The sequence below is a fragment of the Pseudomyrmex gracilis genome, unplaced genomic scaffold, assembly GCF_002006095.1.
Source record: "Pseudomyrmex gracilis isolate BER0280 unplaced genomic scaffold, ASM200609v1 scaffold_38, whole genome shotgun sequence".
NCBI classification, from domain to species: Eukaryota; Metazoa; Arthropoda; class Insecta; order Hymenoptera; family Formicidae; genus Pseudomyrmex; species Pseudomyrmex gracilis.
The window spans coordinates 129,510-232,836 of NW_018020622.1; the positions used below are offsets into that span (position 1 = coordinate 129,510).

General features: G+C 36.0%; 11 protein-coding genes across 17 annotated transcripts; 8 read left to right on the forward strand and 3 right to left on the reverse strand.

Moving 5' to 3' along the window:
• Nucleotides 1-7,854: 7,854 nt before the first annotated feature.
• Nucleotides 7,855-19,908, forward strand: LOC109852850 (venom allergen 5-like). 2 transcript variants are annotated; one of them, XR_002250040.1, is made up of 8 exons: nucleotides 7,855-8,268; nucleotides 14,296-14,417; nucleotides 14,874-14,955; nucleotides 16,101-16,261; nucleotides 17,074-17,174; nucleotides 18,142-18,236; nucleotides 18,755-19,161; nucleotides 19,261-19,908. XR_002250040.1 is itself a non-coding variant. In XM_020424394.1 (7 exons), the coding sequence occupies exons 1-7, from the start codon at nucleotides 8,160-8,162 to the stop codon at nucleotides 18,799-18,801; spliced, it is 717 nt and encodes a 238-aa protein (XP_020279983.1). In that variant the 5' UTR covers nucleotides 7,855-8,159; the 3' UTR covers nucleotides 18,802-19,908. The 2 variants fall into 2 exon arrangements, 1 of the variants encoding a protein (XP_020279983.1); XM_020424394.1 differs by having other exon boundaries at nucleotides 18,755-19,908.
• Nucleotides 19,909-21,433: 1,525 nt separating this feature from the next.
• Nucleotides 21,434-23,963, forward strand: LOC109852856 (venom allergen 3-like). Its single transcript, XM_020424401.1, has 5 exons — nucleotides 21,434-21,446; nucleotides 21,746-21,882; nucleotides 22,218-22,305; nucleotides 22,907-23,073; nucleotides 23,318-23,963. The coding sequence occupies exons 1-5, from the start codon at nucleotides 21,434-21,436 to the stop codon at nucleotides 23,417-23,419; spliced, it is 507 nt and encodes a 168-aa protein (XP_020279990.1). The 3' UTR covers nucleotides 23,420-23,963.
• A 3,931-nt stretch (nucleotides 23,964-27,894) lies between these two features.
• On the reverse strand, nucleotides 27,895-43,667 carry LOC109852845 (calcium-binding mitochondrial carrier protein Aralar1). Of its 6 annotated transcripts, none has more exons than XM_020424386.1 (18): nucleotides 42,787-42,869; nucleotides 34,918-34,974; nucleotides 34,605-34,747; nucleotides 34,410-34,525; nucleotides 34,148-34,287; nucleotides 33,838-33,984; nucleotides 33,607-33,748; nucleotides 33,370-33,463; nucleotides 32,960-32,992; nucleotides 32,498-32,588; nucleotides 32,311-32,386; nucleotides 32,109-32,227; nucleotides 31,863-32,033; nucleotides 31,595-31,735; nucleotides 31,293-31,487; nucleotides 31,108-31,210; nucleotides 29,821-29,911; nucleotides 27,895-29,655 (listed from the first exon to the last, which is right to left on the reverse strand). In XM_020424386.1, the coding sequence occupies exons 1-18, from the start codon at nucleotides 42,826-42,828 to the stop codon at nucleotides 29,484-29,486; spliced, it is 2,073 nt and encodes a 690-aa protein (XP_020279975.1). In that variant the 5' UTR covers nucleotides 42,829-42,869; the 3' UTR covers nucleotides 27,895-29,483. The 6 variants fall into 6 exon arrangements, with proteins under 6 accessions (XP_020279975.1, XP_020279969.1, XP_020279973.1 ...); XM_020424380.1 differs by lacking the exons at nucleotides 32,960-32,992; nucleotides 42,787-42,869 and adding exons at nucleotides 37,882-38,002; nucleotides 38,779-39,718; XM_020424384.1 differs by lacking the exons at nucleotides 32,960-32,992; nucleotides 42,787-42,869 and adding an exon at nucleotides 43,581-43,667.
• Nucleotides 43,668-43,979: 312 nt separating this feature from the next.
• LOC109852870 (WD repeat-containing protein 43) lies at nucleotides 43,980-47,356 on the forward strand. Its single transcript, XM_020424425.1, has 6 exons — nucleotides 43,980-44,243; nucleotides 44,628-45,125; nucleotides 45,233-45,686; nucleotides 45,783-46,086; nucleotides 46,208-46,452; nucleotides 46,533-47,356. The coding sequence occupies exons 1-6, from the start codon at nucleotides 44,046-44,048 to the stop codon at nucleotides 46,706-46,708; spliced, it is 1,875 nt and encodes a 624-aa protein (XP_020280014.1). The 5' UTR covers nucleotides 43,980-44,045; the 3' UTR covers nucleotides 46,709-47,356.
• A 2,027-nt stretch (nucleotides 47,357-49,383) lies between these two features.
• On the forward strand, nucleotides 49,384-52,212 carry LOC109852865 (hexamerin-like). Its single transcript, XM_020424421.1, has 6 exons — nucleotides 49,384-49,683; nucleotides 49,878-50,208; nucleotides 50,298-50,725; nucleotides 50,808-51,127; nucleotides 51,208-51,566; nucleotides 51,682-52,212. The coding sequence occupies exons 1-6, from the start codon at nucleotides 49,465-49,467 to the stop codon at nucleotides 52,086-52,088; spliced, it is 2,064 nt and encodes a 687-aa protein (XP_020280010.1). The 5' UTR covers nucleotides 49,384-49,464; the 3' UTR covers nucleotides 52,089-52,212.
• A 2,543-nt stretch (nucleotides 52,213-54,755) lies between these two features.
• Nucleotides 54,756-57,967, forward strand: LOC109852864 (larval serum protein 1 beta chain-like). The gene is made up of 6 exons (XM_020424420.1): nucleotides 54,756-55,002; nucleotides 55,259-55,592; nucleotides 55,867-56,303; nucleotides 56,414-56,733; nucleotides 56,826-57,178; nucleotides 57,343-57,967. The coding sequence occupies exons 1-6, from the start codon at nucleotides 54,790-54,792 to the stop codon at nucleotides 57,750-57,752; spliced, it is 2,067 nt and encodes a 688-aa protein (XP_020280009.1). The 5' UTR covers nucleotides 54,756-54,789; the 3' UTR covers nucleotides 57,753-57,967.
• A 2,519-nt stretch (nucleotides 57,968-60,486) lies between these two features.
• LOC109852866 (hexamerin-like) lies at nucleotides 60,487-63,591 on the forward strand. Its single transcript, XM_020424422.1, has 6 exons — nucleotides 60,487-60,764; nucleotides 61,133-61,469; nucleotides 61,650-62,059; nucleotides 62,173-62,492; nucleotides 62,592-62,944; nucleotides 63,063-63,591. Exons 1-6 carry the CDS (start codon nucleotides 60,531-60,533, stop codon nucleotides 63,467-63,469), a joined length of 2,061 nt encoding a protein of 686 aa, XP_020280011.1. The 5' UTR covers nucleotides 60,487-60,530; the 3' UTR covers nucleotides 63,470-63,591.
• Nucleotides 63,592-63,688: 97 nt separating this feature from the next.
• On the forward strand, nucleotides 63,689-68,071 carry LOC109852867. Its single transcript, XM_020424423.1, has 8 exons — nucleotides 63,689-64,096; nucleotides 65,886-66,081; nucleotides 66,200-66,317; nucleotides 66,396-66,506; nucleotides 66,644-66,757; nucleotides 66,847-67,119; nucleotides 67,210-67,504; nucleotides 67,609-68,071. Exons 1-8 carry the CDS (start codon nucleotides 64,076-64,078, stop codon nucleotides 67,714-67,716), a joined length of 1,236 nt encoding a protein of 411 aa, XP_020280012.1. The 5' UTR covers nucleotides 63,689-64,075; the 3' UTR covers nucleotides 67,717-68,071.
• Nucleotides 68,072-68,586: 515 nt separating this feature from the next.
• On the forward strand, nucleotides 68,587-69,920 carry LOC109852851 (mitochondrial import inner membrane translocase subunit Tim17-B-like). Its single transcript, XM_020424395.1, has 2 exons — nucleotides 68,587-68,687; nucleotides 69,153-69,920. The coding sequence occupies exon 2, from the start codon at nucleotides 69,164-69,166 to the stop codon at nucleotides 69,647-69,649; it is 486 nt and encodes a 161-aa protein (XP_020279984.1). The 5' UTR covers nucleotides 68,587-68,687; nucleotides 69,153-69,163; the 3' UTR covers nucleotides 69,650-69,920.
• A 98-nt stretch (nucleotides 69,921-70,018) lies between these two features.
• On the reverse strand, nucleotides 70,019-70,908 carry LOC109852852. Its single transcript, XM_020424396.1, has 2 exons — nucleotides 70,499-70,908; nucleotides 70,019-70,329 (listed from the first exon to the last, which is right to left on the reverse strand). Exons 1-2 carry the CDS (start codon nucleotides 70,619-70,621, stop codon nucleotides 70,093-70,095), a joined length of 360 nt encoding a protein of 119 aa, XP_020279985.1. The 5' UTR covers nucleotides 70,622-70,908; the 3' UTR covers nucleotides 70,019-70,092.
• Nucleotides 70,909-71,472: 564 nt separating this feature from the next.
• Nucleotides 71,473-85,447, reverse strand: LOC109852868 (homeobox protein Hox-B1a-like). Its single transcript, XM_020424424.1, has 2 exons — nucleotides 83,894-85,447; nucleotides 71,473-74,094 (listed from the first exon to the last, which is right to left on the reverse strand). The coding sequence occupies exons 1-2, from the start codon at nucleotides 84,837-84,839 to the stop codon at nucleotides 73,613-73,615; spliced, it is 1,428 nt and encodes a 475-aa protein (XP_020280013.1). The 5' UTR covers nucleotides 84,840-85,447; the 3' UTR covers nucleotides 71,473-73,612.
• Between the last annotated feature and the right edge of the window lie 17,880 nt (nucleotides 85,448-103,327).

The window sequence follows — 103,327 nt, forward strand, 5'->3', positions numbered from 1 at the left end:
TTACAAACTTTCATTTGGCAACAAGAACAAAACGAACCGCGGACATCAGGTAGTAACATAAAGATTTAAAGAGATAAAAGTATAAGATATATGCATATTCTTCTTATGTAAAACGTACATCTCGAGAATACCTTATATGATCGAAATTAAAAAAAAAAAAAAAAAAAAAAAAAAAATATAACTCTGTATCGCTACACATAAAACGTATCGAGAGATTTCTTATTTAAACTTTGGCTTTACCCAAAGATCTAACAGTGTACAACCGCCATCGCGAAGTAGGTCGTTGGTATATCTTAAATTCGGCGGCAAACTTCGAATATCGCTTCATACTGTCGGTAAATTCTTTATTCCGGAGCTGTTTCAGATGTTTTCTCATCACATCCGATTAAACATGAAGATACCAAACGATACATAATCCGGTGTTTTTTTTTCTTGCGTGTGGATTTATGAAGGAGGAAGAAACGGGTCTAATGCCGAAGAAGTAAGTATGAGTAATATTCTCCTATCGATGGCGGTCATTAATCAATAACAGAAGATTTGCATTGGAATGAGGAAGCGTAGAAAAGAAAAGTCGTTTTAATAACGCGCGTATCTCATGTTAATTTTTCAAATTTATGTGCACATTATAGAGAGATCGTCTTCTCAAAGAAGAAATTTACAAATCTTGCGAAGTAGTGCATCTTCTGATAAATTTGAAGAAAACAATATCTCGTGAAACAAAATTAATTAAAATTTTGCAAAGATTTCCGCGCGCGTTCAATTTTATTTTTGACTGAAGAAAAAAATGTATGCACGACGAATGAAAAAAAAGTTAAGTGTCTTACAAATATGTGGTGTGTCATCCTCTTTAACAAGTCTCTGTCTATGCATCAGTCTGAACACAACAATATAGCATCTACCAGGTGTGTCCTTGGACACTTTATCTCAACCAAATTTTCTTTGATAATTTTAATATCGTTTTTTTAAACATATTTAGTGCTCGTTTGTAGCTTAAAATTTGTCGATAGCTCGCGAACGAAATGTGTACGGTGTGCGTCAAGTTCAATTAATTTCCAGAAGTACTCGCAAAGAAGTTGCGAAACAGCTGGGAACACTCTGTACATGTGTATATATATGCTGCATTGAAAGAAACGTGAAATGGTCTTCGGTGCCCGGCTGTCTGCTCCCGCAAATCACACGTTGATTAATTGACTGGACCGGTTCATCAGATAAACGTTGCCCATTTAGACGAAAAACGTGATTCTAGGCGGCCTCCGAAAACGAGACATCACAGAATGAGAGGGACTCTTTTATTTTTACGAGCCTCTCTAAATATGCTAATGCTAAGCAGCTGTAAAACTTGGGAAACGTCTGGCGAAGAGGGAAAAAAATTGTTAGAGGAGAGGCGTTCATTCACCACGGTGTCTCTCGCACCGGGAATAGATAAATGACAGCGCGAGCGGCGAATAACAATTATTCAAATTTAAAGAATTATAAGGAACTGACTATGGCACAACACACGTAGATCTAAAAATTTTATCGACATCTAGACGAAAGCATGAACGCGTTCTACTCTCCGTTTTAATTAACAATTATTGTTTTTTTTTTTAGTACCTCTCTGATCTCTCCGCTGATGAGATGAACATTCAATTCACGATATTACTGTCATCAACCTTGATAATAGAATAAAACGGTAACTATGTACATGCATATGTATATAAAGTTTCTACATCTCTAATTCAATTTAATTTACATGACTAAATATAGCACTTCTTCGGCAGAGATCTTTTCTTCCTTCTTGTTTACAGAATTTTTCTAGTTCTGTAATAAACTGTTTTATTTTTTATACAATTCTATTTTCATAGTTTTTCTTCAATTAATTTGCGAACAATCTATATTTACGATAATATAGAAATACACTGATGATCTCTATGTATTATATAATTTCAAGTTGTTATGGTGAAAAATTACATATTAATATATTCCTTTAATTAACTCAAAGAGATAATTTATTCTTAAGTAGATTCGATTTCTGATAACACATTAACCAGATAATTTGGGAGAATATAGTATTGAAAATAGCAGTATAATAAGTTTACAAAAACATTTTTAATTAGTTACAGATTACTGTGTGTGTGTGTGTGTGTGTCTTCTCCTCATTATATAAATTAACAATGTAATTAGAACTATATGGAATAAAATAACATATTACGAAAACAACCCGCAAAGCAAAACAAATATACGTACTGTTTAATGAATAACTTTAAAAATATCACTCTATCGTTGTTTATTAATCGTAACGTTTTTGTCCCCGTTTCACATTTTATTATTATAACATTTAATTTGATTTTCTAGAAAAAATAGCGCTTCCAATAAGAAACATGTTATTTGATTTAATAATTTGCAACGGATTAAAAAAGAAAGACCTCGAAGAGAATAAAAAGGTAATTTGCTTTCTATTATACGGACGAATTTCTTCTCGTGTGTAAAACGTCAAAAATACATTATCACTGTCATTATCGGACAAAGTAATATTGCGCGACGTACACGACACGCGGTGTTAATTACAAAGTATTTTTGAAACTTCGAAGATAAATGCGCGATTTTCACAATTAATTTGTGAAAAATACACGTAAAAGTACGTTCATATATTTCTGTTATTTATTTGTTTTACTCGTTTGTCACAAAGCAAACAAGACGCACACTTTATTTTGATTACAAATACAGCGTTATAATTATTTATCGTTTCATCCACAATTCAGAAGTTTAATTTGTAAATTAATACCTTTTATGCGTGTATACACATACATGTATACATTTTTTTGCCGCATATGTGTTGTGTTCTTTATCTTCGTCAACTCCTACGTTTATTCAACAATACTAAGAGAGAAGTCGCGAATGATTATATAAGCTCGATAGTTAAAACTATCTCGTGACACTTTTACTTTTTTTTCGTGCTCTTTTATCTGCGTAATCGAGAGCGTGTTCAAGAGCGTCGATCTAATTAATTAAACCGCAAATTAATTACAAGATCGATTATCCGAGTGAAATTTCTGCGTTTCGAGTGCTGCATTTAAAAGGTTTTCGCACTCGCTGCGGTATTGTATGACGCGTTTTTGCGATGCAATCGCGCGAATCACCTTTCGCGCGCGGTAAAAAACAAACGGAAAACAGCGTTAATTTGCAGCGTTTCACGTAGCAGACGATTTGTCGCGATCTGTGTGTGCGTAAAGTCCTATCAGAACCGGTCAAATCACCGCACATCTCTGAGTGCAATATTAATATTTCTTCGATTTCACAACGCGTTTTACCAGTTTCTTCGAAAATTCTCCAAAAAGGAGAGATATGTGGGAATAATATAAAACGACCGGATACGTGAAGATTCTCAGAAATCGCACGTTGTTACAAGGGCTAGTTGTGATTTTCGAAAATCCGGTCGTTATAATTTGCAAACCTGTTCGGACGTCGCAAAAAGAAAGAGAGACTACTAGGAATAAATCTCGCGGAATACATATATGTATACATATACAGATACATATAAACAGTATCAAGAGGCACGGTACTCTCTTAAGTAGAATCAGTGCATTGCACTGAAAATCAGTAAATATTTACCGATTCATAGTTTCACTAGTGCCTCGCACCAAGTTCACACGCAACGAAGTGACGAACTGCGCGAAGCACACTGTGCCTCTTATACGCGAAAATCAGGCATTTCAATGAAGGGGAGATTTTTAATCAGCCATTTTTTAATAACGACTGAACCGATCGACTTCTTTTTACTCTCGTTCGATTCATGTTACAAAACTAAAAAAAAATAAGTATTCTTGCGTTTTTGTTGTTTGTTTCTGATTTTTCGTGATATACAACGATAAAGTTTCGAAGTGAAAAATTTACAATTCAGAAACGTCGTGCGATCACATTGTGTGCCACATGTTCGTATGCCTGTTGCCAGATAGCATACAAATACGAGCGCGTTTTAAGACGAAAAAAAAAGAGACAGAAAGTGTGAGTAAAAGAGAGAAAGAGAGAATCACAAAGCACGGTAGTTGTCGCGTTATTCGCGCCGGCAACACCTCCGATAGTACCGATCGCTGCAACAATGTTCCTTGCGGCGTGGTGATTTCGCCAAATGGTGATTATCAAATGTATCGAAAACACGCGCGAGATATCGACACGCAGATATCAGAATATCGTTTGAACAAAACATTGTTGGTAAACAGAAAGGGAATACGATGAGGGGATTCTTTCTTTGTTATGTGCATCGCAAAAAGAAACGAGATCTAGATCGGAATTAATGAATTGAAGGATGACACTTATATCGAGGAAGAGCTGCCCTCGCAAACGAGACAAATAGTCAATCCTTTCTTGTAACGCGAGAATACTGCGAGTATTCAAATGTATCGAAATAAATTCGAAAACGAATTTATAGACGCGAAAAGCGCAAAATATATCTTTTATCTCTCCTATCCACTTCAGAAGCTGGATAGTAAAATTCATTGGTTCCTGCTATCTGGCGCAAGCGTCCCTGCTTCATTTCTATTCATACCCATTATACGTACACTGCCGCGCGCCATAAATCTCTTCACGAGAAATATGTAAATTTATTTGTCCACAACGTGATATTAAAATTATTACTTCAATATGTTATGAATCCAACGGCGATATTACCACAACACGTAATCCGGACGAATGTGTGCCAGATATTCCCATGCAATAATATCCGCTATACGTGGTCTGGCGTATATACCGTACGGTGAAACGTATTCAACTAGTTAGTAAAACATTTGTGTCATACGGAGACGAGATGCTTCTGCCCTCAAACTGTCATAACCTGATTATGAATGGAGAAGGATCCTACATGCGTTCCTTTTTGCGCGGTAACGTCAACAAAGTAATACTGAAAAGTGCACAATATCAGATGCGCACACGTGTGTGCGCGTTGTATTTTCCTCATTCGTCTTGCAAAAGTTGTTTTTTTTTTTATGTCTCTTTTTATAGCACGATGAGAAGGTAGATTTTTTCGTTATTAATTGTTCAATTTTGTTCTCTGACAATTTCTCTCTGATTTCTCGAGAAATCGCAAGCACCTGTGCGTACTTTAATCCGTGTCTACACTAACTTCTTATCTCAAAGTCAGCTTGCGCATTTATGCATTAGAACTTTGAACTTCCGAAATTAATTTATTAGTGTTAGAGGGATAGAATAGGTAATTTTCATGTATATGCAATGCAAAACAAGCATCCAATATGAATTTTTGAGAATTGAATTTAGTTTGAATTATTATTTATTTTTTACGTGTAATAATTTATAAGTTTGAAAATATATTTCGCGTACTTACATCTAGCACATAACTCATATTGATCAAATATCAAAATTAGTTTGATAATATAAGAGCTTATACATTTGTAAATTTGCTTTTATTAATATTGTCCGCGCAGAAAGAACAATTATTTCTACGCAATTGTTTTTATTAAACTTACAAGTGTACTTAATATCATAAAGCTACACGATCTGAGAGTAAGATGCGTTATTCGCAATTTTATTTTAATTATATATATTTTTGTAATTTCATATATTTTTTTACAATCTAAAAATTGATAACTAGTAAAATGTCAGTCAGTTAAAATTTAAAATTTGTTATGGAGAACGAGAGTGAAAGAAGAAAATTATGAATAAAATGTTGCCCGAACATCTGACGTTAATTATAGACGGATCATTTAAGTCGGAATATTAAATCGTGATCGGCGTCCTGTTTTAAATTCGAAACAAAACGCTAAGTGTAATAAACGCATATATGTTTAATTAGCGAATCGCAGAAAATTGTCGAGCGAAAAAACACTCTTTCAGTCTTCTTTTTTTTTTATTGAAGTTTCGTTCAATTGTTATAACAAATTGTCGATAAAAAGAAAAGTCCACTTTTAAAGGACGAAGAGGTCGAAGAAGTAGATTTTAGCGGCTACTTTGTTCCCAATTTACTTTATCAGATTTACGAAATGTCGGAACGAGGGGCGGAAAACAGAATGAAAGAGTGTACATTTGTAGTAATCAGCGCTGGAGAAATGTCTCGACTTTCCTTGGCCGCGCGGCGCGCAATTAATTCTAATAAACTTGCCGACAAAATGATTCCGGCCCGCATGCCGCGACCCATCGCTCCTGCTAGCGCGATGATTGTCCTTATTACAAAAATAAATTTTTCCTAGCCGCAGTATATACGCGAACGATCTCAGATGTCTCATAAATAATAGTAGTTTTTTTTTTTATCATACGGCTCTTTCTCTTAATTACAAACGCGATTGAATTATTTGCGCAAACTTTATCCTTTATAGACATTTTATTCTCCGTGCCACATGTGGCGAAAATAATATTTATTTTAAGTAACATTGCAATCACTGTTAAACTGGTCTTTTATTATTCAAACTAGGCGTATTATTTTGATCATACGAGCAATATATGTATTTCTATAAGACCTAGAAGAGAGAAATCAAATTCAGACCGCCATTCCGATTTTAACTTGAAATATATAAATAATCGCGCAATTTCTTCTCTCAACAACGCGAGAGCTTGTGACTAGAAATAAAAGTTTTGTGATTTTAATCGTATGTTGTATCACAATGTCCATCGTCACGAGTGAGAGGCGATAATGTGCTTTGTCGAAATGAAATATGTCGTGCATTCATTTTTATGGTGATTATTTTTAAACAAAAATCTTTATGTCTACAGCGACATTTTTCATGAGATTTACACTGAAATTGTAAATTAGACAACGAAGCTAATATCAGCAACATCGGGATATATTTAAATTTTTATATCTCTCTCGTATTGTTGTACAGACGGTGAAAGCTTAGAAGTATAGACATTTTGTTCTCTCTCTATTTTAAGTTGATTATTTCGCGAACAATCGTATTTGCAAAAGCTTGTTTGGGAAATTTATCCGAAGAGAAACATTTTTATTTCGTAATCATATTTCTCATTCGCGGAGCACATTATTGCAGATACTTGTATCCTTCTTTAATTTAAGAACTTGAACGCAAGTCAAGCCAGACGAGCGATAGACACCTACAGGCGAGATTCAAGAGAGAGAGAGAGAGAGAGAGAGAAAGAAATCGCGATTAATTTTTCTGAAACTTTACGGAGAATTTCGCTCTGCCGGCAACGAAGTCGCGAAAAGAGTAAACCTGCGAGGAACAAGTTAAATCAGACGTTCGAAAATCGATATAATCAAAGTTACACATCGGTTCACATTGAGCTTAATTAACGAAAAGTCACTTCGAGACATTTACTTGTGCGAGATTAAGCGTTTAAAAGAATCGATCGGCTCACGGTGTGTTTGTATCAAGTATTTTTTTTTTTTTTTTATAAAAAAAGAAAAGAAATATCAAATTAATGTTGTCTTTTCTCGTAACGTGTTTGCGAAATGGATTTAATAAAAATTTTCGCGAAACTTATTTGGCAATTTTGTGGAAACGAACACGAAAAAGTTGAATGTTATTTCCGTGCAAACATTCTCGTCCGGAATTCGCACTCCGGTCACATAAAGAGCGCAAATTTCTCGCTTCTCAGAAAATCCGAAGAGGACGAGACACCGCCGGCGATATTCGACGCGCTAAAAGCGCTCGCCTTTATGGATGTTAGATTTCGTCCTAACAATCGCAATTATAAAAACAATCTGTCGACGGGCAGTTTTTCGGATCGCTGCTTCATCGACCTTGGATGCGCGTGTGCCAAATCAGATTCATCCGTACGAAGCAGCACTTTCTCCCCACTGCACCGACTGCTTCATTAACAATTACATGGACACCCATGTGGCACAGGTGGCACGCGATATATAAAGTCACGAGGAATCGGCGTGGCCGGCTATTAGTTCGGTTCGTTCCACCGACCGGTTCGCGCAGGCGATTCCGATTCCTCGGTAACGTCGATATCTCCCGGGAGATCGGTCGATTTAATCGGCCGAGTGGTCCAACACGTGCCACGGAGTGAACGACTTCGAATGCCGCTTGCACACCTCACCTGAAAACCCTTTTCCGTTCGCTCGCCGCGCGTTCCGCCTCCCTCGTTGAGATTTAAAGGAGACCAGACCTTGATTGCCGGGGATAGTTCGCGTCCTGACCGAGTTTTCCCCGTTACACCTTCGGACTTTGTGTCACGGAAGCTTTGCGGCACTTCTTGTCTCCGGCACGATGGCGTTCACCGAGAGGAACATTGGCTTCCTTCTAATGACCGTCACGAGTCTGCTTCTCCTGAAGGTGAATCACTGCGAGACATCGTGCTACGGAAAGACTGTACTGAGTAAGTACTGGTAGGACTTTTTCATCTGATTAAGAAGAAAATAGCGACACACCGAGGTGCGACATCGCATCCAAAATATCGACGCGAATCACATAATTTGCGCGAAATTAATTATATTTGTTTTCTTTTCATAGCTTGAAATTAGCCTAACTGTGATTTATTTACAACACGCTCTCTGTTTGCCACACATTGTAACAGGATTCAACACAACGTTCATCAATGACAAATCGGAAAGACAACGACAGCGCTGCATGTTCAGCACAAGGCTCGTCTTTGCGAAACATTTATGTATATAACGTCACAAACGTGATTCGGCGTTGCTTTAATTAATTTTCAAATTTATTCCATTCCGCCCTCGTGAGAAGAAAAAAGCTGGCTAGAGAGATTCCGTATATATTATCTAAAACTGCGAGGGACGCGCGGGGCGGGGAATACCTATTTATCGCGTTCCTTCAGCTGACGTATTTCACGCTCTTCCGAAATAATTCGCGCATTTCGGCTTCGCGATTAAAGCATCGCTTCTCAAAGACTCGGAATAATCCTCTCATCGTTCGGTGCACAGTACACAGACACGCCGGCTCGTCCATCAGCCTCCAGGCAACATTCATCAGATAAGAAACGCGCGGCGGGGTATGAATCGCGCCGTACGAATTAATTCTTCCCGCCGCGTGTGTCGCAACACCAACTTCACATCGCGAGTCTTAAGAAAGATATGGTTCAACGATTTATAATTAATGAGAGACTGAGAAAGGACGACATCAAGAGAGAGAAAGAGAGAAAAAGAAGAAAAAGTAGCCGAAGGTCTGCTGCGCGTGCTTTACGCGACATTTCGTTAACGTTTTACCTTGAATCACGATCATCGACGAGAAAAAAAGAGAGAGAGAAAGAGAGAGAGAGAGACTCCAATATTAAGACACGCAAATATACGCGTCATGTAAGAGAAAAAAAAAATAAATAAACACAAGAGCCATTTCTTCAACGAGAATTTTGCGGCATAAAACTCTTTCGTGGATATGATACGTATATTTACGACGAGATCGGTTTTACGAATTACACAAAGCAATGCATATTAATTAGCGCGAAATGGTACGTGCGCGATTATGTCGCGCGATTTATTTTGTCGCGGCAAGAGAATCGCGTGTAAACTTGAAAACTAATATGTCATTGTAAAAAAAAAAAAAAAAAAAAAAACATTTTTATCGACTTTTGTACAAATTGTACTTTTTTTCTCCGATAAAAAACTCACGCGAGCAAACCGAGCGATGACAGACGGAATTACGGTTTTTTTTTTTTTTTTTTTTCCTAAGCAGATACAAATCAATTCTCGAGCAGTTCATTCGGCACGCCGCGAGAGTGCCTTTCCCACGAAATTTATTTAACTGCCAGAACAGAATGGAATTAGTAACTGTATCGGCCGAATTGCATCGTTACGCGCGAGCACGGCAACCAAGCCCATCTCATTTCCGGCGCAAAAAGAAACTGACGTTTCCAGTCATAGCGTACCGAAGTGCGGATGTCATTCGAGTTTGTTTCGCCTTTTCAATGGATGCCAAACGAGAGCGAACGAATACACGTCGCATCGCCTCGAATGACGATTAATTGGCGCGCACTGACGAGGAAGTTTCGCTGTTCGTTCGTTGTCGCCGATAGTGTCGTATCGTGTTCTTTTAACGATCCGCTCATTATCCAACTGTCACGAACGAGGTCGTAGGCCTCGCGATACACACGTATAAGCAATAAATAACACGACAAATGATTTATTGTTTATTGCTCGAGACAAGATAAAAAAAAAAAAAAAAAACGTGGATATTGTCAACGGAGCGCGCGTGTGTCGTCATTTAATTACGAGAGAAGTTTTATGCGCGTTGAAACAATTTTGTTTTTTTTTTTTTTTTGCACATAAATACAGTTTCTTTCTTTTTGCGTTGTAACCTTTCAACAACTTTCTGATAGTTACCGAGAATTTACATTCGATTTAGCGCGTCTCGCACACCGACTTCATCAATAACGGTGCGAAAAAGAAGCGCGACGTGCGCGCGCCCCCGTGCATTTTAATTGATTTCAAAGCAAAAACGCATCACACAAAGAACACCAACCGGATTCCGAGCACGTAGTCTTTGTCCGGATTATTTTGCTGGGAACAGGGCGGCTCGCGGAAAAGATTCATCTCGCTAAACGTATGTATCACAACGACGAGCGCGCGCGCGGTTCTTTAGCACAAATCGAGTCGATCGAATAAATTTGAATTTTTACACGGACGTGCGTGCGCGGTCATGCGAAACGGTGAAACTACTCCATCCGGTCGAGACAGATATCGATTTTGAGAATAAATTGGCGGACGTCACTCTCTCTCTCTTTCTCTCTCTCTCTCTCTCTTTTCGCGTGTGCTAAAATTATTCGGTTATTCATATTGGGTTGAATCTTGAGCCAGAAATAGAATCCAACGGCCCGCTGCTGTACCGTAAATTCAAGTTTCTCGCCGATCATTATCGAAAGTGCCTCCCGAATACGGGACTTACGCGTTTATACGGGAAAATCCTCATGAGTTAATGACGCAATCCGGCTTGAAAATATTTAACGATCTTATCCGCGCGCGCCCTAGAACGCGGATTCTCAGCTCAGTAATTTGTTAGCGAAAATCGCCCTCTCTCTCTTCGAAACAAAAATAATTTATCGTCCTGTAGAAATTTTTCCAAAATAATAAAGCGCAGTTTATTTATCGAGAAAGCCGAAAGAAAGCGAGATAAAATAAATATGACAACTTAAGATCTTTGCGAGAGATGGAATTTCCATCGTCATATCTCTCGCACGTTTAATCGAATTGCATAAAAGATACAAGTAAGCGCAGAAATTTTCCGCGCGACACCCGCGCGAGAAGAACGAGTTTGCAAAAATTAACTAGCGGTTTAATCGGCGGAATTTTATATATCATCGCCGAGTTCTTTTTTGTTGTGCGAGTGGAGAATTTCTAAAAAAGCTAGCCGAGCGTAATGCACATCTCCGCTTTGATGCGCCGTGGATGCACCAGGTCCGTCGCGCGCGGCAGTCTGAAGCCGCCACGGTAGCGTCCACTTACCTCATTAAGCCGCCTCTCCTCGGACCGAGAAGGACACGAGGAGACCGCATCGGGGGAGAGATCCGAGCGGGATCTCCGTAAGATAGATTGAAAGTACCCGGAGGATGCGGTGACCGTTCACACCGGCGATCCCCCTGTGTGACGGTAGGTAATAATTAACTTGCGCGAGCTTTCGCCGGCTGCGGCTTGCGCTCGTCCGGTCAGCTCGAATTACCGATGCAAAACTTGCGACCTCGCCACCTCGTCTATTTCACAAAGGCTGCGCAATTACTCGCCTTTCTCGTTCTTCTCTCCCTGTGATCAAGCGCACTGCTGCTGCTGCTGCTGCTGCTGCTGCTGACGCCGTTGCCGCCGTCGCCGCCATCGCCGCCGCACGCTCTCGCAGAGGGAAAGTGATTAAAGCCGTAGAGCTGCCGCGGAATAAAATATCCCGGGGATAATCTTTTGCGAAACGGGCCGCGCGATAAATGCTCGCTTAGGCTTTGTGATAATGTGAATAAAAAATAACTCCCGTATCTCCCGACTAAATATATTTCGTAAAGAAGAAACATAAATTTTTTTGATATGATTTGCGCGTTTAATTCCCGAGAGATATATGTAAAAAAAAAAATATATATATATATATTTATCTCGATATTATCAATTGTTCAAAGAATAAAAAGTCAGATAGATTTTTTTTGTCTCAACGTCTCTGTTATCATAAAGAAGTTTATTCTCGTACAGAGAGAAGAAATTTGATTTAATTAATATGTAAATTTCTCAGACACCAAAATTATGTAATTTATACGCAGAGTTCTACTTTACACGAAAGTACCTTTTTTATGCAAATGAAGACACTTCGTGCATGAAAGACAGAAACAAAGAGGGTATATGCAATCTATTTTAATAAACATAAAATATATTATTTAGTTGCATTTTTACACATGAAATATTATGTACACATAAAGGTATCTTTAAAATAACAAACAAATAATAAAATAGTACAACGTGACACAAACAGGTAATTAATTTAATTAAAAACAAAACTTGTTTATTTTCCATTTAAAAATGTTACGTTTGACGTGAAAATGAGAAATAATGCTTTTTACATAAATGTGTATCGTGTCTTCTTATATAGAAAAATCCATTGTACCGCGAAGTGCGCGTTGATCGAGTCGAGTCAAATCGAATCGAATCGGTAAGATCGGAAAGAGTAAGTAATGACAGAAAAGCGATTTTGACAGTTGTATAAATGGAAAAAATTAAAAACTTGACTAAAGTAAAGTAACTTGACAGGAAAGAGTAGAAAAACAACACGTGATTAAAGTAACGTGACTGTAATTTATATTAGATATAACATTAAATAATATATATTATACATATAATTTATTATATATTTATAATATTATACTTTATATTGTATTATATGTATTATATACATACTACAGTAATGTCACTGACCTCGGCCGCGCGNNNTTGGCGGGGTCACTGACCTCGGCCGCGCGGCCTTGGCGGGGCATTGACCTCGGTCGCGCGGCCTTGGTGGGGGGGTCACTGACCTCGGCCGCGCGGCCTTGGCGGGGCATTGACCTCGGCCGCGCGGCCTTGGCGGGGGGGTCACTGACCTCGGCCGCGCGATTGCGGCAAAGTCACTGACTTTGGTTACGTGATTACGGTATATATTTGTATATGTGTGTGTGTATTATATAGATATAGAATATTATATATATTATAGAATAGAATATATATAATATAATATTATATATTATATTTAATATAATAATATATATAATATTATATAGATATAGAATATTATATATAATATATATAATATTCTCTTTTTTACTCTTATCCCTGTTACGTGATTTTAGTCACATGTTGTTTTTCCATTCTCCTCTTTTTCTTTTATTTTTTGAGTTGATTTTCATGCGTTATTTCTGACATCTTTCATATGTACATCATGTGTATTATATTGTTTGTAAGACATATATATTAGCTGTCATTGCGGTGACAAGTTAAGTTCACTTGCACTACACGTTAAAATAAAAGCGTGTGCGTAGCGCGCGTCTGTGTTGTGGTAGTAAAAAAAAAAAAGAATGAAACAAAAAACTTCATAGGATTCATTTAATCACCAGATGTCTCACTTTTCCATCAAACGCAAACTTTGATGAGTATCTCAAAGACGCACATTTTACCTGAGATACTTTTAGACACTTTCGCAGCTTCCACCTAATTATGGATTGTTGGGAATGACTAGTTTGCGCGCCGGCTGGAAACGACATAACAAAGTGAACAAAAGGGGCGCCATCAGTTCCGCTCCAATGAGAAGTTAAACTTACGAAATGGGAGTTCTCGATGCACACCGACTGAAAGACAAAAGAGGAACGTCGCTAAACCAACTTCCGTGGAAAAGTTTTTCGAAAAGCTTTGCAATCTGCAACACAAAGAATAACGCGGAGAGAAAAGAAAAGAGGCGAGAAAGTGAAATCCAATTGGAAAATTGTGCGGGAATATATGTGTATATAAATATACGTGATTATTTTTCCAGTAAAAAAATCGGTAAACAATTTACGAGATGCGTATTTTTCTTTGCGGAAAAAAAATGTTTTGCTATTATACACAACCGGCAAGAAAAATTTGCTGAACTGAATTTTTTGTTTTGTCATTAACGTTTTATTGGCAAAACGAACAATTCAACAGGCTTAGCAGATTTTTCTCGCTGGCTACGCAGCAACTATTCTTCTTGCTATTTGAGCAAACCTCGTTTTTCCGCGTTGTTGCTAAAAAATTAATCTCTGTATCGTTTCCCGCATGCAGTTCTCCTTTTGTCTCTTAGACGGGAGAGTGCTCGTATCTATTATCGCAATATGTATATATTTCTGTAATGATACATGGTGTAGCGACCCCATAGGAGACAAATATATTTGTTCTCGGGAAGCGGCGAAGACTTGAAGGCACGTATCGTTTTACAGGATCAGGCGGTATATCGTGCGAGGAGAAACAGATTATCCTGGACGAACACAATCGATTGAGGCAACTAGTGGCATTGGGACAGATACATGGTCAACCTGGCGCGGCGAATATGATGGAAATGGTGAGCTGACGCGTTTCATCTTGTTTCCTGAGGAGGAGAAAATTGCCACCTCCGAAGTTTTCTCGGCAAATCCAAGTAGTCTCGATGTAGTTGTTTTATACATATATATATATATATATATATATATATACACACACGTGGGAATAAAGCCTTTAGGCAAGATCTTCGCGCGTCGAACTAGCAGGTAATCTCTTTTTATCGCGCGTCGCGCGAACGAATTCGCGTCGCATTTCGCATACGCAGGTATAGCATAATGAGAATTGTTCTTGTTTCGTTGCATATTTATATCCATTTGTTAAAAGAGAACGTTCGCGAAGCGCGATAACTAATTCACACCGGCATGCCGCCCGACAGCTTAGCCAAAGTTAGAGTGGGTTTTACAACTTTGTGATATTTCGCGGATGCATCGCGCCCGTGCGATTAACTCGACGTGTAAGTTACTAATTTCTGTTGCAGATATGGGATGACGAGCTTGCCGCGATAGCCCAACGATGGGCGGATCGTTGCGCCGAGACGCATGACAGTTTAAGAAACGTTCGTAAGTATCGGAAAGTTCGTCGAGAACGCTTTGTTTGTTTAGAAATTTACACAAAAAACTACTGTAACGCACATATACACGTTTTTGTTTTTTTCACGCGTAAGAATAAATAATCATTGTTTATCAACTGCTCGACGCATCGCAAAGAGACAAACCGTTGACAAACTCCTCTTGATTAAATAACGACGTCGTTATTAAAAGATAAAAGTATAAACGACGTGAATTATTCACACGGCGGTGTGACATTTGATAAATGAACGTTCATACACGCTCGTAGTATAATCTTAACAACAACCGAGCGAATTGCAGCGTTTATCATCGCAGGTAGCCATAGTTACAAATCGCGTTACGTTGATTTTATTGAGCATCTCATAACTCACGCGCACTCACGCGCGGCAGTTGCTGCTTGATTGAGCTTTCAAAGCACTCTCCAATCACCCCGATATATCTCTTTTACTCTTTCATTAACGTATTCCGTATAACATTTTTTTTTCGAGAGAGAGAGACAGAGAGAAAGAGAGAGAGAGAGAGAAAGAGAGAGAGAGCGTACGCGCTCCCAGAAAGATAGAATCCATTACCCGGCGTATTTTATATATATTTGATACACGTCAGCGTTTAACTAGAGCTTCTTTCATTTAAAAACGAATCGACGATAGCACGAGAAACACGAAGGATATACTGAAAATGCCATATATCTCGTGCATTTATTAACTGGATAATTGAGCTGTTCAACGGCAATCAATACGTTGAGGCAGACGTAAAACGAAGCTAATGCTCGCGATATGATGTTACGATCGTGTCTTTTCAATAATTCACGCGTTAATTTTGAGACGATGAAAAGAGCTTTTGTGCGAGATAAACTTGAAAGTTTTCTCTTTACGAATTTTTACGCAAAATATTAGAGAGAAATAAAATTGGAAGATAATTTTGGCAAAATCAAATCCGTAGAATTATTTTACATTACTTGCGATTCACAATTGCGATATGTTTTATGTTTGATTTTTTGTTTGTAAGTGTGATGTTTTGATCAGACTTTTCTCAATCGAACGCGTTTAACTTCGAAATCGCAAGTGATTTGACTTTGCTCAACGCAATAATTATCGCGTACCAATCAGAGACAACGAAAGTATGGTATCGATTTGCAGGTAGATTTGCGGTAGGACAAAACATCGCTCGTTCGTGGACGACCAGACCCCCGGGACCTTACGATAGCGAACCGAATTGGAGACGGCAAATTTCTAACTGGTTCAACGAGGTGCAATACTATCATTCCGGTTATAGCAGAGCCACGGGACATTACACACAGGTAAATGTTCGAAAAATTTCACGAAGATATAAATTTGAGCGTGTTCCATTTTCTAAAAAGCGAAAATTTTGAACGTGTGATTTTTTGTTCATAAAAACACGTGACGTGAAAAATTTCGTCGTAGGTCAGTTCGAAAAATATTTCGCAGTTTATAAAACCCGATCGCGCGGTTCCCGAACTTAAACAGTCAATTCTTATTCTATGAACTCGTCGTTATTCTCTATGAATTTTCATGAGATTACCGTCTAAAAAAAAAAAAAAAAAAAAAAAACGGTTTTACGGAACGACAAGGTTGTCGTCCGAAAAAATCTCGTTTTATTAAAAATTCATCATACTATTATACCAAAAAAAAAACACGTGCGCGCTCACACTCTCGCACGTGTACAGAATAGAAAAAAAATAACACAAATCGACCATTGTGTATATTTTTACCTCAAAACTACTATCTTGTTGCACGTTCGCATCCCGCGACATCTTACAATTTCTAGAAAAAAACACATTGCGTTAATTTCAATTGCTCAAAATGTCCCGGCAAATTGAGCGAAATTTGATCTCAAATTAGGTAAAAAAAAAAAAAAAAAAAAAATTGTCAAAATGTGATCTCTTCGAGATGTGAAGATAACGGCTCTTCCTTCACACTTTAACATTTTAGAGATTTTGCGCTCTTGAGAAGATTTTGCGCTCTCGAGGAGACAGGGTATTCAGAGTATTCAAAGAGTATTAATCGGTTCCGCTCGTGAGCTTCTTTCAAGCTTGCGCGCGAGCAATTTGCGGGTCTTTAAGAAGCGGGAAACATTCTGAATTAATTCCAGTTGGTGTGGGGCGACACTTTCCTGCTTGGATGCGGATATTCGTTCTACTACGACCCGGCTCGCGGCTACACCAAGAATTACGTATGCAACTACGGACCGAGGTAAGAATCGAAAAAATACTGCTTTAGATTTTTCTATACACATATATATGTATGTATATTTTTCGTTGCTTCGTTGCAATAGAAGAGTATGGAAATTGCAAGGCAATTGCGCCCAGAAAGGGCGTATTGAGAACCCAAGATTTTTAAACTCGCGAAAACGAAATACTCTTTTCCATGAGATACCCGCAATTTCAAGACAGTTTCCTTTTTAAGATCGCGAATAAAAATGTCCTTGAATCCTTTCTTTTTTTTAGAAAGAATATATAACTCCGTTTTGCATGAATGACTATTGCACGGATTTTCTACATTGAATCGGAAAAAGAGTGCTTCTTTCGTTACAATAAAGAAGAACTTATGAAAAAGAAAATAACGAGAAAACAAGAGATTTTTGCTTACGGAAACTTGCCTAAGTTTCGGCCTTGAGAAGCAACACATATCTGCGATTGCGCAAAACACATCGGGATCTTCTTTACTTCGACTTGATTTTTATTTAACGTGACGTTTGACATAAATGAAAATATTATCGAGTTCGCAAAGTTTGAAATTTATGAACTTTTTAGCGCGTGAATAATTTTATATAAAATTCACATGCTTAATTTTTATATTCGAACCGAGAAATTAATGATATAAGTAAGAGAGTTCTCTCTCATCTGCGCGTCCTTTCAAATATAACCAACCTGTTAATACGTACGGTGGAGATTAACAAGTCAAATTTCACGATCCTTTTTACGCTTCACAGCAGACGGCCTCCCACTTCTTTGCGCTATTGCTAGATTCGACACTTACTTTTGCCAGTAAAGTGTCTCGTTTACGTCCGCTAGCTTATCGCCGCTCAAATTTTAACACTTCGTAATGTCGGCACTGAAAGTCTCTTTCTCAGAAATCGTATAATGAAAAATTCATGTTTTCATATTATGGAAGAATTATATAAAAAAAAAAAAAAAATCGATGTTTTCTCTCATTGCAGCGGAAACATACTCGGTTTTCAACCTTACAAGTCGGGCCAGCCGGCATGCGGCAATTACGGAATGTCCTACAGCAACAGATACTCCGGACTATGTTGTTAGTATCGCAATCAATATTATAATACGTCGTATAATCTCATCTCTCTCGCACATTTACAACTTTTCTCTAAAGATATGAAAAAAAAAAAAAATCTTGATTTCAGCAGTATCATCTTTTTTAATGTTTTTACTTCTTAATTACAGTCTGCACTTTTAAGAGAAAGTAGCGAGATATCTCTCTCTCTGTCTCTCTTCCTCTTTCCTTCTTTCTCTGTGCGTTCCACTCAGATCTTTTTCACTACATAAACGTATATTAAAATGTATGCAATCAAGAAATTTCATTTCACTCGTGCACTTTTACTTAAGTAAGTGTAGTATGTGCCTAGAATTTGATTTTCGAGAAAGAAGCAGAGAGGAGAATGTTGTACGGAAACTCCTCTCTCGTTTGAATAAATTTCTTACTTTGTTTCTCGCACGCGCCTCGCTCTTCCTGGCTCTCTTTCTCCCTCTCTCTTTCTCTCGCACAAAGTGGGATCTCCACGTGTCTGTTTAGTAATGAGTATTACGTGATTACAGCCCACGGCAGTTATTACCATCTGGGAGCCTATTGTATATACGGATAGTACACAAATGGATATTCACGAGAAGAAAGGAACTACGCGAGTCTCAAGATCGCGCCGAACAATCGCAGTTCCCGTCGTCTTATTCTCTTTTCGGATATGTTGTGACAGATGTAATCACTATCATCGCACGCGCTTCTCGCGCTAAAAGGACAATTGCTTGATGCGCAATATATGCGGATATATACGTAGATAGATTGTGTAACCGCTAGTTTTCATTAATTAAGAAACGAGCCAATTCGTTGTGCATAATATCAATTTGTATACATGACGAGATGAGGCGTATTATAATTATTGCCGTGTGTACACACATGTGGGATAACGAAGCGAGATTGATATACAGATGGTATTCGAGGCCGTCAGGTTCGAAATCTAGTAAAGAATTCTTTTTTGTTCTTTATCTGCTGCGCGCTTTATTGTATGTATAGAACTGGAAATCCTTACGCAAAATTTATATTGCAGAAAGAAAACCCTGACGATATAAATGAAACTTGAGACTCGAGAAGAAAACACATTTATTCTTAATAATAAGATGTAGCTCTCCGAAATATTCATCGACTTATAAATGTCTGTTCAATGCAACATCGTGAACAACGATGCCCAGAACCAATCAAAATTATATTGATACACCATATCTACTAAAATCAGAAAAAAAAAAAACAAAACACATAATTGAAATATCACTTTTATCTCAGTAATTTGTAAGTTTAGTAATTTTTTTAAATTTTTCTCTTTCCTTTTGATAATTCTAAATGTTAGAGAAATTACATAACATTGCAATTACGTACTAACTTTAAGAGGCGTGTTAAAATGTTGACATTAGCTGTTTTTTGCAAACACAATTGCTTTTTTTTTTTTTATCAGAAAACTGTCGGTAAAAGATAATTAAGAAGCTATTATGTTTGAAATGAAAATTAAAAAATCCCTCTTACGTAACTTATTCTATATAGTTCAATCTAGTCTATTTATAGTTGATAAAAAAATTAGTGATTAAGTCAATAAGAGGGAATTATCACATAAAATACTCGCTATTGTGCTCGCGTAACCAGAACTTCTAAGTTTAAACTTTTATACTAGTGTGGACACACATTACACTTATATATAAATTACTCGTGAGTTAAGTACTGTTATTTTAATGTTATTAAATAAAAAAAAACAAAACACAAAATTTAGATTCTATTTTCTTACTTTCTCTCTCTTTTCTTAAAATAAATATAATATTACATTGTTTCCCACATTTTAAATTTCGCAAAAACAGAAATAAATTGTTTCAATTAAAATAATTAATTGTCAAATTTTGTTGCAAAACTTCAAATGTTTAAAAGTTTAAAAGTTAAAAAGTTTTATGCTACGTTCACGCTTAATTTTATATGCCGAAGCAAACATCTCTCAATTTGTCACGAACTCGATTGTGGTTTGTCGGCCGAACGTGAAATAATACACTTTGAGATATCATATCGCTCCATTTTCCTCGATGCAAATGCCACTTGTTGATTAACAGCAGCGGCATAATATGTGGCAAAGACTAATTCCATTTCTTCTTCTTTTAAATAATCTGCTCAGTTTACATACAAAACATACGAGGAAACATTCTTCGTGTAGATAAACATTTTGCTTTGCGTTTTGAACCGTGTGATGAAGAAGTTAAAATCAAATTGATATTAACACAATATTCAAATTGATATTAACATAATATTCGCTAATTAGATGTGCGTCAATAAAATGTTGCACAATTTTCAATGCAGCATAAACTGACAAAACCTTAATGATCTCATTTTATTTATCATATTATTACAAGCAGATTCGCTCGCACATGAAAACACCGAAATGTCAAGAGTGAGATCGACTTACAATCGTTAGGGATATTTAATTAACATACAAGTTTTTTTTTCAAAATTGTGCAAACAAGTATACATATGTATCGTAAGATATTAAGTTTGCATGTTTTATTCTTATTACACAGCTCGTTTACGTCAATCAATGTTTTTTTCGTTTTTCAGTATTTTAGCATTTACATTCTATTCTTCAAATTTACATCCTATTCTTCATTTTATGAATACACGACGTGTTCGGAAAATTAATTCGCCAAAAAATATAATCTATCATGATACAATGTGTGTATGGAATATCGTGTATGTCGACGCCATTGCAGATACACCACAAAGGCGAAATGTGACGAAGCATCAATCATAGATGCTCTTAGCTGCGGACGATAAAAACCCAATACAGATTTTGCGCTCGATAAACCGCTCGAAAATCGGTCGTTCGCCGCGCTGATAAAACTTGACACGCTCGAGAGTGTCCTGTAGAAAACGAAATTATGCTTGCAGAATAGCAAAATTGTTTCTGGTGAGATGATGTCTGTGCGAGAAGAGAAGAAAAATGTATACTACTTTTTAACACATCTATATTTTACATATGCGCGTACTTTTGATAGATTGCGCAATTAATTAAAAAAAAAATGATTCTGTCGCATGTTAATGAGTTACGTGACGAAAATCGGTGTACTTCCCATAAAAAATCCCGAATAAGTTTCAAGTGGTTACTCAAGCTGTACAGGTTCTCGTATCTGGTGCATTTTTATTTCGTAGGTTTTGTTATTCTTAAATTACACGCGCAGCCGATATGCAACGAAATGGAAAAATTAAGTAAGTATAACGTACCTTGTATTATTACTTGCATTTACTTTTATAGAAAAACTTAATAACGTTTTCATTTTCTCTCTCTCTCTCTCTCTCTCTTTGTGTGCGGATTATGGTATAAAAAATGCGCAACCTTCGTTGATTATTTTTCGTGTAACAAAATAATAAAAATTGCATAATATATAAAATTATATATAAATGAAAAGCAGATATTAATAAATACATCAAGCAGACAAGTGTGTATTTAATATACGGGCTTGTGTGTTCGCGCGCAATTCTGACATCTTCTAATTATTGTGTTCCAGAAAACGAGGACATTACGTGCGATGTCATACGCGACATCCTCGACACCCACAACAGAATACGTCAGTCTATCGCCGAGGGATCAATTAATGCTCAACCACCTGCCGCCAACATGCGCGAACTGGTACGTCGCGATAAAGTATAATCTTGTTCTGTCCACGTAACTGAACATGATGTCCTCGATGTTTCCTATGCGATAATGCAAGTGAAGATTTTCGTATTTATCAGTGTAATTGATTAAAAAATTAGAAATCCGTTGCAAAATTCTATATTTTCTCGTAATAACAATTTTAAATAGTGTGAGGATATGTAGTTTCTTAAAAAAAAAGATAAATTTAATAAAATGCTGTAAATAGTATCACTTCAATTATTTTAAAAAACGCTACACAGAACCATTAATTAAACTGAAAGTCTATATTTTTGCTAATGTTACATTATTTTAATTATGTAATACGTAAATATACACGCTTTCAGTATTGGGACTCCGAGCTTGCAGCCGGTGCACAGATTTGGGCGAATAAATGCACATTCGCTCACAATCATCCCAAAGAAAGAGAAGTTGGTATGTAAAATACAGAGACCAAAGTGCGTAAAATAATTATTATAACGTGTGAGTTATGATACTCTCTGCTTCGATGTTTGAACGTATAACGCCAGATAACAATTTATTGGTAAAATGTTTGCAAGTAACACATCATAAAGGCAAAAAATGAAATGCAAAATCTTCTATTCTTCTCATAAATCTTCTTCAATTCACAATATTCATTTTGTCGGAAATTTTAAATCTCAAAGATATTATACATCGCGAGTTTGAATCTATATTTTAACGCGCGACTAAATTTTGCTCCGATATTTCCCTTAAGAAAAGATTCGAAATTTTTTAAATTGAATTTTGTGTGAAAATCCTCAATAAAGTTTCGCGAAAGAACTTCATTTTTCATTATTTTATTTTATCTTTTGACAGAAATAAAACAGTTAAACACACACAGATCTATTATTACTTTTTAATCATTAAATAAATGTTTCTATCATATCAATAATTCTTTTATCGTTTTTTATCGATAAAATTGTAATTTTAGTTCAAATGGTTACAAACACACAGTGCACACGTGTGTATGTAATAAAATAAAAATTCTATTTACAAATTTATTTGTCCATGTTAGAGAGATTTGAAGTCGGACAAAATATTGGACTGATAAGGTCGAGAAGAAATAATACCGTAAAATTGGAATTTTCCAAGCATATATACAACTGGTTCGATGAACACAAAGTCTACCAATTCGGTCCTATTGACAATGAAATTATACAGGTGGCTGGCCACTACACACAGGTGAAGTAAAAAGAAAAACAAAGCCGTCTGTTTGTAAAAAAAACCTCCATATACACGTGTATAAAATTACGCAATAAATAATGAAGCGTTGTTTTCAATATCGAAGAAAATGTGTGTTTTTATTAAATACAATATATGTGTTTTCACCATATTAACAAAAATATATTTTTTAAATAAAAGTTATATAGAGTTTTACATATAGATGTATACGTAGTTTGTTTGTATATTGTATTTGATTTCACAGCTTGTTTGGGCAAACACTTATTTAGTTGGGTGCGGATATTCGCAATATAAATCGAATAATACAGTTTTTCAATTCTTCGTCTGTCATTATGGACCCACGTAAGTAGTGAAGAATAACACATAAATATTTCGAAAATTGCACTAAAAAAAATGAAAAAATTAAAAAAGTTGCTATATTATATGCGAAAATTACAATTATGCTTGTTTAATGCAAAGCGGCAACGAAATTGACACATCACCGTACACTGTTGGCAGCCACAGTTGCGATCACCACTTGAAAACCTCAAGCGAATATCCTAATCTTTGCGGTACGGTTATTTATGCAACAAACAACAATTTTTATAAACGTTTTAATCAAGAAAAGTTTACATAAAAAAACTCAATTTACGAAAATCTTAACAAAAGAATTAAGGAGAATAAATATTACTTGTGATTCAACAGGTCTTGAAAATCCACCAGCAAGTTGCCCCGAGAACAATGATAAAATTCATAGCGACGAGAATATAACGTCCATCGGATATAGATTTTTCAGTAATATCCGTGATGACGTGCAACAAGGAAACAAAAACAACAATATTACAAATAACAGGAAGAAGCAACATTCTCTTCATGGAAAATACATACATATTCCTATCAAGAATTTTCTGATGTATAATAAGATTGTAATATTAACTTGATATGTTTTTCTCTCTTATTTTTTTTAAACAACTCATACATATTAAAATAATATGTATTAAACAATTAAATTAATTCCTTTGACAAAAATTCCAAAGCTGAGATAACGTAAATTTATAAAAAAAAACTTATAAACATATATATATATACATAATATGTAAGTGTGAATAAATTATTATTCACTTTTTATACTTGATGTGAAATCAAACATGCGCAATGTCTCTTAAATAATATATATTTATTCTTATTTTAAAATATATGCACAACAGCTTAGATATTATTCACAATTAAGTTTTGATTTGTTTTTACAAGTATGTATATCTTTACAATTCGCAATGTGAGGTAAATCTAAGTTTATCAAAGATTACGACTGTATACCTGCTTAATAAGAATTTAAATTGTTTAAAATTGTTTAACTATATATATATATACGGTTTTTCGATATTCCGTCAAGAATCTGATAATGATCACAGATTTCGTGTAGAAAACGTCGCTTATTTAACTGGACCGGATGAAAGACAAAATGGTTTCACACGTACAATTTAAACGCGCACAATGATTGATCGCAAAACTCTCTCTTTTTCTCTCGTGTCTTATAGAAAACGTTCAAGAGAAACGGTTCCTTCAGAAAATCTAAATAGATAGATTTCTCATTGGGCTATTGTATATCGCCGCATCTTTTATTGCGTGAAAACATTCTTTCATCCATGCCTGTCCGCATTGGCGATGTGTGTAACAATATTGCCAGATCAATATAAATTTTCTGTTAACACTTCAGAAACAATGAAATTAATTTAGACGGCAAAATTGTTTTGTTACGTATAAGAACTTCGTATCCGAAAAACAAGATTTAATTGTGTTGCATTTACTCTGTTGTTTATTTACGAACAAAAGTGAGTTAGAGAACTGATCTGGCAATGCTGAACGACAGCGCTGGCAACGTTTCAACGCACAAAACCGACGATTCGCATCTGCCGACGATTATCGCGGCTACGACGCCGAACATTGGATATGAGAATCGGAAGCGAGCTTAATTTTTATCGTGTATTTTGTCGTAATTATTAATAATAATTAAGTAAAGTTCGTATTATTTCGTAAAATATAGATTTAATTTTTTTCATTTGCTCGTAGCTTTGTGCAATCTGATAGCCATTGTCTGTCTGTTAGGTCTCCTGCTATTAATAATCGTAAGCTCACCAACTTTCAGAAGAACGCAAATTCGATAAAAGCAAACTCAAGCAAATTGTCTTCTATCTCAACTAATTTCTATGATAATAACTCAAATACCAAATATCCCGCTTAACAATCCTTATTCGATCAACAACAACAACAACACTCTCTTGCATATTTACTTTAAACAAGTACAATAAATATATAATGGGGTACAATATATATATATATAATTGCGAATACAGGAAGTGAAAAATTTATCGTATAATTGCAATCGAGAGTTAATTTTCTGCAATAATAATTGGATAATGTTGGCGAGCTGATTTTATATGTACGTTTGACGACTTTAATCTCAGTAGTGATATTAAAAATTGCGATAATGGCATTAATAATACAAAACCAATAAACAAGTAACAACAGCGAGTGCGAGAATAAACCGTGACACGGATATATATCGTGACGTGTACAAAACCCAAGAATTATTTGAGCTGCGAATGCCCACGACGGATTTTAGAACGTATATGTATATATATGTATATAACATTATATCACATATGCAACATATGTACATATATTTAGTCTATAAACAGGATGGTCGGGTTTATATTTCGGCCAGAATGCGAATGTCATCAGCATCATCTATATAAAATCTGAAGACATCGCAAAACTTCGCAATTATAAAGCTATGTAAAATATTATTATACGGCCCACATGTATATGAAGAATCAAAAGTGCTAATATAAATACTGATCGATGCGATAAATTTTCCACACACGGAGGCAAATAAATCTCGACGGACTTGTGTGCGAAGTTATACTCGCGATATATGCGGCGCAATAATAAACAAAGAAGAAAGAATATTCACAGGACGGCAGCGGGAGATTTTTAACTGACTCTGCATACGGGCGTTAAAATCAAACGAAAATATTTATTTGCTTGCTTTTCTATTAGTTACTTCATTTGTCATTCAACGATCATCAATATAGCTATCAAGTAGCTTCTCATTCTGCAATATGCATATATATGTAATTAAATCTACTTATTTACATATTTCAGTTGTTTTTTTTTTGTTTTTAATTTTACAGAATGAAAAGCTATTTGAAAATATAACCTGAACGTGTTTAAAACGGTTTACAAAAGCTGAAACACGAGGGGGTTTTATGTGAAAAAAGAAGTTGTTTCATTCTTTATATAGCAGCCTTTTAAAAATATTGCTCTGATTTAGCACTGAAGTCTGATTATACATTTTGCATTCTCATCCGACTAAATTTATGTCTTGAAAAAATAACAAAGCAACTCGGTTTAGACCATTCGATCTGGAAATATTTAAAATATGTGAAATATATATAGGAAATATATAGATGCGTTGGACATAAACATCCTGGATTATCAATACATTTTTTTTTGTGTGTTTTTTTACGCAATTCCGTAGATTCACTGCTCTTTCTTCTTACTCTGTATTATTTTTATATACATGACCCTGAAAGCTTTTTTCGTTACAAAATTTTAACACGTGATAGGGTGAGAAGATTTATCGACAGTGAGAATATTAAAGTGCGCGTTTTGCTTGATAAGAATTTTTTTGTTCTTCTTATTTGTAAAACAGCAGAGTAACTTGGTCAGCAAGACTTGAAACAAACGTGTTGTCTCGAGTGTGGTAAAACTGTGTAAATCGAAGGATAAGTAATCGATAAAGATCTTACATATCGCCAACACTTAAATCACAAAGAAACTTTGTTATTTAAAACCATAAATAACAAATATACATAGTTTTTCTTTTCTTCGTATCTGGTAGAACGCCAATATACAATCTTTTTTTTTCATTATGCCTGTTCGATTAAAAAACACTAAAGAGAAAGCAACTGGTAAGAAAAGAGTGCATTAATCCATTTGACGTCGATTATTTTCAAAAGACGTTTCATGTATATAACATGTATATATCATCTGTATATACGTATAAACTACCTGTATAATATGTTGTATATAATCATCGGATAATTTATATACAATATATGTTTCAGATAATTGTTTTATACATATGTACTATACACACACATACAGAAATGAAATAAATGGCAGTTGCAATTAAAAGAGAAGACTTTGTTTATAGCTATAATTTTTGTGCAGTTAGTATGTGTGATTTCACGATCATTCGAAATAATTACAATTACTGTGTCGTATGTATAGATACTGTACGACTAGGATTTCAAACTACAAATTGCTAAATTCGTAAAGCGGGCCATTGAAGATGACAAATTGTTTACGAGCGGTATGTCAATTATAATCTGAACTTTTTTACGTGAAAAAGGAAGAATCTCTTTTTTCCAAAAAAAATTTATGCTTCCTACACATGTATATGCAAATGCAAATATTATAAAAAAAAATACCCTAGGTCTCTTGTGTGTGAAGTCATAACTCAACCATTGATCAGTCTATTGATTTCTTTTAAAAAACACATCGAAAAATAAACGAAAAATAACAGGTTAAATATTAATTGCTTTATCTGTTTTATTAATCGTGTTGTGAGTTGAAATTTACATAAGCCTAAAAAATAATTTTGAGTGAGAATTATAGATACATTAAAACAATGTTGATAGATAAAATAAAACTTCTTCTTCTTTTGCAATATTATATATACATATATATAATATATATACATATATATATATAATTGTACCTAGTTAAATAATGCAAAAATAAAAACTGGGTTTAAAAAAATCTTTGTTCAAAAAATGTTACAATTTGCAAACGCTTTACGTAAGAAAAATTTATTCAAGAAACATATTCATCGTTAGTGTAAACAAATGATTGGTTTTGTTGTATTATATATTCCAAATTTGCCTCAAAAATTCTGTGTGCCTTTGCAATTGTGTGTGGTAATATACAACCAGAAATTTATTATATTGAACAAAATTGTATATATTGTCTGTTTTATCGATCAGCAAAATTACTCTTCGGAAAATTAGCGTGAGGTTTGTGTGTACACTATTTTCATAAGTAAGAGAAGATGAATAAAGAGAAATGCACTTATATATGTACAATAATACATTCATATTTTTCGCTATTATCGAAAAGATTTCCCGAAGTTGTGTGCGTTTAAACCCTCCTCTCTATTCATCTGCATATTTGTAAAACTGATGTTCGAATGTCAGTAAGTTCGTTTTAATTCAGATCGTATTGCAGCACAATTATTTCAGTGTTCTTAAATATTAAAAGAATATTGCTTGTATTTCGGTTTATTACATTTAAAAATGCTGAGTTTAATTTATATACTTTTGTGATATGTTCTCTGTTGCAAAACAAATTAATTTTATATCATTCGATAACACAATTAGTAAACCAATAATATTGATTTACTAATATGTAGTTACTTTATTATACAGTACAGTATATAATTTTGGCTTACTTTATTATATATAGTAATTATATTGGTTTACCTTTTAATTTTTAATATTAGTCAACATATTATTAGACTAACATGTAATATAAACAGTATATAAACCGAATTTACTGACTTTCTATTCGCCAGTTATACAAAATACACAGCTAGGCATTTAGACAAACAAATGTAGTTATACAAAGGCCTAACTTGGTATTTTACAGTTTACAGAAATTTATCTGTTACACGTCGGGGCCATCGCGGATTATAACCTTTGCTAGAACACAACACTCTATCGTGTTCGTTGGTATAAATCGTTTGTGATTTAGCGAACACACACACGCGCGCGCGCGCACCCATACACACACTCTCTGTTGGCTATTATGCGCGTATTGACAAAAACGTTTCAAGTTAGTAACAACAAACCGTCGATAAATGTCTCTCTTTCTCGCTTCGTAAAATAATTACGCGCGGAGGGCATCTTTTTAATTTGAATTATATAACATTTATATAGTATCAAAATAAATAGTTTCAACCTTCGGTTCTTTTTTTTTTTTCTTTTTTTTTTTTTGTATCAATTGACTGCATCGACTCAGCTATCACGAACGTTTTTGGGCATTCTCGCAACGACGGATTTTGTACTTCTCTTTCCTCGATTTATGATTTATGATTACACTTTGTAATATCATATGCAGCACGTTGATCGTGCATCAAACGACGATTGTTTCTTTTTACGCGGATCTTATATCTATACAACGGTACCCAACTCGAAATGGCCGAGCCGATTGTTGAAAAGATGGAACGCTTTGCGGACTCACAATTTGTAGTTCGTGAAGCTCACACACACCTTACTCGCTTCACGCGGTCGATTGGGCAACCAGCGACCGTTATATTATGTATGGCAGGGGTTGCTACAAAGCTTGTTTTCTAGCAGGTGCTAATGTTACTTCCCGGTAACAGCCTGGAACCTAGGTAGGCAAAGACCGAACTTTGTTTCTATACCCGTAAAGATGGGTAGAGCTACTTGGTAGCCACCTATGTGATCTGGGTTCGTTGATCGAATTTCATCGGCGACTCCTGTGGTAGGCACCTTCTGCTCCGATCCGCTAGGTCGACTGTAATATATCAAACATGATTGCATTTATAAAAAAAAGTCACAAACTTTTATTTCTTGTAAAAACAGTCTACAAGTTGGTATTACACGACTTTATTATATTAGAATTGTTTGTGAATCGTTTCCTAATCTTTTCAAAATTAATAAAATGTAAAGTTATACTCACGATCCTCCAAAATCAACAACGAATAGCCTTTGCAGCAACTCGTATGTGAAGAGAGTGACACCAAATTGAGGTGATGATCTGAACACTCGTGCTGCAAAAAAACCAGAAGTAACTTGATTTATAAGTATTTAGATTTACATACGCACATATTCCATAGCTTCATGTTTCTTTGTCAAAATAAAGATTTAGGACGTTCCGATGACAAGCATGTCGACATGTGATGGCTGCCTATTTTCTTTTCGAAGATACTAAGACATAACGGACATTTATGAAGTGACTGATGATAGTTAAAGATAGTTATACTGCAAATTATAATCACATGGTTTTAAGACTTGCTCACTTTTTATATTTTACAATGCAATTATTATTTTTTTATTTATTGCGCTGTTAATATTATGAGATATCTGTAAAAAAAAATATTAGCCAACGTTGAGAAAATGCTAGTCAATAAAGAATCCAGAGTCGAAGACTTGACGTGACACGCTATTAAATTGTATATTTAATAGTGCGGAAAGGGGAGAGAGGAAAAAATCATACGATATTATAAAAATAATGTCGTCTCCGTAGTAAGTTCAAACAATATATGCTGTGTAACAATTCACTTTTATTGACCTGCACTTTCGAAGTTACAGCTGGATATTTATGAATGAAAAGATGTGTCGTGAAATACGTTACACATTCCGATCATCATTCCGAAGACAAACAATAAGGATGCTGACTGTAGAAAACGAGAAAACGAGGAACACAGGTTGTAAACCAATAAAGACAGACGAAGAGAACAAGTACTTACTGATAAGTAAATCGCCAAGTCATATTGGGGAGGAAGCAAGGTCGAAAGATGCAGCAGGGCATGTCCCCGCGCATGCAATCGACCAAAGCAGAATATATTATTAAATATATTTTTACAGTTTTACACGCGAGAGAGTAACCATAAGAAAATTTCATTTTATTTCTACTTCTTACAGAAGTAAGTGACTTTACTTCTCATTAAATTAAGAAAAAAAAAACTATTAAGTATCTAACTTTATAAAAATAATTCTATATAACTAGAGCAAGAATTTCTACAACTATTTTTTTTATATAAAAAGAATAACTCTCTTTGTGTAGCTTACTTATTTTTCCCGCGACAGCCATCCTACCGATATATGGAAGTGTGATATCATTATACCGTTTGTAAATTTTGGAAAAAAAAAACTTTGTAGTGTGTCTCGTGCAAAAGTAATAAAAATATTAATTGTTTGAAGAAATTTACTAATTGTGCTAAAAATGCATAGTAAAATGATATACCTGTTGCGCCCTTCCAGAATGCTCTAGGACCTTCTTCTTTGTAAATCTTTTTCGCACAATCCAACAGTCCATTGTATGTAGTCTGGCCTTCTCTAGCTACAACCTGAAAAATTAGAAATTATGGAATTACATAAAAAGAATTATGATTTATTAAACAATATTTCTTTCCAAATAAAAAAACTCACCTGTAATCTCGTTTTTATTACGTCCGCAGGAGTGACCAGCGCTGCTGCGGGTACGCCGGCAATCGCACCGGAAACGAGGAGAGACAACGGTGTATTGTAACCCCCTTCGTCGGCCAATCGAGCCTTTGTATGAGAGTACATAGGAAAGTAGATTGCGCTAAATGGTATGTCTCGCAAAAAACAGGCCCTCGCACCCTATAAAAGAAATTGCAGTTGGCCACGTTTTAGAGTACAAATTCTAAGATAATGATACATATATAAGATGAACGATAAATATCAACGAAATCATCTTCGCTACTCACTTTGTACAACCCAAAAAGACCTAATTCCTTGACTACGGTCCACGCTCTGACTTTTGATCCACCCGCAATCTCGCCGGCCACTTGTAGACGAATTTTAACGATTTCTAAAGGATTCGTGAATATAACTTGTGATCCACCAGCCTGTAAAAGAAATTTCATAAGTTCTGTTGCTGTTTAATCGCAGGAAGTGTGATAGTTTGAAAATAGTTTGAACATGTTTTAAAAAATATATGTATGTACAAAGATGAAGATAAAAAAAAGTACTTACGCAAGCGCCAGATATAATTTCCCCGTACAATGGTATATTTCCATTTTTGTTCATAAATTTGTCCCTGACGAAATCGTTAACTGTAAGTTTAATAGCCTTTTCAGGGGCTACCCCCATTAACTGAGGCATCAAACCTCGATAAAGGCCGAAAATGCCTTCATGCCGTATCACCTGTCAAACACAAAACACCAGCTTCATGATTAACAATGCAGAGAGTGTTACACGGCGAGACTTTTCGATTCCAACCTTCTTGAAGCAATCAAAGCTGTTCTTGTACATCAGTTCGCCTATGAAGGATCCAGTTCTCTGGTTCTGCATTCTGGTCTTGACCAAGTCGATAGGATACACAGCAGTAGCACCAACAGCTAAAATCACATTATTGGAATTTAAAATATAACACAACATTGAAGTATTTTAACGAAGAAAGAAGAAAGTTTCACACACGTACCTCCAGCTATAGAACCAAGCACAAATCGATATCCACTTTCAAGCATTTGCACGATAATACCACGTTCATCTGGACTCTGTAAAGTAACAATACTTACTGAATTAATTATCTAATATTTTTGTAAAGTTTTGTCTTTGAGAATTAACTGACGTCTTGATTTAGAAGATGCTTCCGTTACTACACTTACCGACACTGCTTTAATTTCAGCAACGCGTTTTGTAATCTGTTTGAAATATTGCTCTGGTGTAATAGCCACGAGATCATTGTATATAATTTTTCTGAAATACGAGAAAATGCGAGTTCAATACAAATGTCGAGACAAAAGTATCGCAAAGCATAAACACGTAGAAAAACGGTAAGTTGTTAAAAAAATAAATAAATAATATGGATTGGCGTCGATGGGAATAATTGAAACGATATTAAATAGAGTACTGCCAACATGATCCACATGTGTCCTTAGATCATATCTGTCTAAACGCAGGATAAATTAATCGAATCGTTAGCGTGTGTCCACAGCGTGCAAATATTTACGTATATCATCGTCCTAAGATAGTAATCGAGTAAAGTAGGTAAAAGCAAAAGTGTTATTAAGATACATATATATATGACATTTATATAGCACGTGATAGTCTGTAATACAAAGACGCACCCCAGCGAATCTGCCTCGTCATCTTCCGTAGATCTGATCCACGCAGCGTAAAAACGTAAACAAACGTTTTCATACTTAGAAAGTTAGTTTGCCTCAATATCGTTATCGGAAAATATCGGATAAAATAATATGTAATTTAAGCACTGCAGAGATACAGAAGGCGATTAAAAATGATTCTTAGTAGAACAGTCTCCATCTTCATTGTCAAGAACGACACAACACTTGACATTTGGATGATGACGATGTGCTTTTGCTGGTGCAACGATAGCATTACGTGACCTCTTTTTAAATGTTTGCTGATCAAGACGAGCGTGGAAGTAAGTAATTCTAAGTGCTAAGACGACTTCCACATCATCTCTCCTTGATCAACTAACAAGAAGAACAAATTAGCTTAAATCAGATTTACTTACCCAGTTTGATGAAGTAAGTCACAAAGATGAAATAGAATGTCTACTTCCAACGGGGTTATCTGAGACATCATTTGTGCAGAATAAAGAAATTCCTCTGAAAAAAAAAAAAAAAAAAAAATTATACTTAAATAATAACATCATCTACTGACTTACTGCTGAAGGCTATTCTTCTCGACAGATGTATCGAAGTTTTCATCGTGTCTCTATAATTTGTTTTTATTTAAAATCGATTTATACCTTTGGTTACTTCTTGATATCTATGGCCATTGGTTGCATTTAAGTAGATACGTTTGATCAGTTCCATGTTGTTTAGAAGAGAATTGAACGCCATGAAGTAAGGAAAACTGACTTTTGGCCCACCCTGACCGGCACGAACTGCCTATGTAAATACAACAACATGAAAACAATAAGATATTCAGTTCTTAAGTTGCACAAAAAAAAACCTACTTCTATTCATACAATACTTACAGCAATTAGATTATCTTTCACATCTTTTGTGAGCAAATGACTCTTAATACTGATCATAATGTCTTGAAAATCTAATACCGAAATAAAGCCTGTGCCATCCTTATCGAATTTTTTGAATGCTTCCGTTGCATATTCCTCATGAAAGTCCTACAAATATCAGATAAATGTAATCATTGAATAATAAAAACCGAACCGTATGACGTTTATCACGTGTTTCATAATCGCGTATTTCTTATCACGTCGTGTCTCGCTTCTTTGACAAAAATAACAAGAGCGATCACGAACTTCGCGAGAGAGCAAGAACACTCACATGCAAGAACTGACTGAACTCCGCATAACTAATTAGCCTCTGTTTGTCTTTCCCAAAGTAAAGTTTGATAAAACTACTGTCCATATTAAAAGGCATCCTCTGATGCAGCGCAGTTTTCCGCATCACCTCAACGAACTCGTCTGTTAAATTAATCACAAAATATACACACATATAAATATATATATATATATACAAATGTACAAGGCAATATAAATATTATTCTAAAGACGTTCGACAATATTTCTGGGTGATTGTTTTTTACCAAATGCAACCATTCCATTTCCATTAGTATCAAAGAGCTGAAAAGCTGTTTTGTATAGAGCGTCCGGCACACAGAGAAGACCTTCGAATGCTTGAAATTCGGCAAACGATATGAGTCTAAAAACAAAACAAACCGTCAATCAAGAAACATCTGTGTGCGCTTATTTCTATCTACGCAGAATCACGCGACACTTACCCATCTTTGCTAGTGTCGACGATACCAGCAAGTAGATTAACCGAATCGGGATTGTAATTGGCATCCCTGTACAGGCCAAGGTAACTACGTACGAAGTCGGATGAGGTCATGAACCTCTCGCCATTTTTCTCCTGAGACGCATACTGTAATTTTATGAGAAACAAAATTATGACTCTCTTTTCATCACAATCTTATCTTCAAAGATAATGGGTAATATTCTCACAAAAAAAAAAAAAAAAAAAAAAACGATAATTCAAATTCACTTTATTTAATTTTTTTGTCATTTATTCAGGAGAACAAAAACTTTTCTCACCTGATTGAAAATTTCATGGAGGCGTTCAGTATTTGCACGTTTTAAGTATCCGGAACCCTGAAAAACATAACGCAAAAGATGAACGACACTCGTATACGTTCGCTTTATCACTCGTTTTTATTTACAGTCAATAAATATTAAAAGTTTATTGTGTAGTGAACGACAAACGAGAAGATAGATCAGATTTGTTGTATTGTACAAATGTGATAAACTGAAAGAAATCATCCGGACGATATATCGTTTTACCGTACACATGTTGTGCGGGTACACAAAAGATCCGACTTTTTTTTTTAATTGTCCGTCTTATCTTAATCGCTTTCAAAAGTATGCAACCTTATGTTGTCTCAATACTGATAACGTCTCTATCAAGAGGACTGCTTGGCGTTGAGTGCAATCACACCGGACGCCATTAAAGCATCCGCCTGTAGAAACTGCACGGATGAGAAGATGAATATAGAGATCCTCTCTGTTACAAATGCAATCGAAAAAAGGAGTAAATAAAAAATACGTTAAAAGAAAATTTAGACTAAATGTGTATATTTCGTTGTATAAAAACTATCTTTTTTTCTAGATGTATATATGTAACTTATGTAATTACGTATACGTATACGTAACGTAACTTATATGTGTAACTGTAATTTATGTATTCAACATTTTCTTCAAGTGTGTAACTAACAGATAAGAGGATTGCCGCGACCACTCCTCTCCTCGCGCGCTCACAGCGTGATTACGAGATCGCGATAAGAACAAAAAAAAATAGTTTCAAAAGCGCGAGGAGATTCTTAAAATAAAAAATCTCTCTTTCTAGAGTTCCTCCTAGACTCGTTTATAGCTCGTTGGGCGCTCGTACGCACGTGTCACGTGTCATACTTCCGCAATACTTCTGGCTACTGTGTTATATACTAGTACACAGATACATATATAGATGACATAGCGATTTTTTGGCCGCGCAAAAATCTTCGCTGAAGAATCTGCGATGCAGAAAATACGACTGATGCGGGAGAGTTACGCGAGCAGCATTTGCGCAAGTTCTCTGCGATGCAATGAAAGTGATAACCTGAACACGGAACGCGCAATTGAAGTCGACCGTGTCATTCTCCTATACTCAAGGGTACTCCCACACTTCCACCTTGTTCCCGACTTGTTTCAAAATCAAGGGCGTACGCAACGGTATAATGTGTGCAAATTCGCGAGAAAGCGAGAAGAAACATGATTACGCTTGTTTTCTTTTAATGTAAGAAAATTTCAATGCAAAAAAGGAGGTCAATTAGAACCCTCGTGCAAAACAATTGTAAATATTTACAGAACGTTATAATTGCAGCGATAACGACTGAGATAACGATTGCAAGGATGTGCATGCGGTACTTCGCAATTAACAGCTTCGCAACAACCAAGGTGTCGTTGGAAAAATATTTTAAAACAAAATCCTTTATATATGTTAATGTCTCTGTATCTTATCTCCGAGAAGACTCGAGACTCAAGGAAAACTTGGATGTCCCCTGAATTTGGGATTGTTACACACCAAGCTGCAAACTTTCGGAGTTACGCTTACTATCGTTGATATATTAGTGATGAAAGAAGTGTTTCTACACGGCGCCAAATACACGTACTCTCGACATGATTGCTGAGCTAAGTTAAAGAAATTCCAGTTTCTTCGGTTATCAACGACGGCCAGTCAGTGACGATGACATCGGGAAACGTTACAACACGGTGAAAAAAGTGTTAGCGCGGGCGCGCGCGCGCGCTCACGCATACATACACATATAGACACACACACACACACACACGTACACGCACACAATGCCACGCACAACTTGTCCTCCAGGTGTCTTCTCAACGTAATGGCGTGTGTAAGGCTGCACGTGTGTGTGCTCCGTAAGGGAAATAATAAAACGGATATAAGAAAACCGCGATGGCCCCGAGCGGCGCGATCAAGCACGCGAATGTCACGAGGAGACTGAATGTTAGCCGCTGATACGACAGAGAAGTGTGACGAGTATCTCTATCCCCTCCTTGTGCTTGTTAATTTCGTCTCTTGTTTTGCTCCCACTAGTTCTCTTTCTCTCTGACTGGTTGCTCCTGCTTTCACTGTATTGTTTCTTTTTTTTCTCATCTATATGTTTTCCCTTCTCTTTGTATTACATCACTTACATCTATATGTGTGTCTCATTGAGACACCATCTTAATTTTTGCTGTCAAAAGACTCTGAATGTCAGAATGATTGGAAAATAATTAAAATTTTGCTTGTTATTAAAATAATCTATACATATACATATGTACAATATATATATTGTATATATATATACATGTCGTGTGGAGCAATGCCAAAGTTTTTGTCTGAAATTTTAATTTATTTTGCTTAGTCTCTTGGAGTAACGCGAGTATATTACAGCAATAATTTATCAAGAGAACTGATATTGTACTTATTGAGAGAACATGTATTTGATGTCGTTTTTTGTATCGTTTTGTAAAAAAACGTAATTGTTTAAAAAAAAAAAAAAAGTACGTATGTTACTTGGGAAAGAAAAGCAAACTATACATATATGTATGTGTTCCACTGATTTTTTTTTAATGATTATGTAAGTCAGAAAAAAATACACATTCACAAATGTATAAATAAAACAGAGATTTTACTATTTTTTGGAAAAAATAATAAAAGAAATTAAAATTATATTATTTGGTTAATACTCAAATTAACATTAAAAAAAAAACACTTCTAAGAGCTACTGTTAAAAAAATTAACTTGATTAAGAAAACGCTTCATAACATGTTATTTTTATGCCTTGCATCTCTACTATGTTAATCAAATGAGTATGTTACATATAACACTAATATTTTATCAGAATAACATCTTTTAATAATTTTTACATTAGTTTTATTTCACACGTATGCACACATGTGTTAGCTCTTCAACATTGATTAAAAATCACACAATTACAAGATTTAATAAAACTTTATGCTGACCTCGTCAAGTTCCCCGTTCTTTTTCTTCTTCTTCTGCGCCATTTTTTTTTCTCTTCACATAGATGCAATTAGATCATCGCTTTTCCAAACTCATTTTTCGAGCAACAATACCTATATTTCGCTGTGATAAAAACCCATTTTCACGCTCACGCACACACATACATATATATACATATATACACACATATATACATATATACGTATTTGCACTTGCTCATACGTCACATGATATTACTAACTCAGACATGTAATTTATTAATTGTATGTAGCGTGATTCAAATAACTTGTAAATACCAACAACACATGTAGAGAATACTAGTTTTTTACATACCTGATGATAAATTACGTATTTAAAAAATTGCTATGTAACTTTTAGAGCTCTTTATAAATTTAAAAGAGAAAGTACAACATTCAACTCATTTTTATTAGCAACTGCTTGGTGTTATAACATTATTTGTGATGTTACAAGATGAAAATACAATACTGTACTGAGTAAACGCGCAATGTTCAAAGCAGTCTCGTAGCCAATTAGTCTTCCCCTTTGTCTTGTCAAGTCTGAATAATCACAAATTATCAGTTACAACATTATCAATCACACAGAATCGTCAGATAAAATCTACTGCCGTGCAAGAGTGTTACTCTGTATCGTCGAATTTTCAAGTTAAATACTCGACTTAATGGAATGGAAACTTATTATCGAGAACAATCTACGATATAATTTATAAGCGACGCTTCCTGAAGGTGATAACTGCAAAAAGTCTGATTACGCTCACGTCTTGATACACATCGACATTATACATTTTTAACTCGACTCGATGTTCTTTGCTAGAGCAAAAAACTCGTTACATATATTTTAGTTATATATATCTAATAAAAGTTGAAAATCAAACAACAAACCGAGATTTTTCAACAATATTGCGCGCCAAATTTCCGAATCGTCACGTTCATCCAACTAAATCACTAAAAAGCAGCACCACGCGATACGCAAAAAACAAAAAAAAAAAGCGATTATTCCCAGATCGGTTATCTCGATCACCGTTCGGATCTCAACTGGTGCGTCATTACAAACACGGCTTACTGCGTGGAGCTCGGCGATGCAACTGGTGCAAGTTAGGAACGAAAAGGAGGTGATCTGCGTCACCGTCCACACAGGGTCCCCGACCTGCTTAAACGACCGCAAAACTGTTACAGGAAGACTAGATATAACAAGCCCAGCCGCGGTGTGGTCCACGCGAATCCCACCGCTGGTGACGGACTATAATAGCGGTATGATGTGTTAAGTAATCAATAGACTCTCGCTAATCGAATGGCGCATGTATCGATTTTTCGGCGTGGCGGGATTTATTATTTATTGCGAAGAGTTGCGTTATTGAGAAATATTCAATGAACTGTCCGTAATTTTGCAAATTCGTTATTTCAATCCAAAGATTGTACACACCAAGCGTTTGCAACAAACAAACGTAATGTTGAAGACACAAATGCAATGCCTACGACAAAATCTCGCAATCAAAATTGATTAAAAAAAAAAATTATAAAGAAGTAATTATGTAAAAACCCGAAGTTTAAAAATACTTCTTTTTGAAGCGTAACCCGTCTACTACCTACGCGCGATATTTACATATTTCGATCGTTTATTTATGGAATCGACTGATCCGAATTGCTGGCCTTAGCCCGTTTCGCCTAGCGTACTATTTCCACATCGGCTGAGACGAGAAGAGAAAAAGCGAAATTCTCGCAAGACGATGATGAACGTGACAAATGTTGTAGGCAACGGCCTACATTCAATGCAATAATGTGCATATCGCGCACAAAGTAGACGCGCACGCACTCGATGCACTATAAATATAAATTTTCACTGACCACTTCTCTTCTCAACACGCATATCGTCACACACATGATAACATTGTGCTGTTAATGATATGACGGAAATAAAACTAACGCGAGCAGAGAATATCCGGGATATCAACGAAATGTAAAAAAAAAAAAAAAAAAACATCGTATCTCAAAAATGTCAACCGCATTATAAATAAAATCCCACTGAAAAGGCAACAGTTAAAAACATTCAAGTGACATTGAAGATGACCTCTATGGAGAATCGTTCTTGCCTTACTATGTATATTTGTTTTCTCGTAACGTATCTCTGAACACTTTCTCAACCTCTAAGAAATATTTTAAATATGTTCATGGTGAAAAATGAGGTGGCGCCTTGCACAATATACATATGTGCGATGCACACGTAATTGCTTGTTTTGCAAATACACAATTAGGAAATACACGCATACTTCGCAAAATAATATTTAAAATCTTAATCTCAGTTGAATGAGAACTTTGTTGTTGGCGCGTTTTAATTATTAAGATAAGTTTAGGAATTAATAGACACCGCGAAATTAGAACGTTTCAAATATCGCGAGTATTTCGGAAAGCTTCACGCATACCACGTTCCACTAAAACTTGCAAACCTCGCAAGAAGTTAGTTATGTAATTGTCGCATTAACGTGGCGTAACTTCACAGATTCAGATAATGTTGAAAAAAATCTCGAGATAAGTGTAAGAGTTGTGTCCAACACGTTTATCTTTCTTTTTTAATCGAAACATTTGTTCTCTCCTACATCGATCAATTTTCAAGGAACTCGAAAAGTTTCCGATTTCAGCTTGAATTGGTTCACGTGAGCAAGTGAACTTACACACAAAATATATAAAGAAAATAGTTAATTTTGTCATTGCATAAATCTTGTTCGTCTACTAGCTCATGTCTATACGACTTTCGTAAGCCGCGTGTGATAAGAATTTACTGCTTCTTTTTTACTTTCAAATCCGAGGTCACAACTGATAAGTCTCTGCTGGGGAGGTTATTAATCAGCGTGACGCAAATAACGTGAGGAAATAAGTTCCTTCATTATGAGAATACACGTGAAAATAAATACATCAGACGTGAGAGAGACGAAATTTTTTATATACAATGTAAAACAAATTTCTTAAATATATATCCAGATTAACGTGAGAATATGTTTGCGCTTGTGTACAAAGTTTTTTTTTTGTTTTTGAACACATACACGCTGCAGACGTTTTATCAGTGACTGCTTTATCGACACGTAGCGATAAATGTGCATTGTGAAAAATATATGTGATAAGTAATGTGGTCGAAGTGGTAAAATAAATTGTTTAAAGTCTTGTTTTTTTTTACATACACAAATTTTAAATGTAAATTGATGTTTGTTTCAAATTATATGGATTTTGGTTTGCAATATAATATCAGTTTCTCTATAAACAGAGTTAAGACTTACTTTCAATTTCGAAGCTTCTTTAATACGCATACAAACTTCCAACAATTTGCACGATCTATACGAGTTCGCATGTGACAACAACTTGATTTCCTCCCAACTTCTCAAGAGTTTTATGTAACTTAAATTGACATATTTGCCGCGCAAAGTAGAAGCTTCTTTTGATATTCAGCACCGAAGTTGTTCGGGATACAAATTTTAAGCGCGGCTACTAGTTCGCGAAAGAGTAATAATCAAAGATATATAACGAGATCGAGAGTGAGGATTGCGGGCTCTCAATCCCAATGACCTCGAAACCAAGCCGGTCTCGTGGTCGCGGAGACTTCAGGATCGATATTCGCACACCGCCGCCGTTCGCGCTCCAACACAATGCAGATGTCACTCGACCATTCCCACTTCCTCGCCATTAAATCGCCGAAGAGCCACCACGTCACGTCACGCGAACGGCTGTCAAGATGCAAACTTGCGACTCAAACGGAGAGATCGAACTGTGTTCGTTTTTTTTTTTTTTTTTGTGGTTTTTGCCTCTTGTGCAACTCACGTCGGTGTAGAGAAAATACGAACGTCCGTGTGAGAGAATTTTCTGTTCCAAACGCGATAGTTTTTAACGTGTGCAAGTAATTCGAAGAAAACGGAAGAGTCGAGAAATAAAAACGCTTCATGTTTTTTCTCTTCTTCGTATCACACTGCAGGATTTTGTATCATTGTTGCGAATATAAAATATTAACATAGCGTACACACACCCTTGTCCTGTAACGTATCTTAAACATTTTTATGCTCATTAGAAACCGCACATTGTTTGAAATAAAACTGGGAAAAAAAAGCAACAAGTTTTGTTTCGGGAATTTTTTTAAGTGCGTAAAACCGCATACAAAAAAAAAAAAAAAAACTAGCGTGAACAAAAACGGGCTGCGTTTGAGGAGCGCGCTATCAGCGCTGTTGCATCATTCTATCTTTATTGTTCATTAGATGTAAAACAAAAATAGAATGACGCAATAGTGCTGATAGCGTGCTCCTCGAACGCAGCCGTAGATCTGAGTGAGAGAATCTTTACGCTACGAGCGATTAGCTCTTGTGAATCATGTCTGTAATTACCGTAATTTAAAACCGGATGTTCCCGGTACGGTAACATGACTATATTCAGATGATTGACTTGATGAAAAAAACCTTCTAACATGATAAGTCAAGACTCGTTCGCTTAAGAGAAAATTGATTTAATTATTTCAAAATTGTTAAATAATGTAAAATACATTATCTCTATTGTAAAATACAATAATGAGAACTAAATAATCCGCAAAAGCCGTAAATTAGAGCAATTTGTGAATGTTAGCTTGTGTGTGTTAATTTATCAATAAATACACGCGTTTTCGATTTTCAACTTGATCTTAACGTAAATCATCAATCATCCCCAAATATTTCTTTTCGACAATCGCGAATTCGCCGCACTGCCTTCCAATGTCTGGAAGGTAGTTTGACAACGCGATTGCAACGAAAGGCCGCTCTGACACGGTTCTTTTGACGCGTCCGGGGGACGCCGCCGTATCCGCATACAAGCAACACCCTCGCGAACACCCCGTTTTGCCGCGCGTAATATGGGAAGAGATCATTAACCAAACTTACCCACCTCTTGGCAGGATGCTCGAACGACAAGCGAGTCCTTCAACATTCCCAGGAGGAAGTTTACCTCGAACTTTTCCGTCACGAGCGATGATGATCGGTCCTCGGGGAGAGAAACACGGAGACAGCGCGGGGAGGAATCGGAGAGAAAAAGAGAACAAGGTGTGTGCTTGGATATATATCGGCGGGGGTAAAGTGTTTTGTTTCGAGAGCGAGCACTAATTTTTTTTTCACATACACTCACACGTTCGGAGGCACTTTTAGGGGGGAAAAAAGAAGGGCTGCAACTGCACACACGACACCGGACGATGTGGGGACCGCGAAACGCCGATCTCTACGACAATGTTCTTACCTGGGCCTCGAAAACACTGTAGCGGAGAGGAAGCTATACTATCATGCTAGCGCGCGCTCGACCGATCAAACAACGTACGCCGACGCGCGTCGTCAGATTGCGCTAGAAACGGTGAAGAAGCGCAACTTGCAGTTTACCGACGATGGTTTGATTTTTTACACAACAGATCGTCAAAATATTCATTCTTCAATTTATAAAAGATTAATCGCAAAAGTAATTAACTTAATAGTTTACTCAGTTATGTATATACACATATATGCGATATAAACAATCAAATAAACAATCGAATAAAATCACAGATAAATAATTTCCAACAAAACGTATATAACAATATTTTGTACATATGAAAATTGTCAGAAAAAAACTTACCGATATACCAAATACTACACGATAATGTACAAGTCTGATTAATTACAGGTATAAAAAGTTTACGAGACGAAGATACTAACCATTATACTACCAAGTATCGAGGAAGTTTAACGAAAATAATCATACGCCACCAACTAAATATGAGAGAATAAAACAGATAAGACCAAGTGAGACTGTGAAGACCTCTCTCTCTCTCTCTCTCTCTCTCGGGAAGTCTCACCGCAGCCCGTAGTAATTCCGGCAATGACTATCACAATCACAGAGAGAGCAGTCACGACCGCGCAGTGTACACCGCGTTCAATTTGAGATGAGAATTTTTGAGATTGTTAGGTATTGGCAAATTATTGAATATATCGAAACGCAGCCCTAAATTGACGCCGTCGCTGCTCTCTGAGTCTTCTCTCTGGTCCCGTCCCAGTCTCTATGTTTGCACATGCGCGTTCATCTTTGAACAGTATGTATATATATCTCAGTTCTCTTTCTTCAAGTATAGTGAGATTACTCTGTGCCAATTTCTAACCTAAATTTTTCTTTATTTAAGAAACATGGCGAGCCCCGGATTCTCCGCTTTCTCTCAGGGCGGTCAATATTTTGCGTTGTGCGGTAATGATGGCAAATTGAAGATTTGGGATACCGCGACCGGTCGATTGAAACAGGAATACACACCCAACCGGCACTTGTCGTCACCTTGCAGCGTTATACAATGGATATCCATGTGCGCGCAATCGGCGAGCAATGCTTCGGTAAATGCACCATGTGCTCTCAAATCACCGCGAAAATTGCCGGAAACCTATTTCTCGGTCTTTGCCCCGTTTCCACACTCGCTACGTATGATTTAAACAGCGAGTCTTTGACAATTTTCATTTTTTATTCGCACGAACGATCTGGTCTATTCGAATTTTTTTTTTTTTTTAGATTTTTTTTTTTACTATAAAATGAAGGTTATGTTGAATGCGGGGTGATCGATATATTTTTATAGAAATTCTTTGTAATCGCTAATAGAAATAATTACTTTATAGTAAGTTGATAGATATGGTATATTTAAAAAAAAAAGAGTAAAATTATTTTAGATCTATATTTATTTAAACATTTTATAATTATACAAGTGTCTTTTCTATTTTTTAAAGCATTTGCTGAGAAAGAAACGCAGAAGAAAATCAGTCTCAGAGGAAAACAATCACAAACATGTAGTTGTGATGGGTTCAATAAATGGAAAAATCACACTATATGATGTAGCAACTGCATCTGTTGGTGCTACATTAGAGAATGGTCACACATGTACCATTACTGCTATGGCTTGGTCTGCATCCAGTGGATTGGTTACAGCAGCTGATGATCATCACATAATAGAGTGGAATCTTCAAGAGAACGGAATCAAATGTAAATGGAAATCAGGCAAAGCAAAAGTTACAGCCTTGGCAATTGTAGAAAATGGAAATTCCTTATTATCTGCAGAAAAATTAATCAAATGGTGGGATTTAGAGAGTAAACAAGTAATTCGCACATTTACCGGCCATGCCAATCAAGTCACTTTTCTTCAATCTGTAAAAATAAATGACACAACTAATTATCTAATCAGTGGTGCTAGTGCAGATAGTTATCTTTCTGTTTGGGCATTAGACAAGGTATATCAGTCTATCTTCTTTCTCAATAATAAGATGTCATTGCTTATATATAAAATATTAAAATGTGTAACAAGATTTTTCAAATCAAATTTATTTTTTTATTTTAGAGTAAAAATGATAAGGTAGCAATAACAACATTAGCTATGCAAGACGAGGCAACATCAGTTTCAACAGTTGCTATGGAAGAATCACAAATTGTTGTACTGACTACTATTCGCTCGGGGCAAGCACACTTCTTCAAATATATACCAAATGGCCATTCAAAACCATTAAAACCATCTTTAACCGTTGCTATTGCAGCAGATACTAATCAGAAGGAGACAGTTCAACAAATTCCTATTTTATCAGGTCATGTAACTGAGGATGAAAAGTTATGGTTGGCATATGGTAGTTACTTGAACTTGACAATTGAAAAAGTTGTGCCCGATTTTTCTGATAAGATACAATGTTTAATCAGATCAGAGAAATTAGATGGAAAAAAATTGAAAGAAAGAAAAGAAGAAACGGTTGCTAAAATGAAATCTACAGCTATAGAAGGAGATGTCGAATATCTCGCTCCAGGTAATTCTTTGTTGTATAAATGTTTTTGTTTTTTTTTTTTAATAAACGACAACACATTAAAAAAATCCAAATATAAAAAACAATACTGTTTTGCAGGAATGGGAGTTTCACCAGCGTCAAAAAGAAATAGAACGGGTTCTCAATTGCTTTTAAAAGATAGATTAGAAAATCTTGGTTTGAACGCGGACGCAAGTACGCCAGGAAAATCACCATCAAAAGGAGCAAATATGGCTCAGCTGTTGATGCAAGCGTTGAACAGCAAAGATAAAAATATTTTACAAATTGTGTTGTTTACAAAAAATGAAACTGTAATTCGCAACACCATCGCAAAATTACCAGTACAAGCAATAACGCCTTTACTCAAAGAATTAACCATTATGTTGCAAGGCAAAACATACGCGTAATTATATCATATTATATTTTTATTTATTTTGTGTTAACTATCTTACGTTTATGTAAAACTTTTATTGTAAATATTGCGTTCATTTTTTTTTTTTTTTAATAAAATTATTCATGTTTAGGAGTAAAATAGCGACGATGTGGTTGCAATCTTTAATTATGACTCATGCGGCTCACTTGATGTCACGACCAGATATCGCAGAGATACTTAGTCCTATTCTAAGTTTTATTGATGCGAAATTGATGCTTCTGACAGCTGTACAAAGATTAAAAGGCCGAATCTCTCTCATAACTGGTCAAATATCTCAAGCCAATCAGGAAAATAAGGATATAACTAAAGAGAGTTTATACGTTTATCAAGATCCAGGTTTGTATACAATTTATCAGGAAGTATTCAAAAATAAGTAGTTTATATTTCTGATTTTAAACTACGTTTAATTTTAACAGATTCGTCGGACGATGGTGCTGATAAAAATGAAGACGATTTAAGTAGTGAGTCGGATGACAATTGGGAAGAAATGTCGGATCAAGATGAGCAAGATGATGAAGATATCAAAAGTATCGCGTCCGAAAAATCCGAAGACGCTAACGATACCGATGATAATGACTCTATACACAGTTAATTCAATCAAGTTAGTTTTTTTAACTAATTTGATTGATACGTGTAATAAAAAGATGTTATATAAATTCATATTTTTTTCTTCTCAAGACCTTTACGCTCATTCACATGAAATGAAGAAAAATCACAAACGCGTTTTACTCAAATAGCCATAACTTCTCTTGTTTGTAACAAGATTTATTTTTATGTTCATTCAATTTTCCAAGAGTACTGTATATTAATATATATACTTTTCTATTGATATAATTGTAATAAAAAAGTGTTTTGTATACTGTTCATATGTCAGTGCGCCGAGATCAATCATATGTATTAATAGACTATTTAAAAGTAATGTGAAAAATAATATGAGATTACTTCATTTTTTATTTTCGTGTACAACATTTTTATCAAAATATATGTAAAATTCGCAAAACCTTAATTAAAACGTAACGATAAAACGTAACGTTAATTTTAAAAAAATTTAGCTGCATACGCACAATATGTTTAATAGTTTCCGTCGAGAATGCACAGGTTTTACATACTTTTTACTAAATTTTTGATAATGAAATATATGAGAAAAGAACTACAAATCATTCTCTTAACATATTAAAAAAGTAAATTTACATGTTAAATAAACACATATAATAAAAACACTTAGAAAAATAAGAAAACCAACCGATTTTAATTTGTGTGTAATTGTTATATAAACTATAAAAAAAAACAAACGTTTCTTTAATTTTATATTTCAGTATTGAGAAAGTAGGAAATATTAACTTGTGTTAAATTTACCTTGTGTTGAACGTGTCTTATATATTGTGTTTTTACTTTTAACAAATTGGCTTTTTATTTAAGTAAAGTATTTGCACAATAAAATATGTTATAAGAAATACCTCATTAAATAAATCAGATAACAAAAGTACTTTAACTGTTTGTATTTGTTTTGATAGATATCTAACAAGCTTTTTTATTCTTGAAACTAAAAAAATAAGATCTTGCTTAAAATAAGATTAATTGGAATTTAAACGTTTTAAAAAATTACTTTTCGCGACGCGCAAGTGCGCGCTCTATACGATGGAAAAATACAAGTATATAGATATTTTTCCGTTTACATTTATTCGCACACACATTGTTATAACACAATACTGTACAAGTTTAAAAATAGTAGTAGTTTAGAATTAACTAAAAAAATATAACAGATATTCAATCTTGTACATTTGGTCTTCACATTAGTTGTTATATCAATATTTTTTATGCCTTTGCTTTGCAAGTCGACCGATATATCGGGATTGCGTGTTAGTTATCGTAAGTCTCTGTTATTTGAAATTTTTAAATCATTTTACAATTATCGAATCGTGTCGAAAGATAAACTTTGATGAACTTTGAGAGACGCGGCAATTCACTTGATAAATTGGCGCGTGTCATCAAATCCAAGAATATGTACATTACAACATACTTCTCCCCGCACATTTATTTTCCACGGTTATTTTCCACCTTCCATTAAGTATTACAATAAGTTTAATATTTTATTTTATACTTGCTTATTTTATATATACTTGATATTAATTAATAAACAATTTTAATTGATTTAATGAGTTACTAATTGATTTACTACTGAACAGCACGATCTCAGCCAAGTTGTTATAAGATTTCATAAATATTTTTCTGACAAACGTGTTCTTATATATTTTTATCTAGAAACAGAAAGAAGTGAACGATATGATCATTACGATGCAACGATAAAAAGTACAGAGCCTTATAAATACACAGAACCGTATAATTATTGCTGTCGATCAACGCAAAGCAAAAACAATATTAACGTAATGATTAATGTAAAGATAAAGAATATACAAGAAATGTGTGCAAGATTTGTAATCAATTCTACACTGTTATATAATTTCACACACTTATATAATTTTTTACTGTTATATCATTTCTACACTGTTATATAATTTTTAAACTTGTGTTATGATGTTTTTCTTGTCTGTAATTTGTGTGCATTATCATAAAATTCTACAGAGTTACAATATAAGTTCTGAGATTTTTTTATTGGAGATATTGAAGAAAAAAAATTCTAATGATCTGAGTAAGATATCTTTTTTTTATCGCAAGCAATTACAAGCTCGAGCAATATTTTTCGAAAATTATTCTTGTTACGTTTATTCATATGTAACAAGATAAATCTATTTCTATTACTTTTAATAATCTTGACTAGATCCTGAGCGATATAAAATAATATGTAATGTGTTGGAGTCACAATGTGTGACTTATAGGAACTATTTAAAAGTGTTTCTTCAAAAGTTTTGCAATCATACATGGTTAGTATCAGCTGTGTTATTTGCAAGAGTACATATCGACACACGTATGACGACAATGGTAATCAGTATCGAAATTAGTTTACGAATAAAACTGCAATAATTTATATTTTGTTTTAAATAAAGTTAATTTTTAAAGCTTTCTCAACTTATTGTCCAAACTTCAGTGCTAATTAAGTGTTTTGCTTTATCACTTATTTAAGAAATTTTACATCAATTATATTATATTGTTTTCTGCTTCTGCTCAGTTATTTTGTATTACCAAGGATAGACGGAGGGAGTAAATATGTAATACATAAGAGATAATGAGCAAACGAAACAGACAGGTCGAGTGAGTTAAGGTCACCTGATTAGGGCGAAATCACATCATATAAAAACAGGCAATGGTCCAGTAGTCGACTATTAGCCTCCTGTGCTGTGGAGGTAATTCTTGTTCGGACTGAGAGAGACGCGTCGAGGATCAAATACAATGCTGAAGGCACTGTTATTGCTAGCGCTAGCTGCGCTATGCATGGGAGCATCACCAAAGACCAGCGGTAAGACAGCCGACATGGACTTCCTTCACAAACAGAAGAAGATCTACGAACTGCTATTTTTTGTGAAGCAAAACACTCTCACCGACGCTGAATTCTACGATGTAGGCCGCAACTATGACATCGAGACCAACATCGACCTGTACACTGACAAGGTGCTTAAACTAGTTTAAAACAAAATTCTTCTAACTTTCAAAAGACAACAAATCAGACATTTCAAAGATTTCAACTTTGTTGAAATACATGACTTAAATGTCTTTCTGTGTTGTTCAAATTTGGACACACACACATATACATCATTCTCATGTACATACACATTTATTACTCTCTGTATTTCTATTTTTCACAGTCTATCGTACAGGAGTTTTTGTACTTGTATAAACAAGGCATGCTCAATCGCAATGCCATCTACTCGCCATACTACGAGGAACAACGTGAAGAGATGAAGATTCTCTTCAAGCTCTTTTACTGCGCCAAAGACTTCCAGACTTTCTACAAGACCGCTGCTTGGGCGCGCCTTTACATGAACGACGGCATTTTCACATCAGCATTCACCGCCGCTGTCTTCTACCGACCTGACTGCAAGTATATGAGACTGCCGGCTCCTTACGAGATCTATCCCAATCTGTTCTTTGATAGTGATGTCATTCAGCAGTCCCACGACATCAAGATGACTCGTGGTAAATATCACATCGCATTCTAATGTCGAGACAAAGCGATTAAACTAAAAGAATTGATGACGATGTCTATTCCTTTTACACAATTATAGGTCTCGGCTCTGCCAATATTGACAACGTGGACAGCTACATGATCTATGCCAACTATTCCGGAAACATGGCAAGACCCTATTTCGATGACGAATACAAACTGGACTACTGGATGGAGGATCCCAGTTTGAACGCCTACTACTACTATCTTCGCGAAGTGATGCCGTTCTGGCTCGACATAAAGGACATCAAGGATCTCGACATGCCGAAGGATTTCCGCGGTTATTTCTATTATTTCCAGCACAAGCAGTTGTTGAATCGCTACTATTTGGAACGTAGATCCAACGATCTGAGCAACATCGAGGACTTCGACTGGAACAAACCATTCTATCCTGGCTACTACTCGACTCTGATGTACAACAACGGAATTCTGATGCCTCAGCGTTCTCGCTACGAAAATATACCGTTTTACAAATACAAATATCTGAAGGCACGATCATTTGTCCTCTGATATTGTTTCGCACTGTGTGTGAAATTCTCTATATATTCTCCAACTTAAATTATTTTTGCAGGAAATTGAAGCTTTAGAGATGCGCCTCATGAACGCCATCGATCTCGGCTACGTGTACGACAAAAACGGCAAACAGGTCAACATCTACACACCCGAAGGTTTGAACATCCTCGCGAACCTGATCGAAGGCAACATGGACTCGTGCAACCCACGCTTCTACGGAAATTACGACGCTCTCGCCCGGAACATCCTCGGTTTTAACTTCGATTACAAGGACAAGAACAAGATGATACCCAGCGCGCTTCAGAGCTACAGCACCAGCATGAGAGATCCAGGATTCTACCGTATGTTAAAGAGAATATTCAAGATGTTTTTCCTCAGGTGCGTATCTCTCTTTTCGCCTCGCTCGAATGAAGTCATATGAAGATGATCACCAAATTCATTCTCGTCATTTCTCGCAGATATAAGAAATACATGCCGTACTACAACCAGAACGAGCTTATCTTCCCTGGCATCAAATTTGAGTCCGTGAATATGGACAAGTTGGTCACCTACTTCGACAACTACGACACGTTCATCAACAACGCTATCTCTGTAGAGAACTTCAAGGACGGAATGAAGCTGCGCGTGAAGGCTCGCCGTTTCTGTCTCAACTACAAACCGTTCACCTACCGCTTCAAAATCAACAGCGACAAGGAGACCAAAGCCATGCTCAAGATCTTCCTCGGACCCTCGTTTGATGACGACAACATCAACGACATGCAGTATCTTCGCGATTATAGCAAATTTTTCGTGGAGATGGACAAATTCATCGTAACACGTAAGTAGTTTCTTTTTAAAATAAATATCTTCTTTCTTTTTCTCTCTTACGTTTTTTTCAACTTACATAATAAATAACTAAAATATTTTGTCTTAAAAATTTCTGCTTTTTTCAGTGAAACAAGGTTCGAACACGATCGAACGCCGCAGCTCCGACTCCGCCTACACGATGCCTGACATGATGTCCAGCGATATGTTCTGGACGAAGTTGGAGAAGGCTATAAGTGGCAACGAGCCGTTTACGTATTACGAGAAGATCTTCAATTACCCCGAGCGTCTGACACTGCCGAAAGGCAAACCCGAGGGCATGCGGTTTAAGATGTTCTTCTATCTGAGCCCGCTCGATGAAACGAAGATGTCGTACGTGGAACTGCCGATCTTCGGCAAAATGATGCTGGACGGAAAACCGTTCGGCTTCCCGTTCGACAGACCGATGTATATGTGGAAATCCTCGATGCCAAATATGATGATGAAAGACGTATACATTTATCACACGACGGAATCCGAGAAAGCGAACTTTTAAGTTATCCTGCTTGACTTACGCAAACTTCCGTAGATTATTGAAAGTTTAGCGTAAATTATTACCTGAAAATCTGTGCACAGATAATTCATATTCTCTTTTTTCAATAAAGAATGCTGAAAAATTACGCTCATGTGCAGATCAATGATTTCCCCGAACCTTATTTCCTTATTATTATATAAAATTTATGCTTTTTTTAATTCAAAAAATATGTTCTTAAAAAAGACAAAAAAGTTCTTGTAACGCACGACATTGAACAGCGTTCTAACATTCTTATATTAATCGCATAAATTGACTACAATTTGCTTATAAATTGCTAACAAAATAAATTTTCTAAAATAAAGCTCTATCAAACCAACAGTTGTCTTTTCTTTTTATCTTTATCGTTTACTGACAGAAGCCCAGTTACTATTATTAACATTTATAATTGCAACAAAAGAGAAAGTATAGTAATTAAATCTAATAAGTTTTTGATGTAGTTTCGGTGAAGATAGAAGACAAGAAACAGGAAAAAAAAATGACCGAAGAACAGGCCGAAGAGCGGTTGCCTCATTTCTTATCTAGAAGCATACTTAATTAAACGACTATAAAGAACCGAATATCGTTCTATAAAAAAAGTTTAAAATTATTTAAAGTGAATAATTGAGAATCATCTCGGGCTCTGTAAAATCCATTTTAAAGTTAATAGAAAGTAAAGTCTATAAAGAGCCATCGCGGGATGTTGTGCGTGAAAATATGACTGTGCATATATATATATATACAACAGACGTACTCACATTTTTCATGTGAGTTTTTTAATTGAAATTTCAATTCTATAAATTCATATAGGATGCTAGATTTGCATCACTTATACGAATGACCCCGAATACCCCCCTAACTAATTTTTAAAATATTGCGAAAAAATAACTCCTGGCTGAGGAGTATTTTTTCGCAATATTTTAAAAATTAGTTAGGGGGGTATTCGGGGTCATTCGTATAAGTGATGCAAATCTAGCATCCTATATGAATTTATAGAATTGAAATTTCAATTAAAAAACTCACATGAAAAATGTGAGTACGTCTGTTGTATATATATATATATGCACAGTCATATTTTCACGCACAACATCCCGCGATGGCTCTTTATAGACTTTACTTTCTATTAACTTTAAAATTATTATAAAAAAGTTTAAACTTATAAGCGCACACGTATAGTGCAATAATTTAAATATACACGTATTTTAAAAAATTATATGTGACACAAATTCGCGCTTAACATTTATAAATAAATTACACCGTAACAAAATATAGTTGAGGAGAGTTAGTTAAAATTTAGTTAAAATTTAGTGACGATATATATGTAAACTTTTACACTACTACTACTTTTACACTATCGTGTTTTATTTCTTTGGTTTTAAAAAATCTTTTTTTATATAATTTCTAAACTTGTTTGTTACACGTAGCAATAATGACGAATAACTCTTCTTTATCTCTGTATTTATGTAACTTTATTTTACAAATTTTTAATAAAATTTACGTTAAAAATGTGTTCTTGTTGAAGTAAATGCAGACTAATATTGTCCTCAAACATATAAAAATTCTATTATTGCTTTAAACGTTATTGTTTTATATAAAATTGCTCGTGATCTGCTTCTGTTTTACTGTTAGCCAAAACTTTTGGTTTATTCTGTACAGACAAAGTGTAATCTTATTACACCATTTTTAAATAAATGATTAGTTGTTTTTTCGTCATTTAATCAGAAACTCTAACTTTCATAAATAACACGTTACATAACTGCCGAATGATATTTGTATTTTCTTATCGAGAGAAAAGAAAAAATATAAAATCGTATCGAGGAAAAAAAATAATTGAGCCATGTACAAACAGTTAATCGCAAAAAATAACTGGTGTGAGTATATTGGTTATCGTATCATACGAGCAGTCTGCCAGCAATTAAAGTGATATGCATTTATAGATTAATAATGCAAATATATGTGTGCTTACAAATGTATATGAGTCAATAAAAATGTTAAATGTATAAAAATGTAAAAATTTATATTTATATCTGTTTATAAAAACTTTTGTTATTACATTTATATGAGTTTTTCAATTTATAATATCTAAAATAAAATTCTGTACTCAAAAGTTTTACAATATTACATAACAATATTATATTTTTATATTATACTTTTTAATATAATTTTATAAATATATATACTATATAAATATAAATATATTATTTTATTCAAAAAAATGATGTAATTCAATAAAAAAATCATTTGAACAAATTTGAAAACCTCTGTTATCAATCAAGATAACAATCGGTATATTTTTCTAATTAATGTCTTAATTAATTCTAATTGTTCCGATCTTGGCGAGACTTATTATTGAAATTTGCGCGAAGAAAGTCCATGTATTTCGACCTGTTGCGACATATACTTGGACAAACAGACACATTTAGAAAAGCAAACTGTTTTTTTCAGACGAGGTAAGTAACGCGAAGCGTCGAATACGAATCTCGGATTAGCGTGTCAAAGGGTTAACGATTACACGTGCAGATAATTTATTACACAAACAAGGGTGATATTGGTTATTATCGGTGCGACGGTTACTTCATCGGTTTTCTAATCTTGGACCCCCGAACTTTTCGTATCGCTGAAGCCAAGGTATATAAAGCAGTTCGCGAGCCGTCTCATCCGATCCTTCCGCGAAACAAGCACGAGGATGAAAGCGATTGCGTTGTTCTTGACGGCGGCGTGCCTGGCTCACGCCACACACGTGCCTACCCGCACAGCCGACAAACCATATTTGATCAAACAGAAAGGCATCTACGAGCTCTTCTGGCACGTCGATCAACCAACCGTCTACCATCCGGAACTCTATCAGAAAGCGCGATCCTTCAACCTCGAAAACAGCATCACTTCTTTCGACGATCAGGTATAAGATAGACTCTTATTTGATTAAAGCAATATAAACAAAAAGTCATAATTTTTTTTGACTTGAAAAGAATGAAAAACAATAACGTGATGTACAAAAATTACAAGGAAGAATTTTTAAGCTTCTGAAAAATTTGTTTCAATTGTTTTCAATAAACTGTACATTTCTTCTTAAAAGAATTGCATAACTTGCGCGAATGCTATGATATTTTGATGTAACTTTTAATTAATTTTTTACGTTTATTTCGTCGTTCTAGGCCGCAGTAACTGAGTTTTTACGGCGATGGGAACATGGAATGCTCCCACGAGGTGAAGTGTTTTCCGCGATGTATCCTCAACATCGGGATGAAGCGATGTGCTTGTTCCGCGTTCTCCTTTCCGCCAAGGACTTCGACACCTTCTACAACACTGCCGTGTGGTTTCGCTTTAACGTAAACGAACAGATGTACATTTACGTAATGAGTATCGTTGTCCCGCTAAGATCGGACACCGCACATATCCATGTGCCGCCAATGTACGAAGTCAACCCGCATTACTTCTTTAACGACGAAGTTTTACATAAGGCTTACCACGTCGCAATGGGTGACACAGGTTAGTCAATTCATCTCGGAGTTACTTCAATTTTTAAACTAAAGTTTTAAATAGAAATTGAAAGAGAGAGAGAGAAAGAGAGAACGAATTTATTATATCTTTAAAAATATTTCTGGCTAGCAAAGAAAATTCTTTATTTTCTTTTTATAATAAAGAAAAAGTTTTAACAACCAAATTAAATTTTTATCAACTCGCGCTTTAAAAATCAACAGAAAAATGTTGGAAACAAAAATAGTTGGTTGCACAAAATATTAATCAAAAACATTTGATTTAGGTTCGGTAGGAGTGAAGAAAACCGTCGGTGGCGTAGATCACTTTATCATTCCTTCCAACTATAGCGGCTGGTACGTTAACAGAAACGAAGAAGTGCCGGAACAACATAAAGTGAACTACTTTACCGAGGATCCCGGTATGAACTCTCAGTACTTTGCTCTGACTCACGCTTTCCCGACTTGGATGGACTCTGCTACGCACAACAAGCCCTCTAAACTTGTTCGCGGTGAAAAATACTTGTACGTCCACAAGACATTGCTTGCTCGCTACAACTTAGAAAGACTGTCTAACGATATGGATATGGTTGAGCACGTCGTCGATGTCACCAAGCCAGTTGTCACCGGTTACTATCCGACGATGCAACATTACAACGGACTGCCAATGCCGCAGCGCCCTGCCAATTCCGAGGTTCCTCGTCACTTGCACAAAGAAGTTCAGGTCAAATATTTGCTCATTATATATTTCAAAATCAAAAAGTTATTGAATATTAATGCAGAAAAGAGAATTACGAAATTAAATACAATTTGTAAAATTATTTTTCAAAACAGACTGTGAATGACTTGCACACTCGCATCGTTAACGCAATCGACAAGGGCCATCTCGTCGATACGGAAGGCAAGCACGTCGACATTTATACCACCAAGGATGGTCTCAATCATCTCGGCAACGCGATCCAGGGCAACGCTGATTCCGTCAATCCCAAGTACTACGGACATATGGACTGGCACTACAGGAAAGTCTTCGCCATGAGTCCCAAACCGACTACCACGCACACTGTCGTACCTAGCGCTCTCGAGATCTTCTCCACTAACATGAGGGATCCCGTATTCTACGAAATGTACAAGAACATCGTCGACTACTGGATGAGGTACGACATCTTTATACAATCAAGACATCTCAATATGCAATAAAATGTACCGAGAATAGTTTTTTAATTTGATTTTTTAATTAATGTTACAGATATAAGAACAACTTGCCGTCTTACACGCACGAAGAACTGGCTTACCCAGGCGTGACAGTTGAATCCGTCACCGTTGACAAGCTCATGACTTTCTTCGATACTTTCGAGTCATTGATCAGCAACGCCGTATCGGTGCGCAGCCACAAGGAGGCACAGTCAACGCTGATCAAGGCACGTCAATATCGTCTCAATCACAAACCTTTCACCTATCACATCACTGTCAACAGCGAGAAAACCAACAAAGCAGTAGTTCGCGTCTTTCTTGGACCAAAATACAACTCTCAGGGCCATGAGATGGACATCAGCGAGAATTATATGAACTTCGTTGAGATGGATCAGTGGATTGTTGACCGTGAGTATCACATTTTTCGACGTGTTATTTTTAAATTATTTGAAAACCAATGGATTTCTACCGCTGCAGATTATTTGATACAATAGATAGTAGAATTAATTTGTTTTGAATTTTAAACAGTTGTTTGACCAGTAACGTTTTCATTGCAATTAATTTTGCTATAGTGAAACCTGGCACCAACAAGATTGAGCGCGGCAGCCACGAGTCCGTTTACACCGTTGAGGACGAGATGCCGAGCGAGGTCCTGTACAAGAAAGTGGTGAAAGCCGTCGAGGGTGGCGAGGTTTTCACCTACACCCCGACTCATTATGGTATACCCGACCGTCTTGCACTTCCTAAGGGCAAGAAAGAGGGCATGCCGTTTAAACTCTTCGTGAGCGTGTCCCCAGTTGAGGAAACGCAGGTCACTCAGGTTGAAACCAAATGGGGTCCATCTGTCACCGATTCTCGTCCATTGGGATGGCCGCTCGACAGACCAGTCCACAATTTCAACTTCACCGTACCCAACTTCTACATGAAGGACGTTATGGTGCATCATAAGTCTGCGGCGGAGGAATTAAATCTTACCATGTAAAACGCGTCAAAAACTACTTAGAGCCCTGCAAAATTTAAAAAAGAGATATATTTAAGAGAAAAAAGCGCACACATAATACACAACACACACACACACACACATACACGGCAGTGTATGTATATACGTAACATACGACGTATTTTACATCGTCCAGACGAATGGAGAGTGTTTCATATGTAATTAGTGCGAAAAATTACACCTGAAATAAATTTTAATCATTTATTTCTATCTGTTTTTTTTTCTCGCGTCACTTCAAAATGCTACTCCCAAATCGTTCATTCCGATTCCTGATCCATTAATTTTTATTTTACATATAATTATCTTATATATAATTGTAAAATAAATTTTTTTAATAAGTTTTATTTTATATTTTTATTGTTTTTTGTATTCAACTTTATCTTCACTTGGATTATTCCGCGAGATTTTATTTATTTATCCATCTTATTTTGAGCGCATTTCTGCTCAAGGAGATAAGGATTAAACAAGAAAATAAAAATAGTATCTAGAAACTAAATAACACAGGAACTGCTTGATTAATTAATAAAATTACGGGTAAAGAAATAGATTAAAGTCTCGCATATATTAATATGAGTGATAAAGTTTAAAGTTTAAAATTCCACATATATTGACTCACATATATTTATTGCGCATTTATTTATTGTAATATATGGCAAAATAATTGCCATATAACAAATGATAAAAATATTTTTATCCGCTATAAACGTACGTATATAATATCACGTGAAAATATTCATATTAAACACAGATGTCTAATATACATTTACTTTATTAACTTTAATAAACATTTAATAAAAGTTTGTATAGAAAGTTGCGAAAACATAGAAATGTTAAAATAATGTTTTTATGTTCTTTATCTGCATAGACACCGCATCATTACTGCTTCAATATTTATAGTGCAATAAATAAATGCGCAATGAATATATGTGAGTCAATATATGTAGAATTTTAAACTTTAAACTTGATCACTCATGTTAATATATGCGAGACTTTAATCTATTTCTTTACCAGTAATTTTTTATTAGTCAAGCAGTTCCTGTGTTTTTTAGTTTCTAGATGCTATTTTTATTTTCTCGTTTAATCCTTGTCTTTTTGAGCAGAAATGCAAATGCGTTCAAAATGAGATGAGTGACACATCAATTGTTGTTGAAGAGAGAATGCATAAATTATCCAAATAATATACAGTTCTTACTTGAGTTTTTGTTTTAAACTGTAGAGTTTTTTTTATCTGTAGAAGGGAATACATATATATATATATATATATATATATATATATAATTAACGTATATTTTTCGGTTTAAGTTTGCATAATTATGTTAATTAACGTTATCGAAGACGCAAACAATCACTACTTATGTTATCGCGGTCACAACAACAAGACAACACAGCATAGCTATTTAGCATTTATCACGGGTCACGAAAATCGGGAAGACCTTTTGATTGTTAATTATTCTACGAACGATGCGATACGATTTGCCCAGACTTAATAAATCGCGATTTATTGTGCTTTCTATTGTCTAAGCACACAGATGTTTGGTTATCAATCTGACATGCAACACTTTTATGCACTATTGCGATACGTCAATCATAACATACCTATGAATATGCAACTCGAATGCACAATATATCGAATTCTTATGTGCATAATCTTTAGAATGTAGAGCAAAGTAAAACAATTATTTATAATAAAGAAATAATTATGTTTTAATAAACTAGAAAAATAAACATATAAAATACATTTTTTTTCTGCACATAAATATGTCAGGAAGAATAAGCTAGTTTTTACATTCAGGATTTGACAAAAAGCAAAAAATCGTATTATTTCAGAAAGAAATACAAAAATAATCAAGGTGCAAGGCGCGTAGAACACGAAATTTATTAATTTTTGTTTGGATTCGAGTCATGTATTAAACATATACTTATGCAATATATTAGACTGCTTTAATGCGATTATGTGTTTTCGAAGACACGTCCCATGCGATGACCTTTCTCGCAAAAAAACAACAACAAATTTATCACGAATAACATTTATTTTTAATACTGACATTCTTTGCGACACAACCACACAAATCACCTGAGACAAAAGTTTCATTACTATAGAGTAGACTATTTATAGCATTAGAATTGAAATCATTAAAAATGAAAAGAATAATTATCGTCAAAAATTAAAAAAATATTACATATAAATTATCTATCATGTAAAGTATATAAAATTTGTACAATTTTTTATGTATCCGTATTATAAAAAAAAAAATAATAATATATTCAAGCTGTATACACTCACATACAGTTACTTGTAAAATGGAAAATAAATTTACTTCTAAAAAATTGTTCTTCTTCTCATCAAAAAAGACTAGATTAAAAAAATTTTCAAGTATAATAGATAAAAAAAAAAAAAAGAGAAAGAGAGAAAATAAAAAAAGTAAGAACTTCTATTCACTAATAAACAATTAATTAAGTAATTAATTCAAACGATTAATGATTAATAATTGTGCGAATAAATATTATAACCGATTTTACATTTGTAACCTAATGAAAATATTTGTTTATTGGACGAAAGTCCAGCATATTATCAGTGGCTGAAAGGAGTGCAAAGAACTTCTTCGATTTGATATCAAATGTCAATTGTCTAATCAAGTGAAATTGTCCCCTATGACCTATTGATTTGATTGTGCGCTTGACGTAGATATATAAAATTGTTTACGCGGTGTCGGCGCAGCTCAGAGTTAGTCTCTGCGGACATAAGGAAAAGTCCGGAAGATGAAGCTTTTGACGGTGTTAGCCGTCATCGCGGCCGTCAGCATCGGTCTGGTAGCAGCCGACTACAATACCGTGAAGCTCGCTGATAAGGATTTTCTTCTTAAGCAGAAAAAAATTTACAACCTATTGTATTTCATCTCGCAACCCTCCCTTGTAAACCCTTCTTTGTACGAGGAAGGCCGTTTGTACAATATCGAGAAATTGAAGGCCAACATCGATTCTTACAAGGATCCGGTAATATACAATAGTCAAAACACAATGCAGTTTGTTTCTTTGTCAGAATGTGAAGTTGGCTCGAGAAGTATTAAAACACTGATTTGAAAATTAACTAAAGTAACAATTTGTTTTTTGCTTAAATTTGTTTTTTCTTCTTTGATTGAGTTTCCAATACTAATTTCTATATCAAAAGAACATCAAAGTTTGGAACGTAAATAGTTATTTATTTTAATAGTTTTAAAAGCTACTTATTCATAACATTTAATTTTTTATGGAGAGAATTATTATCTTAATGATTGATGATTAAATTTACCATGTAATTCGTAAAAACGCAACACTTACGATTTACACTCATCCATTTATTTAAACATTTGTACGCTTTACAGTCTGCGGTGAAGAATTTCATCTCGTTGTACGAAAATGGCATGCTTCCACGGGGCGAATTGAACTCCCTGTACTACCCGAAGCTCCAAAAGGAAACGGAAGCGCTGTTCCGTCTGTTCTACTATGCCAAGGACTTCGATACCTTCTACAAAACGGCATTATGGGCTCGCATTTACATAAACGAGATGCAATACGCTTATGCCCTGTACACTGCCGTTACACGCCGCGAGGACACCAAGTTTATTCAGCTTCCGCCGCCTTACGAGCTGATCCCGTACGACTTCTTCAACTCCGAAGTTCTCGAAAAGGCTCATCACGCAAAATTCTTCGGTAAACTCGGTAAATATCGTATTTGAATTTGCACTATTTTCTCTCATTAATGTAATTTTTTTTAAATGTAATTTTTTGTTAGAAAACAAAGACAATGATATTTACCAACTAAAAGAAAAGAATGGTTCAATATACAACTTGTGATTTTCAATCGTTCTCTTTGTAATTTTCACTGACAATTGACTTTAGACTCGAAGAAATTTGGTGGTTCCGACGTCTACATAATCCCGGCGAATTATTCCGGATGGTACGTGTCGCGCGAATACGACATGGAGCACAAGCTGAATTATTACACCGAGGACATCGGTTTGAACGCCTTTTACTTCTTCTTGCGATTGAACTTCCCGTTCTGGCTTAAGAGCGAGGAATTCGGATTGCCGAAGAGTCGCGGCGAGGAATATCTTTACAGTCACAAACTGTTGATAGCACGTTACAACTTGGAACGTCTGTCCAACGACGTCGGTAAGATCGAGGACTTCGATTGGCACAACGAATTCTACACCGGATATTATCCGACGATGACCTTCCGCAACGGATTGCCGTTGCCGCAGAGACCGTACTGGAGCAAATTCCCGTATTACAAATACAAGTGCTTGAAGGTGCGACTTATCTGCAAAACTGCCAAGATAATTGTATTATTAAGAGAAAATTTGAGTTTAAGGTTTTTTCATTATCGCGATTATACAGTTGATCTATATTGTTATAAATCTAGGAATTAGAAGACATTGAATCTCGAGTCTCGGCTGGCATTGATTCCGGATTTGTCTTTGACGCGTCCGGCAAGTGGATCAACATCTACACGCCGGAGGGTCTCAACATTCTCGGCAACATTATTGAAGGAAACAAAGATTCTTGCAATGCCAACTTTTACGGCAGTCTGGACAACTTGGCGAGAAAGATTCTTGGATACAATTTGGAGCCTTCGTCGCCTTATCAGATTGTACCCAGCGCTCTCGAGATGTTCACCACATCTTCAAGGGATCCCGCGTTCTACCGTCTCTATCACAGAATACTCGAGTATTATTATTACAGGTAACGTGTGAAGAAAATATAAAGTTGTGATACAATATGATTTAGTTTTATTGTGATTAAACGGACAACTTGTTTTTCACGTGTGAGCATAACTTTTAGATACAAACAACGTTTGGAACCGTACTCGATGAAGGAAATTATCTTCCCCGAGTTAAAAATCGAATCTCTCGTCGTGGACAAACTGATAACTTACTTCGATCAATTCGACGCCACGATCAGCAACGGTTTGGCGCTCGACAACGCGGAGGATGCTGAGAAAACGTTGATCAAGGTTCGCCAATATCGTCTGAATCACAAACCGTTCAGTTTCCATCTCGCCATCAACGCCGAGAAACCCATGAAAGCCGCGATACGCATTTTCCTCGGACCGAAATACGACGTTCATCACAAACTGTTGGACTTCGCCGAAAACGCGAAGAACTTTTACGAAATCGATAACTGGATAGTCGAGCGTTAGTACAACAGCTTCAAATTTCTTCTTACGATCGAACTTTTCTTGTCACACGTGCGCGTAAGTAAGCAATCAGTTTTTATAATTTAAAAGTAAATTTGATTTTCTTGATGTTGCAGTGAACGCTGGCGCGAACAAGATCATCCGAAACAGCAAGGACTGCTATTTCGTTATACCCGATCCGGAACCGAGCGAGATGTTCTATAAGAGAATACTGAAGGGTCTGGACGGTTCCGAATCTATCTCCTACGCGGAACGCGTCTTCGGATTCCCGGAGCGTTTGCTGTTGCCTAAGGGCAAGAAGGAGGGCATGCCTTTCCAGATCTTCGTGTACATCAGTCCGGTTGAAGAGGAACCGAAGCTTTACACGTCTCGCATCTTCGGAGACACGAAATTCGATGCCAAACCATTCGGATTCCCGTTGGACAGACCTCTCTCAAACTTCCGCTTCGAAGGACCGAACATGATACTGAAGGACGTTCTTATCTATCTCAAAGACGAGACGGAACTGAACGTCACTTACTGATTGTTATTTTGTGATGTCCAATACGATCGTTTGATTCAATGTTATCGTTCGCAAAAAATTTAAGTAAATCTGATGTATATTTTGTATAATTTTATATATAATAAAAGGTGTATTCTGTGGTATATACACGCTGTTAAATCAAATTGTACTATACATATATATCAGTTAGAATCTATAGTTAAAATACTCAATCTTTTTTTCCTTTTTTTTAATATAAGAGAAAGTTTTATTGTACAAAACACTTTATTCTTTACTATTACTTTCATTTATCGGAGAAGTTTCTTCAAGAATTTTCTTCCAATTGTATTGTAATTTTTAATTGTATTCGGTGCCCCGCATTCATTAAATACCGAGGTCGATACTTCCGCGCGTTCCTTCTACCACGCGACGGTCAAGTACGCGGCCGAAGAGGTGAAGGCAAGTGACCGCTCAAGTAGCGCGATGCAGATCGAAAGAAATCCAGTTTTGCTATGACCGTTGGCTGGTAGACACAGATCCTGAGAACGACTCGCGGAATAGATAGTCTCGAAAGGAACAGCCGCGTCTCCGCGAAGTGGACGTTTTTTCTTTTTTTTTTTCTTGTTTCACACACTGGACTAACTCGTCATGGAATTTCGCATATTTGTCGTAAGTCACGTACATTTCTTGAAGCAAATTGCACATGGACTACTTCAACTTCTTCACGCGTAGCTTCTTTTATCTACATTGGATGCTCGAACGAGTTTGAAATTTGTGCGATGTTTTGTCACTCAAATTGTTTTCTTTTTCAAATCATAATAATTAAGAAATACCGTCTTTCTGATTTTAATTCTTAAAAACAATTTTTACTGTGTAAAAATGTGAAAGTAAACAATAAGTTAACGCAGGTGACACGCAAGAAACTTATAACTCTATAAAAATTAAATAAAAAGTATGTAACTTATTTGAGCTGACATTAATAAAAATTTCAAAATAATCGCAACTTTGCGAATATATACAAAAGAAAAAGAGTAAAATCGCATAAAGAAGTTGAAGAAATGGTGAAGGAAATAAAAGTAATTTCACAAGAAATTAAAATTGATTTAAAAGATGTTTTAAAAACGAGAAAATGTGTATAGATATCTTACAGAAACCCTGTTTGTATTATAAATAAATAAGAACAGAGGAAAATAATGCAAAAATTTGTGTAAAAATTGCATTTCTAAAATCGCGATCTAAGATGTATGCGTGTGTGTGTGACAGCGTCAACAATTTTACAACTATTATTCACATCGCCATAAATGGAGTCTACCGTTTATGTTGATACCGGTTCAGAGACGTCATTGTCCTCGTAACTGTATCTGGCTCTTCCTAACACTGGAATCTACCTATCCGTAAGAAAGTAGGACGCATCTACCTAATGTGAGCAAGCGCACAAAATTTTTGTGCCAAAGATCCTCCACAAATAGTATCACGTCTACCAAATATCTAATTTAAAATATTATATATAACTCATCTGTGTTACTGATATATATATATATTACTATGTTACTTCATCAAATATAGTAATTTTACTATATTCATTGAATATTGAAAGTAAAAAGAATTTCCGGTTTGTCGCTTTCCTGTCTGTCTCGACAATCGTAGCAAAACTGTATCAAGATGTTATGCAATTGAATGATAAAAAATAAAAAAAAAAAAAACATTTAATATTCCGAGGTCACTCCTTCTATTATACATTGAAAACATTTAATAGTTTAACATTTAGATGACTAACAAAAAGATGTTTAACTATTTTTGTAACTAAGTTAACACAAAAAAGTAAGTAGTTAAGATAACACAAAAAATATTTTGCTATTATACAATCGGTCAAAGAAAAATTGGCCAAGCTTATTTAATCTTTTGTCTAACTGATAAAATATTTTGTTGACAAAGCAACAAATTTAATAGCAAATTGTTTTGCTAGTCTTATTTAATGACTAATCTTCTATAATTCATTTTTGCTATTTCCAGCAAACAACTTTTTTCAATGTCTTGCGTCAAAATGTAAAACATCTTACATAACACATTTCACCATCTCTTCTGGATTAATTATTTTAGTCATATATTAATTCTTGTGTATTAAACAAAAAGAATGTTAATAGACTGTCAGATGAACGGTATAATGCATCGGTTAGTAGGGCAACGCTCGAGTAATATACGTATACGCGTTATAAAATAGGCTGAACAGCTTCGAGCGAAGAATGTGAACCATGTACCGTTAGCATACCTCGATAACTACGAAGGAGCATCTCGTAATCGCGCCGGTACCCGACGCGATTATAACGTAACACCTGTTAGCCGTTATTCAGGGCCGCATCACAGATGATTTTTTTTGTTTAAATTTTACGCAATCGCCAATGTAATACGCGTTGTTGAACCGAGCACCTGTACTATTATCGCATTTTCACGTACATAGATGATACTCTTATGTGCATCGTCCCAAGCCGAAAGCAACGAACGATCCAGAAATACAAAACCGGTTGCGAACGACAACGAATCCACGCGAGGAGACGAGCCTCCGGAGGGATATTATGCGTTCGTCGAATCGCCGAACGCGGAACCACCTAGAGTTCGACCACCGCCGTATATTGACAGTGATAAGGAATGTTACGGTAGGTCTGGAATAAAATTTTTGCGCGCGCTCAAAGTGACTTAATTTAACGAAGCATCTTCAAATATTGTTGCTACATATAAGTTTTTATAAAAAGTTAGAGTCTTTTTTATTCTTAGATACTGGTAAACAAGGAAAGGGATTTGTCTCGATACATAATATTTGCGGCGATCTGAACAAAGGTTACGTTCCGCGAAATCCAATGAAACAATATGTAAATGGTTCATCGTATCCTTTGTAAGTAAACGATAGTTTACATATTCATGTAAACCTTGTTATCGCATAATTTTAATAAAATGTTAACTTTATTTCTAGCGCGTTGATAAAGAATCACACTCTCAAGTTCCTCAGTAAGACGTTACCGATTCTCAAAGCTGATGACTCGTTACCAAAAGTTGCCAAAGTTCATTCGGTGTCGCAGAATTTGTAAGTCAAAATGTTTTCAGCGCACCAGATATTGTTGCAATAATAAAAACTTGAGATCATTTATCTTGTTCATATTTTTTAAATCAACTTACTTTTTTAAATATACTGATTATCAAGGTAATGATTTCTTTTCTCAGTGTCGATACGGACGACGAAGAAAAACTAGGAAGAAGCAGAAGATCCATTTCTCTGGACTCGACGTCGGACTCTAGTCGAAGCGGTCGCAAGTTTTGCGACAACGGGAGCGGAGTGTAAGGATATTTTTTAAATTACAAAATTTAATATATCTGCTACACACATCACCTTGTTCTTTCTCAATCTTCTTCTTTCCGACGAGTAGAGTATGCATGTTATACAAGGCGATTCAAGGCGAGCCACTTGCGTCGTCGGCGCCGACCATCGAACGACGGGATGAACCAACGTCCGATTATCGACGTGGGGAACGCGTGCCGTCGGAAAAGCCGGAATATACGGGCCCGCCAACCCCATGCCCGGCCAAGGTTGAATACGCAACACCCGTCTTTGCCAAAAACTATCAAGGTGTTTGGAGATACGTGGTTCAGATACCGTACGAAGGCTATTTCACACAGACCATCGAGCTCACCAGATGCATGTAAAGTATATTCAAGTTTTTTATCGAGTTGCAATAAAACAAGCTTAGTTTTAAAATTCTACCATAACAAGTACGCGTTGATCATTGCAGGCAATCGAGGTGTCATTACTTGGACGGTGGATGCTTATCGTCGCCGAGATGGACGAGCTTATTGGTCGCTGAGATTTTTTATCCCGACACCTTCTTAGAAGATAATCAAGGGGTTGGTGTTGGTATCGGGTCCGGCACTCGGGATCCCGTTGCCGGATCGCCGCCACCGGTTCATGATTTCCAGAATTATCAGCAATATCTGCAGAAACGTGCGAGCACCGGAGAAGCACGTAGCGGTGGTGGTGGTGCTCAGCAACATCACTGTGACGGTGTCGACGAAATGGGTTGCTTCCAAGTAAGACTATAACTTTATCTTTTTTTTTTTTTTTTTATCGTCACTTAGTAATTTACCATTTTTATGTTTTTCTTAATCCTTGTTTCTTTTTCTCTTACTCTTAGGTACGATTGTATTACGATTGGTTCTTGGTGCCAGGAAGCTGCAAATGTTGGCGACCAGATTATTTTAATCGATACGTTCGTCGCAGCGGCTCTAGTGTTGAATTATGATGAGTTTCACAAGACAGTTCTCTCTGTTTTATTCTGAAAAGATTTGTGGGAAGTACATTATATTTTTTTTTTGTTACGATCGTTGTTTTATGAGAGTGTACGAAGTAGTTGGAGCGACTTCGCTCGAGTCGTGCGAAATAGCGCTCATAGTCACTAGACGTGCACGCAAATCTGATTCACTCTTGCGCTCTGTCAAAAAACATATTGTAAACAAATCGAATGTATTTTAAATTATATCTTCGACATAATCAATTATCATGACAATAAGTATGCCAGACATAAAGTTAATTTAAGAGATATAAATCTAATAGGTACGATAAGTGACTAAAAAAGAATTGTAAGAACACAAACTACGTAAGAGAAATGAAAGTACTTACATTGTATGTGTGTACATTGTATGCGAGAAAGTATTATTTCCAAATATAAAGAAATAATAATTTTTCATATATATATATATGTAAATATTTATTCATTGTTTTACACTGTTTATTAAAATGAATAAATCTATATACAGATTGCCATCAAGAGTAAAAAATATTATTTTTGTGTTGCGCTAGAATAATATATTTAATATATTATTTATTGTACTTACTTGTAAAAATTATAACTATTGTTTAAATAAAATTGACTATATCGTTGTCTATATATATATATTTTGTTATTAATAATGAAACATTGAGCTTAAAAAAATTATTTTGTAACATAGAAAAATCTTAATAAATATATTACATTGTTAATGAATATATTATATTGTGTTATTTATCTTTAGATATCACACACGTGTTTTTTGTGTCTGATATTACAGTAAAATTAAAATTGTCGCAATTCGTTGCAGAAGACATCTATCGGCGCTGCAGTAATATAAGAAGATATGTTTCATCATACTATTTCTTTTGCGTGTTCAGTGGAAGGATAGCGTGTTTGAGGATTTTTCGCCCCGGTTAAAGTGACTAAAGATTAGAATTATTACGGTAAATATAACGATAAATTGTTTTTTTTTGTAGAGGATAAGATTTGTATTTGACACGGAATAAAGTTTCTGATGGTGTTACACGTGCTTGAGCTGTAAAAAAGATGAAAAACGCTGCTCTAACCTCACTGCGGTTACTCTTCATGTATTTCTTGTTTTATAAAATGTATATACACGTATAAAAAACGTATTTATAAACATACGCTTGTAATTACGTAATGCATTATTTGAAATACATGCATTTTTAGATGTGTCACATTGTTTTTCGAGATCGATCTCATCCTTGTTAAATCACGCCGCGACACGTTTTCTCATATCGAGGTTATGAACGTTTAAACATAATTGACAGGTGTAACCATAAGTTAACAATCGTCAAGTTGCCGTAGTATTTATTTATATGTACATTTATATTTTGTTATTTTATCAAAATCACATAATTGAGCTTTCATTATTACGTTTACAACAGATTTTTAAACTATGGAGGAGTATGCAAGAGAACCGTGTCCATGGCGAATAGTAGACGACTGTGGAGGTGCTTTCACAATGGGGGTTATAGGAGGAGCGATTTTTCAAAGTATCAAAGGCTTTCGCAATGCGCCCAGCGGATGGAGGCATCGTTTCACAGGCAGTGTTGTAGCCATCAGACAACGGGCACCCATCATTGCTGGAAGTTTTGCAGTATGGGGTGGAATGTTTTCCACAATTGATTGCACCTTAGTCCATTTTAGAGGAGGAAAAGAAGATCCTTATAATTCAATTATCAGCGGAGCAGCCACCGGTGGGATTTTAGCTGCGAGAAATGGCCTTCCGGCAATGGTAGGCAGTGCAATCATTGGCGGAGTGCTGTTAGCTCTGATTGAGGGTATAGGAATTTGTTTCACACGTCTCAATGCAGAACAGTTCAAACCGCCTACACTGGAAGATTCACAACTTGGCGCATCACAACAAGGCTATCCGTCATAATGTTGATCTAAATTATTTAGTTTTATTTGAAATTAGAATGGAAATGCTCAAATAATGACATCTCTTTGTTGGAGCGTACTTGAGCATCTTCTTTTTGCCAATGTTAAATTTACACGCAGTACGAAGATCCTAGACTTACAAAGTTGAATATTTTGTTTTTGTTACCTGTGTTCCTTCCTCAGACTCTGATTAGAATGCCGCACGTTATGCTAGTTAAGAACACATCCTGTAAATACTTACAAAATACAAGTTACAAAAATGACATTGCACAGATGTAATATCGTAAAAAACAATTTTATTAGTGTAAAATTAATATATTAATATATCTTACACTCTTATAAAATATATAAATTTTAAAGAGGATAGTTTTGGTTTTCCCATAGCATTCACTTATAGTATCACAACCTAGAGTGAAATGTTTTAAAAATTACATAGACTATATATTAAATCTCAATATCGTCAAGGAAATCTAGCTCATCATCTTCAACCTCTTCTTCAAAATCATTGTTAACTGTTGGTACATCTAGATTTAATTCTTGCTCCGTTTGAGGAGTTGAATTGTCTGTTGTTTGCTTATTTGATGACTTCAAACTGCCAGTTGCCAAAGGATCCTTCGGCGCTGTTTTTGTACTTGAATGAGCTGTTCCAATTAAAGTATTTTTCAAGTGTAATCGTTCAACCTATAAAACATCATCTTTTAAAAAATTATTTTGAATATTTTTCGTTGAAAACTTACGCCAAAAATTTGTAAAATAAAGAGTGAGGTGTGTGCTAAACACACACATTTAACGCGTACTTATATTGTAATATATCCGAACAATTTTCCTTTCTCTACCTTCTCTCACTTACCTCTAGTGCGAGTATCTGCTTTTCAACTTTGGCTAAAATTTCTTTCAAAAATTCTTTTTGTTTTATTAACCGTTCACGATAGTCTTCTATTTCACGTGTTTTTTGCTTTGATTCCTTGCTCATTGTTGCAGATTTTTCTTATTTTACGTGTCACTATTCAACATTTACGTGGTTATAGTGGTATCAGAGACAAAATCAGAACATATACAATCGTTCAATTTTTTCGAAATAATTGAAGTACTGTAAGTACTTCAAATCTTGTGCGATATAGCTTTTAAACTATTGCTTGTATACAGGAAACATAATCAAATTGTCTTGAACAACGTTCAATAACAATTGTTCATGACAGGTCCATGCTTTTGGATTAGATCGAAATATATGAACTTGATATTGAATAATGTGATAATAATTTAGCATTGACACGGAAGAAAACCTGAGAGCAGTCATTGGCGCGTTTCACGTGTTTCTCTTTCACGAGCGCCGCGATATTTACGTTTTGTGCACGTGAACTACGCGAGCTAACTTAGCGAATAAAAATGCTATCTGTCCGATTGTGGTTCTGTTCCATGCTAAATGCGCGCGCGCGTTGATTCGATATATTTCAAGAATAATATAAATATAATATTTTGCAATGTACAGATGTACATATCTCACAACATAAAAAAGTATAAAAGTATAAAATAAATAGAAAATTAAAAGAAAGATGTTTTGTTATTAAATTTGCAAAGAGTAATGTGTTAGTATAGCAAGTGATATTTTAAGACAAATCTCCAATACAAATAAATGTCATTGCATAGCAAATTAATGAGTTATATAAATAATAACAAAAAAGTGTGTATATCTTTTTTACAAAAGTACGAATCAAGTGGAACTAAGACAAGAGTACTTGCACAACTGTTGCACATGTCGGGGAAAGGAATATAAAGATATACATCGCATAATACAATAATATTTTATTCTTTCTACACTGGTCTACATAAGTACCTACAGGGTTTAATGACGGTTTTCTGTCCATAATAGGGATGGGGGTTTAGGTACACAGCATTTTCGAAGATGGACCACCATGTAACTCACGTAAATATGCATACGATTACGTTACTTCGTACATATATATATATGTGTGTGTTTAAACGTGCGCGAATTAATTTGGATAGGAAATACGGAAACTTTTTATTTGAACGAATCGTCTCGCGATCGTGTTAGGAAATATATATATATATATATATTTATATACGATATAAATGTTTCCATAAATTTATCGATTTTTGGAACTCTTTATTTATTTATTTTTTTTGTAAATTTCATGCATACAACTAATTTATTGGCCCATAGTTTGCGCGATAATGTTATTTAGAATATTATTTACAAATAAATACATGCACACTCTCGTGAGAGCAAGAAAAGAAAAAATAGATCCACAGTTATCAGATTATCATTTAGATAATTTCTCGCCACGACGAGAGATATCTCTGTGTACTATTTCGTTATTTGTTTTTGTTATCACGCGGTAAGATAAATGTCAAGACATTGAACTAATTTCGCATCTGTATAGATTTATACTGAAATAATCTATATTCGCGTGTGAGAATATTTAGAGCAAACAATCGATCATAAATAATTTTAAATCTTTTTTTTCCAAGCAAACATCATCATAGCTGAATTTTTTATTATTTAATTTTTTTTTTTATTTTTTTTAGTAGTGACAGTTGATTAGTAATTCATATTTGGACAGGAGCGACTATATTACACGCAAATATAGAATAAATTTCATCTTTCAAAGTTTGATTTTTTACTTGCATTGCTACTGAAGAATATATAGTTCGCACAGCAAGACAGAGTTAACTCTTCCAGTATTGATGTTTTGAATTATAATTTGCATCTCAACTGCTTTTACAGCTTACAATATTAAAAAATAAACCAGAGGATCGCAAAACACCTACTTCATTAATTTTAATACTTGATTTCTCATAGTTTTTAACGAGTTTTATATATATAGTATGTTATATATAAATTGTTCGTATTAATAGTACAATGTTTGTTTTCTCTAAACATATCTACAGAAAATGTAAGACAAGTTTTTCAAGAGATGTTGACAATTGATACAAACAATCATTGGTTATAGAAATGTATACTGGAAGGGTTAAAAAAAATAATTGAATAATAAAATTTTGATGTTCCTTTCTGTTTCGCGCTCAACGCGGAAATAAAATATGCAATAATTAATACAATTTACCGTGTTAATTCTATTACGTTTCGTTCTTTACATGAGTCAGAAAAAATTTTGCTTATAAATATATGTTTAATAAAATTTAATAAGTTAAAAGAAGAAATGGGAGCCAAATGTTTTTACGTGTTAAGTACGTTACCGATAAAATTCAATAGTCGACGATTTTTAAAAGATCTAATTAAATTTCTCTCTTTGTACGTAATTATTAATGTAAAAACACACTGACAAAATTGGAGATAATATTCGGAAGTTTGTTGAGAACTTTGACTTTCGATAGAAACGACGTTTGATCATCGACAAATTGAATCATTTACAAATTTGTGTACACATCGCTATTCGAATCGAGATACATGGTAACCTTGCAATTTGAAATATATCGATGCAAACTTGTGCACTTTACATAAAAAACGCACTCGGAAAATCTCAAGTATCGTAAGAAGAAATAAATAACACGCACAGAGTTACAAATTATACAACCTATCACCTTAATTAAACAATGCGGGGAAAAAATCATACTGAAATCGAATTCTTCGAGAAGTTACACACGCCGGATTCTAAATCTGGAACATCCGCACAATATGAATGGAATTAGAGCAACCAATGTCACATTCCATATATATAGTTTTCTCAACACGGGAAAATAGATAAGTCCCGTATATACATATATCACATACCTCTACTTTCAAGATACAGAATGACATTACTTGTCGTAATTCCACGGATCATTACATGATTTCGCGATGCAGCCTAAAAGTAAGTTACTGATTGGTGGTGGCTGCAGTAAAGTCGTCTCACGATTCAAATTGGGCTCGCGATGGCCACCGAGCGATTTCCCAATCGTCGAATCATAGACCGTAGTGTTGCTCATTACTGCAGCACAAATCGCGTCAATCCTTGGAAGATGGAGGTGATTCTCTGCTGTTGTCGCTGGTGAAGTTGGACAAGGCGAGACCGCCGATCTCGTGATTCGACGAGCCCGTCGGGGAATTGCTGCTGCTCCTGGCGCCGCTCAGAGGCGTCACGTTCGTGCTATCTGCCGGTATCAGGCCTTCCTTCATCCGCTTTTTCTGCTTCATCCGCCTGTTCTGAAACCAGATCTTAACCTGCGTCTCGTTAAGCTGCAGCGCGGAAGCGATCTCGATGCGTCGCGCTCGCGTCAGGTACTTGTTGAAGTGGAACTCCTTCTCCAGTTCGGTGAGCTGTTTATTCGTGAAGTTCGTGCGACCGGTATTGTTGAAGCTACCCGCGATACCGGCCAACGAACCGGCGATGCAATTCACCGTTCCGCTTGCGGTGCTTCCGTACACGGACGTGTTCGCTCCCGCGGTCGCGCCACCGCCGAACTCGACGTTTGAATTCGCTTTCGTTGCTGAAACAAATTACAATACGCGATAATAAATGAGCGTGATGGGGATTTAATTTTATCTTTGTATTTTATTGCAACTCTCGTCTATGGAGTTTAACTGCCGAAAATCTTATCTCTTCAGTAAAATTTTCGCTTTTAGAGATATATTTGTAAAATTTGAACAATTAATGTAGAAAACCAACGGGAAAATAGATAAGTTCTGTATATCACGTACTTCCATACTTTCAAAATGACAGAATGACATTACTTGTCGCAATTCCAATCGTGCGATTCATACATGATTTCGCAAAGCAGCCGAGAAGTAAGTTACTGACTGATGATGGCTGCAGTAAAATCGATCGCGGATACGTTAATACACATGACAATGCGATGCCTTTGCTGGATAACGACAATTGGTCTGCTTTTAATTTAGACGTGATTCTTCTAACAAGTGTGATACAGAACAGACACGAACGTAATATGTGTCGAATCAAGATCACGCTAAATCCTTTAAGTGACAGTCGTTCGCCGGCCATAACAGCTGGTCACTACTATTACGGGAGCTGAGTTTCAGGGAGAGATGACCTGTGCAAAGCTTAACGAGTACGGTAGGGTTGAGCCCTAAATCTGGATCAAATTGCATCAGCTGTAGAGCAAATATCCGGAAAGTCACGTATATCGTTACGTGAAATTTTTGTTATTTCGTTCTTGCCGATATGTTCTTTTCGCGCATATAGCGCGCGAATTTTCATAATCAATTACGTTTCGCCAACTTGATGCGCGCAAACACATTTTCGGTGAAAAATTGATAATGCAATTAAAATATCGAGAACAAAAGTGACGCGCGCGCGCGCGCGCACGCGCTTCGACGGAAGGATGAGGATACATTATGAAAATTAGATTGTTATTTAGACCACGGTATGTAGCAGTCAATTTACTTAATGGCAAGGGGATAGACGAAACTGTCAAGCCACCGCCTTAAAGTCACGTCTTTTCCCATTATGTAGATTTTTCCTTGAGCATCTTCAGCTACGTCCTTCGATATTTTTGTAACATCCTTTTTTGTTTTTCGTTCAAGAAATTGCAAATATTCCGATCATCTTACATGCCCGCGAGAATCAAATTACAAAATAGATAGATATAAACATATATATATATATATGTTTTACACATGAGTTTGTGGGCACACATAAAATAAAAAAAAGTATTTATACTATACTTTTGTGGGAGGTGACTTTTGTGTGCAAATTTCCTAATATAACCGAAAAGATCAGTCACTTATACCGAGGATCCTGAATTTAGTTTGCAGCCATTAAGCTTACGCTTTTCCAAGCCGAATAATAAACTTGGACAACTTCTATTAGGCGTGCCAGTGCCAGATACAATGAAATGTTTCTCGTTTCCGCGACTCATTCATCAATTTAGCACTTTAACGGGAGGACCGACTGCGGCGCCGTTGATTTTCTACGCTAACCTTCTTTAGCAATAGCGAAGACAATGCTGTATATAGGTACGTAGAGAAGCATCTCCGAATTTTGATTATAAAATTATACGTATATCTAGGCGATATATACGTGCGAAGAAAAGAAATATAAATAAAAGAAATACACGTAATAATAATCAGATACGCGCAAAATGTTCCCGTGAATAAGAAGAATTTGCATTTACTTATTTAAAAACTAAACACGACACGTACATGAAGAGAAAAAAAAATGTTAACTTATCACATCGATCGCAAATTGCATCGGTTAATTATATAATTCGTCGAACTTAAACGCATTTGAAACTTATTTCTTCTAATTTCTACGAGAAAAATGTAAGTACACCCTTGGACTCGCATTTTGCGATATGTGCTTATATATATACTATGATTATATTGTTTCTCTCCACTGAATTCTCTGTAATCACGCGACGCGGGAGTTTAATCGTAACAGCGCGAGCCCCCGCGAGTCGACGATTTCAAGCCGTCGGATAGAAGTTTCGAGACAAAGAGAGATAAAAAATTTATCAATATCGCACGTGATTTATTAAAACTGTCAAACGCGACTGTTTCTACACTTAAAAAAAAAAAAAAAAAAAAATTGTATAATTTCACGTTTCCTTTTTTAGATGCATAAACGTATCTTGTCATCGCGTCTCGTATATGAATTGCGAACTACTTGAATTTCGACAAACTTGACGTACATACATATTTGTTTAGGAAGCTATTATAGATTACCTGGCGTTGATGCGTATAATCTAGACACTGGATATAGATCAAATACAGCTGGATATTTGATACACCGGTTTTATGTGTCGTAAAAAAAAGATATTATATTAAAAAAAAAAAAAAAAAAATCAGATTCTACTGAAAGTAACTTTATAGAAATATTTCATAGTATATTTTACTTTGTTCCAAATCCATGCATCGTTCAAAGTCTAGAGAAATGTTGTGAATTAGGGAAAGAGCATCAATACGCCCGTATCTATCTTTCCTGTAACATGATACACGCGAGCATCTCTTGCATTCTCTCGAGTACGCGCGCGCACGTGTGTGTGTGTGTGTGTGTGCGTGCGTGTGTGTATGCGTGTTTACTATTACCTTTCCTTACGTCATCCGTGAGAGCTGTCCCTGTGGCTTTTAGCCTTTGAATAATATTTGAATTGCGTAATGTTCCTTAAAGGGGGACAGAGGGGGGAGGGGGGGCTAGCGATGCGTAAGAGCGCGCATCAGAGCAGATGATCCTGTATGATCAACGGATTATGACTCCCTCCGGTAGCTATTATTTTTAGCGGTATATATGCGGGAGAATGGGAAAAAATCAGAAATTGTACTTTTATTTTTATACTCGTCGCAAATATCATAAAAATTAATACACACGAGCAAAATAGAAAAAAAAAACCACTTTGCGCGTTAGTAAAAATATAAAAAGACGTACCGAAGTGTGTACTCTAGTGTACGATATCAGAGATCGCTATCACAAATAGGTCCATAATTCCGTTATCAGTTTTCCGGCCTTGTTTCTTTTGGGTGTGAGAGGTTCTTGCGGTTCGATATATTCGTCCGTGGCGCGCAAAAGCAAAAGCGATCGAATATACACGTACGTGTAAGTAACGTCCCGAAGCGACCGTTCGTTTTCCTTCTTATATACTTCTTTGTTTTTTAATATTTTTTATTTTTTATTTATTCTGTCAGCACATACATCTCTCTCTCTCTCTCTCTCTCTTACTAAGCTTTTTGAAATAATAATGTTAAGCCAGGTGAGATTTAATCGGGTAGTATACGTTCGAACAAAGGTAGTAGACCAACATGCGCGCGGTTAGAAATCACATGCCTCAACATCAACGTGTATTTTCACGTGTGCACGTAGATATCTCGAACCTACCTACACCAAAGTGTTAGTTTGAAATGATACGTACGCATCAATTTTTCGTATGCATCTCCAAATTTTGTTCTATCATTCTTCTCTTACACGTCGGTTCTATACTTGTTATTGCTAACAATTCCTCATACGCGCGAGTAAATTAGCGAACAACGCACGAACTTTATTGTTTGTTGCATACTAAGTTGCGTAACTATAAAAAATGTTAATATTCAACACTTATCGCTGTTAAAATTAACTGCTATTGACATAGAAAACTGCTGTTATTTAAATAATATTAATATATTATTGCCAAGTTACGTTGCGATGCAAATTCTTCGTTCCGCATGTCTGTTTCTCCTTACAGGTATGCATACAGTGCCTTCCCACATGTTCGCCGTTATTGCGTGTGCACTGATTGCAACAGCCCTAACTGCTGCATGTATATGTACATATGTATACATCGAATACATTGAAAATGAAGGACGTAAACTAAACTGTTATTCATGGATACTTTTACACTCGAGTTGACATTGTTGTTTTTTTTTTTTTTTTTTCAAATATGCTTGCAGATTAATCAAAATCCATTCGCGCGATTAAGAAATTTTTAAACGAAAATACGGAATAAAATTTTCCGAGCCTCTAAACTCGCTCAAATTTTTTTCTCGGTGATATATGTATGCGGAAACCCACTGATCCGATTTATCGCGAGAAATGACAAAACGATTTCATCGGCACCCAGTTCCTTCCATTCGCAACCCTCTTGTCAGTCATCGTCATGCCCCGTCGGCCGCGTTGATTTCAGTATTATGATAGGTAATATCCTGAGTCACAGTCGAGTACGAAAAGGCAACGTTGTGTATTACAACGGCGTGTACGTTGAAGGGCTGCGTGCAGCACGTTCGACATTAACACTCCACGCTTCCCTAACGTTCGTGTGTGTGTGTGTGTGTGTGTGTGTGTGTGTGTGTATACGCGTTCGTGAATATGCCCGAAGCATTTCCCGCTGAAATTAGGCTCAGCACGACACTTCGCGGGGGTCGTTGATAAGTTTCGCGCGCTTTCTTCGCAACGCAACCCCCCATTCCCCTTCACTCCTTTCGCTCTACTCCCCGAGCTTTGGCGCACAGGTGTTGCTGCGAGGGTGGTGCACGTTCCTCCGTGAAATTCTTCAATCTTGCGTGTGATTAATGCGCACGTACATACATTGATTTAGTACATGGAATAGTACATCGAATACGAGAAATCTTGTCATCTGCTTCAATTAATTCCGTATTCTATGTATACGCGTATCGAAAGAAAATTAATTGTTAAGACAAATTTTATTTCTCTTGTATACATATATATATATATTTTTTTTTTCATATTATTTTACTTTCTGTAAATATGTCTGTAATTTATATATCACTTGATCGAAAATCGTTCGTCAGCACGCGCGTGTAGAGATGAGTACCACTTACAACGTGCTTACGACGACCATAAGTAACATGTAAATACCGTCCACATGAAGGAAGGCGTGTTTCGGCGATCGAGCCACGTGAAGGAAGATTACACGGCCGGCCGTCGACGGAGCGGCGCAGCGCGGCGCGGAAATGAAAATCACCGTGAGGCGAGACACGTGGACAGCGTCGGCGGCGGTTGTCGGAGTCCGGTCGAGCGGATCTGTCGGGCCGCGCTCGGACAGGAGTAAAGCGGTGGCGGCGACCAGGAGGGGGCGGCCGAGGAGGGTCAGTTGCTGCCAGGGTTGTTGCGGGATCCGGGGTTGCCGGGTTCGGGCGGGTGGCAGCCCGGGTGGAAACACGCGAACGATCCTCTGATCCCCTCGCGAGATATCGGGCCACTCACTCACGCGTCCGCCGGCGACCCTAGCGGAGCGGCGAGCAACATGCCCAGCCAGTTGTTCGACTCTACCCACAATCTCTGGCCTTCTCTGTCCGTCCTTGGGACTGCCGCATTCTCTCCTTCTTCCTTCCTCTCGTTTGCTCGACTTTCCTCTTCCTCCTCCTCCGCCACCTTCAATCGGACTTCTTTGCGTTTATCTCGCTCCTTTTTCCCAGTTTATCCAACGCGTCCTCTCTATCTTTGGCTCCGGGGAGCTTCGTGCTCTTGTTTTTTTTGTTTTTTTGTTTTGTCTCTCCGCACACCTATCCCTGTTCCTCTGTCCGTCGTCTTTCCTTCACTTTCTCTTTCTGCCGTACATTTTATTTCCTTCGCTATCGTTATCTCGGTCTCACCCAAGTTCAGGGCTGGCGTGTTATGTCCGGTGAGGCATCGTTTTGCGCTCGAGTTTCGCGGAACAACTTGATCGAAGGAAGATTTTATATTTAGAAAAGACGGGCGTATTGCATCCGCTCGCGCTGAGACACAATTTGTACTCGCTTATAGTCAACGAATTTGCTGCATTCGTGCGAGCGCGGTCACGAAGCAGTTTTGTTTATCAATCGATAAGACTGTAGCACTTTGTTTATGCACTTGTAGCGTATTGCGGCGGAGAACTCGTGTGTGAGAGGAAATCACGTAACTAAAGAAATTCATTATACAATTTTGTATAAAAAAAAAACCAGGAGCATATCTATACGGTCTTTTCCCAAGACTTATCAACTTCGTATAAAAAGACCCGATTGTGTTAAGTACATTTTATTGTTGTCGAGTATATTAATATCTTTTTTTAATCAAAATGTAGCACATTGCACACAGCAGTGTTGTTGTTTTTCAGTGCTGTGCAACAATAAACGATATATTTGATTATAGCTAAGCGTGTGAACAGAACATAAGGAAGCGAACCAGCCGGCGGTGAATTTTGGGCTTCGAGCTTTTGTAATGCCGCCCCTGCATATATTCGGTCAGGGCGTCGATAACGACATGCATATTTTAAGTCAGACTAAGAGGTGATAGTCTTCGAGGAAGCAGGGTAACGCTGAACGTGGGAAGACTGTAAAATGTTTCCGATAAATATTTATTTTACGTTTGATGTCAGTACACACTCGGTAAGTGAATCGGTATACAAATAAGAAATGTCTATCCACAGATACATTCTTGGTTTACTAAAAACATAATTATTTTATAATTTAATTATTTTTATCTATTATAATTATGTTTTTTTTTAAATATTGTTAAAAAGCCAGAGGACGATACTCATATTTAATATTAATTGTTAAAAAGATATTACATACATATGATACAACTTGTAATTTTTACTACTACACGGAATTATTATTGTTGCGTTACGGAGGGGACGTTCGTTTGTCTGGTTTTTCTCCGCGTGGTATTGCCAATCTTGCTATTGAGTATAGAGAGAAGAAATCGAGTTTAGTATGATAGATTGGGCGGGTTGACAGCATCACGACGGTCTTTCCGTCTCCCGTCTCGCTCCAATCTTGGCTAAGGGTGGTCCGCAGCAAGAGAGCGCGTCCCCATAGAGACCTTCTATTCTGGACCCTCCAGAGTATGTTATGGAAGCACGAAGGGAAAAAAGAACGCTATTGTAAGTCCTCGACCAACCAAAAAAGTTAACCAACCAAAATCTACCGAAATCGCCCCACCACTCTGCTCCGCCCATCTTGTTACTTTGCTTGAATTTTTCAATTTTTGTAACGTATTTGCTGCGTGCTTCCGTAATAATCTTTTTCTGACTAGCTTTCAATTAATTAATTACTATATTTATTAATTGATTAATATATCCCGCATTTTAGATAGAACAAAATTTTAAAAAATAACATTTAGAAAAACGTAATTTTTTGTTCCGTGAAACGTCATAGGACAACATCGATAAATATCATATTGATTTGACATACGACATATTTGTATTTCTTTGAATTAAATTTAATGTGCAAATCTTTGTGTGTATTGATTTTTGCTTTAAAAAAAGAAAAAATTAATGTATATGTAATTGCATGTACATCTGGTAGATTGGCTCTTATCGATCTTAATACACTTAGTTGTATATTTCTTCAAACATTCTCAATCATTTGAAGCAACGATAAAAATTCATCTATAGGTAATAATAAATCTGAAAAAAATCACAAAACTTTCTTATTTGTCATAAAAAAAAAGAAAAAGCTTTTGCCAACTAGTTACTCCGATGAAAGACAATCTGTAATTAATTGTAATCAATTGTTTGACAAAAATGTGGTGAAAGATTCATCACACTGACAATGAGTTGTACGTAATATATTAATAACATCGAAATTCTAATTGGAGTAAAAACGAGAGGGGTTAAACGAGGGTGACAAAGTTTCATTTCGGTTTGCATGCTTTGCTGCAATAAACGTCACTCCCTTTAGTGCCTACGTTGGCGTTATTAATTCGATTATAATGAGCTATTAAGTGAAACGCTGGTAATCCCGACAAGCTCCATCCAACGACTGAGCTTACACTCACTTTGAGTTCGAAGATTGCGGGGAGCACCATGGCCGTTAAGCAAATTAGTGTGAAGTTAGGGGAACTCTCTCTGTTCCGGTCTTTTTAAGCATTATTTTCAATGAGTTACGTTACATATCTTTTTCATAGTCATCAACTGGGGCATTAACACCGTAGACATCTTTGTAACAAGATCTTATCTTGCTGATAATTAATCAATTATAAAAGTTAAAATTTACAAGCTGTATATATTTTTTGTACATATGTACGATAAAAATCTCGTGCTTATATATATAAGTAAATGCATTTTATTCTTTTTATATTCTCTTCAAAATTGATTCATTAAACTTTATTTATAATACGAAAACATGTGTACTTGCTGGATAAACGAACTATCTTATCAGTAGATAATTAATATGATAAAAGTCAAGTGCAAGAACAAGCTATACTTTTATTCAAAAAATCTTATCGCGTAATCTTTAATGTTTCCGCTATTATTGTACAATATAAATTCAATAAGTCATGTTTGTACGCGTACAGATTCTAGACAAGATTGTACGCTTCTGATATTTATAAATCTGCTTATAAATCATCTTTCTTATCGCCAAATGTGAGAACAATTTTTGCCTCCTGCGTCTTTTAACGGTTTCTTATACTTTAATGATAATTGATTGAACAGTTGATTTTTTTTCAGTATAACATATTAAGTTAACTTACGTAATGACGCGATGATAACTTGTATAATTTCACAGTTTTAGATATTATTAATATAGTGTTTTAAATATAAAATAAACTGTTTTTATCTATTATCTATTATCAAATTTGCATTTGCTCACACGCACGAAATTTATTATATAAAAGATATGTAAATATGTACGTATATATATGTGCTGATAACTTTCTACAAACTTACATTTTATATTCGACGGTATATGATGTAATCTGTTATTATAAACTTTATTATTTATTATTATTGTATGTTTAATACAATCAAATATGGTATAATTATTCTTTTGTTTAGTAATAGAAAAATTTAAAGATTTAAAGATAAAGAAGAGTTATTATTTTTTAAAACTCTTTCTCACTTTCTGATATATTGAGTTTTATAATTGTAACTTAACTTTTTAATAGAGGTATCAATACACATGTATAAATATTATCTCGGCTATATCAGATAAGAAAAAATCGATAAGAAATGTAGTAGCAAATTATAGTGTAATGTAAGCTTGACATTGAGCACTGCGTGTATGATTAATGATTATGGCAAATCGGGATTATGTGTCGCGCGCATTATTAATTCTCATAAAGATTGTTTGAAAGCCATTCTGACTCTTGACGATTAGTGAACAGCACGTTACATTTTGTCTCTGACAAACTGCCCGTCCTATTTGTCAATCTTAATTGAGAACCATCTTCGTAAAAATTGTTGATCTCCGATCAAGTGTTATTTTAGTACTACTTCGATGTACTGAATTTATGTAAAGTATCTTCAACGAGACACGATTAAAGCAAATTGCTCTTCCAGGAACTGAAAAGTGCTTTTTGTTGAGTGATGAACATATTAGTTTTCTTATAGGCTCTTCAAAGGAATTTTCTATTTGTTACGAAGAAATTGACTAAACTAAGAAAAATTATACCAAGAAGAATTATGTATGAGTTTAATTTTGAGAGTATATTTATATTTAAAATGAAATATATAGATATATTTAATATATTTTATAGACATACATAAGAGAAAATATTAATTTAACAGTTTTAAAAATATTTTTAATATTCTAGAAAGAGAGAGCAAGATATATTAATTACAAGTGAGATGTTTCTCGATTTTGCGTTTGTCTCGCGAACATATTTAATTGAATTCCCACGGTGTCATAACTTTAAAAACAGAAGCACGTTGCCGGGCAATGTGATAGCTTCTCAAATAACGGGGCCATGTGAAGGATAGACGGCCATGATTCTGCATCTTTGTACTTCAGGCTAATCAAGCGATGAACGAGGTTTAACGAGTGGCTACCGGATCGCGCCTACAGAATACCTAATTTCACGCTAGTTTGCTTGCACTACGCATAGGCGTCGACTCAACCGGAAATTTAAACTGACTGCGTAATATGGTATGCACTTACCAACTGGTTTGGGTACGTTTCTTTTGACTTGCATCCACTTGTACGTAGGCACTTGCGCCTGTTGTTGCTGCTGCTGCGGATGATGCTGCGCGTGCGAGTGCTGCTGATGATGATGGTGTCCATGTTGATGGGGATGTTGCAGATGACCGGACTGCTGCAGAACGTGATAGGTAGTCGCATCCGAATTCTCTTCCTTGTAATGACTTGACGGGTGCGTGGAGAAATCGCTCTGCGTCTGTATCTGCGTCTGGTAGTGCAAAGACTCGTCCGAAGACGGTAACTGATGAAGATAATTAGAAGTTCCACCAATTGTTATTTGGTATTCCGGATCGTGGTGGTGGTGGTGGTGATGATGACTAGAAGATTGATGATGAAGCTGTTGCTCGTGCTCCGTTCTTGGGTGACTAGCTTGGGGTACTGTGGTTTGGTGAAGGCTACTACCTGCGGCTGGATGGTGATGATGATGATGATGATCTTCTCGGTAAGCGGACTGTTGAACGTGATAACTCTGATGCGGATCCACCGAGTTCACAGTAGCGTGCTGCTGCTGATTCGAATACGACGAAGACGACGCGTAATCCAGATTTGTGTAACTCAGACCGTTCTCCGACGAAATTATCGCTGTGGTGGAAGCATTCTCGTGAAGAACAGCGCCCGTCGGTGAGTAGAAGCCCTGAGGAGGCGTACTAGACGACGCGCCCGAGTCGGCGGTTAGGAAACTTTCGGAGGACGATGAAGAATATGGCGCCACTGCAGTTTGGGGGTAATAATGAGTCGGGGCTACCTCCGGGGAAGGTGGCACCGACACGTGACCGCCGACGGACGAGAGCTGATGGTGGTGGTGGTGATGATGATGGTGATGATTTCCTTGACCCGAGAACATGTAGTTAGGATATGAGTCAGGTTTGCCGCAGGTCCCGTACATGCCCATGTCCATCATCATCATCCTCGTAACGGAGAGACGAATCAATTGACCACCCACTGTTTTAGTAACTCGGATGCGTAGTGTCCAGAGAGAAGAGGAAACAAGACGAAGTGACAAGATGATTTACATCATGACGTCAGTCGTGCATTGTTTCCTAGATTCATTATTTCAACATTGTAGCGATTACAATTCTTTCGTTTTATTATACAAATGCCACAGAACAGTAAACATTTAAATCTGTTTCATTGTAATTAGACATATGAAATTCGTGAATATTTGGTAAAAATCTTAAAAAAGTCTCAAAGAAAATAAAAATGTTCACAAAGTTGGCTACACAAAATTGGCATCACAGACAAACAATTATGAAATTTTTAAATAACAATAGTCACAGGATATGCACTGAAAAACGATGCAAAAGTATCACCTTTATGGATATTTGTTTAATTTTAAGATGTACGTGTCCAAAATTCAAATATGAGTTTGATGATGCTCCAGAAGTTTTCGGCAAAAGGCTAAAATTGTCAATACGGCACTACACGCGAAACAATTCATATACGAGCATTCGTGCAGTCGATCCGTCCAACATGGGCCGCTGGAGTAGACTGGTGAGGTGGACTAGCGTAGCAGAAAGCTACACACAGGTGAGACTGACCGCAGCGGTCTGGCGTGTTCAAGTTCTCCTCCTCTCTCTCTCTTCCTCGGACGTACCAGCCGGAGCAGAGTGGAGGTATATTGCGTTGCATGAGGTTAGTTTCAGGGGGGAGTCTCCATTGTTGATGGGCGGGCACATAGAGGTGGTCACGTGATGGCGACTGGGCGGTGCCAACCAATCGTGGACGAGTCTGCGCGCCCCGAGTCCACTACCTCATGATGGATCACCAGTGTGAATTTTATTTTTCGTTCCTTCTTTTTATCTGGCACGCTGCAGTTGACACTTATCGTCGCGGGTAGGAGTCGGGTATTATATCTCAGTACCCACCTTCTATGCTATCCCGGAGGCAGGCAACCTCCGCCCTTCTATCCTGGATAGGTTGTTTTGTGCCTTCTGTCTTTTTTTTTCTTTCCACGCTCTTGACGGGTCCTTCTATGTACTTGCGTGTCTCACTCGCCTCGAGGTATCAAGATACTAACATCCTGCGTTTTTATTATAACCTGACGGTTGATGTTTTAATTATAACTGGTTTGTGATCTCTTTTGCCTGATCTTATTGAATAATGTCAAAAAGACTAGCTACAATTGTAACGATCGAATTTTACTGAAATTTTTCAGTAAAAGTTATTCTGCAAAAATTGTTTTTGTATAAACAAAAAATGCATCATAAAGATGCAATGCAAAAAACAGACGAGTCACATCTGCAGGCAAGCTTTTGCGTAGGCAATATTCTATCGCCAAAAAAGCGGATAATTTAATTTAGTGGCTGTGTCACGGCTAATAAATAAGAAAGATATTTCGGTCACACAAACGTGCGACGCACGAAACAATTTGTGACTCTTCAAACTGCTGGGGTATTCATCATCTTCACGTCGTCGAGACTCTGACATGACAATACACAACTTCCAAAGGTATAACGAAGGACTAGGTCACATTTGCCGCCGTTATAAAAACTACTAAAAGTTCCTCTCCCTCAAATTTATAAAGAAAGTTTATAGTTTCTATAACGTCGATTATTGTAAAAATTATTTTTTTGCTATTTAGATAATTAAAAGATATAGAATATAGACGATAAACTTTAAATTTAAAAAAACATATAATAAAAATATAACAATTAATAAAGAATCTTAGGCTCTGAGACTTCTAAGCGCGAAATATATAAACGGAACAATATCCGCAACAACATCCTTACAGTTCTTATTACAGTTTATATATTTATATTTTGCGTTTAATAAAAATATAAATACATAATATAATCTGCCGAGAAAAAAAGATAATAAAAAAAAGAAATTAAAAAAAAATCTTGTATCAATAATATGTTCAATTAATACATACAATAATATAATACAATAATAATAAACAATAATTGACATGTATAAAGGACTAATATAATAGTAATATAAAATTGAATATTAAACATACACACACACACACACAGACTGTATGTCTACAGTGCATGAGTGTAGCCGCTATATTGATCGTCGCAAATATCGTTTTAATTCCGGTTTAATGGACAAATTGTGAACGTATTTGGTAGTAAAAGGATCTGAGAAAAGTGACAAGAGTTCGCTCGTCCGGAGGAACGGCGTGACGGCTTATAGGATATCTCCTACTCCCTGTGCGAGAGCGCAGTGACAGGATGACACATTCCACCGTGAGAGTTTTAGAAGCATGGTCCCGTATCAGCAGTTCAGTCAGAAGAGCTTATATCGAGGGCGCCACCTGCGGCCACCCGCGACATCCGTCCTGTTCCCGTACATCAGCTCGGGGAATCTTCATCTTGATCGGAGCCGCCGTGACGTCTGATAGTTCTGATTCCGCTGTCGGCTAATCTTTTTCACCCGAACGCGCACTTACATATCTTATTTGTATATTGCAATACAATTCGAACTTCCCATAGATATATACGCGCGAGTTTCAGACGAATCAATTGCGGGACGATCAAGATTATTGACGTAAATAAATATATACAAGCTACGGTCGCGGTACATCGTTAAATTTGACATGTAACGCGGATTTACGTATTATTTTAATTCAGTATAAATTGAAGTTTCCGTCACGATTTCCAATGTGTTTGAGGAAAAACGAAACAGCACAGTAGAACTGAAGACATTTACAGAACTGAAGACATTTACAGCTTCGAACGAGATTTCATCAATGAAGCCGTGTAATTTGTCGGACAAATATTTGGAAGATGATTTTAATGGAATTTAGCGAGGATTAAACGGATAAATTCCAGTTTAGTCTGGTTTAATACTGGATAAATATCAGCACCTTTTCTCTCGAACGACGCGCAAACTTGGTCCCGGGGTTAATCCCGTTAAACAATTATAGCCTACTCAATCGGTCCAGTATACCCGTCTTTTCTTGCGGCGCCACGCTGAGATTTGACGTGGGATGAGGCACCTGCATTGTCATGCTGAGCTGCAGTCGCTCTGTTAGCAACCCTGGGCTTTTATCTGCAAGCCACAATATAATCCATCGTCTTCTAAGTGTCATTCTTTTGTGTTACAAATATACTCATCTTTGTGTTACTTCTTTAACAATAGTTTTTAATGTAACGCTTAACTCAGAAGATGTGTATCAGACAATAATATATTCATTGTATTACCACACAACATTACGCAACATAAAATTCAAACTTATTGAATAACGATTCGGTCAATTAACATGACAAAGTAATTTTATATTTAAACAAGAGACATCATGAAGGTTTTTTTTATATTTATTTAATTTAATAATATCTAACGCAATGGAAGAAATTTGAAAATAATATTTTACTCTTAATTCATAGTGCCGAAAGAAAACTATCTGCTTCTGTTTACCCACCAGCAATATTTGCTTTTCGAGAAACATGGTAAACTTGACTTCTGTCGACTGCTTAAGATTATGTTTGAAGTGTTCAGCGCGGTAATTGTCCCGCACCACCCAGATGTCACGTCTTAAACAGCGGATTTTCGGATATTGGGTGTCCTGTCCGTCAGAGAAGTAGTCACAACAATTCAGCGGGTGTCTAGTGACGAACAGACAGCTGTCTATTGGGAGAAAGAATCGCGTGGGGCCTTGAGAAGGATTTCGTCTTTATACAAGTGATGCACCGTATTTTCTATTGAAAAAAAAAAAAAGAGTGTCGGCGGGCGAAGAAAACCGCGAAACCTTCGTCGTAAAATAAAAAATAGAAAAAGATATTGTGACAGAACTTTTAGGTGGACTCTATTCCTAGGGGAAAAAAAATATTTCTCTCTTTCATTCATATAGCTATTTTACTCGCGATATTTTGTATAAATAGTTCTCTTTATAAAAATAAAAGAATTATGAATTGTTTTTAAAGCAACAAACTATTTTTAATTTTTATTAAATATTTAATAACATATAGTTTATCTATAACATATAAGATCCATTTCTATGATATAAGTTTGAAAAACAAGTGTATTTAAACATTGACCATCTCTGGATCTGAAAAGTTGGATCGACCGTGGTAAACTTTTTATCAGAATTTTCTATCCAATCAATCTTCCGGCGAGAATTTTCCATAATTCCGCTCATTTTCGAAATGGCGCTCTGCTTTTTGTGCGCCGTTCGCACGAAATCGCACCCGGGACATGGGAAACTCTGTACAATGGAATCATCAATCATTCCGTAGAGTTACTCGATTGCTGTTCTAACTGTGCGTGGTCTTGCCAAGTTCGGCACGGAGATATGTATATATATATATATATATATATATATATGTATATAATCAAATACACGTTGAAAATAACACATTAAAAATCGCCGATTGCACTCCATATTTTCTGTCACGTTTATTAGAGCAATACGAGACAAATCTAAGATAAAAATGTGGATGAATATCAAGAGAAAAGGGCGAAAAATACCATGTGAGGGACTGTTCTTGGCGAGGATGACTGTGCAATGCCTGATATGCCATTTCATTCAACCTGACTCACAGTTAGTCTATTCTGCACCTGTGTGTTGCGATCGTATCGTAGTAAATATTGAATAAATGTAATTAGGTGCTGTGGTGTTAGAAGAACGCGCGCGCACACCGGTGGCGTTGCTTACTCGAGTGATCCCGATGAGTATGTAACTTTTGCGTTTACGCGGTGACGTTAGCACGTCGCTACGGGACACATAGTGCCGTGAACAAACGCGCTGAACGTACGAATTAGCCACTATCTCGACTGATATATTAGCGTTTTCAGTTCCTGTGCTTAACTCAGCAAAGGGAACGTATTCCAGAAGGCGTTTAAACACGGAATGAAATTATAATTATGCGTTTACATTTACACTGAAAAAAAAAAAAAAAAAAGAAAAATCACAGCAATGACGATAACATCGCGTAATAATTTACGTGACGTTAGAACACATCCGCGAATTAATCAGATCGAACTGTGCCAACTCTGTTAAGTAAGTCGTATCAATTAAAAATGTCTATGAGACGTTAATTAGACTCTTGTTGTTCATTTTTCGCGTGTATATTTTTAAGTGTTAGATTTTCTTTCATAATTATAGCGACGGAAAATCGATGTAACGTATATATTGTGTGTTGGGTTGATGGTTGAGGGATTACATTTCGTGCCCTTCTACAAAACGAGAAGGTACGGCTTGGATCTGCCCTATGACGCACGAATATCATAGCCGGAGAGAGCGTGCATCCGCGGTAATAAAGTTAGCACGGTAATTATGACAGGCTCGTTACCAGCACGTCGCTACAGGATATGAAGTGCTAATGAATGGACGCGTCGAACCAAGGGGTGACTGGTACGATCGTGTATTTCTGTTTTGTTCGTAAAACACACGTCTGTGCGAACGCATACGTGTCAACGATATCTTTTTATCAGAATATATCCGTTTAAATAAACGTATAGAGTTTCTTCAAAATGTTTTTTTTTCTATGTACCTAACACTTTTCTCCCATAATTCGCGCAAACATTATTATTAAACTTTTTTCTCTGACAAATAAAAAGAGAAATAGACCAGTGGAAGTTAAAACAAACGATTGATTGTGTGTTTTATAAAATTTTGTACATATTTTTATACATATCGGCTACGTTATGATAATCGCAAGTACGTAACGAGTTCGGCAAAGTGAGAAGCTTTCTTCTTATTTCAATGGATACCTTTTTTTAAAACTCATCGACGGGCGATAGCGCCAAAGTATAAACTCGAATTATTTATTGCAGATAAGATAATCCCAATTTCAGACACATTCTGTGTAAGATAAAAACAATTATCGTCTGACACAAATACATGTCTTCTTAAAAAGAGATAATTTCTCTCTTTCTCACTCTCTTACATACTCTCTCTTTCTCTCTATTATCTCATTTAAATTAATTTAATATTACAGATTTTGTAAAACACGTCTCGCTTGTTTTGCTGTTTTTATTGAACGTATAATTCTACAATATTATCTATTGGTCATCGAAAATAATAGACGAAAATAAAAGGAAGAAGGAAGAATGAACATGGGAAGAGCAGGCGGCGGGACAGACTTGATTTCCGCGTCATTACGCAGGCACGGCGTCGGCCACGAATTAATTGAATGCAGCGTGTGTTGACAGGTAGGCATATTGGCAGGCGGACACGAGGACTGCAGAAAGAGCAACAGAGAAGACGGGAACCGACCGATCAGGGTTTGTATCAGATGTGGTCGCGATATCGAGTTCTCGTCCACAGTTCCTCCGAGGCCGTGTACCTGTCATTTTCGGTGACCGTGTCATTCAGCCCCTTCTTCTCTTTCCTCGGATCTCTTTCTCCTAACTAGCCACGCTGTCAGACCCGGGAACGGCCGATACAGAATTCATTTTGGCTGCAACCAAAACTGGACCAAGAGATAAGAACAGATACCTGCACTTAAGCCATTTAGACTTACCGCAACAGACTGGTTATAATATCTGTTACAAGTTTTCGATTTTCGTCTTGCCACTAACAAGCTATCATCATCAGAAATACAAAGTAATACGAATAATGGCTGTTTTATAATTAATATAAAAACGTTCAAAGAGAGAGAGATACAAATCTTAGTGTTCTTGTTTACGTTAGAAATTTCTTTAATACACGAAGTAATGTAGTTTTTTTTAGAATGTAACACAGCAACTTGATACAATACATAGATAGCTACATAAACAGCTACGTATCATATATATGACAAATATATGATAAAGCCAAAATCGATTTCGATTTCTGTCCTCAATGTCAAGAGCAACAATGTGTTTCGTCGTTTGTACGCAATGTGAGTGCATCACCCGATAACTCTGCCGCAGACGACAGATATAACGTCGAGTTTACAATAATGTGCGAGAGATTATCAGTAGTGATTATATATACCTGTTTATTTTCCTGTTTAAGATACGATATACATATAACGTATAGTGTAAACATAACAACAGACATCAAAGTTCGTAAAGTTAAATCCGGAGAAATGTTGAAAGAACGGCCAAAATCAGCGAATCGAGAAGATAGTTGCTCAACCTGTCATGTTATTCAGCAATTTGACTTTGGTCCCATTTCAAGATTCTTATCAGCGCTGTTAATTAATCCTTTGCGGAGACGCACGGGCAAGGATGCGCATTTTTTTCCTCGAAGATAAAGATCCGGATTTGAAGCTGTCGGTTCTTAAAACTCGACAATCGCTGACGTAATCGCAACACTCAGCCTTACAACAGAAAAACAAAGACTTTTCGAACATTCTGCGCGTACCCTGATTTCTTATTCGAGATTCGATTTCTCAGGTGCAGTTGTACCTGAGAAACATTATCTGTACCTGCAAATATTTGCTTCTTTACGAAACAAAACAAGTGGCATAATATTTTTTCAGCGGATACCGTCAGTTGCGGGATCGCGTCAGAAATTCTAATTATGTATTCGATGCCGACCCGATATGCCTGTACACACGTCGCTTTCAAACATATACGCATATAGTAGACTAGCCAGCCCAGTCGCGGCCCTTCGAATCCCGGACGAACGTTGGCCCAGGTACACGAGAAATCCCGAGGGAGAGGCTCGACGGAAGATATCTACACGATCCTACACTTTGTGAGACCTCTCGTCGTGTCTCCGGGGATTCGTATTCCTAGTCACGCGTTTAATCCTCCAAAAACATGCAACTGACTCGTCGTTCTTTGACGAACACGGCTTATGCTCGTTCCTATGTTACCGGAAGGCGTGTAGAAAAATTTGCACTCGCACGCATTCGTGCAGCGGAGACATGTGCAGCTTACGCTATAATAGATTACGAATAAAGAATTTTATTTTTTGCTTTTATCTCTCTGTTTAATTTATTTCTGAATATGAAAAGAAATAATTGCGCGCATTGTAATGTGCGTGCAAATATTGCTCGCCATGACTACTCGAAAAAAAAAAAAAAAAAAAGCAGCAATTGTCAGGATATACTGTTTCTACTTCCGTGCGTAAATTGCAGTAGCTCTTCGGAAAGGATCTTCATAAAAATGTAAATAAAACTGTGCATTGTATTGGAATACAAGTTAGCATTGAGTAAACGAAGGTGAATAGAGCGCAAATGAGAATTTCGAGACCGGCCTACCGAGATATTCGGTCTTTTAGACTTCGAAATCAGAGATGTATCCTTAGGGACAGATACGTCAACGTGGACAACAACGGATGCTGCTGTTATTATGCTACGCGGTTGGGATCCGCGCCACGATTTCGCTCAGACGACACATCCCCGCATCTTTCTTTGTTGTTTCACATTTTTGTGGAGAAACGCGCACATTAACGTACGTATTACAAAAAGAGAGTCAAATTTCTGAAATGTGTATATGTTGTGCGACGTTCGCGTAAGAACCAGAAATTATGTCTCACACAAAATAAATTACCAAAACAAAAAAGACAAAAAATACAGATAATCTATATATTTCTCTATCTTGAAATTATCTCGAAATTATGAGATCCGACGAAAATCTATCATCTCTTCAAGATATTTTCTCTTCGCGATATTTATTTTATATTGAAAGTAATGTTCAGGTATCCGACGGTTTGCTCTTGATGGTCGCGAACTTTTAATTCCACGTTTCTTTGCGTCTGTTCCTCCCAGACGAGAAAGTATCCGCGAGAGTCGCATATTCCGCCGTTACGGCGGGGAAAGGAGAAAGAGTGGTGCCCGATCCATCAAAACTGCATGTCAGTAGCCATTAGCACGCTCCCACCGGCGCGCGGCACAGAGAGTACCCGGGAGCAGGGACTCGGACCGAAATGAAATTTCGGTCCGTTTACGGTTACGGTCCGATGCTGTACCTGATTTTCGGTTTCGGTTTCGGTTCCGGTCCTTTTATCAATAACGGTGACCGTAACCGTTTGGATATCGATTTTTTTCGGTTACAAGTGTTTAAGTATCTATTGTTAAATTTATAATGAATAAAAAAGATAATTTAATAAATATAATATAAATTGCATAGTATTACAAATGCACGTTTATTAACCAAAATAAATTAATTTATAAATCATTTGAATGGGAAATTTCGTCTTGAAAATCATATCTTGTCTTTTTTGCTTTTGTCTTCTACAGCAACTTGCAGTGTCGCCAATGGTTGTTTCAAGTTTGTTATTGATTTCCTATAACATATTAATCTTACGTAAATTATTATAATACATGTAAATTGTTGTAAGAAAAAAATTTAAAAGTAATCTTCTGTGAATATCCTGTCATATTGCTACTTACCTAAAACTAAACACTTATAATCTTAAAAGGTTAATTGAAATTTTCAAACTTTTTTAATGCTATAAAAGAACTGGCAAAATTGAGGTAAAATTTGTAAGGCTCTAAAAGTAAAGCTTTACCTTTATAAAAATCTCATTATGTAATATTTATTTTATGTTCAAAAATTGGAAGAGAAACTCTTCTTTAACATCAACTGTATATCTACGAAGAATTAAAAATATGTAAGATTATAAACATACGTGTCATCTTTGTTGATAAAAATTCGATTAGCTTTGGCTTCGAACACAATCTAATGAGTTGCCAATGACGACTGTGATTTTCAAATTCTTTCAAATAAAAATTCTTGTAAAACGTTTAACAACGTTAGAAAAATCCGAACCGAAATAAACATCAAAAAAAATTTTCGGTTCGGTTACGGTTCCGGTCCAATAGTCTACATAATATTTCGGGCCGGTTTTCAGTTTCGGTTTGACTAAAATAACGGTTACGGTCCGGTTATCGGTTTCGGTTTCAGTCCGGTCCGGATCCTTGCCCGGGAGCTTCGTATATCTAACGCCAGCTCGTATGTGCTCCTGTGCGTATCGGTACTCGATGCGTACTTCATATCCACTTGTTTGAGTTTTTTGTCTTTGTTTCTCGAACGTTTGTTTTCATTAAACCTTACTCTTTTTGGTTTCGGTCAACACGATCACTTTTTTGTTTTGACAAAATTAGAAAGATGTACGCGATTATTAAATTTATATAAAAACACACTACATGTAATTAGATATTTTTAAAACTAAAAGAATAATAAAACTATTTTAATCCAAAAGAAAAATTTTTAAAACCTTCAAATTTTTATTTCAAATGTCTCAGAAAAAAAATGAAATATCAATCAGATTTAAGCGGGAAAAACTTAAAAGTGATGTTACTATTTATTTAAGTCTCTTATTATCTCACTGATGAACAATTAAAACTTGTACTCTAATAATGACGAACAATAATTTTCGATGAATTTCTCGAGATCGCAGAATCGGTTCCGCATTTCCAGCAGCGAGCAATAGCTGCAACGACCGCACCGACGGTGGTAGCGGCAACAGCAACTGCAGCTTTAACGGGCGGCGACCATCCATCACGAAGGTGTCAGCCTCCCTCTTCGCCCAGAAACAACTAGCTATGACATTCTTTGCCACTGCCTCTATTCGCTTTTGCCAGTTCGCGTATTCGCATATCCGTTACTTCGAGCGATATATTCGTTCTTTTTCATCGAAACACCCCATTTTTCCCTCGAAAGAAACGATGAGATGTTGCGTTAATCAATAATATTCTCTGTGATATTATTTAACCATCTATATTTAAAGATGTAATATTGTTTTACTCGAAGAATAAATAAAACAGAATAAAAATGTTTATCAAAATTTTAAAAGAAAAAAATTAATGCCAAGATATTTCCAATTAAAGTGTGTGAATTGATTTATATAAGTTCTTAACACATGAGAAGTGTGTATTAACTCTTGCAGCACGAAAATGAATAATAACACGAACAGAAATAAGTAAGAGATTCAGGTAGTAGGCATCAATTTGTTAACAAGAGACGTGCGATCACGAAACAATGCGGAACGTCAGTTCTAGCTGACACATTAGCCCAGTTTCCGGTACTGTTGAGGGTAGTAACGATTTAATTAAAACGACGTCGTTGTCGGTAAATACGATAACGCACAAGAGGATCAATCATGTCGCTTATGCGTGTCTGCTGATCGTTATGTGATAAAATGCGTGTCTTGTATACACGTTGGTGTGCAGGCTACCTTCAATGAAACGTCTTAATCGCACTAAGACCACAAGATTTTTACGTGCGGGGTTTCATTCGTCGTGTGACGACATACAACCGAATAGAAATTCTTTGTAATCGCGTTACAAAACTGGCGCGAGTCGATCCGAAGACAAGCAATGAAGCCGATTGTGCTCGAATAGATGAAGGATTTAGGCGTAAGTTTCGGTAAGGTCTGTTGACAACGGACGGCAGTTGTGAAGTTTTTCGGGGAACGTGGTTCCGCATAGGGCAACGTACAGTTCTATTTGTTGGATGATTGTACTGCTGCGAAATCAAGTCTGACGAAGATCGATCGGACAGCATTTCAGGCGTCAACACCGGATCGCTGATTCCCCTCCGTAGCCCAAGTAAGGTCGTATCCGCTGCCACTTTCTCGCAGATGCTGCCAATCCCGAGTGAAGTTTCTATTAAGAAATCTCATCTAACAAAAAAGATCTAAAATTATGTGTTCGATAACAATAGAAAAACTTTTAATGACATCGTTTTGGAAAATTACAAGTTATTTTTCTGCTTTTCCAAGTGACACGTAATTTCACACGCGTGTAATTTCTAGAGAAATGTTCTTCCTGTCAGATCACAGATCGCTTCTTTTTATAAGTTACAAGTTTGCAATAGAAGAATTCATAATTTTATTTATATCATATACAGTAACATGTCAATTACATATAAAAAAGCACACAAATGATAATTCAATGTCGCAATTATCAGCACATAAAAATAATAGCTATAATTAAATAAGTAATATATAATAATATATGTTGTGTTTTATCAAACTGAAGACTTTCAAAATTTTTTTCTGATACTCTCAGAAACTTAAAAAATATTTGAAATTTGAATAATTATATAATATATCTAAATTCTTGATTATTTGACTACGTGTATAAGAAATACTTTTATAAAAATATGTTAAGTATAAAATAATTCATATATCTTTCTGTGATAATGATCAATCAATTATATGTCGTGTCAGTTTTTGTTGAAAAATATATAAATCATACTTTATTACAGAGAAATATTTGTTTATTAACAACAAACAAAATAAAATTCTATTTTACCAGTCTGTGATAAAGCTATATCGACAATAGTTAAGTTATCGATACAACTCGTTTACCTACAGACAATAAGATATCGTGGCTTGATAAAGATGGTTTCTTTTATATCGACACTTGATATCTATTTAGGAAGAACATGGAAGTAAACCTATAAATGGTTATGTAGAGAGGCATATAATAGCGTTCTATAGTTTAGTTCAGATTTATGAATGGTTTTAGCGAAATATATCCAACATGCGATATTATGGGAGGGAAAATTTGTTTTAGTCGTAGTACATAGATGTCATTAACTTATCTGAGCTTTTCGTGCCACACGAAACAGCTGTTGTGCTTCCTCGGTCTGGGGGTGTGGTGTCTACTGTCAGATGCTCCGCCTATAAATCAAACCCTTATAGGCAGGAGGGAGACAAGCCGACGCCATGTTAACATACATAAACAAACCCTACGCATTGTAACTGATAAACGGCGGAAGCAACATGTATATGTATAACGGAGATTTTATTGAGACAAGAGATTTATTTTGTTGTGTTTTTTTTAACAAACTTTTATAATTGTTGTAAATGAATCAACATGATACATTTTTACAAATTATAAAAAGTATATAAAATAAGTAACTCTATATTCTCTTATTGCGTATATTTTCTAAAGTTTTTATTTATTAAAAATATATATTACAGTTTTACTTAAAATAACAAATAATTTATTTATACAGAATAAAAATGTACACGAAACGAGACAAAAAGAAAATCGATCTTGATTTTATAATTGTTTCGCAAGCACAATGCACAAAAGATCACAGATCGACTAATGATTGAAGTGCCGGTGGTGTCTCGAGGATTCTGAGACTAATCAGACTAAACATTAATCTTCCGAGTGGATCCTCGACCCAATTCCCGTAAGGTCAAGTCTCGCAATGGAGACGTTGATTGGATTCCACGTCAAACCAGAAGTAAACACCTTTTTTTATTATTGCGCGTTTATTTCTTTTTTTTTTACGTTGACGCCTATTATAAAATAAAATCTTATTGATATCTTTGCTCACGTTTGTTTAACAAATGCGATGAGACGAGATTTTTTTCTTATCTCTCTCATTTTCTACATTCGCTCATCAATAATACACAGACATCATTATCCCAACAATTCAGTGTTTCGAACTTGTCCTTTATTGCCTGGAATACGGCAAGTGATTTCTGCGCTATTCCGCGAGTTTCTCGTGTGTGATCTGCTCTTGATTAAAAATTAACGAATTACTGATACTTCCCTCACCCGTGCGGTTTTGGAGCAAGAAGATATTACTAGGTAATTGTAAACCGCAGCTTCCAGCTACTATAGACCGTTTATCATCGTCTCTATATCTATAGCGGGTCGTTGAGTGAGGAGATTTGGGGGTTCACCGTGCTAAGAGTTGAAACCTCAGCATGACTGGTGGCCTCGGTAGCCGATAGACGTGTCATTTATGCGTCTACGAATCAATAGCCGCTTCACTTTACACCCACCTTACATCATTAGTCATTTTATAGGGCCGTTCTGCTCCGTTACACGCGTACGCGGCATTTGCCTGCGACTGATTTGTCGTCTCATCTCGACACAGGATCCACTCGCGGTGGGAGGGCTGTGTATACACTTTCCATCATAATTAATTTAATTATCAATGCTTCTTTGTTAAATCTTGAGATATGATTCTACTTCAATGTAAAAATTCGTTAGACAAAAAACTTGAAGTAGCGAATCTTAAAATATGTATTTGACATCTGTACGTCACAATCGATGTACTCGAAGTGTAACATAAGAGAAAAATTTGACGCGTATATCAAATATAATAATAACGTTATTAAATTATTATAATAATAGTTCTCAAATTGTACAATATTATTACTTGATTTATTTCATTGTCACAACAATTACGTGTACACATACGTATATTTGTGTAAATATTTTTCTCGATAAAAGCATATACGACGATAGCGATTCTTTTGTAGTTTTCTTTGATCATGGCAATCTTGTGTTGCTAAACGTGAAATTATGACTTCTCGGCAACGTAATAACGGAAAATACCGAGAACAGTTATAAGTATAAGTCACGCTAATGTTCAAGAAGTTATATCTGACTTATTCAGCAACTTTTACTAACCTTTACTACTTACGTTTATTAATTCCCTCGCTGCAGGCTTCATTATTCTTCAAGGTACGGCGTGCATACTTACAATTGCGATGTAGCAAATAACCTTGCACGTTGCGTTCTCACCGCGCCGCACAAACTGTGTGTCGGATAATGTGTTTTGCGAAATAAAAAGTTCAATTTTTTTTTACTCGCAAAAATTCTCCGCGTTCCCATTGTCTCGAGAAAACAAAATTCCGGTTTTACATCGAAGCGTAACAGATTCGATTAGATCTGATTGAGCTCTTTAATTTACTTGTGAGGAAGACATTAGAGGCGGAAGAATCAGTCGGAAATAAGTTTCACAGTTTCGTTATTGTCGGCGAGGAAGAAGAGCGAGAGAGGCTCACGATGTGTGTGTATATGTGTGTGTGTGTGTGTACGTACGTGTAAGATTCTATTTGCGGTAGGCGAACGGGTTAACGGATGAGATGATCGCAAGGTGTCTCTGTGGTTAAAACTCAACACCATATATATATACACATACTGGAGAGTCGAAGCTCCCGCTTCCTCCATCTATCATGCGAACCATGACAAACCGAGCCTCAAAAGCAGCCGCCAGCATAGGCAGCACTTTCTTACCTTCTTCACTTAGTCACCGGGCGCTCAGGTGAGCCTTTACCTGTCTGATATACAGGACCCCCCTCCTATTCTCTCTATCTACATTTATTAACATTTAAGCGTTAACGACATTTCTCTCCCGCGCGCGTTTCAGAAGGAAAAACAAAAAAAAAAAAAAGAAACAAGAACCGTTGGCGCGGCTACTCGTATCTCGCCGCCTTCCATCTCTTCGATTTAGACGCGGTCCTCTTGTTTCAAAAAATACTGCGCGAAATCGATTAAGTAAGACAGTCGGCGAATCGAAGAAAGTTTTGCACGACACGTTAATTAATCTCTCTTGTGATCACGGAATGTATGTGTGCATGATCCTATTAAAATTAAAAATTTACAATTTTAACGCGAACGTAATTAAATATGTAAAAGATGCAAAGGATACGAGAGTTACACTTAGGATAATGGTGTGGATTGCCGGATCAAGGTGAAAGTCGTAGAAATCCATGCGTTTTCTCCTCACAGAGGATATCGGATGGAAAGCAAAGTGGCGTGAATGAGTCCTCCCTTGACGATCGTAAGATTTATGGTCGCGACGGTTGGACGGAAAGGGCAAGCATCGCACGACTCCGGGGCTAGTAACCCTTGACCCTGCGGACTCCGAAAGTCCACCCTCCGCTATATGACCACGATAGTACCGCATGATTGACGATAAAGATATGCTGCAAAATGTTTGGAACGTTATACCTTTATATTGAGATGTTTGCCCGAGACGACGACACGATCGACACGCACGTTCGACATTCGTCCGGATGTGACGATCGGACACGTATCCTATATGCGATTGAACATCGCGAAATATTGTCACGTGCTATGAAAACGGAAGCGACACATGCGAAAAGCGACCGCTAAAAGAGCAGATTAAAACGCAATTTTCTAGTTCTCGCAAGCTGTGTGTGTGCGTGTGTGTGTGCGTGTGTAATTTTTTTTTCTTTTTTATTTTCTGCTCGTAAAACCTTTGGTCTCTCGCTTTGTCGGAGGAAAAAGTTAATAGCTTGGAGAAATTAGCCCGTTGTGGGGAGGATCGTTGATCGGGGATCGTGTTTCGGGGAGGGTGTTCTGCACAGATGCAACGATAGCAACAGTTCGGCCCGCTCGAACCGGAGGTCACATATGAGCTCGAAGCTATGGCGTCGTATGGGCTTGACTCACACGCATCACGCGTAGTCATCCATCATTGTCAGTCTCTTCACTGACACAGCCGTCCGTCCTACCAACGCACGGGGCTCTCGATTTGAGTTCTTTCGTCAAAGTTGTGATTTTGTACAAAACGTTGGTACACACACCGCACACACTCACACACACACACGCGCATACATATTTACAATCTTTCCCTCACTGTTATCATAAATCACAAGAATGCTGCTTAATTAATATAATTATTGATAATTTCAGTAATCATTCCGGCAACGCAATAAGTCACAAGACGATTCAACATACGCTCGTATATTTTACCCTTTTCTCTCTTTCGTTTTATACGATCCCACAATAAATCAATTTATGTGCGTGCGCGGATTCTGACGTACCTAATGGCGCGTAATCTCTGAATAAAATATAAAGTTGACACGGGTGTAAGAGAAAGAATGTATGCTGCTAAGAATAATATTTCAGTTCGATTGCTCCGATATATTTCGGGTCATCCATCATCGTCACTTTCATCGCCAGCGTGGCACAAACCGCACCATCTACGATCAAAATTTACGCGTCTCGCCCCCGTTCATGGTCATTCCTTCGTTAAAGTTGTGATTTTCCGTATCATTCGTTGACCTGTGCGATGTTTACAAATCCCACGTGTGTGATCTTCACTTTCGTCAATTCTTGCAAACGCATAAATTATCAAACAAAATCAAGGCGACAAGAAGAGCAAAGGGAATGAGAAGACTAGTTACTTTTCACTATATCTGTATTTTGTCAAATGTATCGATGTGTGAATGTACACGTATGATAAATTTGTTTACCATGTTAAGGGCTCACTTGCAACACAATTATGTATAATCAGAATGAAACAATTGTTTGTGGTTATTCGTATACTATTTACACGAGTAGTCTTTATATGAACAATGACTTTATATATAATGTGACGTGTCTAATGTTTCTTTCTTTTTATTTTTATACAAAAAGAGCTGCGTATATTAAATATGTCGTGTGTTTATATGAATTACACCCTCGAGGTGAAAATTAAAATTATATATATATATGTATATATATATATATATATATATTCCTATCTACAGTTTATTTTTTATCATTACCTACTGCGAGACAATAATTTATTTGGTTCGCTTAAAAAGTAGCGCTAAAATGGGATTAAAAAAACAAAATGCAGTTTGTGAAAAAATGAAAATGCAACTCATTCAATCTTTCTTCTTAGTAAGTATTTGATATTACAATTAATATAATGTCCATCTTACAGATGTGCTAAGATGTACAGGTAGATTTTCTTATTTTATGTATTGCTCAACGAGAGAGAGATGTATATATGTATTCAACGTCCATTAAGTGACATTATTCACGACATAGATAAACGCATTTTTGGTTCGAATTAACTTTTTAAAGCTTGTCTCTCATTTTTTCACAAAACGAACAGCGCAGATAACGTTTTTACAAGTGCATTTGTGTCTTTCTTTTTTTTTTTTTTTTGTTTGCAATAGTGACCGAGAGTAGTAACTGATTTTAACTATTCTTCTCCATCTTCGGTAAGAGAACGATTTTTATATGAGAGAAAGAGAGAGATAGAGACTATTTTTTGTTAGGTGTTTGTATTCAATTAAAACTAACAGATTGTGTATACACCTATCCCACTCTTCAGAAATTGTATACTCCGTATAGTATGATCCGTGTATAAATATGATTTTTCCTATTCTTTTGTGTGTTTTGTTAATCTAACTTTCATATGATATATATATACACGCAATCCCATTGTTAATTATTGCTCAAGCATCTACAAACTCCATCCCGTTTTTTGTCATTCTAAATTAAATTTCGTTGTTGTCTTATCACATGCAAAGTAAACAATTGTGAATTTATAATTCGTGTCTCTTTTTGTTAAAAATTCTCAAATAATCCTACGCGTTTATTTTAATTAGCACGCTCCGTAACAATAACTAAAGTTGCACCAGAAATGAAAGGAACATGGCTTCGGTTTTGCGTGCGCGTGTGTATGTGTGCCTGTCAAGTTTTCAACCATCTCAAAGATACAGTAGCAGTATATCAGAAAGTTGGCTCTTTGCACTGACTTCGGCATATTCACGCTTGCTGTCTTCGTCACTTTTCCTAATTTATTTATTTCTAGTATATGTTACTCGAGCTTAGAGACACGCTGATACTAGCGCTTGAGATTGCGTTGGATCTTCCGACACGTATTATCCCGTGGACTTGTTTACTATTTAGAAGTATTATTTATTATACAATTAAATGTAAAATTAAAAATGCGCGCTTGTATATAAGGTTATTATAATTATATAAAACAAGACAGAAAGAGATTATATATCTATAATATATGATATATATATATATATATATTATTATAAAGTATATAAATTATAAC

What these genes read in the sequence shown, in the direction of transcription:
- LOC109852866 (XM_020424422.1), top strand. Translation starts at nt 60,531, where the DNA reads ATGAAGCTTTTGACGGTGTTAGCCGTCATCGCGGCCGTCAGCATCGGT. An exon ending in TCGATTCTTACAAGGATCCG is followed by an intron (nt 60,765 to 61,132) that starts GTAATATACAAT and finishes TACGCTTTACAG; the next exon opens with TCTGCGGTGAAGAATTTCAT. An exon ending in CGATAACTGGATAGTCGAGC is followed by an intron (nt 62,945 to 63,062) that starts GTTAGTACAACA and finishes TTGATGTTGCAG; the next exon opens with TGAACGCTGGCGCGAACAAG.
- LOC109852865 (XM_020424421.1), top strand. Translation starts at nt 49,465, where the DNA reads ATGCTGAAGGCACTGTTATTGCTAGCGCTAGCTGCGCTATGCATGGGA. An exon ending in ACAAATACAAATATCTGAAG is followed by an intron (nt 50,726 to 50,807) that starts GCACGATCATTT and finishes TTATTTTTGCAG; the next exon opens with GAAATTGAAGCTTTAGAGAT. An exon ending in GGACAAATTCATCGTAACAC is followed by an intron (nt 51,567 to 51,681) that starts GTAAGTAGTTTC and finishes TGCTTTTTTCAG; the next exon opens with TGAAACAAGGTTCGAACACG.
- LOC109852852 (XM_020424396.1), bottom strand. Translation starts at nt 70,621, where the DNA reads ATGAGCAAGGAATCAAAGCAAAAAACACGTGAAATAGAAGACTATCGT. An exon ending in AGCAGATACTCGCACTAGAG is followed by an intron (nt 70,330 to 70,498) that starts GTAAGTGAGAGA and finishes GATGTTTTATAG; the next exon opens with GTTGAACGATTACACTTGAA.
- LOC109852870 (XM_020424425.1), top strand. Translation starts at nt 44,046, where the DNA reads ATGGCGAGCCCCGGATTCTCCGCTTTCTCTCAGGGCGGTCAATATTTT. An exon ending in AATCGGCGAGCAATGCTTCG is followed by an intron (nt 44,244 to 44,627) that starts GTAAATGCACCA and finishes TATTTTTTAAAG; the next exon opens with CATTTGCTGAGAAAGAAACG. An exon ending in ATACGTTTATCAAGATCCAG is followed by an intron (nt 46,453 to 46,532) that starts GTTTGTATACAA and finishes TAATTTTAACAG; the next exon opens with ATTCGTCGGACGATGGTGCT.
- LOC109852845 (XM_020424386.1), bottom strand. Translation starts at nt 42,828, where the DNA reads ATGTTGAAGGACTCGCTTGTCGTTCGAGCATCCTGCCAAGAG. An exon ending in TGAAAGATAATCTAATTGCT is followed by an intron (nt 33,749 to 33,837) that starts GTAAGTATTGTA and finishes GTATTTACATAG; the next exon opens with GCAGTTCGTGCCGGTCAGGG. An exon ending in ATATCAAGAAGTAACCAAAG is followed by an intron (nt 33,464 to 33,606) that starts GTATAAATCGAT and finishes TTTTTTTTTCAG; the next exon opens with AGGAATTTCTTTATTCTGCA.
- LOC109852867 (XM_020424423.1), top strand. Translation starts at nt 64,076, where the DNA reads ATGGAATTTCGCATATTTGTC. An exon ending in CAGTGATAAGGAATGTTACG is followed by an intron (nt 66,082 to 66,199) that starts GTAGGTCTGGAA and finishes TTTTATTCTTAG; the next exon opens with ATACTGGTAAACAAGGAAAG. An exon ending in ACGAAATGGGTTGCTTCCAA is followed by an intron (nt 67,505 to 67,608) that starts GTAAGACTATAA and finishes TCTTACTCTTAG; the next exon opens with GTACGATTGTATTACGATTG.
- LOC109852868 (XM_020424424.1), bottom strand. Translation starts at nt 84,839, where the DNA reads ATGATGATGATGGACATGGGCATGTACGGGACCTGCGGCAAACCTGAC. An exon ending in AAACGTACCCAAACCAGTTG is followed by an intron (nt 74,095 to 83,893) that starts GTAAGTGCATAC and finishes AATTTGTTTCAG; the next exon opens with CAACGAAAGCGAATTCAAAC.
- LOC109852856 (XM_020424401.1), top strand. An exon ending in TCCCAAAGAAAGAGAAGTTG is followed by an intron (nt 22,306 to 22,906) that starts GTATGTAAAATA and finishes TGTCCATGTTAG; the next exon opens with AGAGATTTGAAGTCGGACAA. An exon ending in TGGCTGGCCACTACACACAG is followed by an intron (nt 23,074 to 23,317) that starts GTGAAGTAAAAA and finishes TTGATTTCACAG; the next exon opens with CTTGTTTGGGCAAACACTTA.
- LOC109852850 (XM_020424394.1), top strand. Translation starts at nt 8,160, where the DNA reads ATGGCGTTCACCGAGAGGAACATTGGCTTCCTTCTAATGACCGTCACG. An exon ending in TGACAGTTTAAGAAACGTTC is followed by an intron (nt 14,956 to 16,100) that starts GTAAGTATCGGA and finishes ATCGATTTGCAG; the next exon opens with GTAGATTTGCGGTAGGACAA. An exon ending in CAGATACTCCGGACTATGTT is followed by an intron (nt 18,237 to 18,754) that starts GTTAGTATCGCA and finishes ACGTGATTACAG; the next exon opens with CCCACGGCAGTTATTACCAT.
- LOC109852851 (XM_020424395.1), top strand. Translation starts at nt 69,164, where the DNA reads ATGGAGGAGTATGCAAGAGAACCGTGTCCATGGCGAATAGTAGACGAC.
- LOC109852864 (XM_020424420.1), top strand. Translation starts at nt 54,790, where the DNA reads ATGAAAGCGATTGCGTTGTTCTTGACGGCGGCGTGCCTGGCTCACGCC. An exon ending in ATCGTCGACTACTGGATGAG is followed by an intron (nt 56,734 to 56,825) that starts GTACGACATCTT and finishes TTAATGTTACAG; the next exon opens with ATATAAGAACAACTTGCCGT. An exon ending in GGATCAGTGGATTGTTGACC is followed by an intron (nt 57,179 to 57,342) that starts GTGAGTATCACA and finishes ATTTTGCTATAG; the next exon opens with TGAAACCTGGCACCAACAAG.